Raw genomic sequence first — 142,853 nt, forward strand, 5'->3', positions numbered from 1 at the left:
GGCTTATCTGGTGTATATGTGTCTTGTCTTGGGCAGGAGATGACACCCCTTGTGGAAAACTCGTATTTCACACGTCGTAATGCTTCTCTCCTGACTGGGAGTTTACAGTTTCAGAGCAAACACTTAAATACTACTAATTTATACCACAGAATATAGAGTGAGATTAATGCACACAGCAACTCATAAGCATTTAATAAAGACCAAACACATTTCTATAAATCTGATACCTATTTTAACAATACTAACATGCAGGTGAAACAGACGGTTTCCAGCTATGCATTTGTCAGTTTTCAGTTGAGGCCTCAGGGCCTTGGCATGAGCTGGCACCTGGTCTGCCAGCACCACAGTTGCACCAAGGGAGTTTTCAATAGGAAAACTTTGAGGATCACTGGTTGTAGGGATCTCTGCTAGTGAAGGCAGCATTCCTTTACTGGTTGACAGGACCCCGTTCCTGGAAGCTACAGACCTTCAAGCCATTGTGAGCAGTGATTGTCCTGTGATTAATGGATTGGTTGGTTCATAGTTCAGGAACACAGTGCAAGAGTGGAATAGACCAACAGTTCATAAAAGCTGTGGCTACTCTAGAAAATCCTGTTGTGCCTGATAGTGGGTGTCCGTCACATGAGGGTTCACTCAGGAGGCCCTAGAAGGGAGAGAGACTTCTCAGAGGAGCTGATTAGCACACTCCCTAGGAAAGGAACTCCAAGGGGGAGCTATGAATGCCGAGTCCCTGGTCCTAGTGAAAGGACCTTACCAGCTCTCAGTGCAATGAGAGCCTGCTATCTTTTCAGAGCGTCTCACCATCTGGCTTCTTTCTCTGCCCTCTTCTCTTCTCTCCCTTTCCGTCTGTCCAGCTCAGTACCACACCCCTGACACAGTTCTCACATGCTTCACCCAGCAACCTATTAACCTTCTCTCCCTGCCCGTCCTTCCCGGACCACATGGCTCCTGTGCCGTCCCAACTGCCATGGCACCTTCCCAGATCCTTCTGGTCCAAACATTCCAACCCTGCCCCTGCGAACGGGCCGCAACTTCCCCAGTCATTTCGCCAGCTCTTTCAATAGCAACACACAAGATTAGACGCTCTCCCCATGCACACTGGCTCTGCTGTCCAGAATCAGCCCTTCTGCTACAAGGATTCGTCCGTCGACCTAGCTACCGCCTCTCGGAGGGCTAGATTACCCTCCCTGATGGAAAAACCCCTTCTGTCAATATAGTGGGTGTGGGAGGAGCAATCAGCAAAGTTTTACACTACAGTGCTACAGCAGCACAGCCATAGTGGTGCTGCTGTAGCATAGAAATACCCTCAGACAGCCTGAGCCGGTCTGCCTATGTGGGGCCGTCTTCAAAACAAGGGCCCTGATTCATTTCTCTGTCTCTCTACGTTTCCCTTTCCAGGCTAGATTCTCCTGTTCACTACAATGTCTAGAGAGAGCCAGGGGAGAATTCTTCACCTGTTCCTGCTCCTGGCATAAGTGCATCAGGAGTTTTCTAGGGCTAGGTCAGGGAGGGAGATAGCACAGCAGAGCTCCACGTATGCCTAAATCCTCTACTGGCTAAAGGCCTTGAGGTGCTAGCTTTAGTTTGCACTGGGGCTGGGCTGTTTAAGATTAGGGAACCACAACCAACTTTTGGGCGGTTCCCTCCTCCCCACTACTTGTAGACTTGAACACAGCTGAGAATCTGCATTTCCCTCCCCCCCCCCCCTTAGATCTTTTCCTTACAAAGCACCACAAATGAGAGATCAGTTTTGCCAAAACTCTTATGTATAAGTGCACATCTCTCCAGGTCTGATCCTGCTGCCCATCACCGCAGCGCCTCAGAGCGACTTCAGAAATGAAATATAAAGGTCTCAGCACACGTCTAGCAGAATATTTCCCAGAAAATTCCTGTACAAGTTAGTTCACTTGGGAACAGCTCATGCTGGTGTGCATCCACTGACACCAGGGATGCCTTTGGTTCAGCGTGTCTGCCGGGGGCTCCAAGAGCATGTCTATCACATCCCTGACCCTGTACATCTCACATGTTACCTAGTTTCCTATTAGCTTTCCTTCCTGCTTGTTTCCTGCCTCTCTCTCTCTCTTCATTGGGATCCTGTTGGTCTCACTTAATTTTTTTGTTATTTTTCTTTTTTTCTGCCCAACTGCCCACTAATGGCTGCCAAACTCCAACTTGATCTTAACACTCCATCTCTTCTGTTAAATCAGCGTTCTACGTGCTTCTTGAGTAGCCACAGAGAAGAAAAGAATGTCGCTCCATGTGTAACCCCAATCCCTGCTACACATGCTGTAGAAGGGTAGGGCTAATGTAAATGTCGATGGGGAGTATCAATATACACCTCGACCTCGATATAACGCGACCCGATATAACACAAATTCAGATATAACACGGTAAAGCAGCGTTCCGGGGGGGGGAGGGGAGGTGGCGCACTCCGGCGAATCAAAGCAAGTTCGATATAACGCGGTTTCACCGATAACGCGGTAAGATTTTTTGGCTCCCGAGGACAGCGTTATATCGAGGTAGAGTTGTAGTTTCATACATGGCTTGGCAATAAAATCACAGCTGATGCCGTTGTGCTAGGACAATGCTGAGACCTGCCGTGTGGATAGCACACAATAGTTGCCATTCACCATTTGCATTTGACCCATGAATTCAAGGACTTCAGAGAAAAGATGCATGTAGCTAGTTTAAAGTTTGCTGTCATTTTTAGGGGAGGGAAGGTTGTCTGGTTAAGGCTCTGTGCTGGGACTCAGGAGATCTGGCTTCAGTTCCTGACTCTGCCACATACTCTGGGCAAGTCACTTAATCGCCTCAGTTCTCCATCTGTAAAATGGGGATAATACTTCCCATCTCTCACCCTTTGTCTTGTCTTTTGAGTTTGCTCTTTGGGGATGAGATGCTCTCTTATGTACAGCGCCTAGCACAATAGGGTCCCAATCTTAGTTGGGGCCTCTGTGTTTACTGAAATACAAATTAATAATAGTTGTTTGTTGGTTGTTTAACTGGCTGCAGCATTGGTCCATCCCCGAGGCAAAGCTACAGGGTGGATATTCTTTTCCTCTGGATGGAATTGGGAAGTCGATCGATTCCAGTGCCGAGTGTGTGGTCCTTCCTGCACTTCCTGCCCTCTGCCCGGTTCTACAGGGGTGTAATAAGGAAGCAGAGGACTGCCTGGGTGGATGTGCTGGCTTCTATGCTATCACAGTTATCCTCTGAAATTGGGATGACAGCTCTCTACAAGGCTGCCTACGTTTGGCTTCAGAGAGAAGGAAGCCTTGAAGGCTTTTAAGCACTAGGTATTGCGTACTTCGCACATGGACGTGTGCCACAGAGAGGCCCATCGGCAGCTTGGGACGGGGAGGGTTTTCGTGCTGGATTGGAGAATAGAGGAACTCTTGTTCCAGCGTTTGTCCGTGTCATTCCTCCTGCAGCTGCCCGGTTTAGCTAAGCAGCAGTGGCGGTTCTAGGGGGCTCCTCTTGAGAGGGGGCCTGGAAGGGGAGTCCTGAGTCTTTCTGTCCTTTGCAACCCTCTCTTAATCTCTTATGCTAAAAAAAGGAAGTTTTGGTGCACAGGCTCAGATCAAAGAGATCATCATCGTTCATTAGTATTACAGGTTAATATCAGCTTCTATGTCTGTAGCCCCTTTGGTCTCAGAGACCCCACCTTATCTATTGAATGCTGTGCTCTGCTACCCTCTGGTGGTGAGTGTAGGGTATTTGAAATAGACCAACACATGGCGTGCACTCTGCACACAATGGGTATGTCTACACTGCAATTCAAAATTGGTGCCTGCCTGTGCCGGCTGACTTGGGATCCTCGGGCTAAGGGACTGTTTAATTGTGGTGTAGACGTTCGGGCTTGGGCTGGAGCCCGGGCTCTAGGACCCTGAAAGATGGGAGGTGCAGCCCAAGCCTGAACATGTACGCCACAATTAAAAATCCCCTTAACCTGAGCCCGAGTCACCTGGCACGGGACAGCTGTGGTGCCTAATTGCAGTGTAAACATAACCTAATAGGCAAAGATGAGGCAACAGGAACTTTGGAGAGGAAAAATAATCCAATTTTCAGAATCGAACCAAGCACATCAAAATACCAGCTCATACGGCGCATAAGCCCTCTTCAGAACTTTCCGTGTCTACAGTGCCTTCCGTCCAAGGCCTTCATAGAGTGAAATATATCCCTGTGCAGGGGCTTGGCACAAGGTCTATACACCACTGAATCCCCCAAATTAGGACATACATGGGTCTTAAGTGGTGCATAGGCCTCCTGCCTGCCCTCTGGAGCGCTTTACGAACACGATTGCAGCCCTGCAACACCCTCCCATTATATAAATGTCACACCCAGACAGTATGCCTGCTTGATGTTGTGCCCAGGACAATAATCCCACATGACACCAGAAAAGGAAAGCATGTAGCATGCTATAAGGCAGCACTGTTTTACAGGAGTGTGAGTGTGTGTGTGTGTGTGTGTGTGTGGGGGGGGGGGGGGGGGGGGGTTGGTCAGTTACAGCCACGGGGCCAGGACTGAAACTCTCATCTTTCTCTTCCTTGTTCTAGATGAAGTCCAGCCAGAAGTGGAGTCATAGAAGGGGCAAGGTCTTACGGAGCCCAGGCTCTGAGTCAGCTGTATCCGGTGTTCCACCCCTTCTACAAGGAAGCAGATCAATGGGTCATTCATACCTTTCACTTCACCTTCCCTGGAGCTACCTGGAGCCCGGCCAGATGAATCAGTCTACTCTATCTGTTCTCCCTTTTGTGTGCCTGTTGCTCACCTCTACCCATGCTCCCAGGCCTTCTCCCAATTCCCTTCTACCTCCCTGCTCTCAGCTTGTCAGGATGAAGCTTGAGAACTATTTCCATTCCCAGAATACATAATCCGTTGTTTCTGTTGGGTATTTGTCTGACATTGGGAACTGACATCATATTAAATAATGGCCGTAAGGTATGTAAACACCCCAGGTCTGGCGCCACTCATCTCACTGGATTAACCCCCTGGGGAAGTCCAACGAGAGACACTCGAATAACGGAGATCAGGATCTGGGGCCTTATCCAAAGCCCAGTGTCGTCAGCTGGAGTCATTGACGTCAGTGGGCTTTGGATCAGGCCTCACTCCCCCGATCTTACCCCCTTACTCCAGCCATCCAAGCTGTCTCTCTGGATCAGTGCTTTGGTAAACGCCAAGGGAAGCAGCGAGACTGTTTGGCTTTCTCAGAGTTATTATTTCAGGCTGCCTGTAGACTCATGCTTGGTTACATTTGTCACGTCTTCAAGGTTTCCTTTGCCACCATAAGGACTAGACACATTTTTGAAAAATGAAGATGGATTCAGGAGCACAATTGTGCATAAGAGGTGGATTTCCATGGCAAACGCCACAGCTCTGGAATACCTGAGGGCCAATGTTAGGACCCCTTGTGCCACCCAAAATCATGTATCCCCTCTAATGCATCTCTGCAGTTCTTTTCATGAAGCAAAAGAAGCGCATGACAAGTCTATTTGCCCTCTTTGTATCCTGCTCTTTCCAGTGCTCTCCACCTCCCCTAATAACTAGCTGCTGACTTCTGTCACAAATCAAACTTCTCTGCTCGGTGAACAACACAACTATGCTTTTCTCCAGGGTTTATGGTCATTTGTTTTTCCTTCTTCCTGGCACAAGTTCCTCAGAGCAGTGACCATGATGTTATCTTTGGTTTCTGTCTTGCAGTTGTTTTGTGTTGGCCAACATGTGGTTTCATGTTTTTATCACAAGATACGGAACTGACAGTCTCTTCCTGACCTGACCTACATGTCAGATGCAACTCTGACAGGTACAGATGCCTCTTAGAAATAATTTAGAGCAGGGGGTAAAGATCAATATATATTTGATTCAAAACAGGGTAGGGAATGCATAGCCTGCCTGCCCTATGAAATCTCCTCTGAAATGCACATGGGATCTTAGAGAACATTATGTAGGACACCTGCTGTGAGATGGGCCAGGAATGAGATAACTTGAATCAATACTGAAGGATGTAGTGTTCTAAACAGTCTTTAAGGTATTGGCACTAGGCCTTTAAGAATTGACTTAATATGTAAACCATCCATCAAGAACATAACTTCCTCTTATCTAGTAAGATCTGCCAAGATCCCTAAGCACTGAGCAGAATGGAATGAAATACACAACTTGTATTGTAAGAAAGTGCATGATCTCTGCTGCTTTTCATGATATGCCAAAGCATGACTCTTAAATGTGGCCACTTCCTGGGTAGAACGTGGCTGCTGGGTAAAATTGCACAGTAACATCACCCAATAGTTTAGGACAGGAAGTGAGGAAGAGCAGCATCTTCAATTGGAACTGCAAGGAGGATTTAGAGAGGCAGAATGTAATTACTTAAATTGGAATTTGGCCAGGAACTTGGACCCTGTGTTTTCAGAGCCAGAGGTCCTGAACTCTCTACAGTCAACAGTGAAAGTAAGTGAGTTATTAGAAAACTGCGGAATCACTTAAATTGTCTTGCTGCTACCCGTGCTATTCCTGTTGTGTAGATAATAAACAGGGGACTTTGTTCCCCGGGACAGTCATCCTGATGCCTTACTCCAGCACCACTAAACTTACGTACTAAAATGCTTGCCCTTTGCCTGTTGTTCATAATAGCCCAAATACATCCCTAGGGCTACCCATGAAATGCCACCTTGATGGAGAGGCATAACTGTCTCTGAGCTATGAAGGAGAAACGGGGTGGCACACAGTGGGATGAGTTAGTGTGTGATGAATGTGATTTCATTATAGAGGAGAAGGGAGCTAGAGAGCCAGAAATCTCTCTACTGTACTCAGGTTGCCGAGGGTGAGGATTTCCCGGCCTCACTCAGTGCTTTTCCCAGGGAAGGATAGTCCCTCTCCTCCTACAAAGGCCCTTTCTCCTCTCTAAATAACCATACAGCTTGTTACAAGAGCTTTATCTTTCCTGAAAATACCCCCTCCAAAAGGGCTTGCTTCCTTGCATATTGCTCTAGTCCAGGGGTTCTCAAACTGGGGGTCGGGACCCTTCAGGGGGTCGCAAGGTTATTACATGGGGGGGTCGTGAACTGTCAGCCTCCACCACAAATCCCGCTTGCCTCCAGCATATATAAATGGTAGTAGATATATTAAAAAGTGTTTTAAATTTATAAGGGGGGGGGGTCGCACTCAGAGGCTTGCTATGTGAAAGGGGTCACCAGTACAAAAGTTTGAGAATCACTTCTAGTCAAACACTAGCTCCCTGTACGCCCCGTTCTTGTCCTCTCCCAACAGAACAGAGTCCTTGGGCTGACTCCCAGCTCTCTGTCACCCCTGCACACGGTATTATAGACAGAGGGTTAGGGTGACCTACTTCTGGCACCTGAACCTGAAATCATTCCCCTCTCATCTGTGGCCAGTGCCAATGGCAGAGTTTCAACAGTGGCTGCTGAGTCATGACATTCTCTTCACCCTGCTCGGTATCTTCCTTGGCATGGGCGAGGCTTAATCATGTCATTCTCTGTGTTTACACTTCACCTGAGAAGCCCCATTTTCTGCCTGTTAGTTTGTTCTCATGGGTAGGAATGCAGCAGTTCTCATCTGGCGAGTTACCTGCATTCGATGGTAAAGATTTCAGGGTTTGTGGCATCTGAGGTGGAGCAATTCTTCCCAAGTGACCCACCTTTTATACTGATAACATCACCTGCAGGGAATGTCTTAACAACTGTATCCGTGGACAGTGGCAACCTTCAACCTTGGCTACATCCATCCTGCATCTTTTATTATTTTACATAGTGCCACAGGTATGTATGGCACTTTACAGGGGAATAGAAAGACAAAGTATCTGTCCCAAGGGCACTTCCATCTTCTATACAACGGGGTTCATATTTACCCACCTTTGTGAAAAGCTTTGAGATCTATGGGTACAAAATGCTATGCAAGTGCAGAGTAATATTATTACTTGCACAAGAGAAATCTCACTGTGTGTGGCTGAGGGCTGCAGAATCAAGATTAAAAGATGCCCCCTGGAAATGTGTGATGCAACCAGCATTTACCGCTTGCTTTCCATGGGAAATAACATCTATGCAACACCCAGGGCTTTTTGTTCACTGCCCCCGCTCTCAATGTCTGTTTATCATTATTGCAACAAATCCATGGCCAGCTAGGAACTTCCTGGCTGTCACTACAAATGTCACAGCAAGCAGGTATAGAACTTGGTCCCTCCTGTTTCCAAAGCACAGGAGCCTAGCCCTGGAGTCTAGAGGGGAATCACCATTAGCAGTATAGGGCTTTTGATACCCAGCTGAGCAGTTCCAGCCCCTTCCAGCAGAGGGCAGGTGCAGGTCCAGCTGGTCCTTACAAGCAAAGGGAAAGAAAGTGGAAGTGGTGGGGGAGGGGCAATGTGAGGAGCAGAGTAGGACAAACCAAGATGGGGGGGGGGTATCTATACCAGAGAAGCATGTGGATGTGGGCCATACCACCACTATTGTTGGGGTGGAATGGGGCATTCCAATTGTGATTGTGAAGTGGAAGGGGCCATCCTGACACTACTGATAGGGGGGAAGGGCACCTAGGCCAGGCCAATGATGTTTTGGGGAAAATGGGCCATTCCAATACTGATTTTATTTCTGGTGGGGGGCCTGGACCAAACCAGTGCTGACTTGGGGGGGTGAGAGACGGTAATTGGCCGGGAACTGGTTATTCCAATGTGGGATGGGTTATGCCAATGCTATATTTGGGAGGGACTATACCAATACTAGGGCAACCATACCATTGCCAGTTTGGGGGACATGAGCCGTACCAATGGTAATCAGGGGGTAAGAGCGGCCACATCCTGCCGTTTTTTTGGGGGGGAAAGGCCTGTACCAACGCTGATGGGAAGTGACTGACTAGGTCATTCCAATGCCGGAACTGGGGGGAGGGCGGGCCATACCAATGGCGGCTTTGGGGGGGTGGACCATACCAATGCTGACGGGGGAGTGTGCGCGGGCCATGCCATCGCGCGGCGCGGCGCGGGGGGGTTGTGTGTGCGAGGAGGAGCCGTTTCCCGCGGGGGAGCCGGCGGACGAGGCGGGCTCACTCACGGTCTCTGCGGCTCCAACCGGCCGGGCTCGTTCGTCATTCCCCCTCCGCCGGCAGAGCGGCTGCCGCCGTCGCCGCGCCCCCTCCCTGCCCGGTGTGTGGGAGGCGCCGGGCCCGCTCCGACGGACACAGCCGCGCTCAATGCCCAGGGTGAGGAGCCGGGGTCGGGCCGCGGGGAGGGAGAGGAGGGGGGCGCGCCCAGGTGAGGAGGAGCCGGGGGAGGTGGGGGCTGCCGGGGGGGGCGCCCCGGAGCCTGGGGCATTGGGGGGCTGGTGTGAGGTGTTGGGGGGCTGAGGGTTGGTGAGGCCCCTGGGACCTGAGGCCCTTGGGGTCCTGGTTACCCTCCCGCCTGGGGGGGTGGAAGGAGCCGGAGCCGGGCCCGGGCGGGTAAAGGAAGGGCTCTGGGCAGTTGCTGGTGGGGGTGAGTTGGGGGGGGATGGGCGGGGGGGAGTAGGATGACGTGGGGGGCAGACTGCACAGGTGTGTCAGTGCGTGGGGGGCAGTATGTGCCAGGGGAGGTTGAGGGTTGCACAGCCCACATGGGCCCTGGAGGGAAGGGGAGCCTGGCCCGGGCCCAGTGGAGGCATGGCATGGCATGGCGGGGCGGGGGGGGGCAGATGTGGGGATTGAGGTGCTGCGAGAAGTGGTTTGTGTGTGAGCTATGGGGTGGGTTGCGCCTTGCTGAGCTGTGCTGGTGACTCCTCCTGTGCCTCCTTAGCATGATTAGTCACAAGCTGCTTTTTCTCTCAGGGCATTTTCAGTTGGGGGTGGGAAGAAGGTTGCCTTTTTCAAAAGCTCCCGTGTAAATGGAAAGTGGATTGTGAACCCCCTGGATGAACAGCACAGGTTCTGACTCACAACTGCAGTAGTAGTGTTCAAAAAAACCAAAAAACCCCTCTGTGACTCAAAGGATAGAAATGTTTGACTTCTGTAAGCCCGACTGATGGAAAGAAATGATCCATTTTATAGACTGAGAGCTTGACAAGAGGTAGGAATATAAATATCGGTGAGAATGCTAAGCTGGAATGCATTTCTATGAATGTGCATGTCTTTTAATGAGACGTGGCTCTAGCTGCAAATCTTCTGTGTGCCTCTAACAGAAATAGAGGGTCGACTTCATAATTCTTAATTACCTCTAATTGTAAGTCCTGTGGCACCTTTGAGACTAACAGAAGTACTGGGAGCATAAGCTTTCGTGGGTAAGAACTTCACTTCTTCAGATGCAAGCAGTGAGGTTCTTACCCACGAAAGCTTATGCTCCCAATACTTCTGTTAGTCTCAAAGGTGCCACAGGACCCTCTGTTGCTTTTTACAGATTCAGACTAACACGGCTACCCCTCTGATACTCTAATTGTAAGTGTCAGTTTTCAATTCAGAAAGTGGGAACTTATGTTTTCTGTATCAGAACTGTGAACGTAGTCTGTCTCTCAGTTCTTGCCTCTGTACTTTGCCCTATTGTGGAATGCTGCATTGGTTAACTATTGTGAGGCCTCTGGGAGAGGACTTACTAAAGTACAATTCTGGAGACTCCCTCTTCTAGAGAGAACCCGTATTGTAGACCATTCATATAAAGGCAATTTTTTTTATTGGATTAAAATGAGTCTGTAGATGAGCAGAATGATTCATTAGCTACTATAATACTATTTTAGCATCTGATGGTTTCTGCAAACTTTAGGGGTGGCACTTTTGGATTGCTTTTGAGGGGGAAGTACTGTCAGTTGTAAGCCATGCTAACTAGTGAATTAGCTTTCTTTGTTATGTATAAATGTATTCCCTGTTATAATCAGATTAGTCTGGTACTTTAGTCACTTGTTAAAGAGTTGAAGAAAGTGCAGAATGTCTCCATGTAAATATTACTATTTGAACACTGAAAGTGCAGCACCTTAGGGCTTGGAGATTCAGGGTTAAGGTAAATACCTTTTTAACACATAGGAACATAGGAGTTGCCATGCTTGGTAAGACCAGAGATCTGTGTAGGCAGATATTTCAGACAGGAACCTCATAATAGACAATTTAAAATATTGTAACCATAGAGGAATTTTTTTTCTTATCCCCATCTTAGTAGATGATTTAAGCGTGATTTTTTAATATATAGCCTAATTTTAATCTTTTTTAATATTAAACATCTAAGCCTGTTTTTAAGCATACTAAGCTCTGGTGTCAATATTGTATCTTTTGGCAATGAGCTCCATAGGATAATTGTGCTGGGTGTTTTTTAAAAAAAGTTTCCTTTTATCAGTATTAAATTTGTTACCCCCTCAGTTTCATTGGTATCTCTCTGTGATTTATGAGAGCGTATATCAGTAGGAGTACTGGCTTTTTCACTCTGATCATTGTTTTGTATACTTCTGTCATGTTCTCTTGTTTCCATCATTTCTACTCTAAACACTCATTCTTTTATGTCTCATATACAGAAAGTCTGGCTATGCCTGAAAGCACTGTGTTGCTCATCTCTTTGAATTTTAACAATTGCCTATTAAAAGCTCATTTTATATTTACTTATAAATTTCAGTGGAGATTGAACATGGCTCTTAGTATGTGCGCCCTTGGCCTTTAACTTTCCACTATACGTTATCAATTTTCCAGTAGAGACGTGGTAAACTCATAGGCCTGGTCTATGCTAAAAAGTTAGGTCAACCCAGCTACGTCGCTCAGGGATGTGGAAAATCCACACCCCTGAGCGATGTGGTTAAGCCAATCTAACCTATAGGTGTAGACGGGGGGTGGATTACCTATGCCAACAGGAGATCAGTGTAGATCCTATCAGTGTAGATAGTGTCTATGCTGAAGTGCTACAGCGGTGTTTCAAGTGTAGACAAACTAAAGTGAGATGAATGTGGTACAAGAAATAGTTTTCCTACTCTAACTTTATTTACTGAATAATATCTTTACCCTCTTTTGCTTTAATGCTGTGAAAACACCACTATGTTTGCTTCCAGTTTGATGGGTTAGTATTTCTGATATTTGTCATTTTGAATCTTAAAAATATATATATTTGGCTTGTGTGTTGCCAGGGAAGTTAATTTCCTGGTTTTCCAAAATATGGCACTTAATGCAAAAAAATTTCACACAACTTATTTTGGAATGGGCTGTTAAAACATAACATAAATCTCACTTGTATATAAGGTGACTATGTAAAATGTCATTTAAGGTCATTTTAATTTTTTTCTTTGCAATTTAAACACAGTTCTATATTTTGAACATAAGAGCTTTTAAGCTCATCACGCTTCATTAGGTGGGCCCATTGTTTTTGATTATTTTGAAGTTGTTTTCACTTTTAGGAGCCCAGATGGAGTTGTTTGGGAACTGTACTTAAATAATATTTAAATATGGCTCCTCTCTGAGCTGGTTTTAAACATGAGGATTGTTAAAAACAAAAAATTAAAACACTATTTCCAGTTTCACAGCTGTTTCTGCCTCTCAGCAAACAGAAACTTCTTTGGCATAAAGCACATACCCAGTAGATTATCTTTGGAAATCCAAATGGAGTATCTGCTCATTTCCCGCTGCTGAACTAAGCATAGAGATGTTTTCTCTTTCTTGTGTTAAACAGTGCCTGTGCTGTTGGTTATATTAGTTGTTTGAGCTCTCTCAAATTTGGAAAAGGCAAGTGTTTTCTCCCATCTTCACTGAAGTTTTGATGCAAGATTAGTGCCAGATTGGAAAGAGAGTTGTCTTGTGAAAAACACCTGACTGCTTTTATTTTCTCTTGCTAAATTGACTCTTTAGACTGAATATTTGGTATTTGTCTGTCTTATGAAGCAGAAAATTGAGGTAAACCTGCCTTGTTTTAGGGCAGAGAACAGAATGACTTGGCTCAAGCAAAAGGAAATGAGTGAGTCATCAGCAGAGCTTGTCAGCAAATTGGTAGGGAACTCACAGGGGTGGGTGGTAAGGAACTGTAGAATTTCTTGACTTCTCCCCTCTCCAGGCGCGTGTCATTACGAACAAGCTTCCTTTAGAGATTATGTTTAAGAATTGTTTCCAAGAAACTATAGAACTAGCATTCTGTTCTCCATACAGTTAGACAGCGTATTCTAGAAAAGAATTGTCGTTGAATTGAGTTCTTGAAGCTTCAGTGTTGCACGTTTGTCCATTGTGCTAAACGTGACTAGATTGGAGAAATCTTAGAATCGTGATAAAATCTTTTGCTTACAAAGCACCTTTTGAATCCAGCAGAACCCCCAAGGCACTTCAGAATGTACCTGTATGGTATTAGGGAGACAAGGTAGGTGAGGTAATATATATATATATTTTTTTATTAGATCAACTTCTGTTAGTGAGAGAGACAAGCTTTCAAGCCAGACAGAGCTCTTCTTCCTGGGTCCAACATGGCTACAACTACATTGCATGCAAACTGTGTAGTATTAACATTTCTCACTTCCACCGCACATGAGGTAGAATGTAGCAGCCCTACATGGGAACAGGAAGTGAAGTGTAATGTAGTCAAGTTAAATTACAAAGGAAGTCTAGTTAGGCCACAATATAAATGAGAATTGGAATTTTTCTAGGACACAAGTCTTGTAGCACTCTACCTCCTTCTCCCCCCTCCCCCAAAAACAAAACAAAACAAAACTCCATGTCACTTATTGCAAGTATTTAGGTGTAAAACACAGGAATTAAGATTTTTATGAGAGGGAAGGAAAGAAAGCAAGTTCAGCAGTTCATGACTATTAAGTAATCTCATTAAAAGAATATCAAATGTAGAATTCAACTGAGAACAAAATGAGTTAACATAAACTGGATTGCAAGATGCTGTTCTCACAAATACTGAAGGTATTCTTTTAATATAGACTGCAAATTAGCAGGTTTTGCTTTGCATCCTGTGCACTAGGTTATTTTGAAAGGTGATCCAACTAACCTTTCCCAAAGTATCTGTGTCTTGCAATCCTGGGAAGCTGCAGCTGTTGCAATCTGTTTAACTGCCTTGATGTAGTAAGGGAAACACTTGTAAAGGTAAGTTTTGGAAGGGGTGGTAAGGTGCTCCCTGGTTTATGATTGTTGATACTTGCTTGTCAAGAGGACTGTTTTGCTAATCTTGTGCAGGATAAATACAGAAGTACAAGGATTTTGCACAGAAGGACTTGATTTAGGTATCAATGCATAGTAAAGTAGGTAATCTCTAAGTATAAAATCAAACTTAAATGCCATTGCTAAAGTTCACACATTTAACATTGCCTTCTGTCTGTCAAGTCAGAAATCGTATTTGACTGTTTTTGGTTCATCTGAAAAAATAAGTGACTATGATGTAGCATTTTTTTAAAAAAAACTTTAGAGGCTAATATAGGGGTCTTCTTCCATCTGTTTTTAAGCATAACTCTTGCAAGTTATACAGTATTGTTGTATGTAATTCAGCTAATAAAGATGTCTTTTTAGATCATATCAAGTGCCATGAGGCTATTATAAAGGTGTCTAAATAGTAAAATGAATCATGTCAGTGCAAGTCCTACTCTGGTTTGTAACAGATCAGTCACAGCTCACTGTAGTACTGAGGTGTTGGATGCCTTCTTGCCTCTGTCACATAATACTTAATGAAATTATCCATAAGAAGACAACCTAGTTGCAATGTTTTGGTAGCCATTCACGTTCATCTTCCCTCTTTCTGAAGAACAGAAACTGGGAATCAAAACTACCTCAGAATTGTTCATTTTGTGGCATTCATTGAGGTTGAAGCTTGGTTATATTTTCATTCTGATCAATCATAATGGCCAGTCAGTGCTCCCAGGATTAAGTGCCAGTTGATATCTTGACTGGCAAAGTGAAAGATATTTAAATTTACTGTCTGGATTTAGGGGCTTTTTGATCTGGATAATAGGGTTTTCCTTAACTCCTTAAAAAAAAGGTTATTTCACAGATATAAATTGTTCCCTTACATTATGGTATTTAAGAGTTTGGGGGCAAATGTGCATATAGACAACCAAATAGTCTTTAGATGCTTATTTAACTTGGCATACAGTATAGTTTCTCAAAATATTCATATATTTAACACGTAGCACAATGGGTCTCAAACTTTTTTTACTGGAGACCCCTTTCACATAACAAGCCTCTGAGTGCGACCCCCCCCCTAATAAATTAAACACCCTTTTTAATATATTTAACACCATTATAAATGCTGGAGGCAAGCATGGTTTGGGGTGGAGGTTGACAGCTCGCGACCGCTCATATAATGACTTTGCGACCCCCTGAGGGGTCCTGACCCCCAGTTTGAGAACCCCTGACATAGCATTTCACATCTTTAAATCATTCTTCAGACATTAAATACAAAGCTTTACATCGGGGTAATCAATAGATGGCCCATGGTCCAAATCTGGACCGCCAGAGGCTTTTCAGCGGATCGTGGGGTGTGCCAGAACTTGGGGCTTCAGCACCATGGGAGTGTGTGTGGGGGTGCTTCAGACTGGCATGCCTCCCACAGGGCTGAAGCCCTAATTCCTGTTGGGGCTGAAGTCCCAAGTTCTGGTGCACTTCCCATGGGGCTGGAGTCCTGGCGCACCGGGACTTAGGGCTTCAGCCCCACTGCAGGCACCCAGGGACTCCGGGTGTTGTTTGACAAAAATTATCGGTTTGAGTTTTTATGATTTTCTCTGGAGTCTGGACCTTGACTATACCTTGAACAAGAAATTTGAACCTTGACACACACAAAATTGACTTACCCCTGCTTTCCATCTTCAAATCATTCTTCAGATACCCCATGGGAGTATTACAGGATTATTAGCCCCATTTTACAGATGATGAATTGAGATAACAAAAATAAGGCCTGGTCTATGCTTAAAAGTTAGGTTGACATAGTTACAGTGCTCAGGTGTGAAAAATCCATCTGTGTAGACACATCTAGGTTGACGGAAGAATTCTTCTGTCAGCCTAGCTACTGCTGCTTGGAGAGGTGGATTACGTACTGCAACGGGCAAACTCCTTCCGTCGCTGTGGGAAGCATCTATGCCAGGGGTCTCAAACACACGGCCCATGGGCCTTGTGCGACCTGCGGGGTGATTTTCTGCGGCCCACGAGCCCCTCGCAGCCCCCCGCCCTCCCAGTGTTTACCAGAGCAGCGGCTGGACGAGCACCGGGAGCAGGGCAGGCTGCCTGCCGCCCTGCCCTGCCCAGCTCCGGGAAGAGGCTGGAACGTGGGGAAGGGGGGGCGGAGGGGTTGTGTGTGGCTGTTACTTTAGGCAGAGCCCCCAGCAGCTCCCATTGGCCGGGAACGGGGATCCGCGGCCAATGGGAGCTGCTGGAGGCAGTGCCTCAAGCAACAGAAACACACAGCCCCTCTGCCCCCCCTTCCCCATGTTTCATCCTCTTGCGGGGGCTGCGCAGACAGGCACGCACCGGGCCAGATCCTGCCCCCCAAACCCTTCCTGCAGCCGAACCCCCTGCCCTGAACCCCCTGCCGCACCCCTCACCCTTCCTGCATCCCAACCCACTGCCCTGAGCCCCATGCCGCACCCCTCCTGTGCCCCGATCCCCTGCCGTACCCTGCACCCCTCCTGTGCCCCGACCCCCTGCCGTACCCTGCATCCCTCCTGCGCCCCGACCCCCTGCCCTGAGCCCCTGGCCGCACCCCAACCCCCTGCCATACCCCGCACCCCTCCTGCACCCCGACCCCCTGCCTCACCCCGCATGCCTCCTGTACCCTGACCCCCTGCCCTGAGCCCCCTGCCGCACCCTGCACCCCGACCCCCTGCCCTGAACCCCCACCACACCCCACACTCCTCTTGCACCCCAATCCCCTTCCCTGAGCCCCCTGCTGCACCCTGACCCCTTGCTGTATCCCTCACCCCTCCTGCACCCCACACCCCAACTCCCTGCCCTGAGCCCCCATCACACCCCTCCTGCACCCTCTGGGCAGAGTTGGGGTGGAGATTTTGGGGAAGGAGTTGGAATGGGGGCAGGGCAGGGGCAGGGCCTCATGGAAGGGGTGGAGTGGGGGCGGGGGGGGGAAGGTGTCAGTGATGCGGCCCTCGGGCCAATGTACTAGTCCTCAGGTGGCCCTCGTGGTCATTTGAGGTTGAGACCCCTGGTCTGTGCTATGGTGCTATAGCAGCATAGCTACAGCACTGTGCCTCTGCTGCTGAAGCGCCTGTAGTATAGACATGGTATAAATGACTTGCTGGAGGCCACCCAGTGAGCTGTTGTAGAGCCAATTCTAGGACTCTGAGTTTCTGACTCTCCGTCCCACCCCTAATTCACTAGAACATATTGTCTCCTTTGTGTACTGTAATAAAGACATCCAACTTTGTGGATGTTTTTCTTATCCTGGGAAAAGAAACTTGGGTAGAGTGTAACTCTTTGATTTGCTGTTGAATGGGAGAAGTATAACCTCAGTGACCAACTCCCAGTATAGTTGAATAGAGTTGGAGGAGGCTCCTTCCTTTCATAGCAATCATTTGCTTGAAGAATGTCAGAACAGGTAATTTTAGAACAATAAAAGAAAATGTTCTCTCCACCAGAGATTGTTGTACTTCCATAGTGCTGTCAGGATGTTAGGGACTCTCCTCTCATGTGTTATTGCATGATCACTAAACTGCTGAACTGTCCCATCTATTTAAACAGCTTTATCAGGTCCTCAAGAGTAAGAAAGTTAACTTTATAATTTTCCTTTTTGATATAACTATTCTTTCTTCAGGCCACTGTCTAAAAAGTGTCAGTTGACTCAGTATATGCTTTAAATGGAAAACACTGTTTCTGCCTGAAAGAGGACCACATTGCTCTTACTCAAGAGTTTACAGGTGCTGAACACATGCATATGCCATTACTTTAGTAATTTTTTTTTTTACTAAGTACATCAGAGCTGTAGCAGACTGTAAGACATCACAACTAATCTGTTTGCTTTGAATTCTTGAAATGTGTACAAGATAAAGTTGTGACTAGTTCTCATGAATTGACAGGTGCAAGGACTCAACTGTGATGTATTAGCTGGAACTCTTCCTTCTGGGGAGAGGGCTTATAATGTAATCCTGTAATTATTAAACTGATAAATATTCCAAGGTTCATTCTAGAAATCTGAATTTCAGTCACTTAGAATAAAAACTGTTAGGGTTGGGTAAGGTGACTAAAAGTATCCCTGTTCTTGCCTCTGGCATCCTAATTAAAAATGTATTTTTTTTTTTTTTGGCTTTGAAAGCAACTCTTTAAGGAAATAATTGCTGTTCTGCAGTTGATTTTTGACTTGGTGTCAGAGAAAAGGTAATTGATTGTGTGAGCCATTTTGATGTTTTAGTTCAAGGCTAGTGACTATAAAATGTCAGTTTTGCATTTCTTATATTTTCTGCCATTGGTTAAGGCTACGTCTTTAAAAAAGAAGTTGCTGTCACATATTTCTGTAGCTTTAAGTGCTCTTATTTTTATGTATCTTTTTTCCCCTTTAGCTTAAGGGTCTATTTTATCTGAAATTATTCATAGTGGATAAGACCATGCTGGTGAGGTTTGCCTTGCTCCCACTGGGTAAAGCTGAATTCCTTGTCTAAGGGTGAAAACTTGGTGCTCGTTACTCCTTTGTACAAAGATTGGTTATGGAAGTTTATTATTCAGAACTTCTTTTCTGTCATTTTTACATGAGGAATATGTTACTGACTGACTTTTTGTGTGCTAGACAACTTGGCAAAATCTTGGACTGTCATGGTGATATCAGAGGAAGCCCAAAACCTGAGTAGTAACTGTCCCAGCTCAGATTTCTGCCTACAGTCATCACACTCCTCCAAAGATCTTGATGCTTCCTTTCCTGGAGGATTTTAACAACCTGACTTTTCTCTGCTTAAAAACAAGCAGGAAAAAAGACACTGTAGTGCTAAACAGAGCAGTAAAAGGCACACTTCCTGTTTTGCTTAGCATTTCACCCTTAAGTATGCCCATCTAGTTTGCTTCCAGCAGTGGGGTGGGTCTGTGTCTATATACTTCATGGCAGAATTAAACTTGTTACATCTTATTGATGTAGTATACAGGGCCGGCTCCAGCATTTCTGCCGCCCCAAGCGCAAAAAAAAAAAAAAAAAAAAGCCGCAATCGCGACCGGCGGCGGCAATTGGGGGGGGGGGTGGGGGGCCACGATCGGCGGCGGCAGTTCGGTGGCAGGTCCTTTGCTCCTAGAGGGAGTGAGGGACCTTCTGCCCCCGAATTGCCGCACATGCCGCCCCTCTCCCTTGGCCGCCCCAAGCACCTGCTTGTTAAGCTGGTGCCTGGAGCTGGCCCTGGTAGTATAAAACATCTTTCATGTGACTTATATGTGGCAGGAGTGGATGGTACATCCCTCGTTACTGCAAACTTGGATAAGATTGGCAGTGACTAAAAGTTCTTACCGTTAAATGTTTGGTTGCCTTTGAAATGAGCTTGTGGTTTCAGACTAGTTCCTACTGGATTATGTCCCCTCCCCAGCCTGGTCTGGCTCCTCACCCCTCTGCATTTCAGTCAGATCTATGCTAGAAACTTTTGCTGGTTTAGTCATGTTGGTTACAGGTGTGAGTTTTTAACAACATTTCTGTATTGACAAAAGCCCTAATGAGGATGGAGACTATACTGGCACAAAAGTGCTTTTGCCGGTATCTTATTTTGCCATGGAAACTAACAGCTCTGCCAACAAAACCACTCTTTCTGATGCCTGGCACCATAGTAGTTCTGGCTGGGAGGAGCAGCAATTGCAGGGAAGTCTGCTCAGCCCTTGCAGCCATGGACTGGAGCATGCTCAGTGCAGACAGTCTTCAGTGAATTTAGGTGCCAAACTCTAAAGTCTCTGCTGAGTGTGTATGAACTGAGAATTTTCATAGTCTTATAACTTGGCCTAATTTTGGCAAATTTTCATGGGGATGGCAAAAAGCATCTTCGTTACGAGAAGGCAACCTCCTTGCCAAATGTCAAGACCCTGCTCCAAAGTATGAGGTGCAAAAGCTTCTCAGCAAAATGGCTATACAGTTTTTCTAACATGAACAAAACATTTTCCCCTAATCTTTCTCAGTAATGACTGAATTATTTTATCTGAAACTTCCCTCGCGCCCCCCCCTCCCAAAAAAAAGTTATAAGCAACTGAAAGCAGGGTCTTAGAAGTATTGAGCAATCTTAATGGTGGCATTACCAGTTCAGCCTATAATAATTCCATACTCTTACTCCATTGTTTTAGGACTGGTCCACACTGAAAACTTACGTTGCCATAGCTATGTCTCTCAGGGGTGTGAAAAATCCACACCCCTAAGAGATGTAGTTAAGCCGGCTAACACCCGGTGTAGACAGTGCAGGGTCAAAGGAAGAAATCTTCTGTCTACCTAGATACCGCCTCTCACTGAGGTAGATTAACTTCAGTGATGGGAGAACCCCTCCTGTCGCTGTAGTGATTGTCTATACTGAAGCACTCAGGGTGGATTTGATTTAAATCACTAGTCAGGAAGACTCAATTTAATCATGGTTTTCTACATAAAAGTGCATTCTTGTTGGTTGTTATAACCTTAATACATATTTTTCACAACTCAGAGATAGATGTAGGTTTCATTTTTAGAAGGTACATGCTATACATTTTTAAACAGTGATTTATTTTGAAAACTTTGCAGATTAGTTTTACAGCTATATCAGAAAATGAATGATTGTTTGGTTATTTCATGTACCAAAGGTAATTGAAGCAGATAGTTCACCTCTCAATGACTTTATAAATATCTCCAATTCAACAGGTTAATCATTAGTATTTGGAGGAGTTTCTTGCTATGCTGTATTAAGAGACAGACCGACATTTAAATTGTTTTATTTAACTAAAACACCAACTTTAAGTATTCTGGATTTTTTTCTTCAACAGCAAACATATAATATTTTAACAAAACAAGCATATGTCCCTCGCTTCACATTTTTTCTCCAGACTTCTTCTCCTTGTCCAGATCTGTTCCGCCCCCAACAATCTTCTATTCATTGAACTTTTTGAAACTTGTGCACTTTTAGAGAGGTGAGGGATTGATTCTGTGTACACAAATTTGCAAAGGGACAATAGGATTGAGGTCTGTTATTTCTCACCTCTATATATTATTTATTTATTTAAAAACATTTTTGCTGTTAACAAGCATGTTACCTCTGGAAACACAAATCCACAGTTTGAGAACTGCAAAACTAAGCATCTCTGATGGTATCTTCTAGACTGAGCCCTGAGTCCCATTGGGTAGATAGAAAGATTAACCTAAATAATATATACAGAAGCCTGTGGTACCCCATAAAAATGGGTCCCTAATCCATGAACTATTCAACTCATTTACAAAACTTTTCTTAAACATTACATGAATATATTGTCTCATATGATAATTAGAATTTATAACCCCTATTCCACAATGAGATATCTTTGACCTATAATGTATCTTAAATAAAACTATCTTTAGGTTTTTTTCCTCAAAAAGCATTTTATCAAAAAAATCCAAATTAAATAAAAAAAATCCATTTTTTTTTTTAAATCATTGATTTTTATCCACCCTGGAAGTGCTACAATGGCGCAGTTGCAGTGCTGCAGCTGTGCTGCTGTAGCAGTTTAAGTGTAGACGTAGCCTTAGCTGATGAATGTCCTAACTTTGGTAAAATCAGCATTGATCCAAAGTAGAATTCGAATTTTGCTGTATTCCATGATGTTGTGTGTTCTAAACACTGCTTTACAAAATGTTAGCAGTGAGTTGTTCTGCTTCTTTTTCGTGCTATTCATATTTGCTTGAGGGAAGTGATGATCTGATTAGTGAAACTCTGTTATCTAGCCATTTTGAAACTGAACTTACATAAATAGCGTATGAAAGGTAGGCTGATTTACAGATTAAGAACATAAGAATGACCATACTAGGTCAGATCTCTGGTCCATGTAGCCTAGTATTCTGTCTCCCAACAGAGGCCAGTGCCAGATGCTTCAGTGGGAACGAACAGAACAAGGAAATTATTTAATGATCCATCCTCTGTCATCCAGTCCCAGCTTCATGCAGTCAGAGGTTTAGGGACACCTAAAGAATGGGGTTGCATCCTGGACCCTCTTGGCTAGTAGCCATTGATGGATCTATCCTCCATGAACTTATCTAGTTCCATACAGATTGTTTGGCTGTGGAGAACGCCTGCTGCTTTCTATTGCAGATGTTTAATTATGAGTGTATGATGATGCTATTTCATCTTTAGTTCTGGTATTTTTGATTAACTGAGATTTTGTAGAATATTTGTCATCCATCATGCTAAAAGAGAGAACATAATACAGGACTGCTTCTTGCTGCTACAATAAAAGATGTTCAGTGTACATCAAAGTATTTTCAGAAGCAGGCTTGTTTGTTTAACGCTTAATGCTTTAATTATGTTGAGGTTTCTGGGTGCATTGTATTCAATAGCACTGTACAATCAGAAGCAACAATCCCTTTTAAATATGACATTTTTCTTCTTCTTAGGTTTTCTGTTGGAATATACGTCACACATTTATGGCGATTCTGAGCATCAGGGCAGATTTCTGCCAGGCCCAGCACAGCACCCTGGCTGACAAGTGAGCGTGTCCTACGTACCATAATTACTTTGCCTTGAAGACTCCAGATTCAGCGGTCACCCTCAAATATATGGGATATCTTCTGCATATTGGAAGCATATTCCTTTTACTGACTCAAGCAAAACTAAGCATCAAGAAAACAAAGTGGAGAGAAGATCTGTCCTTATTTTTTTTGCCTCACCAGTGCCTAAATGTAGTACAGGCTGCCTAGTCTTGCATGTAGTCAGAATTTTTGGAGTCTGAAGGATACCACCTGCAGTTATTGAGGCCTAAATTGAATTCAAGTGGATTCTAAAGCAAACCTGGTTTTCTTGAAGTGAAAAATCTTAAAGAACAAACAAGTCAATAAAGATAGTTCTGATCGAGCCCAGGCATTTTAGTGGTCTTTTTAATGTTTTCTGCTGTGAAACGTTTCAAGGGTTATTGATTTTTTTTTTTTTTTTTTTTTTTTTTTTGCCCCCACATATATTTTTTTGTTTGCCATTATGAACCGTCCAGCCCCAGTGGAGATTACTTATGAGAGTATGCGTTTCCTGATCACTCACAACCCAACCAATGCAACCCTCAACAAGTTCACAGAGGTAAGGTAGCCACATACAGTAGTATGTTTTTTTTTTTTTCTCCCCCATTCCTTGTGTTTTGAAATTTCTAAAGCGGCACAAGAGACACATCTCCCAGATCCACCATGGGTGATGCCATCAGAAATACCCTTTATACTTAGTTAAAGCATTTTTTTTTTAAATCAGGTACTTTATTTCATTAAACTGTTTTTAAAGTTCTCCTGACTGTAAGAAGGAAGCCTTTGGTGATTTTCTTTCTTCAAAGTCCTACATCTTTTGACTGAGAGAGGCTGGATGGGACTCCTTTTGGAGCCCATAAAGCTCACTCCTCTTAGGCTCAGTCTACAATCAAAAGTTAGGTTGACCCAGCTACATGGATCAGATGGTGTGAAAAAATCCATGGCCTGACCAACACAGTTAAGCCACCCTAACTTCTCGTGTAGACGGCACTAGGTTGGCAGAAGAATTCTTCCGTTGACCGAACCACTGCCTCTCGGGGAGGTCGATTACCTGTGCTAATGGGAAAACTCCTTCCATTCGCGTAGATAGTGTCTATGCAGAAATACTATAATGGCGCAGCAGCTGTGCCGCTGTGGCATTTCAGGTGTAGACAAGCTGTATTACTCTGCCATCCCCATAACTTGCCAGGTGACTTAGCATGTTGTCTTTACCTTTGTTGTCTGATGTAACAAAATGTACTAGCCCCAGAGAGCCATGGCTCATCCTCTGGCTTTTGAATAAGGATCTCTCGTGGTTGATTAATCTCTTTGGCCTTTTGACTAAGATCATGTGTAATATATATAGAGGTCAGACTTTTTAATTTAAAAAAAAAAAAAAAAAAAGTGATTCTCAAACTCCCCTTCTAATCCCAGAATAGTTAACTATTTCTGGTAATGGAATCAGTAATGACATTTTTAAACTACGTCTTTAGACTAAACTGAGATGAATGGAGTCACTTCCTCAGTACATTGGGTCACATCCAAATTACTGTAATTGAAACCATAAGGGCTTAAACACTTTTTAAAACTGAAGCTTAAATTTTGCAGTAATAGATGGCATCACCAGAGAAGTACTGGTACAGCATTCCACTGGATCTCATCTTGTTACAAACAATGGCATATCTTCTTATAAGCCCTTTAGGGAGACTAGATCATGCCCTTGCAGGGGGAAGATTTGATCTAATAGATCTCTTCCATTCTGGTAAGATCTTGTGATCTGACACTGAGCTTTCATATCAACATGATTCCACCTTTCAGGAAGATGTTCTTTTTGTCAGCAGTCAGCTCAGATACTAATGATTAATTTGGACTGAAACCCTGATTTTTTTCCCCATTGATGGGATGTTTTCATTTTATTGTTATGGATTATATTTCTAATACCTTGTCCAGGGGCCTAGAGCCTGGGCTGGACAGTGCATATGGGGTATTAAAGTGTAAAAATACAATTTTGAAGAGCCATTCCTGGTACAGGCACAGGAGGAAATGCTGCTTGCTGTTTGATCTTTCAAAATGAACTGGGGCAGCTTTAGTTTGATCTGATTATTTATCTAGCACGAAGTGCTACTTCTAGTGCGTTACAAGGAAGCTAGAATATGGTTCTGCGTGTGTTCTGTTCCTCTCTGTTTCAAAATGTCTCAGCATTGCCTGAGGCAGACAGATCCATGCTTCTATTTCAAGAGAAAAAGAATCTGCATGCAGGGTATAAGTAGTTATTTTAATTTTGCTGTTACAAATGCATGCCTATAAGGCAGTTTTCCCAAACTGACCTCCCACCCTCGGTGAGACTGACACAGAGGTATTTCCTATTCCTCTTCTCCCCCCGGCCTTTTAACCCTCATCGTAATGTCCATCAAGACCACATCCTTCCATCTTAGAACTGGATGAGACTCTTGGAGCTATCCTTGCTCCTCAGTTATCTAGTCTCCTCCATGGAACTGTAGAGCAATGTACACTGTCATTGATTCAGCATAACATGTTTATTTGGCTTTGTTAAAGTTGAGAAAATGCTCTAATTCCCCCTTCTGGGTGTATGCTTCATGTGTTTGCTTTCCTTCTTGTTCTTAAAGGAGCTTAAGAAGTATGGAGTGACAACCTTGGTGCGAGTTTGTGATGCCACGTATGATAAAGCTCCTGTTGAAAAAGAAGGAATCCAAGTTCTAGTGAGTTTCTTTTAAATTTTTTTTAAAATTCTCTTTTAAAAATCTTTTTGAACTGAAAAATGATTAAGTGTGAATCAGATGTTCCAGCACTGTTTCGCATTCATGCTTCTGCCTGATAATGACCCAGGACTGTGTGACTACTATAACAATTGAGAGTTCACTTTGATATGCTTGTTCAGTAAACTGCTTGTAACGTTGTGAAATACATCTGAGATATTGTAACTGTGCTGTTTATGGTTAGATTTGCGCAATGAAATCTGGTATTGCTTGGTATCTCAAGATTGATTTTTCGTTAGCTGCTTGAGGGCATTAGGGATGAAGGCAGATGTTAACTTTTGAGGTAATGCATAGTATATCAGATGTGACTTTTCAATATAATAAAAAGGCTGACGTGACTCATCAGTCTCTCCACTGGGATCCCAGAAGCTGCACCTTGCTTAACAGTTAGTTGTAGGTAGTCAGTCTTCTATTGCCTCTCATTTTTGTGGCTAGAGACCATGGGCAATTTGGAGGAAAATCCACACAACTCTGCAGAACTTGTATTTGTGGGCTATGTTCTGTTCTGCTTGATCCTACTCTTAAACTTATATATGACTTAAAAAGAAAAGGCTCAGAGTTATTTAGAAATGGGTACTGTCACACTCTGATTTCAGCACTAGGTTGTGGGGCGCCTCCTACCTCGCTGCAGCATTGTTTCTCTGCTGGATGATTCTCCCTGCTCCAGCACAACCATTAGCCATAGTGTTTCCAGAGCAAAATGAATGAATTCTAGCAGTCAGTTTGCTCTGCTGGGAAAGCAAACTGCCCAGGACAGCACAGGTTCATGAGCAATCCTGTTTCTACCAGGTGCAGTTTCTTTCCTTCTACCGCCACATTTCTGTTGAAATGCATATGTATAGCTGTCATAAAATTCCATAGGTGTGTGACAGTGTTTTGGTCAAAATGACTTGTTTACAGGTGAGGTGCATACACCATGCTGACTGGAAAATGGGCCGATGTCAATTGTGGTGCAGAAGAGCCAATTTACTTCTGCAGTGATGACCAAATATCCATTTAGGAACTTGTATTGTACTCAGCACCATGATATTTGAGTGCCTCACAAATTCTAAGTTATAGACACAGGATCCTGTATGTTTGCCACACTTGTCCTTGATAACTAGCCTTCTCTCTGCATTCAGTATGTAACTGCTCCTAGTATACTCTTGTTGCAGGAGAGCAAAACAGCAGAGGAAAGAAGTCCTCTAGACATCAGACAAGGATAACAGAAAACAGGAGGTGACAGAGAAGTTGTGCTGCTAATGTCATAATTGAGCCAGATGATTCCAGCCATGATAGTATCTTCATTACTTAATACATCACAGTGGTGTTTTGGCATTTAAGAGTGGCTCTGAATATTCAACAGCATGACCCACAACCACTTGTCCCTCTTGAAATCAGTTCTGTCAAAACAGGCTGCTGTCACCATTCAGAAATGGTGTTATATTACCAGCTGGCTGAGAAAATGACATGCCACTATTTAAAGCTAACATTTGTTTACAAAAATAATGAAGATTAAAACCACAGCCTGACAGAGATTAGCATCTGTTATTTAAAACTGTTGAGGTCAAAAGCCTTAGGAAACTCCTGAAACAGAGCATTTTAGCAAATCTTGAGTTCTCGCCATGATATAAGGTAATATACTAGTAAGAGAAACAAAGATGGTGGAATGTGGCAGCTAGTGAGCCTGATTTGACAGGTGGTATAGTGAGAAAGCAGGGAACTGGAGAATTAGATGTAGCCTGTTTGAACTATACGTGTTGGTAAACAAGTGTATGCAATAAAGAGATTAAACTAGGGAAATAGGAGGCTGGAATGGATACTAGTATCTTTGGGATTAATGGACCAGAGGACCAGAGGATAGCTAATGTGATGCCAATCTTTAAAAAAGGCTCCAGAGGCAATTGCAGACCAGTAAGTCTAACTTCAATACCAGGCAAGTTTATTGAAACTATAGTAAAGAACAGAATTATCAGACACTTAGACGAACACGATGGTTGGGGAAGAAGTCTGCATGGTTTTTGTAAAGGGAAATCACACCTGACCAATCTACTAGAATTCTTTGAAGGGGTCAACAAGCATGTGCACAAGGATGATCCAGTGGACATAGTGTACATAGATTTTCAGAAAGCCTTTGACAAGGTCCCTCACCAAAGGCTCCTAAGCAAAGTAAGTTGTCATGGGATAAGTAAGTAAGTTGTCAAAGTCAAAGTAAGTTGTCCTGGATCAGTAGCTGGTTAAAAGATAGGAAACAAAGGGTAGGAATGAATGATCAGTTTTCAGAATGGAGAGAGGTAAATAGTGGTATCCCCCAAGGGTCTGTACTGGGACCAGTACTGTTCAACATAGTCATAAATGATCTGGAAAAAGAGGGTAAACAGTGAGGTGGCAAAACTTGCAGATGATACAAAACTATTCAAGATAGTTAAGTCCAAAGCAGACTGCAAAGAGTTACAAAGGGATCTCGCAAACCTGGGTGACTGGGCAAGAAAATGGCAGATGAAATTCAATGTTGATAAATGCAAAGTACTGCACATTAGAAAACATAATCCCAACTATACGTATAAAATGATGGGGCCTAAATTAGCTGTTACCACTCAAGAAAGAGATCTTGGAGTAATGGTGGATAGTTCTCTGAAAACATCCACTCAATGTGCAGCGGTGGTCAAAAAAGCTAACCAAATGTTGGGAAGCCTTAGGAAAGGGATAGATAAGATAGAAATTATCATATTACCTCTCTATAAATCCATGGTATGCTCACATCTTGAATACTGCGTGCAGATCAGTTTGCCCCATCTCAAAAAAGATATATTGGCATTGGTAAAGGTACAGAAAAGGGCAACAAAAATGAGGCATCTGGAACGGCTTTCATATGACTTGGACTTTTCAGCTTAGAAAAGAGATTAAGGGGGATATGATAGAGGTCTGTAAAATCATGACTGGTGTAAAGAAAGCGAATAAAGGAGTGTTATTTACTCTTCGTAACACAAGAACTAGGGGTCACCAAATGAAATTAATAGCTAGCAGGTTTAAAACAAACAAAAGGAAGTATTTCTTCACACACTGCACAGTCAACCTGTGGAACTCTTTGCCAGACGGTGGTGTGAAGGCCAAGACTAGAACAGGGTTAAATAAAGAACTAGGTAAGTTCATGGAGGATAGGTCCATCAGTGGCTATTAGCCAGGATTGGTAGGGATGCAAAACCATGCTCTGAAGTGTACCTAGTCTCAGTTTTCCAAAAGCTACTCTAAACAGAAAGCATAGATTCCAAAAGTGAATAATGATCTAGTGAAAAAGGTTTGGAAATCATCTCTCTCATAGAATTCTTACTTATAGCCATGTTCATATTATGCAGTACGATTCAGACAGTTCTTTACTTTCTTGACAATCTTTCATAAGGAGGGGAAAAAATCACAGATGCTGCTCAGTTATTCACTTTTCCATTTATTTTTAAGCACTATATTTTGCATCTGAGTAAGAGGAATGTGTTTGTAATTGTGGCTAATACCTAGGGTAGGTATAAATGCCTCTTCCTAATCAGATGCCATGCGTTGCAGTTGGACAAACTGATCCATTGTAATAATTGTGCAGCAATCTTTTCAGACTCTTCTATGCAGAATATACAGTACAAACAGTATTTTGCAGCGGTGTACTTTTAGGCAAAAGTCTACATAGTTCTCTTCCTCCTCCTTTAAGTATTAAATTGAATTACAATTTGTTCAGATTTGTTTAATTACAAAATTTCAGTGATATTTCAAAGACAGTTTAGTTTTTCCACAAAGTCCATTCTACAACGGAGTCGTTAGTCAGCAATTTCCATTAGACCATTAGTGAATTAGCTTTTAATTTAAAATGTTTAAGGACATTTTAATGTTGTTGAGTATTGCATTATGGTATAATCGAATCCATATCTGGAATCCTAGGGAATTACATGTTTAATAGCGACAGTGTAGAATTTGGATGTTGACTGAATAAAAGCCTGTGCCGCCCCCTGCTCCTCTCCCACTAGCCCTACTCCTGATTGTGGATTGCGTTCTCTATCCATGTGTAATCCCTGCACACAAATTATAGCTAATCTTTTCTTCCCCCGAAGGACTGGCCATTTGATGATGGAGCGCCTCCCCCAAATCAAATAGTTGATGACTGGCTAAACCTGTTGAAAACCAAATTTCGTGAAGAGCCTGGCTGCTGTGTTGCTGTGCATTGTGTTGCAGGATTGGGAAGGTAAGTGTTGTGCTGTTTTGGTTTTGTAAGGGATTCACTTTAGCACGTACATAAACTAGTTGAAGATTTTGTTCTGGAAGATAGCTGCATTTATTCAGTTACAACCCCCCCCCCCCCCCCCCAAAAAAAAAAAACAACAACCACCATGTTTAAGTAACATCAACAATTTCACACCATCACAATCAAAGAAGCTTACTACAATTTTAAAATGGTAGGTGACATGGCAACTGTATCTCAAAGCTCTTGTTTCATCTTGGATTGTTTGTTCACAGTAGTTGATCTGACAGATCATAATGGTGCCAGAAGAATTAGAGAATCTATTCAGTGAAAAATGCATTGCATCTTTCTGCTAAAAATCTCTTGTGCTTTTTGACAAACCTAATGTATATATGCAGTATAAACCAAATACACTGTAGCTTAGGCCCAGAGCAAACAAGGTTCTGAATGCCTTCTATTCCATTGACTTCAGTGGGAGTTTGAGATTCTATAAGCACCTTAAATGGTTGGATTCTTTTTTGTTGCCTTCCAAATATTCAAAGCCATTGAATAATGTTACCAAATATTGGCATGCAAAATGTCACTTAAAAAGAAAAAAGCTATCTTTTATCTATTAATGCACGAAAGTCCCAAACTAGTTTTTAAACTCTGACAGTTTTGAGGTTGAGACGTTCGAAAGCAGACCAGAGCATTTTTTTTCACTTATAAGCACCTGAAAAGAGAGGTTCACATTCCTGCAGCAGTGTGAATGCTGGAATAATACATTGATACATAGCAGGTTAAATAGCCTTTTTGGTGGTTAGGGGACCCAGTGAATTGTAATTTAATCCATCAGCCTTAAACTGGCTTTCCTCAAATTGGTAAATCAGGATATTGGTTCTGTCTCTTTTTAAATCCCTTAATTCTTGGCTGTATCGCCTACCCCCAATATACAATTCATACATCTATTTCCACAGGGGCTACAGATTTCATATTCATTTTAAGATTAGGACAGGTATTGTTTGAGATTGTAGTGTTGTTTTGTTACTGAAAGCTAAGCAAATTGTCATGTGTGTCCCATTTCCCTCTCTATTTTCCTACCTCCCATTACTCCACTCCCCGCACAGATAACATCACCTTCCCTTCCAGCCTGGGAAGGGAGTGCCCCAAGATTATTTCTGATTTGTGGATTTCTATAGCATCTAATTACTAGGACAGCTGACAAGATTATTAATGACCTCTTCCAAAATGTAAAAGCTCTAGTTTAATATGTAAAATAAACTTGTGGAAGGTGGTTTTGGACAGATTGGACTGTCATTTAAAATTAGTCTTTTGAATCATTTAATCAGATTTCATAAGGTAATCAGGGTCAGGCTAGTTCAGTACTTGCATGAGGGAACTCGGAGATGCAGCAGAATATAACAAATTCAATGGGTGTAACTCCTGTGTTAGTACTGGCTACCATCCCAGCATAATTCTAGGGACACTGTTCTGTAGGAGTTTCCATTTTTTGATAAAGACCCAAAACCAAGTTCCATTGTGCCTGAGGCCCCCCTGGTACTTCCTGGTGGAGTATTCAATCCAGGTGTCTTCCTGGCTATAATCCAATTTTAGCAATCATATATTGTCTCCTAAATTTCCTCCTTTGTTTTCAACCTAATATGCTATTCACCACCTCTTCTAAACTGGTGTACATTAGTGCTATGTGCTATTTAAAAGTTGATGTGTTTCACCCAAGGTGGCTGGATTTTAGTGGTGGGTAAAGAGAGATCTCTCTCGCATATTATTTCTTTGTGGGTCCGAAATGCAATTTCCTCCTTCTCCCGGAAGGAGTCACCATGATTGCAACTAAAAAGAAAATTAATGTAAACAAATAAGTTCTGTAAACAAATCGTTACTTGTCCTACATGCTGGGAACGAAGAGATAAATACTGGAGATGCTTTTGTGATGGGGGTGGAAGCCATATAAATCCTTAACTGGGTACAAAGAAAACACAGAAAGGTGGGATAAAGAAAAATCAAGAAGATTCATGTAAGTCGGGTTGGCTGGTCTTAACTTGGTTCTTAAATCCATTTCTTCCCCCAGGGCAGAGGTGAAATGCTGCTAAAGCAGGGAAAAACCAGAGTCATGCAAAAACCTGGCAATTAACATGATTTGCTACTCCGTTCTTTGTCTTGTTTCTATGAGGATTTTTGGGGGAGGGGGAGCAGGGTGGAAGATGACCACATATTGTAGCTCAATTAAATGATTTAAAACCCTCCTGTTTCTTGCCCAGCATTAAGTCAAAGTGTGCTGACAGTTTGACATCTACTGTTATTACAGACACGAGTTTTTAGATTTATTCATTCAGAATGACCTTTCTGGTTTTCCTCTTGGGTTTCCTTTTTTATAGAAAGAAAAGGAAGAACGTCTCAAGTTTGGCTTAGGCCCTGGGAAGCACTACATTTATGCTGCTGGGGAATCAAACTTCAAATGTTGTCTATTCTACTACTTATATTTTTAAAGTGCATTTAGTGCTTGTGGGGTTTCAGATTGACGGCAGTGAAAACTGAAGTTGTGTTTATCCAGGTACTGCACAGCAGTGACATTGCAAGCTGCCCTGCCAGAGTTGCTCAGTTTTGTTCCTGATTAACTGTAAGGTCAAGTAGTTCAGTTTACAACCTCTGTTCAATCCTTGACCTCTCCTCTGCCGCCAAGGTGCCAGTTCAAATTGTGTGCTAGTGGTAATGTGAACAACTGAGCACTAGGAAGTGGACTCAGAGCATCATCTCCCTTCACATAGCACCCCTGAACCAGCCATCCACATATGCTCCCTACTCAGCTGAGCTGGTTTCAGAATAGCGACCTGCAGGCGAAAATCTTATTCCATTGTCCCTCAAGTCCCACATATAACCTAGCAAAGGGAATAAGGATCAATGTTGTCATTTCAAAAACAGGGCATCTCTTTAGTCTGTATGGGATTAAAGTTGTGTTGTAACAAGAAGTTAAATGTACCAAAGATGAACCTCAAATGTATTTATGGCCAGCAGAGTACAAAATGGTTTTATAGTAAAAAAGTAAAGAATAAAAATCCATTATTACTATTTCATGGCAGACACTGAAGAAGCTATTGATTTTGGTGCTGGAAGCAGAACTGTCTGCTGAAGAGGATTTTACATTAGATGCTGCAGGCAAATGGCTTGCTGTAGGAAAAATATTTAAAGACAGGATACTTAAGCAGTTTGTTTATAGACTAATATGATCTATTTTGAGGGGTTCAGGACATTGGTTCTCTAGACTGTTAAAATAAATACTGATTTCTCTTCGTAGGGCCCCTGTCCTAGTTGCACTGGCTCTCATTGAATGTGGAATGAAGTATGAGGATGCAGTTCAGTTCATAAGGCAGTAAGTAAAAGTAGCTTGCTCTCCAGCACGCTTCCCCTCTCCTATGTCTGTCTATGCAATTTATCTTTGTGTTTTAAGAGCAATGTAGAATTAAGGCACTGGTTTGTGACGCAGTGCATTTGGAGTGAAAGTAAAATGCTAACAAAAGAACTTACAGAATCAGTTAATAAAATTCCTGCTTGAAGTGGACATTGACAAATTACTAAAGAACCAAAAACAAATGTAGCTTGGCCAGGTACCATAGCAGCATGATGTTCTATGATCATGCTGCTTGGCCCAAGAGCTAATCTACAGCAGGAGCCCAAAGATCAGGAATCCTGATGGTGTCATGTGTGGAAGGGGCATAGTCTACTCAGGAACTGGTGGCAGCCATCCAACATGGAAAACAGCAAAAGTGGTGCTTGAATGAGAGAGAGCATAAAGTTCTGGGGGTTTTGTAATAGCACCAGATCTTTAAATGAAGCCCACCAGGTAGGAAGATACTATACAGCCATGTGCCAAAAACCTGTTTCGTGTTGCTATTGGAGCTCCAAGGAGCTTCAGCTGCCTCCCTAACCTATCTCACTGTCGAGAGGACTTCCTTGGTCCTCCTAAATTTTTTTTCTTGATTTTCCTCTCACTACTCTAGCTTTACCTCTTTCTTATTAAGTTAAATTATCCTCTTTGTTAACTCCCTTCAAATATTTGTATTTGGTTGTCATGTCTTCACTTAGCTAATACTACACATGTAGACATCATGTTAATCTTCAAGGGGAGGGTGGAGTGCCCCTTATGTCATTCAGCAACCACTTCTGCTTGTAGGAGAGGCAGTGGACTCCAGGGAAACTAAATCTCCCAACCCAAAGGCATGCTGTAGTTTGCTCAGTAAGATGAGGGATGGAAGCGTTTTATAATCCATAGATTTGACAAATTCAACTCTACAGATCCCCAGTTTCATGTCCCAGTTGAGATCTCCTTTCCTGGAGGAGGCAGTGGATAATGAAGCGAGCCAGATGGCAGTTCTGTGGGGCTGGAAAAACCTTGCAGTGCGGCGAGCGGCTATCTACTTTGAAATATACACAATGACTGAAGCCGTACTTTTGCAATTGATATAATGCCTTCATTCTGTTTATTTTAGGAAAAGGAGGGGAGCTTTCAATTCCAAACAGCTGCTTTACCTTGAGAAATACCGACCTAAGATGCGATTACGCTTCAAAGATACCAATGGTCACTGCTGTGTTCAGTAAAAGAAACCTTAAACGAAGGCTGAAGTTATCATGGCTGTTTTCTGGACTCTTGTCACCTGGAAATGTGAATCTGGAATCAAACTACGTCATCAAATTAGTGGTGGAGTCAGTGCTCCTCAGCCTCTGTCCTAATGGTGGTGATGATTTAAACAAAATAATAAAATTAAAAAAAGAAACATTTCAGTGAAGGATTGTTTTCTCCTCAAGGTGCAGTTTGAATATCTGCCAGGAGAAAATCAGTTTCTGAACCTTCTGTATTTTTAACTTTTTTTAAAAAAATAAAATAAAGTGAAGTTTATGTCTAAGGAAAACCAGCAGAGCATTGGGTTTTGCAGAAACCATTTTATTGGTTCGGGGACAGTGCTTCATAGTTAGGTCCTGGCATGTGGAATTTCCTTTGAGACTTCTTCTTTTTTTTTTTAATTATTATTATTATTTTTAATTAGTTCCCCCCCCCCCCCTTCCTTGCTGGGAGCTGGCAGACAGAAATAAGGAGGAGCCTTTGTTGCTGTAGGTGAGCAGTCTGACAGCCTTAAGTCCAACTGGGCACTCTTCTAGAAATATAGTGGTGGTTGTGTTGTGTGTCTATGTGGTATTTAGACTTTGCAAATGACAGGATGTTTTTGGTAGTTTTCTTTAACTGAAGACTCTCTCTAATACACTTGGTGAACCTGCTAATGGCCTTTTCTAATTGGTGGAGGTAGTATTTTTACAAATATGCTCTGTGTGCATGTGGGCACGTGTGTGTGTGTGCGCGCGCTTGACTAAATCGTACTTCTCCAAAAAACTTGGCTGAGAAGTTAACTTTCTGCTAGTTGGGTAGAAAAATTATATCTTGGTGGAGGAAGATTCAGACATCCATAATCCAGAAGTGTCCTAGTCAACTAAAGGAGATTCCAGGCAGGGAGTTCTTAAACTCCTTTGTCCTAAGAAACAAAAAGGCTGTTGTGGTCATTGTCCAGGTTATCTCTGCCTCTTTGAACATAAACCAGGACTTGAAGGGTCTCATTGGTACTGCATGTGAGGCTCAGGTAGTACATATGCAGTTTGGTCTCTGAATAAATGCCTGATTATGGGTATTTTCCCAGACTGGTCCTCATGTACAGTTCAGTTTAACCACTGATTGCCTTGTTCTTTTTTTCTTTACCAGGCTCTTTGTGAGAGAGAATCACTGGTTACACACCAACAATGCCTAATGTGCACACGCTGTCAGCAGGCCGTAACTTACGGGGTGGGGAAAATGCTGATTTTGGGGGTAGGGGCTGGAATGTATTGTTTGTGGACCAGTGCAGTATTTTCTTTGCAGAGTCATTGCTGGGTTCAGTGCACTAATCCAGACTAGTCATTTGCACTGCCTCTGAGAGGTAGTTTCAGTAAAACTGGTTTTACCAAATTAATTGTAATGCCAGCTTAGTGTTCTGCCACATTAGTGATCGTGTGTGCTTTCAACTCAACATTGTGTTTGTAATATTGGTCAGCCGCTGAGGACTTGGAACGCAGGTTTAGGATCGTCTTGTCCTGTGGTCTCTTGCTGTGCAGCACCAAAGGCTTTCATTGTCTGTCCCAGCAGCAGTGCCAGCAAGTGCAGACTGGTACCCCCTCCTTAGTAATACCTCAGATGCTGGTTATGTGAACTGCCTCTATAGGATATTTTCCTATTCCAAAGTTTTGTTTTAATTTGTAACCTAACAAAACTGCATCAACACTTTCAGAAAACATATAATGGATTTTAAAATTCTGTTTCTAGAAGTGTGTTTAAGTTCAAACAAAAAATGATGGTACTACTCAAACCTTCCCACTTAAGGACATGCCAAAAGATCCCTTTTTAGGTTCAAGGCTATAAAACACTGCACCCCCCCAAAGCTCAGATACTGTACCTTGACTCGAGCTGTATTAATGTAGTAACAAACTCCTTCCTGCCTTAAAATGTGTAATGTGCTCAATTTTTGTGTGTGTGTTGTAGATAAAGGGGGCGCACAAGTGTGCATGATGCTAATTCCTACATGTTAGGAAAATAATTGGTAATGTTTGATTCTGCGCAGGGGTACATAAGGCTGGAAGCATCTAATATTGGCCCTTCCCCCCCCCCCTCCCCCCCGAACAACAAACCAACATTTTAATTATTCTCAGAATTGGATTTTTGTTTCTGCGAAATTAAAATCTTTGATTTTGAACTGAATAAAGTATTGATAGCTGATGTCAGTTTGACAAATGAGAGAGATGTTGGACTGGAGGGGAAAAAGGGTTGTAGCCAGATTGAAAACCAAAGCCCAGACCCTTTAAAAGAACAATAAAAAAACCCTATTTACATGCTCTGTGTATAACTGCATTCCTCCTAGTTTTACTTCGATTTATAACAATAGACTATATTAGCTTGTACTATGACCCTGCAACCTTAACTGAATTGAGAAAACAGGATAAAGTCACATGGGTGCACAGACTGCGTATACAGTGTAGACATGGAGCGTGAGGGGCTCGATTTGTGACCGGGGCCCAACAGGCACAATAGCTGGTTCAGCACTTGGACATAGTGCAATAAAGTTCTTACTGTAAATGGCTCTTACCTCTGGTTCTCAATGAATTTACTCATTGCATAGATGTTAAATTCTGTGTTTTACCCTGGTTCCTAAACGGATTCAGACCAATCTGTCTACAGACACTCCTTCGTAGATGGTCTGATGACCATAGTTCAGCAGTGAACAGTGTGAGCTTGCTTGTGACTCAGTGAGTATTTGGGAGGCACGGTTCCATCCTGAAAAGAGGAAGAATTGCTGTAGACATCAGCTGTTTCTTTTCCCCTAAATCAACTGGTTTTTAAAAAACTTGAAATCTCTGTGCAGCCTTTCCAAGTGCTGTAAGATTCGTTGCAAATCTCATCTTGTTTCCTGGACAAGACTAGACAATGTGCCATTTGGCAGTTTGTGAATTAAAACATTGTCTGGGGCTACATGGGGGAATTTCTAGAGTCTTGGGTCCTAATCAGTTTCATTTCATTTGCAGTGGAGCTCCATAGAAGAGACATATAATTTACTTATGTAACGAGTGCTATTTTCAAAGCCCCACAGATAGAAATTCTAGTCAGCTTTGCTTTTGTTGCCATCAAAGCAGATACATTACTCACAAATCAGTATTAGATTTCTAATTTTTATCAGATTTTTCTCACGGGTGCATTAATGCAAGGTTTCAATCCCCAGTGGAGCTCAGATAATAAATGACTCTAGCCATGATAATACTGGAAGCCGTGTCTGTGAAGGTTCATCTCCTCTTCCTGTGTAGATAAATGTCTTTTATGTAGTGGGTTTTAATGCAAATTCCTGTCACTTGTTTCTGAAGGACTCTACCTTTGGTTACCATGCATGAAAGTGGAACACATCATTAACCAAAGCTTAATCAGCAAAAAAAGATAGATTTAATTGCAAATTAGTTATATGAGCTTTATATATTTCCTCTTTGTGGTAGTATAAGTTAACCTGTTTCCGGATATTTACCCAACTATTTCTGAAAATACAAACACGGATATTTTCTTTAGCTGGAGATTAACATTTAATTGCTTGAGTATTTATACCATTCAAGGTAATGCACTTGGAATGGGGATGGTAGGCAGTTTAAGGTTTGCATATGTAAATATTCTTAATTAAGCGGTAGATTTCAAATACTTCACAATTTTATGAAAGTCTCACTTTCTAATGCTTTTAGTCAAAGGATTTTATATTAGACTTACCATTAATACCTGCAACCCCAAGACTGATCTCAGTAAGAACTTTATACATAGATATAGAGTTCGGCTAATTTGTTACTTACAACATTTGAAGTAAAATGTTGAATGTAAGATTGTCTGTTTGTTTGTCAAACCTGTCAAAATGTATATGACCCTAGAAATAGGGCTGGTTTGCACATTCTAGTCAACAGCAATGAGGTGCCAGCTGCACATAAAATATTTATGCTGAATAGTACACACTAAATATTGCCTGAATCATGCTCTTCATATCTGATATTGCTCTTTTCACACCCATGTACACTAGTATCAGTATCGCTGCCACTGTAGAGAGACATCTGCACTCGCAGAATTTAGGCTTAGTTGTCTCATCCTTGGGTCTATGACATGCTAGTAAAAAGTTTGCACCCTGCCTACATTACTTGCTGTTTACATTCCCTGGGATGAATTTTTCCTGTTGCTGGTATGGCCTCAGAATGAATGCTGGCCTCAGAATGAAGAAACGGAGAGACCAGTCCTCTCACACCCCGTCTGTCTGTAAAGCAACTACCTGGACCTGCCGAGCTTCTGCTTGGAGTGTTGTGAGAATTCCTAACCCATAATATTTCTGTTATAGTCACACTCCTTACACTAAGCATAATTCCCTTCCAAATAAGTAGTGATACTTGAGTGACCACAGAGGTCACTGCATTTTGTAGTCTAGGACAGAAGTTCTCAAACTGGTTCGTGGACCACCAGTGGTCTGTGAGCTCCATTCAGGTGGCCCACGGATAGTTCCCTCTAAGGTGTGCGCCTGGGCGGCTGCATGTAAGAGAATGAAGGGCCACCCACCTAATTAGTGGAAGTGTGCAGCTGTGGCTCCACTAATTAGGGGCCTGGACTCTGGAGAAGACACACATAAGGTGAGGTGGTGGCCTTGGGGGAATAGAGGGTAGGTGGGAGGGGGCAGTGGAGTGAGAAGGGGTGGGGGGAATTTGGGACATGCAGTGCTGCGGCGACCAGAGAAAGAGGCAACTTTCCCTGGCTCCAGGGCTGCGGCTGCCGGGGGAGAATTGGCTCTCATTCCCAGCCCCAGCTCGGGGGCTGCCGTGGTGAGGGAGAGCGGGAGAGACACCCTCCCAGCCCCAGCTCGGGGGCTGCTGTGGTGGGGGAGAGTGGGAGAGACCCCCCCTCCTTCCCAGCCCCAGCTCAGGGGCTGCCACAGCAGGGCAGAGAAGGCACATCCATCACATTAGACAGGTAAGACTACTGATATTAAAGTATGAGTTGTGTGCTTTTATTTGTAGAACCAAAAAAGTTACTTTTTTTTTATATAGTGCTTTTATCCAAAGCGCTTTACAATAGTTAGCTAATGGTACAAACAACGTTTGGAAAGATCATCAAGTGGTCTGCTGAGCCCCTCAGCAATTTTCAAGTGGTCTGCAAAAAGAAAAAAAGTTTGAGAAACACTGGTCTAGGAGTACTAACCTAGGGGCTCGGAAGCCCTGGCTCTGAAGAGAATGGGACTGGAATGCAACTATTCTCTACGCTACTTCCAGGGCTGGCTCCAGGGTTTTTGCCGCCCCAAGTGGCACAAAAAAAAAAAAAAAAAGCCGCGATCGTGATCTGCGGCGGCAATTCGGCAGGAGGTCCTTTGCTCCGAGCGGGAGTGAGGGACTGTCCGCTGAATAACTGGACGTGCCCCCCTCTCTGGAGTGGCCGCCCCAAGCACCTGCTTGGCAAGCTGGTGCCTGGAGCCGGCCCTGGCTACTTGAGATCATTAGCACCAGGTCTGCTTGGAAAAACACTTTTATATACTATTGCTGTAGACAGAAGGGGGCTGAATTAAGATTACACAGACAAATAATTATTGCGTTTCCTAACTTTTTGAGTGCTTGACTTTGCAACATTAATGTTTTTTGTTTGTAATTTCTTTGACTTTTTTTTGTTAGCCTTTTTAAAAAAAGCAATCAGATTGGCACCCCAAACTTCATCAGCACTCACTGACCTCTGCCCCTTGAGCTAATCATAGAAGATTAGGGTTGGAAGGGACCTCAGGAGGTCATCTAGTCCAACCCCCTGCTCAAAGCAGGACCAATCCCCAGACAGATTTTTGCCCCAGATCCCTAAGTGGCCCCCTCAAGGATTGAACTCACAACCCTGGGTTTAAAGTATTAGGGGGTAGCCGTGTTAGTCTGTATCTACAAAAACAACAAGGAGTCCGGTGGCACCTTAAAGACTAACAGATTTATTTGGGCATAAGCTTTTGTGGGTAAAAACCTCACTTCAGATGCATAGAGTGAAAGTTTCAGCTGCAGGCATTATATACTGACACATGGAGAGCAGGGAGTTACTTTGCAAGTGGAGAACCAGTGTTGACAGGGCCAATTCAATCAGGGTGGATGTAGTCCACTCCAAATAATAGATGAGGAGGTGTCAATTCCAGGAGAGGAAAAGCTGCTTCTGTAATGAGCCAGCCACTCCCAGTCCCTATTCAAGCCCAGATTAATGGTGTTAAATAGAATGACCAGGGAGATTAAAGTGCATTATCCCCGATCTACAACCTATCCTGGAAAATGATCCCTCACTCTCACAGACCTTGGGAGGCAGGCCAGTCCTCGCTTACAGACAACCCCCCAACCTGAAGCAAATACTCACCAGCAACTACACACCACACCACAGAAACACCAATCCAGGAACCAATCCCTGTAGCAAACCTCGTTGCCTACTCTGTCCCCATATCTACTCTGGCAACAGCATCAGAGGACCCAACCACATCAACCACACCATCAAGGGTTCATTCACCTGCACATCCACTAATGTTATATATGCCATCATGTGCCAGCAATGCCCCTCTGCCATGTACATTGGCCAAACCGGACAGTCCCTCCGCAAAAGAATAAATGGACACAAATCGGACATCAGGAATGGTACCATACATAAGCCAGTAAGTGAACACTTCAATCTCCCTGGTCATTCTATTACAGATTTAAAAGTCACTATCATTTAACAAAAAAACTTCAGAAACAGACTTCAAAGAGAAACAGTAGAACTAAAATTCATTTGCAAATTTAACACCATTAATTTGGGCTTGAATAGGGACTGGGAGTGGCTGGCTCATTACAGAAGCAGCTTTTCCTCTCCTGGAATTGACACCTCCTGATGGCATTCAGGAATCCCTTGACATGCTTGTGAAAGCTGAGCAGTCTTCTCTAGAACTGGATTTACTTCCTCCCCCTTTATGCTTCAGCCCTGAAAGAGAAGTAATTAGCAATGTTTTGCACCTGTGTCTATAGCCACTTTTGTTCCCAGCCCTCCTCCAGTTTTCACGATAGCTACCGTGGACTAGGTAAATAGTCTTACCCCCATTTTACAAAAGGGGAAATGGAGGCACAGTGATTATATACCTTGGCCAACATCCCCCCGCAACTCACAGGTGTGTGTGTGGGGAATTGGAACCCAAGAGTCCTGCCTCCCCATTTCCTGCTCTGTCTACTGGACATGTGTTTCCAACCACATTTAAAATCCTGCCAAGAGAGAATTAAATGACATAAGCAAAGTTTTGGTTATGACTTTCTGGCATTGTCCAATCAATTGTCTAATCTGCCAAAAGTAAATGCGTAGGTCATAGCAAAGATAAAACTTAGGTGCTTCAGAATGGGCTTAGGTGACACAAGAGTTGAAATGCCGGAGCCCTGTCTATACTACAGCTTCCATTAGTGGGGCTGCGCCTGTTGGGAATTATGGCTCTGGGGAAGAAAAATCTGACTGTGGACAAGGACACTGAGGGTGGAATATGGCCCTTTGTTTGGAACAGTGATGACTGTTGCAGACAAATGGGGTGGGAGAGAAACAACCACCAAGGAAAATGCAACAGAGCTTGTGTTTCCATCTCACGATGCAGCTAGCAAATAAGACCTGTTGCTAAAATCAAACCAAAAGTGGGGATTTTGGCTGGAAAATCACCAATTCCTCCTCTGACATTTACCAAAAATTCTATACTCTGGGTGAGAGATTCTAGGAGATATTATGGTTGCTTTTAAAAACAGTAAATGTCCTGAAACTTTCTTCTATGAGTGGGTAAAGACACACTCACCTGCTGCCAACATCCCTTGATAAAACAACCAGCGGGGTAAGATTGTTTAAAACAAAACAAAAAACTACTGCTCTGGACAGTTAATCAATGGCATTTTTAACAGCCCTTCCTGGAGATCTTGGCAGGATGCAGTTACCTGCTTAAATAGAAAACCTCTGATTTTGGGCAACTGGCTCTGATAAGAGGTGTTTCAGTAAGATATCCATGACCCTCTTCTTGCAGATATTTCTCTGCTCAGTCTTAACTAAAATATTAGCCAAAAGAGATTAAAACTTCTCATGCTTAATCGAATCCAGGTGGCTTAGCCCAGTTTTATCACCAGCAAAGCCCTATCAGATGCAAGCAGGAGTCTTAAGCATAATCTTCTATGTTGGCTCTCTCCCATATGATTAGCAAAAATTCTATCATTACATGTAGAAGGGAGGTTTAGGTTTGACATTAGGAAAAACTTCCTAACTGTCAGGGTGGTTAAGCACTGGAATAAATTGCCTAGGGAGATTGTGGAATCTCCATCATCGGAGATTTTTAAGAGCAGGTTAGACAAACACTTGTTAGGGATGATCTAGATAATACTTAGTCCTGGCATGAGTGCAGGGGACTGGACTGGATGACCTCTTGAGGTCCCCTCCAGTCCTATGATTCTATGTAGGAAAGATGTCTGATTAGTCCCATCAAAGCCTATCAGTTGAGAATCTTGGTGCTGATTGATTCTTTATAGCCCTGCTCAAAGCTATTGAACAAACAAACAAAAATCCAGTTTCCAGAATCAGAGTTCTGGATAACTAAATTACTTAAAACAAAACAACAACTTTTTCATCTACAGATCCTGAGTAAAATTTGTATTTGATAGGGTGGTTATTCATATTTATTATTTGCATTACAGTAGCACCTAGAGGTCCCAACCCAAATTAGGGCCCCAAGTGTGTTAGGCACTGTACAAACACAAATTAAAAGATTGCGTAGTGAGGAATAACTTCTGGTCAGGGAGCTGCCTAGCGAGCTGTCCGCCTGGCTCCCCATGTATCTTGGGGAGCCGGAGAGCCTACCTGCCTACCAGGTGGGCAGTCCAGGGAACCAGTCAGCTGGGAAGCCCACTGCCTGGAAGTCAGACAGCCCAGGGCATTGGGGAGTCCTGACAGCCTTCCACATGGGCTGTGGAAGAGCCCAGCAGCCCACTACCTGGACAGCTGGGGACCCCACCAAGCAGGCCGCCAATGGAGCCAACCAGCTGGGGAGCCTGCTGCCGGGGAAGCCAAATAGCCCAGGGAGATGGGGAGTCTCCTATCCAGGAAGCTGGGCAGCCTGCCAGGTGGGATGCTGGCGAGCTGGGGAGCCCCAGGAGTTGGGCAGGCTGGCAGGAAATCAGGCAGGCAGTCTAAATGTCAAAAGTTTCAATGGAGTCGACAAGTTCCCACAGAACTCTTTGATCCCCACGAATTAGCACTTTCTGACAGAAAACTGTTCTGCTGGGAAAACTTCCAGCCAACTCTAATCTATCCACTCTCATAAAGGACAGACTGATGGAGAGAGATCTATTGCCTGGCAAATCAGAGCGATAGATGAGATTAAATTCACAGACAGACCCAGTCCTATAGAGGACTAGGGATGGTGGCCCTAGCGTCTGTTTGCCAGAAGTTGGGACGGATCACTTGGATTCCCTGTTCTGGTAATTTCCTCTGGGCTGCCTGGCATTGGCCACTGTCAGCAGCCAGGATACTGGACTAGACAGACCTTTGGTCTGACCCAATGTGGCTGTTCTTAGATATTGATGCTGCTGGAGAAAATGAAAATACAAGTCAGCTGAGAACTTGCTGTAATGCCACCACTGCACTGCCATCCTCAGAAAAGTGCTTCTTCCAGGACCTGTGAAATCTCTAGGCCACCCCTTAAAGTGCTAATATGAAAACAAATGATGGCAAAACTCACCCACCCCTACTATAAAGAAATCCAGAAAAACACAGCAGCAAATCATGCAACTAATGATATGTGCTAGTTATCAATGTGCAGTCACTTGCTTTTAGCTGCACCACCTCCCTCATCTGCCATTACCCCAGAGCAGGGCCCTTTTCTCATATGCCTGTAAAGCCCCACTTTTGGTGTAATAATAATAATACTGGTCTCCTTTACGAACATAGCCTGGGATTCAAAGTCAAGCCCAAACCTAAAGCCATGGGGCAAGGGGGGAGAGAAAAAGATCCCATTAAGAAAAATGTTGTCAAGGAAACTGTTCTCACTCTATGTAGCCAATAATGCACAAAGAAAATTCTCTCTGCTGCACAGCTCAGTACAGCGTGAGGTAGACTCCACAAATGTAATTGGGATAGCAGGAACTCAGCGCTGACTACAAAGACTTGTTTTGATTACCATGTGGACTCCATCCCAACCTTCTGTAGCTATTTTTTGAATCTTGAGTAACAAGCCAGACTTGCTTTCCTTGTATGACGCTGGCCAGAAATTTTAAATGGGAGAAGGGTGAGGAGGAAGGTGACATATGTTAGAACAGACTGGCTCTTGGTAGTGGTATTCTTCCTGCAAGCATAATTATTTAAGTAAGATGAATACCCTGCATTTCAGTTAACTCCTCTCCAGCTTGTGTTAAATCCATTACAGGATGCCTTGCATTTGACATTTGTGACTGCCCTTGATGACCGTCAATTTAAACCTGACAGGGAAGCTGTGGATTGCTGCCAGATCTGTAAATGCCACTGTATTTAGATAGGATTCCTTTAGGCTCACCCCTGTGGGGGAGGCTACACCCTTCAGGATTGTACTAACTGGGACCAGGAGCAATAAGAGCATTGATCTCTCTTGCACATGCATGCTTTCAGAATCCAGACTCATGTCACTGATAACCTGAGGTTGCTTCCTGGTTACTAGGCAATACCAATATTCAAGGTGAAGCCCTGATTTCTGCAAACACAATTTTTCTTATGGATTTCCTGTCTGCTTGTTGTTGAACTAAGACAAACCTACTCGTTCATTTCAGGCCCTCAGACTGGAATTAAATCGGGTTCCCTAAGGCCCAGCAAAATGATCAAACCTCATGCCTTTGCTTGGAAATTGTTTTAAATGAATTTTAGTGCTCACAAAAGCTAGAGGATGATTGAACTGTCTCAAATCAGAAGCCGTGGAGTTGAGCATACAGCTCTGTGAGCGCACCTCAATATATTCCAGTCCCCAGGCCCAGCTGTTCCAAAACTGTCAGGCAACATCCAATCCTGAGCCCTCACACCCTGTCAGTAACCAAACTAAATCCAGACCTACAATGAACTCCTCTTGTATTCCTGTCCTAGACACCTACACAGCTCTGCCGATACACCGCACACCTGACTTGCAGCATCCTTTGTTTATCCTAGTCCTGGTTCTCTTCTGAATAGAGACTTTCAACTGTGTCCTATTTTGCCAGATGGCACAAGGTTTCTTCTGATGTGTGCAAATATCAATTACGGCCCAGGGTGAATCAATTAAAACCATTTTCACTCGTAAATCCAGCAGCACTGTAAGCCAGTCCTGCGCAGCTGAAAGATGAGGGCTCTAACCTATTTCCCCCACCAACCCTTTTGTATTTATTATTTGTATCTACTCCCTTTATTCCACCTGTTTGATAACAATGGGTGATTGCAAGAGAGCAGCAGCTGAACAATGCAACACAGGCTGGATCAAATCAGCAGGTGACATTTTTTCACTGTGATTATTTTCAAGATCAAGCTAGGTCTGCAACAAACCAGCCGCTCTTTCATTTACTAGAGGACAAAGCTGCCGTTACCAAGTCTTAAAAGAGCAGATGAGCAGAATGTGACTGTGTGTGATATCCCTGCCTAGCACTGCCAGCACAACGTCAAAGCCATGCTGCTGCAAGGTTCAAAAGGAAAAAAGGCCTCTGGAAAGAGGATTTTTTGTATTTGTTTTTTTATTGTTCAAAATCACATAACTATCAGCGGCCTCTGAAAGCCTAGAAGGGGAACAGACCTTTGCTTTTTAAAAGATCTTTGCATCTGTCGTTTGCTTGCTGGACAGTGGATTCAAACTCTCTGCACGGCTCCCCAAAAGTACCATTTGGAAGCTGGGCAGACCCTCTCATCTGTGGACAGGGCTGCCCGGGGGCCAAGTGGGGCAATTTGCCCCAGGTCCCGGGCCCCGCAGGGGCCCCCATGAGAATATAGTATGCTATAGTATTGCAACTTTTTTTATGGAAGGGGCCCCCGAAATTGCTTTGCCCTGGCCCCCTGAATCTTCTGGGCGGCCCTGTCTGTCGAAGGAAAAATCCCAACAAGGGTGATTTAATCTTTAATCTCATAGCATTTTAGGGTGACCAGATGTCCTGATTTTATAGGGACAGTCCTGATTTTGGGTCTTTTTCTTATATAGGCTCCTATTACCCTCCACCCCCTGTCCCGATTTTTCACACTTGCTGTCTGGTCGCCCTATAGCATTTTATTTTATGAATCTCGCTGATGATGTGAATCAGGGAAAGATCTAAAGCACCCTTTAGAAGGGAATTCTGATCAACTCAAATGAAGATGGAGGAAGGCACCGTTGTCAAACCCATACAGTCCAAAATCATGAGACTTGCATAAAAACTAATGTGATTAAAAAAGACCATTTTGGGTTCTTTTTATTTGCGTTCTGGGCTCATAGGGTCACACACAGGTCCCATTTTCAGGCTTTACTCTGCAGCCATGAGGGCTAGAATTGTATTTTTCTCTAAATAACAGCTGGGATTTTCATGTAAAACTCTTAATTCTGCCTGCTGCGGCTTTAAGAAAAAGACCACCTATGGTGAGAGCTGACCCACTGGGAAGGAGTCGAGAGGCCGCTGGGGGAAGGGAGGAATGCTTTTAGAAATGAGTAACAAACAATGAATTTTTGATCCTAGAACACCAAGCTGCTGCATTTGGATCTAGCATCTGGGCTTGTTCACCTCCCCTATTCTGATCCCACCTTGAGAGCAAGGTGTTTGCATCAGTCTGGGGCTGTGGTCCTGATCCAAAAGGGCCACTGTACCCCATAAAAGTCATCTTCAAGCACCCCACCAAGCCAGCTTCTCTAGGAGGTGTGGCTAGGTGAATGAGTGTTGCCACAAAAACTCCATGAACCGCTGATCTTGGTCTCCGGCTGTGCACGGATCACACCAGAACAGCCCCCAGAACCTCACGACAGCTGCCTTGCAGAAGCTCCAGCCTCAGCTCTTCTTGCCGAGAAAGGAATGAGCTGAGCCTTCATCCCAGCCTCCAATCTGAGGACAGAATTAGCATCTATTTTGCCAATAGGGAGAAAAGAGACAATCTCATCGATGCAAACGGGTCTGGGCTTCCTCACAAGCAGCCCAAGATGCTGCTTGATCCTTCCCACCATCTAGCAGTCCTGTGCTGATTCAGCAAGGCACTGAGATAGCCCCATCTGCTCTCTCAGCAGAACTTGCTGCCTGATTCCTCCTCTCCCCACACGCTCAGAGCCTGAATAAAACCGTCTCTGAGCATAAATACCCCAGGAGGGTGAGTGGCAGTCCCCAGGGTCCCAATCACTCTGGAATGGCATCATTAGGTCTGTAGGGGGACTAACTGTACATCTGAGCTTCCAGATCAATTAAAATCAACTCCTTGTTCTGGGCATAAAAAAATATACTAGGAGCATTTGCCCAGTGGACCCAGCAGTGAATCAGTGATGGAAAGTGGTTAGTGCTGTGTTGAGGAAATGCCTCTTAGCCATACAACAAACAGCAGGCTTGTTTTCTTTTCTTCCTTTTTTGGCCTGTGTGTCTGCCATTTGCCTGACTGGATCAATGCACCAGGAACCGCGCAAACCGATTTCAGCCCTGACTCCATCCATCACCCCATCCCCCTCCTGCCCTCACCCTGCTTTGGCTCTTTTAGCAGCAGACACACATTGATTCACAAACAGCTCTCAGAGCTGCCTGAGTGCACAGTGGGTTTGTTCTTCCTTTAAAAGTAATTGCATTTAGGTACCAAGCACGGGGACCTGGCTGAATTCCAGCATGATTAGACTGTTTGATATGCCCCGGGTTTCTGCTGTCCCCATCCCTGCTTCCTCTGTTGTAACCTCTGCTTCCCAGCAGGCTGGATATATTTGAAAGGAAAGTACATGAGCTCCTAACCTTTAAGATCCCACACATCTTAGTGCCAGCCTACATCTCTGCACGCATTCATCCTATCCTCTCACCTAATCACTCCTATTGTCTCCTTCTTCTACGCTTGGCTTTGCACCTTTACTCATGCCACCTTTCCACTTTCCTCCTTTAGTTCCACTTCTTCCGTGGAGCCTGTTAAATCCAAGACTTTTGGGGAGCTCCTTCAATGAAGGTACTGGACCTTCAAGGTACAAGGACCTTGGGCTTTGCTGATCCCTTTTGCACTGCATGAGTCTCCACATGAGACCAACCTCCCAAAGTCCTGTTCCAAGTATGAATTGCACTCTGTGTAAAACTGTAATGAGACCTCTCTGGAATGGTCTCTTCAACAACTGTTCCAAAGTCTTGGTCAGGAACCTAGAGAAGATGACCCTGGGGACATTACAAAGCATTCTTACATTGATCTCCTCCTTGCCAATGATGCCTCACAGGATTTTGCCCCATATATTTTAATTGTCTGAGTTAGACTGGAAGCTCCATGGGGCAGGGACCTTGTCTTTCTAAACATTCTGTAAAGTGCAGCGTATCTTACGGTGCTGTGTAAATAATAGGGCATGTCAGAACATGTTCTCAAATGACACACGTTTAATATAAAAAAGAGAGAAAACCACATGTGTCCCTTGTGACTCAGCTTCATTCCATTTGGTTTGAGTGCTTTGCTCAAGGTCTCTTGCGGGCGCGCTTCCTGACATCCAGTGCCGTCCTGACATCCTTCCAGGTAACAATTTTGGAGGACAAGTCCAAATGTAACCTCTCAATGTAAAAGTCCTGTACTGAAACTGCAAGAATACAGAGTAATTGCTTTTCTAGTCAGCCAAGGCTTCCTGACTGCAAAATCTGCAGAGCCTAATGCAGCAAGCAATGGCTTCATAATGGATATCAGCAATTTCTCAGCTACCAGAAAACCAATATCAAATCGATAGGCAGGAAGAACTGGAGTAGCTTTGATCTGTATCCCGTTAAGCCCTCCCACAAGGATTGGAAGAAATATATTTGCAGACTTATAAAATTAATTGATTTCCTAAGTGTGGATGAACAGGTGCACTCATTTACTTAGAATTCTCTGGAACTTAGATCTATCTATTGATCGCATTGTTATCACCATAGTATTGTCACACTTCATAAAACTTGCATTATAAACTCAGGTCTCCCTCATGTTTGCTGGGTAGTTGAAAGTGGAAAACAAAGGAGGATAGCACAGAAGTGCTAACAGGAGAAGGATTTTCTCCTGGCGTATGTGGAATTCACGGTACCTCTACAGCAAGAAAATGAAAATTATTCTAAAACACTGGTGGGATTTATTTAATGCTTAGTTTGCATTTGGTGTGATACAAAGAGGGAATTTTAGATGGATTTGGGATGACCTACCCTAACGGAATTCAGAGAAGAAGCAATTTCTATTCCTCAGTCAAGGAGGATTCAGAGTACACACTTATTAGACGAGAACACTGATTTTTTTTTTAGCTAAAATGATAAATTACATGCAGCCCTTGGACTCCAGGTATGCTGCAAGTACAGCGTAGCAAGATTTTTGTGCTCTTGGTTATACAGTATGTTATTTTCTTACATACAGTGACAGTACTTTGCAATTATATCGCATGTTCCATTCACAGACCTTTGTGAGGATTAGTGATTTAATCCTCAGATCATCCCAGGAGGCAAGCAAGGATTAATGCTCCCATTTTATAGATGTGAATTGAGGTGCAGTGAAATGAAATGACTTGCCCAAATCAGGATGTCTGTGGCAGGTCCCAGACTTAGACTGTCAACTCTTTGGGGCAAGGACTGTCTGTTTGTTAGACGTGTCCCATGCCTAACAATGGGGTCCCGATCCCTGACTGGGGCCCCCAGGTAGTGCCATGATACAAACAATAAGGGCTGAGAATCAGCCTAGCTCTCCAAGTTCTATGCCTTCATCAGCAGACTTTCTCCTGTAACAGTAAGCAGTGTAAAATAGCATTGGGCAGATCTTTATTTTACAAATATATGGAGACAGGTAAAGAAACGAACTGCTAACAAAATGTAAGATAATAATGGGATAATAGTGCTGGTTCTCAGAATATCAGCCAATGGCTCCTACTCCATGTCAGGTGTATCAAACATCTAGCCTACTTGCTGTGCTTAGCTGACACCCATGACCAATGTAGATTTTCTGTTCTGTTTCTAAGTTCTTGTCCATTTCTAGGTTCTTATCCTGCTTTCATCCCATGGTATCCAAGAGCCTTCCAGGATTTAAAAGGAACACAGTGATTAACATCTGTCCAGTGTGGTTTCTCTCTTTGTCCTCCGGGGTGAAATTACACAGGTTTTGTTTGTTTGTTTTATTTTTATTAGGTCTTGTCTAAACATGAAAGTTATTTCAGAAAAAGGTAGGGAAAATATAAGAGCTGTTCCTGAATAACTCCATATATAGACAAGCCCTTAATAGCTGATGTTTATGGGTTATTGTTGAGGAAGGCAAAGTGGAAGAGGGGTGCTTTACATTTGGACTAGAAAATGGGGCAGTTAGTGGTGGTTTTTTAGATCTTGCAGTAATGAGTTCCACAGGTTAGGCCTGGCCTCTGAAAAAACCTACAGAATGCAAACTTTCACGCGGAAAAAAATGATAGCCCTTACGGTGGTGAAGAAATCATCCCAGTGTTGCCCATCTTATAAAGCCTGAAACAACCCTGCCCTCCCTGGTGAGGAGAAATGTGAGCTGCCTCTTTCATCTCAGTAGGCCATTTAACTTGGCTTCCTTCATAGCCCTGGGCCACAAAACATAACTAACAATTTAATTCGTCCCACTGTCAGTTTGACAGCCCTACCCTGGTTGAAGTTTGGGGCTACGTGCTAGCAATTTGTGACAACTGAAGAGGTGGGGTCTATTCCCAGCTCTGAGCTACTGTGTGACCTTGGACAAGTCACTTTCCCTCTTTGTGCCTCTGTTTCCCCTCAGCCCTTCGTCTGTCTGGTGTAGAATGACTGTAAGCTTTGTGGAGCAGGGACCATCTTTTACTATGAATCTGTATAACCTCTAGTACACTGGGCCCTGCCCTCAGCTGGGGTATGCAGATGCTACTATAATAATCGTAACATACCCCACATAACTAATAAAAGTTATCTGAATCAGTGGGACAGCAGCTACTCGAAGAACACTGGTCAGAATATACAGATTTCTCTTTTAACTTTTTAATTCTGTGCTGTGGAACGGTGATCGCCAGTCTCCGAAAGTGGAGTCCTCTACCTGGGCAGCAGCAGTGCAAGCTTCCCTTTATCGTGCCAACATGCCTCGCCCATGACCTAGAGGGAACATTTCTTGCCAGAGCTACAAGAATTGCTAGCACAGTGTGTCACTGCAGGGTTTATGGCTCTAGTCATATCCATCCCCACCCAGCAGTTTAATTGAAGTGTTTAATGGCGTTTTCCAAGTACGTCAGTAGTTCAGTGCTGGCTGACTTTGCAGAACAATTAAGTTGACATGGACTTGAAAGGCTTCCAAGGACAAGGACAAACTCTATGCCTGGTGACCCACCTAGCCTGGGTGGTGATCTGACCTGACAACCCAGGGCTTGTCTACACTGGCACTTTACAGCGCTGCAACTTACTCGCTCGGGGTGTGAAAAAACCCCCCGCTGAGCGCAGCAAGTTTCAGCGCTGTAAAGTACCAGTGTAGGCCATGCTCCCAGCACTGGTAGCTATGCCCCTCGTGGAGGTGGGGTTTTTAGAGCGCTGGGAGAGCTCTTTCCCAGAGCTCTGCTGCGACTACACAAGCCACGTTAAAGCACTGCCGCCGCAGCACTTTAACAGGGCCAGTGTAGACTAGTCCCCAGTTTACCCTTGTGTCCAAGCTGGAGTTCTCTCCTGTGCTTAGTACATTTGAATGACCATCTGGATAACCAGCTCCCCCTGCCCTGTGTGATGCTCAGTCCCTGCTGCATCTGTGCTGGGCCTGGTATGTCACCTGCACACAGAGCTTGAGTGTAAATGGAGGCTGAATTGCTGCACACCCCACACATGCACACACTGCTGCGAGATTTAGCAATTGGGGTACCACAGATACCACTGGGTGCCAGTCAATAGGCCACTCAATGGGCAGGTGGTGTGCCAGGCCCACCAAAGAGGTAAGTGCATCATCATTAGGGTTGTTAGGATTTGCCGCAGGTAATGGGAGGGAAGGGCTGAGTGGGTAATCTTGGCAATGTCACCTCCCTGCTAATAAAATTCTATTCCCCCTTGGACAACCCACAGCCCCCAACCCCAATTAACCTTGTCTCCCAGCTACAACCCTTAAGTGCCTCCCTACCAGGCCTCAACTTCTAATCACACCCATCCCAGCTACCAATGCCAAGGCAACCCCCACCAGCCCCCTCCAAGCTAACTGCAGGACCCACCCAACCAGTCCCCCCAGTTATAACCCCCTGAAACTCCCCAACCAGCCCCCAGTTATAAGCCCCCAAAACCCCCCAACCAGCCCCTAGCTATAACCCCCCCAAACCACCCAAGCAGCCCCCCTAGTTATAACCCCCATAAACCGCCCAACAAGCTATAACCTCCATAAACTTCCCAACCATCCCCCCAGCTATAACCCCTCAAAATCCCCCAACCAGCCCCCCAGTTATAACCCCCAGAAACCACCCAACAAGCTATAACCCCCATAAACTTCCCAACCAGCCCCCCAGCTATAACCCCCCAAAATCCCCCAACCAGCCCCCCAGTTATAACCCCCAGAAACCCCCCAACAAGCTATAACCTCCATAAACTTCCCAACCATCCCCCCAGCTATAACCCCCCAAAATCCCCCAACCAGCCCCCCAGTTATAACCCCCAGAAACCCCCCAACAAGCTATAACCTCCATAAACTTCCCAACCATCCCCCCAGCTATAACCCCTCAAAATCCCCCAACCAGCCCCCCAGTTATAACCCCCAGAAACCCCCCAACAAGCTATAACCCCCATAAACTTCCCAACCAGCCCGCCCAGCTACAACCCCCCAAACTCTCCCAACCAGCCCCCCAGTTATAACCCCCAGAAACCCCCCAACAAGCTATAACCCCATAAACTTCCCAACCAGCCCCCCAGCTATAACCCCCCAAAACCACCCAACCAGCCCCCCAGTTATAACCCCCAGAAACCCCCCAACAAGCTATAACCCCATAAACTTCCCAACCAGCCCCCCAGCTATAACCCCCCAAAACCACCCAACCAGCCCCCCAGTTATAACCCCCAGAAACCCCCCAACAAGCTATAACCCCCATAAACTTCCCAACCAGCCCCCCAGCTATAACCCCTCAAAATCCCCCAACCAGCCCCCCAGTTATAACCCCCTGATACCCTCAGCTGTAACCCTTCAACCGACCCCGCCCCGTTCCAAGAAAGCCCCGCCTTCCCCGGCTCACGTGCAGGGGGCGCGCCCGCGTCGAGTCACGTGCTGCAGGTGTGAACTCAGCCTCGGCGCGGGCCTCGCCTCAGCCACGTGATCTTCTTCCGCCAAACGGCCGCCTGGGCGCGCGTGCCCTGTGTCACGTGGTGCGTGCGGGGCAAGGGCTGGAAGGAACCGTTGGGGCGTGAGCGCGAGGCCCCGCCAGTGAGTGGGGGAAGGGAAAAGTGGGCGGGGCGCCGGGAGCCCCCGGGGCTACGGGACCCTGCGTGGGGGGCGGGGTCCCAGTGCCCTCCCCCCGCGGTGCGGGTGTCCGTCTGCCCCTCCCCCCGGCATGTGGGGTCCCCGTTGCCGGACTCCCCCAGGGTGTGGGGCTGAGCCCCGGTTAGTGCCCAAGGGAGGGGTGCTTGTGCTATAATTATTGCATTTTATTTGTATGGCATCACTGGTGTGCTTGGGGCATGTTGGGGGTGCGTGGGACATGCCTGATAGTGTGTGGCGCATGCATGGCGTTATGTGTGTGCATGAACATGTGCACTCTTACATGGGGGGGTGCGGGGCGCACATAGTGCTTGGTGGCAGGGGCCACATGGTGAGTTAGTGCATGGCAAGCTGCTGCACACTCACTCGCCATATAGACAAGCTTGAGATTTCACGTACCTGGGACAATGTGGGCGCAATTAGCAGAAGAGAGAGGAGATGTTGAGCTGGGAGAGGCTAGGGGATAAGCTGGAGAACAAGACAGAAAAAGTTATGTAGGGGCAGCTATTAACTTTGAATGTGGCCATTGTGCTTATGTTGTCCACAGAAATTTTTTTTTTTTTACAAGTTACCATGATTCTGTTTTGTTTTTCAACAGTTGTCTCTGTAAGTGCTGCGGGGAACAAGTCTGTTCTGCAGGAGTTTTGTAAAGCATGTCTGTGCCGGCTATGTGAGGAATGAGGTGAAACCAGAAGTACTTCCATCCTGAAGAGAGTCAGACTGAAAAGAGCTGTGTGTCTATCAATAGATTCATCACTTGACAGCAAAAAAAAAGAAAAGAAAAGAAAAGGAGGAGAGCCTCAAACAGTCCATTAATCCTAATGGAGAACCCGAGGTTTCATGGTGAACAGTCAAAATTTTGTCTGAATATGGACAGTGAAAACATGGAAACATCAAACACAGAAGCGGGTTCACTTTGCACTGGGGGGCCTGACAGAGACGTAAATCCAGAAGAAGAAATGTTTAAGAAAAGGGCTGTTGTGGCTGGTGAGGCTTTTGAAATTCCTAAAATAAATTGTGTCGACGATGATGATAACGATAAAGGAAGCAGAACTGTCCAAAGAGAAACATGCTTTGGTATTGGTGATGATTTGGATGAAAATTGTATTAAAGAACTCAGTAGCACTCTAAAAATCCCAGACTTTGAGGCATTGGGGGAAAATGAGAAGTCACATAGCATGAAAAGCTGTTTGAAAGTCCAAAGTCCAGAAGAATCAGTAACATTACAGGGAGCAAGACTGACTGGTTTGGATGCTGTCAAAACAGAGTTTCATCTTAATAATGAAGGAACCAAATTGAAAGAATTGTTAAGTCAAATGGACTTTTCAGGAAATCTTTCGAACTCCTGGGACCAGGGCACTCACTCCAAGTTGCCCATCATTCCTGATCTGAAAGAGGAGAAAGAGCTGTTCAGGTTACAGTCTGATTTTTTCCCTTTACCCTCTGTGGCTCTTGAGAACATGAAGAAAAAAGTAGGAAGTTCATTAACAGAAAAGTTTAGGATCCCCCTACTGCAAAAGCTTCCTTCACCACCACAAACAGATCTCCCCATAATTGCTAAACTCTTACAACTACTCCCAACCAGGGCCCCCACCCCCGTTGTGAAAACCTTGTATTCCTTTGATACTCTCCCTAACTAAACTCCCCTTCCATTTGCCAAACCGTACTGAATCCACCTGAGAGGCTGACCACCCAGACTTCTCAGTTGCCAAAGCCATCGCACACAGTGACAAACCCCAAACCAGTTTCTACCAGTACTTGTCAGACCCCATTTCTGTGTCCCACTGTGCCAGATCTACAACTCTCAAACCAGACCCCTTTGTAGATGATAGGCACAGGGCAGTTTATGGCACATGGAATCATAGTGAGCCCTTGGGGAAGAGGATTCCCTTTACGGTCTCATGCAGGGTGTGAAGTTTGCCTTGTTCCTGTCTGAAGTTCCTGCCTGTTCTGAGGCTCAGTTGTCACATGTTTGGGGCTGGTATGGAGCCAGAGCTGCTGTTCTTTTTATCCTGCGAGCACCTGAAAGGGGCAGGTTGAACAGGGTCTATGGAGTCTTATCTGCACTTCCTGTTATTTATAGCTGCCATTTGTAAGTGGTGTGGGAATGAGGGAAAGAGCTTTTACATAGTAGTATAAAGCAACAAAGAGTCCTGTGGCACCTTATAGACTAATGGTACATCTATGCTTACCCGCTGGTTCGGCGGCAAACAATCGATCTTCTGGGATCGATTTATCGCGTCTTGTCTAGACACGATAAATCAATCCCGGAAGTGCTCGCCGTCGACGCCGGTAATCCTGCTCCGCGAGAGGAGTAGGCGGAGTCGACAGGGGAGCCTGCCTGCCGCGTGTGGACCCGCGGTAAGTGCCTTTAAGTTCGAACTAAGATACGCAACTTCAGCTACGTGAATAACGTAGCTGAAGTCGAAGTATCTTAGTTCGAACTGGGGGCTTAGTGTGGACCAGCCCTAACAGACGTATTGGAGCATAAGCTTTCATGGGTGAATACCCACTTCGTCAGACGTGTGAAAGTTTATGCTCCAATACGTCTGTTAGTCTATAAGGTGCCACAGGACTCTTTGTCGCTTTTTACAGATCCAGACTAACACAGCTACCCCTCTGATACTTGACTACATAGTAGTATGAAACCCTGTGATGACCCTGTCTTTAAGAACATAAGAACGGCCATACTGGGTCAGACCCCGGGTGACCGTTCCGTTTTTGCTGGGACAGTCCCTTTTTTAAGCCCTGTCCCGGCCGTCCCGACTTTTTTGGCAAAAGTGGGCATTTGTTCCATTTGCTCTTGACATCTTGGTGAGTTGGCAAGAGCAAACAAGACAAATGCCCACTTTTGTCAAAAAAAGTGAGGTGCGGAGGAACATGAAGAGGGGCGAGCGGCAATGCCAGCCCCAAGCACGGGGGGAGGCAGAGCTCGGGTGAGTGGCGAGGCCAGCCCCAGCCTCGCATGGGGAGTGGGGCAGGGCTCGGGCGAGCTGCTTGGGCCAGCCCTGTAGGCGCGGGGTGGGGGGAGGGCTCGGGCTAGCCCCACACGGTGTCCCGTTTTCCCTTGGGGAAATATGGTCACCCTCGTCAGACCAAAGGCCCATCTAGCCCAGTATCCTGTCTTCCGATAGTGGCCAATGCCAGGTGCCCCAGAGGGAATGAACAGAACAGGGAATCATCAAGTGATCCACCCCCTGTCACCCATTCCCAGCTTCTGGCAAACAGAGGCTAGGGACACCATCCCTGCCCATCCTGGCTAATAGCCATTGATGGACCTATCCTCCATGAACTTATCTAGTTATTTTTTGAACCCTGTTATAGTCTTGGCCTTCGCAATAACTCTTTGGAGTGGAGTAGTGTGTTGCCCTGGGGTCCTGTGACTGTGGAATGGGGCAGGGCACCAGAGCATAGGTGAACTGATGAACTCTGAGGGAACTGCCATGGAAAATGGGGCTCTGAGAGAAGGCCCAAGCCCATGGCTACTGAATTCCATGCTGGGGGCAACTGACTGTTTAGTACTTTATTTTTAAATGATTAATCAATCAGGATGGGAAATAAAAATTATAATGAATAATTAATACTAGCATTTATAAATTCAATTAATTATTTATCCTCATGAAGCGCTAAGTGCTCATTTAGGGCTATACACCACATCCCCATTTAATTTCCAGTGATATGACGGAGCTGTATGCGCCTGGAATCAGGTAGCACATGGCTCTTTATATGGCAACAAGTCCAGTAATGCACTGCTTGTTTATGTGAATATCAGCCAATAGGGACATACTTTGTGTGTTTTGAGTGTCTCAGTACCTTAGGCTAATTCTATACTAAAAAGTTAGTCTAACCCAGCTAGGTTGCTCATGGGTATGAAAATCCACAGTCCCGAGTGACGTTTTTAAGCTCACCTAGCCCCTTGTGTAGACAGTGCCAGGTCACCAGAAGAATTCTTCCATTGACCTAGCTACCGCCTGGTGGGTTAACTACAGTGATGGGTGAATCCCTCCTATCCCTATAGTGAATGTCTACACTGAAGTATTACAGCATTTTGAGTGAAGACCTAGCCTTAGAAATGTATGTTACATCTTTTCACATGCTTCTGCTGACCCTGTAAAACTCATGTCAACACTGTTGCACTTGTCACAGGACTTCCACTACATCGTTTCACGGCAGCAATACAACCAGTATACTTTTTAACCTGCTAAGATTAAATGTGGGACACAGTATGAGATACAGACCCAAAAGGGGAGATAATACAAATAGCATAAGAACCACGAAACCATGTGGTATTAATTTCTTTAGTATACCTAATCTCCATTTTATTATGCAACAGTTCTGCTATCAGTAATTTACAGTATTGAAAGAGATATCACAAGCCAGTCCTGAGCGGCCTGGTAAGGGGGCGGGGAGCGGGGGGGTGGGGAGTTGGATATGGGGCAGAGGTTCTGGGGGGGCAGTCAGGAGACAGGGAGAAGGGGGGGTTGGATAGGCATGGGAGTTCTTGGGGGCCTGTCAGGGGGTGGGTGTGTGGATAGGGGTTGGGGCAGTCAGGAAACGGAGCGGGGGGGTTGGATAGGAGGTGGGGTCCTGGGAGGGGGAGGTCAGGGGACAAGGAGCGGGCGGGTTGGATAGGAAGTGGAGTCCTGGGCGGGAGGGCCCGGGAGGGGGTGGTCAGGCGACAAGGATCAGAGGGGGATGGATGATGGTAAAGGAGAGGAGGGGGATGTAAGGGTTTCTCAAAAATTAAAAAGGGGGCATGATGCCGAAAAGTTTGGGAACCACTGCACTAAAGTTAGATAAGTCTTGTAGAGCCTATGGTGACTTGGGAACTTCCACCACCCCTTTAAGATACAATGGTGATGAGGGTTGGACTGTGTCTCTTTAACTGTTAACTTTGATTGTAGCACTAGTATTCCTGAGTTGCCCTCACAAAATGAAAGCATTTTCTTGTTTCATGTCACAGCTTTCACCTCCCAGCTTGCAATGAGCAGGTTACAGGCAAGAGAGTGGGAGAAACACATGCCAGTGACCGTGTTTCAAATGAAGAGCAGAGTGAACAGTCAGCAGTTACTCTGAATGTGGTTAACCAGAACAAGGTGTCGTCAGAAAGTGAAGTCAGAGTATCTGGAGAGGGTTCATCTTACAGCAGAAGCCCTTATGTCAGAGAAATAAAAGCAAAGGAAACCGATTTTAGAGAAAAGATGATTGTGTCTGGTGGGCCTTCTGAAAGTCCTAAACAAAATTGTGACAATGACGAGAGGGGAAGCAGAACAATTCTAATTAAACCCTGTTACATAGTCTTGAAAGACCTCAGGGATGAGTTAAAGGAAGAATGTGAAGATTCTTTAATAAGCTTAGATATTGAAACACAGTCAATAAAAATGCAAAATGAGAGGAAGGCCAGTTTTTCTGACCTATTCCAAGTATCTTTACATGATGTTTTAGATAAAAACAATGTTAAAAAACAAAATAGAATCATAAAAATCCAAAACAGTAAGGCACTGTTGGAAAATGAGAAATTGAACAACACAGAAAAGAAAGAGATCAAAAGTCCTGAAGAAGCAGTCACTTCAAGAGGATCAAATAGTATGGATACAAAGATTCACCATAACTCTGAAGAAACTCAAGGAAAAGGGTCATTTACTCAAATGGACACTCCAGATCTTTCAGATATGATTGAGGAGGGCATTTTCTCTAGGCTGTCTCTTGTGGAAAAAGAGTATAAGAGTTCTACCATAAATCTCTCAAATGTGGAAGAGGAAGGCTCAAGGGCAAAGAGGTTACTGTCAGATTCTTGCCCTCTATCCAACATGGCTCCCAAGGTACAGAAGGAAAAAAGTAGAGAGGTAATAACACCTGTTGCAAAGTTTAGGAAACTGGAACAATCCAGTTAAGCAATTAGGAAGGGAAGAAATATCTTATAGCTATTTAGTGATGAATCCAAATAGAAAAGGATTTAATTCTAGACTTTCAGGAAGACTTTTTGCCAGTAATATTAGTCAGTCCAGCAGGATTATTCGGGCACCTGGGAACACTTTGCAGACTGAGGATCTTTAAGGAATTGCAGGCCAATGGGGGCAGTGGGAAGCGGCGGCCAGCACATCCCTTGGCCCGTGCTGCTTCCCGCAGCCCCCATTGGCCTGGAGCGGCAAACTGTGGCCAGTGGGAGCCGCGTTCGGCTGAACCTGCAGACGCGGCAGGTAAACAAACCGGCCCGGCCCGCCAGGGGCTTTCCCCGAACAAGCGGCGGACCGGCTTTGAGAACCACTGCCCTAGGCTGTGCCCTAGGGCAGTGTTTCTCAACTGCTGATCCCTGCGATCTCCTAGACACAGTTTAGGAAGGCAGCAAGCCAGTCCCTGGTATGAAATAGGTTGAGAAACACTGCCCTAGGGTGTAGGTAATTAATACAAATTCAAACACATCCCTAACTTAGGCCTGGTCTATACTTAAAACTTAAGTCAACATAGCTACGCTGCTCAGGGGTGTGAAAAATCTGTAGCTATGCCAACCTACTCAATGTCGATGCAGCTGGGTTGACTGATGCCTGGGGCGGTGGAGTTTCTACAGCAATGGAAAAATCCCTTCTGTCGCTGTAGTCTGTGTCTATGCTGCTGTAACCCCCCTAGCATAGATGGCAAAAGGAATCCTAGAATTAAAGCTGTTGTAGCTCCCGTAGTGTAGACGTGGCCTTAGTGCAGGACAAGCAGAAATGCTGCTTTGAGACCACTTGCGTGGCCAGTCTGCAAATGTTATGTTAGCTTCAGCAGGATCAGAGACAGCTTCATGGCACTTTGCATCAGTTTGGGGGGAAATGAACTTCATTCAGGCTTTGGATTAATAAGAAATCTGATAAGTCTTGCCTCCCCAAAACAACCCATTCCTATAGCAGCCAGTGTGACATGACAGTGTACAGGGATAAGTGTGCAAACACCAACATGAAATGGACTATTTCAGTATGCGTGGTAGGATTAAAAAGAGGTCTGGCAAGGTTAAGAAGTTATAAGCAAGGGGCATATTCGTGGCTCTGTCATGCCGGGACTTGTTCGGGGGTTAGCAGAGAAAAGAGGTCCAGGGAATACCAATTTAGATTAAAGGCAGAAATGCTCTCCTGGAGCAAGACAAAGGTGATTGGGCCAACAATGTAGCAGAAGACTCTACAATAGATTGGTTCTTCCTACCCCAATAGGTGTCAATGCGCTTGAAATACAGTGGGTTCCATATTGTCGAAAAACTGCACACAGCTTTGATGAAACGTTTTATAGTGTAATGGCACATATAGAAAACAACCCCCTCAATCTCTTTGCTGAAAGATAAATCTTAGTGAACCTCTTTCTCGATTGCTTTTGCTATGATCTAGAATATCCTTTATTACCCACAGCACCTCTCATCTGAGCTGGGCTGTGTGATTTTGTGTCTAAAGTTTTATGGCTGAAATATTATTTAAGTATTCAGCAAGAGATTGGTTTATAGGATGAGACAACTAACAACACATTAGAGTAGATTAAAATACTGGATTATAATCTCTGTTCTTTTTCTGTCCAAGGAGGAAGAGGGCCCTTTGGTTCATCAGTCACATGGTGTACAAATTGTGTATTACGTATGTTTTATGCTTTCCTTTCTTCTGTTTTTTTTTTCTCCTTTGTGTTATGTTCCTCAGTTAGGCATAGAAGACGATGGTGAAGAGTGAGTCTTTAGGCCTAATTTCAAATGGGAATTTGGACCTCCCAAATTCTTCTTTGTCCCCCATTGTCCTCAGGTTGCAGTTCCATAGCCATCACATTAGCTTGGTGGATGCAGACGGGAATTGAATCGAAATCACCAGCAGGCAATCTGTGGGAGGTGAATCCTTCTACCTTTCCCTTTTGAAGATGAGGGGAAGAGTGGAATGAGGGGAATAGTTCTTCTCAGTCTGCAGAAACCTTTGCTAATCAGTCAAGGAATAAATAGATACAGCAGCAACTAACCCATTGTGCCCACTTCTCTTGTTTATGCTGCTACTAGGTTTGTCAATGGTCATTTCAGGCAGGATTAAGGAAGACCTGACCTATCTTTGGGGAAATAGAACAATGCAACTTCATTTGGGCAAAGGATAGGGCAGTTTTCTTTCCTGCATTGGAATTCTCTATCCAGTGATCTAATTGTGTAGAAAGCATCAGGAGAGGATATGACTGTGGGGAAGGGAAGACCATGTAGACTAGTTATCACTGATCATTTCCTTTGTCCAGTTGGGTTAAAAAGGTGCCCTTCAACTGGCTTAGTATCTAGTTGTGTGTGAACTGTACTGATGTTTGGGAGACTTGTTGCTTACACCCTTGCACTGTCAGGAGCTGGGAGTGTTGTGGATGCATCATGCTCAGGTCCTGAAGAGATCAAGATATTCTTGCTGTTCAACAATCACCACTCTGGCCAGTTCAAGAGCTACTTTGTCAGGGAATCCTGTCCCGCACTTGTTGGCTAAAAGGGTAGTGACAATCCAGAAGTATGTCAAAGTTGAAAAACTGGATGGATGCCTTGAGGTTCCAGAAGGAATGTAGAGGTCCTATGGGGGGCAGAAGGAAGGTTCTCTCAAGGACTTATTTTACAGCTATTTTTTCTGTTTTAAAATGTTTTGCTTTCTCCTCCAGAAAATGTCTGGGCCAGTAGTCGGACTCCTTGGAGTCCCCAGCAAGGCCTGTAAGCCAAGGAGGCTGCAGAGACTGGTAGAATTGGAGGATTCTTCAGATGATGAGACGTGTGTTTGTTGCCGGACCCCTAAGGTATTTTACCTCACCCCACATCATGATAAAGTAGCCCAATGAAATGGAGAGCAGCAATTAGGCAAGATTGTGATTTTTTTTTTAGAAGGAAACTTGAAAGTGAAGTATAGATAGCCAAAGGAATCCTAGAATCATAGAAGATTAGGGTTGGAAGAGACCTCAGGAGGTCATCTAGTCCAACCCCCTGCTCAAAGCAGGACCAAGCAGGGATCAGTAATGGGATATAAATACTTTCGCCTCTAGCAATGGCTTGAATTCAGACCAGGTTGTTAGTGACCAGAAGTCATTAATTTCCTGAGTGTTTATTGACTTGTGTGGCAAAAGTTGATGGTAATTCTCCATTTCGTAGCAGACAGAAGTCCACGTGACAAAAATTGACACCACATTGGTACCCCTGCAGATAATCTCAGGAGAGAAAGAGTTGGGAGTCAATTTGTAATCTCCAGTATGTGCTAGGGAAAAGCCTTTCCAGAGAGGAATAGTAGTAGTTAATTTTCTCTTGCATAAGCAGCCTCTTGCCAGTTAGCCAAGGATCACTAGGGAGAGGAGATGATCACTACCCACGCACCCCCAAGTGAGAGACTGATGTTGGGAAGCCACTGTTGAAGTGAGGATGAAGGAAAGAGACTGATTATCAGTTAAGATTGGCTGAAGAAGAAGCAGGACTGAGTGGACTTGTAGCCTCTGAAGTTTTACATTGCTTTGGTTTTGAGTGCAGTTATGTAACAACAACAAAAATCTACATTTGTAAGTTGCACTTTCAGGACAAAGAGATTGCACTACAGTACTTGTATGAGGTGAATTGAAAAATACTATTTCTTTTGTTTATAATTTTTACAGTGCAAATACTTGTAATACAAAATAATATGCACTTTGATTTCAGTTACAACACAGAATACTATATATATGAAAATGTAGAAAAACATCCAAAATATTTAATTAATTTTAATTGGTATTCTATTGTTTAACAGTGCGATTAAAACTGTGGTTTATCGCAATATATTTATTTAATCGCGATTAATTTTTTGGGGTTAATCCTGTGAGTTAACTGCATTAACTGACAGCCCTAATTTAAACTATGACACATGAGGTTTATTCCCCTAGCCAAATTCTTTTGTTGCATTAACTGTTATAACCCTGGATATTTTTATTATCCATATAAACATCTAGTCTCCTCTTCAATCTTATTAATTTCTTACTAAATTCTTGATCTCAAAATTATCCTGTGGCAATTTGTGCCCCCTAGTTATTATGTGGGACACCTGGGCAGTTCCCAGCCCCTGCTGCGCTCAGTGCTGTGACAGCAATGTGCCTAGGTTCTGAAGGGAGAGAAGCCTCGTATTGTTTAGCAGTTGCTCCTCTAACCTAAAGAATAGTGATCACAATTCAGTGAAGTAATGATGGAGTAGGAAAATTGGATAGATCCTTGTGGTTGCAACAGGGGCATGGAGGACTAGGAGATGGAGAATGTTTCTGTTACTTCAGTTTAAAGCTCACACTCTGTTTTGGAAATGTCTTTGTCACTGGCAATGTTTTCCTCGTTCAGAAAATGTCTAGGCCGGTCCTGGGAGTCTCCGGCAGCAAGGCTTGTAAGCCATGTAAGATGCGGAGAGTGGAGGAATTGGAAGATTTATCAGAAGACGTATATGATGATTTTCAGGTTACTCAGGTATTTCATCTCTCCATGTGCCATCCTGACATAACCCAGTGGAAAAGAAAATGCGGAGCGGCAAGAAGGGTGGGATTACTGTGATTTTCAAGAGGGAAATTTAAAGGGATAGAGGACTGGTAATGGGCTATAGGCCTTTTATCGCAAGATCATTAGTCTGAAGCTGCCCAAGGTCCCTAGTAAACCAAAACTGATACCATCTCTTGGCTGTTCAGTGGCCTGTGTGAAACAAGGTGGTGATTTTTGTCCAGTTTCTGGTGGACTGTGGAATTTCCCCTAATTGCAGCCTCAGGAGCAGGTGGAGGAGAGAGGAGATGATTTTACATTGAATCTTGGGTCTTGCTGCCAGGGAACCCAATTGAATTGCTACACATGCAATCGCAGGTCTGCTTGAACTGGTCTTGATAGTGGACAATAAAATGAGGATATTATTCCACTGTTCAGATATTTGAGAGGTATTAATGGGAAGTAGAAATTATTTTCAGTAGCAGAGAAGCAGTAAAACAAGCAGTAATAGCCTGAATCTAAACACAAACTCTCAAGATATTATAAGTAAATGTCTGAGCAGTGTAAGACTTGAAAGCAGTGACTAATTCCATTCCCAAAGCTATCTGCAGCTGGGTATTTGGTATATGGTGTCACTAAATTTTGTGCTAGCAAGGTTGGTTGTCTGCATGAGTTCTTCCATATTCCATTCTCTTTTCATCCCATTTTTCCTCTCTCTTCCTTTAATCTTTATTATGATTGATGCAACACCAGGAAATTGAAGACAGCGATTACCACCCAACACTATATAAAAAAGAAATGAAGCAGCTCCTGAAACCATATGCAGCACATGTGCTTTGGCAAAAGCCTTTGAACTCACGTAAGTTGTTAAACACTGAAACCAAGGACAGGTGGCCTAGAAACTGAGTCCTCTTATTCTCACTATTGTTAGCTGTGTATGTTCATGTTCCTCTTTGTATTGTGTGCGGTGTCGGATCACCCTAAGCTTTCTGAAGTGGAAATGTGCCTAGAGGAGTTTCTTTCATATGGCAGTTCCCTCTTCACAAGGACAGCTGATACACAAAGGGTCTAGCTGTGGGTCTTGCCTCTCTTATGGAGGCAAGGTAATACAGATGGTGAAGCATTAGCTTTTCCCAGGGGGTTGAATTGGGCCAGTTTATGGCAGCTTGACTAGCCATTACTTTTTCTTGGAAGCTGGCCTTCACAAAATTCAAGTAATTAAGAAAGTAATTAAGTCTCTAGCCCTTATGGTTGAAAAATGAACCTTTAGAATGTGAACTGAATGTAAATCAATTCAGTGGTATTGTTCTGAGTGTGCAGACATCATGAAACAATAGGTGTGAGAGATGAGAACTGCCCCATGTCTTCTCAAGGAGGTATTGAACCTGAAGCATAATAATGATATTCTAAATGTCAAGATTCTTAACTAGTTCACATTGATCAGCATATCCAAGAAATAAGAGAGCGGATCAAATTATTAAGATCTGCGCAATCTACATATGGACATTAGACTGGGACAGAACTCAGGTTATGGATGGAGTTTGGAAGAGTGCCACACTTTATTTGGTTCCAGTTCAGCCCTTGTCTTTTCCCTCCTGGGGATTTAAATCCTGGTGCAGGCCAAGTGAAAATGAATTTGGTGGGCATTTGTCCACAGCCCTTAGCATCTAAACAGTTCGGCATGATACAGTCTATGCTAAAAAGATGCCTAGTACTCGAACAGCAGATCTTATTACAGGTCATGGCTGAGGTGCATTAACCAAAGTTACATAAAGAAACTTGCATAGCCCATGCGCACCCGGTGACTGGCTTTGCTGGTACAATGACTACCAGACTGAGACTTGTGTCTAGAGCTGTTATGTAACTCCTGCAGCTAACACACTGGTGTGTTGTTCAAGCAGCCTTCTGCCCCTTCAGTCCTGCTACCCCTTTAAATTAAGGGGAATCTGCTAGCAGTGTTCCTGGGGAAGGAACTTCAAGAGGAATTAACATCCCCCTCCCGAAGGGCAGGACCTTTATAGTGTGAACTGATCACTCTACTTCCAGCAGTATGCTAATGCTGAGGAAGGTCATCAAATGTTATGAAACTGTTCAAGTGGCATTATGCACGAAAAGTGACTGTCAGGTCACTGAGGGCTTTTCTTCTCAGTCTCACAGTTCCAAAGCAAATTTGCTCAGTTTACAAGTTAAGAGGTGATTTTTCTAATGGATGGAATCTCAGCTTAGATTCTGAAAATCGAGCTGGGTTCCTTCTGCCTCTCAGTTTCTCTCCAATATTGAAGATTCTGCAATCGAAATTGATCCTGTTGATGATACACGAGGTGGCCGAGAACCCAGCTTGCTCTCTGGCTGTACGGGCTGTTCAGAGGAAATGTGAATAAAACTGGGTTTGGGGTCCAGTTGTGCAGCCCTTACTCACAATGAGTAGGACTCAGGCCAGGAGTCCCACTGAGCTCGGTGTGACTACTGGGTTATAAGGACTATGCAAAGTGAGTGGGATTTGCAGAACCAGGCACTTTGTGAATAAAGGCAGACACTGGCTGTCTTATCAGCATGCAGTACAAAAACGAAGTTGTTTCCTTTATTGGATCTTCCGTAGGAAAGCAGTTACCACAGGGCAATGTGGTGTCCCTGTAATGTCCCACCTTTGTTGGTAGCATTTCTGCCATTAGCAGGAAAGACCTTACTTTTACACTGACTGATGTGTAGGGGATCTTGGTTTTATTTATAACTATGGCCCAGGTAGCAGATGAGCAGCAGCGTTGTCCTAGCACACACAGCCTTGGCTCGCTATAAATAGATTAGACCTTAATCCTAAAAAGATAAAGCAGTGCTGCTACTTGGACAGATTAAATAATGTCGTGGAGAATTTCCAGTGTATACAAAGGACGGAACGAAGCTGGGAAGCCGTAACTTAATTCCAGTGGCCGAAGCTTTGCAGTAATCTGTCAATTCAGTTGTCACGCAAATAGGGTAAAGTCTTCACTCCAGACACATGGCCTTCACCCCTTGCATTTTGATTTGTTAGTGTAATTATGTCACACAAAGTATTGTGGCAGTGCAGAATATTTCTAACAGTGCAGTATATACCTTATTACAAGATATATTTGATGCTCGGGTTAATAAGTTACAAGAATCTGCTCCTGGTTGTAGTGATTTGTATGATAGGTGGATGCGCTTTTCTTAAAGGGCTGGAGGAATATAAAAGGGTCTGTATTCAGCTGTAAATCCATTCTATGTTTTGGCACAACCCTCTTTGAACTAAATGGGTGTAATGTGGGAATTTCTTTTTGTGTGGAATTTTAGTTTAGCATCATTATAATTTAGGAATATAAATATTTTCTGCCTCTCGCCAAGCCCTTGTCTCCTTTGAGTGAAAGTCTTAGTTTAAACAGTAAACCAAATTAATCACTTCACCTCTGGTACCTGAGCCTTTACTTGCCAGATATGCCCAGAGAAAAATACCTTCAGGGCAGTGGTTCTCAACCTATTTATCATTGTTGGCCACATCCAATATTACCTGTATGGCCCTGCGGATGTCACATGGGCCGCAGCTGTGTGCTGATTGGGCTGCAAGTGGCCAGTGGGCTGCAGGTTGAGAACCATTGCTCCAGAGTAACCCCATTCTGTTTTTATTTTAATATCTCATCAGTAGGCTTTGGAAGCCAAGATGCAAGAAATGAAGCAGTTAAAACAATAACCTAGTATAAATAGCAATTAGAATAATAATAAATAAGTATTATGGTTTAGTTATACAAGTGATGATGCTAAATCTTTTTATGTTTATGGCAGATGCGTATACTAAATAGCCTTCATACTCAATGCCAAAATATCTTCCTTCATTAGATTATGTGCTGCTAGCTAGAAGGCAGTATTGTTTGCATTGGCATTATTTAACTATTTGAAATTCAGAGCCACTGCATTCATGGAAGTGGTTTCAGACAAAAACTTGGAATTCTCCCATTGTGTTCAATTGATACAATTAAAAAAAAAAGAATTTAACTTTTTATTGGCTGCTGAAATTCAAAAAATTGCTTCACAAATCTGTCAAAACAAAAGCTTTACCTCCTGCTCCCCACTGAAAGGGGGTTCAGCATTGATCTTGATGGATTCTCCCGCTAGTACTGCAGGGAGAGTGTCTGAGATTTTAGGGCTTCTCTTTTGTTTTAAGATTACAGTCATGAAAAGAAGAGGAGGGGTAGGAGACCAACCTCTAAAGAAGCTTCAGCTTCTGTTCATGGTTTGCAGCTGTCTGAAGAACAAAGTCGAATTAAGGTCATTGACTCATTGCGTGGGATGCTACAGAAACGGTAAAGTGGCTTATACATGATAGGCGGCAGGGAAAAGGCTGGGGACATCTTATATGAAAGTCACATGGAATTATTGAGTAAAGTCTTGTGTTTGATGCTGTTTCTCATAAATGCCAGGGCAATGGAAACTTCCTTGTAGATTTGATTATTGTTATGCAGTAGCAGAACATCTCTTAAAACATGCAGCTCTGAGATGTAATAGTCTTGTTTCCCGTAGGGAATGGATCCATTTTAAGAGGAGGGCCGCAGTTTTCTCAACTTAAACTCCTATGGAGCCCTGCATCACAGCCACCATTCTTCTCTGTGGAAGATTGTGTGGAACGCCCTTCAGAGTCCATCTTTGCAATTACTTAATCAATCAGAAGGGCGGCTGTTGAGTGATGTGAAAATCCTCCTGTCACCTATGGTGAATGTGCTACTTCTATAGCACAATCAGCCCTTGCTGATTTTAGGAGCAAGGGAGCTGCTTTTTAAAAATGTGGCCCTTTAAGAGGTTTCAACTTTTATTGTTTACCTAGAACATTCCATGTCATGTATGATATTGACAGTCATTTGCATACCAGAATTATTTTATTGCAATAGATTGCTCCATTTGTTATCTCACTCTTTGCTACTGTTCATGTTTAATTCATTTGGCAGGCTTAGGCCTTTTATCAGGTAATCATGTAAGACAGTTTTGCTAGTACACAGAAAATTGGATCAGGATGGTGAGGTTAATTCAGTACATTTCAACAACTGGAGAGCCAGCTTCAAATCCTTATTAGGTCAGAAGTGGAAATGAAATTGGTGGGTTTCATCCTGGGGCCTGATTCTCCTCTGTCTTGCGTAGTCACTTGCACTCACTTTGCCTAGATGTAAAGACCTATATAAGGTGAAGGCAGTGGAGACTCAGGCCTTGTTTCTCCACTTTACAAAACTATCACATGATTCTCAGCCTTTGTTAAGCGGTCTGGTCCAAAGCTCATTGAAGTCAATGGAAAGTCTCCCATTGAGTTTAGCAGGCTTTGTCTGAGGCCCAAGAATTCTAGGTCTGGAATAGCAGGCAGTACTGCTGGTATTAAGGCAGGGGCACACTGGCAGAGTGACAGGTATATGGTGACAGGTTTCAGAGGGGTAGCCGTGTTAGTCTGTATCAGGAAAAACAACGAGGAGTCCTTGTGACACCTTAGAGACTAACAAATGTATTTGGGCATAACCTTTCATGGGCTAGAACTCACTTCATTAGATGCATGAAGTGAAAAATACAGCAGCAGGTATAAATACATGAAAGGATGGGGGTTGCTTTACCAAGTGTGAGGTCAGTCTAACGAGATAAATCAATTAACATCTAGCCCACGAAAGCTTATGCCCAAATACATTTGTTAGTCTCTAAGGTGCCCCAAGGACTCCTCGTTGTTTTGACAGGTATATGCCAGCCAGAGGAGAATAGCAGGGATGCTGCACGGGAGAGTTGCGTAGCTGTGTAGGGGAAGCTTGACTTTTTACCGGCCTGTTCTTTGGTTAGAATTGGTTAAATGCCGTCATGCTGGAATTCAAGTTATAACAATGTATTTGAAGAAGTGAGAAGCTCAGATAAGTGTACAGAAGTTAGGAGGGGCCCCAAGTTTAAATGCAATTTACTGTATGGGGACAGGGAAGCATTCCCTTAGGATGTGGGCTGGAGCACATCTCTGTGCCCCGGGGCCCCCCACCCTTCTGGCAACCCCTCTGAAGGTGACGTGAGCATAAACAAGACATGCTGCAGGCTTTCTGACATAGCAGCACAGTTGGAACAAGCTATTTCACAATACAAGGGTTTCGCTTTGAGATCCTGGGAAGGTTAAGTTTCTAAAAGACCCTGGTTTCTGACTGCTTCCTATTTGGTGGAGGATTCTCAGGCTCATTATTTGGGATTTTAATTGAAAAGAGCTTGTACATTTATAAATTGGCTCCCGTGTAGCAGGCAGCTCTGACACATCCATCTGTGGTTCTTGCTTGCTATGTTCCAGGTTGGAGGAGTCTCCTGATCTGGATGTCCATGAAGATACGATATTGAGATTAGCAAACAATGTGGAGAAGGAAATATTCAACCTCTTTCTTTGTGTTGACCAACGATACAAAAACAAGTACCGCAGTCTCCTCTTTAATCTGAAAGCTCCAAAAAATAAGGTAAGAGACTGAAAAAATTTACCTAACTTTCTCCATTTCCTTGGTAAGAGGGCATGTCTTTAAACTTGTGGCTATATAGAGCACCAGCCTAGAAAGAGACTGTCCAACATTACAGTCTCATTCTGTTCACTGATGGAGGAAGACTATGCAATTGCACATCCAGGCATCCCCTTCTTTGGCCAGACGTGATCATTTGGGGTCTTATCCAGGGTTCTAAGACATTACTTAATCTTTCATTCCTGGTGGTACTTGCCATGCCTACCATCCATCAGCTGTCATCCTTTGTAAGAGTGTAGAGACGTTTGGTCAGCGCCAAACACCTGAGTATCTTTATCTTCTTTGTAGCACATAACATCAGGCCTGCATTGGTACACATATCTGGCCTGTGAACCTGATGGATGGATGGAGAAGTCCAAATTCCTATATAAATGTTGTTGCAAAACCTAGGCTCTCCAGACATGGCCCAAGCAATCCAGTCCAGACCTGCTGAGAGTTAACATTAATTGCCTGAGTACTGTGATAAAGTCTTTGAAATATACATTTAGTGGGAGAAGGAAAGAGAGAGATCTTTGGAAGCAGACTGGCTGTGCATGTTCCTTGTGGTCATCGTTCTTCCAAGGGCTGCTTATCCTTCTTTTGTTCTTTCAGCTCCTCTTCCACCAGGTGGTTCTTGGAGAGGTTTCCCCCCAGTGTCTTGTTCAAATGAATTCACTGGAGCTGGCACCAAAGGAGTTGGCAGAGTGGAGAGCTAAGGAGAGCAAACATGTAAGTCATCCCAGTGCAGCTCAGAGAGGGATAAATACAGTGTCATCCCCCTTTCCCAAATGCCTCTTTGGGATGCTTTTGCTGGACGTTGTTCCTGTGTTGAAGATACAGAGGTGATCTAAACCGAAGTAATTACAGTATGAAAATGGCCCCCTTTATTGTTTAAGGGGTCTGACTATGATTTAGATTTTTAAAAAATAGGGGGAAGGATTGGCTAACAAGCTTGGTGCTTTAATTGCACCTTTGCTTTTCCTCTTCCTGATTGGTTTATATTTTGGAGTCTTCCAAAACTTTTATAAAACAAAACTTTGAAAAGGGTGCAACACTCTTTCCTTACCAATACAACAGGAAAGAGAGGTAACTGGCTTCCTTGCCTCCCTCTTTCTATGAGACTGTGGGGCTTATGTTTACAAAGCAATGATTTCCCCCTCTTAATAGAGGAGGCATACGTAACAGTGTCACATTTTTGCATTTCCTGATGCAGATTAGATGGATGAATGTATTGAGAATGGGGTGGTCCAGGGGATAGGCAATGGGAACCAGAGCTTTTTGCCTCTATGTCACTATTCAAATGCAGCTCAGGCTGGTATTGACTGAAAGTTGTTAAATCAGACAGCTGCTTGGTGGCCTGCAGGAGATGAATCTGATGGTCTCTGTCCTGTTCCTAATGGGTAGGGGACCACGTCATAAAAACTAGCTAGCATCATTACTGATACTAAATAGCAGCCTTGTTGACCAGTCTCTGCATGGAAGCCAAGAACTGAACTGTTCATGGATATTGAATTTCCTGCTTAGCCTTGGGATGGTCTCCAAGTCAGGTTTGATGCACGTTATTGGGGGAGGCATGCTGCTGTATTTATCTTGTGGATAGCTAGAATTCCTTGCTGTTGTTTCACTAAGAGAAGGACTTTCTTTACCTTTAAAACCCCTTCTCTTTAAATCCACAGTTTGCATTCATATATATATATAGGTATATCTCCATATATATATATATATATATATATATATATATATATATATATAGGTATATCTCCATATATATATATATATATATATATCTCACATAGAGCTGGAAAGGACCCTGAAAGGTCATTGAGTCCAGCCCCCTGCCTTCACTAGCAGGACCAAGTACTGATTTTGCCCCAGATCCCTAAGTGGCCTCCCTCAAGGATTGAACTCACAACCCTGGGTTTAGCAGGCCAATGCTCAAACCACTGAACTATCCCTCCCCCATTTGGCTTTTGCCTATGTTGATTCCTTACGACGTTTGTTTTCTTGAGTGAGTGCTTGTCCAAGAGATGTGTGCTTGGGTCTGTGTACTACAGTGTGATTCTTCCAGGTGCTGGAGGTGATAGAGAAACAGCAGCGAGAACCACCAAGGTCTTGCCCCACAAAACTGACCCACAAAGGAGAAATAGAGATACACAGGGAGGTGGATGAGGACTTTACTTTGGAAGACCTATATGTGAGTAGGTGTCCATGTTTGACCAAGCAGACTCAACAAGGGTCTTTTATGTGAAGGAATGAGGAAAGATTCAAGGGAAATATGTAGGTGCTTAAAACCAGCTGGTGTCTGAATCTTAGGGGAGCTGCGTTTCTGAGCAGTGGGTTGATGGGCATGGTGGGCCAGCTGGTGTAGTGGATTAATGCAAAGGCTTCCATCTCTGCAGTGTTCAGTTCAAATCTTGATAAAGTCACAATGAAAACAAGTTTGATGATTTTGTTCTAGGCCATAGTGGACATTTGCCTGCTGAAAATGTACTGCACTCTCTGGGGAGGGGTCAAGAGAAGCTCTGGAGTAGAATACAGGGGGCCTTCAGGTCATTGCTGAGATAAGGAAATTTGAATCCTGCTTTTCTGCACTATGATGGGTTCTGGTCTAGTATTATTATTATTATTTATTATTTGTATTATTGTAGTACCTAGGAGCCCTAGTCATGAACCAGGCCCCCATTGTGCTAAGCGCTGTACAAACATAGAACAAAAAAAAGGGTCCCTGATACGAGTCCTTCATTAGTATAAGAATTAAGTATAAGGGTAAGTATTCATCCCAAAGTTTGGCTTTTCTAGGGGGCTTCAATAGATCTGTGAGCCATATTAGATCAGAGGCTCTTTTTTACAAGTGTGTTGTGCTGTTCTGGTTTATTATAAAGGGGATGGATGTTGTGTGTTAACACTGTGTCTCCGTCACTTCAGCAAGAGGTTATGGTTAACTGATAGTTTACTACTAACAGAAGGAGGAACCACCCCCAATTGCTGTTTGATGGCCATAGGCCTCTTTGAAAGATGGGAATCTGGAAAACAGGATTTCTCTGGGGGAAAGTGGGAACTCCCCCATGTCTTTCATCTACAGAGCGTGGGTGACACCAGCAGGTGAATGAGGAGGGTGTGAATAGATACTCAGCCACCACTTCCTATAAGGCTGTTAGGGGAGCATAGGATGGCTCCGTGTGAATGAAGGTCAACATGTGTATGCTAGTGACTGTCATACATTCCATTTAGGGATCAGCACTATGTATGGACAAGAAACCTATTTCCCAGCCCGCTGCAGAGTCCAAAAGAGACACCACCGACCAGCACAGGAGTCACTTACTGGACCTAGACTGCCTTATCTGTACAGGTAAGTAAGCTGGGAGAAGGGATTTGGTTGGTTAGCATTAGAAATATGAGTTCAAATTCTGTCCTGCGTAACCTTTCTCCATGTCACAAATCCGTCACACAACTGGATAGAATTGTTCAAGAGGCCCAGGACCGAATTAGCAAGGGATGTTTCTTGTTGAGGAATGAGGTGTATCGGTAGTTTGTACATTACCAGCCTCAGATGATGCCTGGTTCAAGCTAGTGTTATTAGTCTGTCACTCTCATGATCCCTAAATTGAACTGTAAAAATGTTGATCTACGCAGGCAAAGAAAGTGGGGAGAGCTTGAGAGAAGTCAGCAGGACTCACGCTTGGGCTGGAGACCAAGAAAAGAGCTTTATTCCTCACTGCTAGTCCCAGCTCTTTTCAAGCCAGATCTGGGCAGTGTGGATGAGTTTATGGTGTGTAAACAACGAGGGCAGTATAGCTAGGACCTTACACTTGCTGGCTTTGGCCATAACACAGTAGAAAGTGTCAATTCTGAGATTATTTCTGTGTTTATATTTCAAACATTCTCATTGAAATGGAAATCCACCTTGTAATAGAGCAGTGTTCTTTCTCTTGTGATCAGAACGTACAGAAACATCTTTATTTTTTCTAACTTCACAGGAAGGATGGCTCCTGATGGCGAGAGAAGTTTTAACCCACCGCAGAGCAAACCAACCTCAAAGAAGAAGGCAGAAGACAGCTCTAGAAGATTACATTCAACCAGTGTCTATTCAGACAAAGAGAGAAAACATTTGGAGAAAGACAGGTCTTTGTGGGGATGTATTTTATCTTACTGTTGTGCTTTTTGTTTTAACATCTGGCCTGTATATTCTCCACTGTCCATACACAGATTTTAAAAAGGGCTGAGAACTTCTGTAATTCTGCAATCTAAGAGCAGTCGAAACCAAAACTCCTTGGCATAAACTGGCGAGTTGCATTACAGGAGTGGGGTGATTTGGTGGACAGATCCCCACCTCAGTCAAGAAGAGGATAAAGAGCTCCTCTGGGCGTAATCAGACCCAACTAGACGACTTGTCAAGCCAATGGATGGGTGGTTTCGTAAAAGGTTGGATCCCAGCTCAGTTTGGGAGTTCATTTTGAAGGAATAGGGCTGGAGCTCAGAGTTCAGCCAGGGTTACTGACTGGGAAAAGTGTTTGAGAGCCTTGGGTGCCCAGGCCCTCTCAGAAGGGAGACAGGCTGGTTCTTCTCTCTTTTCCCCTTCTCCTCCCCTCTCCCTTTTGTTTTCTGAAGGCCCTGGACTCTGTCTTTTGTGGGCTGTGGAAGTTTACTGCCTTTTTTGTTTGGACTACCTTAAATCCCCCCCACAAGCTCCCTATAATGGGGCAGATGCCCTGAGCAGCACAGCTCGGGGGCTGTGCTCCAGACCTCAAGACAAACCCACAGCAAAACTGTAGTCCAGGAAAGGAGCTCTGAGACAAGACTGGTGCCCACCCTCACCCCAGGGAGGTGCCAGAGAGATATAACATACTACAGGTGGGGTTTATCTTACTTTGAAGCCCCAGGTATTGATCTGTGCCAGAAGCAGGATGTTGGACTAGATGGACCAGTTGTCTGATCTAGTACAGCAAATGTTATGCCCCTACATGACCGTTTTGCATCATATGATGATGGAAAGGGGTGGGGGAAAGAGAGGTCTGGAAAATGGAATTCATATCCCCAAGTCCTGCCCTTCGGGTTTCCATTTGTGGCCCCTTCTAAAAGGAGATGGGCTGGAGCAGGAACCATTGTCAACCCCTTATACAGGGAGGAGAGATGCATGTTGTGTACCCCCAACTTGCATGTTACAAGGTACAACAGAGGTAACAAATCAGACCAGGTGGCAACCTCCTTTCCCCTCCTTTAAAGGGCAAAATGTGCAGGAAAAGAAGTGGAGTTACTCAGGAAATAAAAGAATAGCACAATTAAAGCATATGGAATATCCAGATCTACAGGAACGACTCCATTATATAATACACACAAACTTACTCTGTTTTAGGCCTGCCTCAACTGGCGTCCTCAAGAAGAGTCCAAGGCTACAGAAGCAAGTCAAAGACACAGTGCTGTGGGAAGGATTCATTCAGATGTTCAGCATTAAACAGTTTGCGGCAAAAGCGTTTCCTGTTTCAGGCTACGGCACTTGCCTCATTCAAGTATGACCCTTATTTTCTTTTACATAACAGGAGGGATTGTCTATGTCAACAAGACTGATTATTTAGTAAAACACCACACGTTTCATGTGGCATTCCACAGACAAGGCATCAAAGCTCAGATTCTTACATCAAGTTATATCACGTGTTTTCACACTATCGACCAGTGGTTCTCAAACCTTTGAACTGGTGAACCCTTTCAAATAGCAAGCCTCTGAGTGCGACCCCCCCTTATAAATTAAAAACACTTATTAATATATTTAACACCATTATAAATGCTGGGGTCGAAGCAGGGTTTGGGGGTGGAGGCTGACAGCTCATGACCTCCCCATGTAATAACCTCGCGACCCCCTGAGGGATCCCGACCCCCAGTTTGAGAACCCCTGCTATAGACCCGAGTCCTGTGGCCCTTAGGCAGTTATTACTCATTTGTTCCTCATGCAAACTCTCACTGAAGCCAAAAGGAATTTGCCTAAGTAAGAACTGATTAGTAAGGACCTCAGCATTTGGCCTGTGGTTGGGACAATAGGAAAGGGGAAACATTTCTGGGATGTCATAGGATTAGCTAGGTGCCTGTAGGATTTGCAGTGATTTGAGGGTTTTTATGCTCAACTCCAGTTGAACTCCCATGGATATGAAACTGTGGACTTTGAACTGAGTTTTCACATGTACAAGCAGGAACTGCTGTAGAATGGCAGAATCATAGGAATTAAAAGTGGAGAAGACCAGTTATAGCATCTAGTCCATTGCTCAGTGCACCAGTGCAGGACTGTTCCTTATATTTTCTGAGATTAAAAGGAATCTCAGAAAGCACAATTTGGGTTAAAAGAATTCACTTTCCGTTATTTGTTTCTGATCTAAACCATGCAAAGTGTGCCCAGATACTGGGGTGGTGGCCTTTATAAATGTGAAAAAGATTACTACTAACAAATAATGATCTCAGTAGGGAATTGCCTGAGTAGCTCTTGAGTAAGTCTGCAGAATATCAAATAATAAATAATAATTCTTCTTCGAGTGCTTGCTCCTGTCGATTCCATTCTAGGTGTGTGCGTGCCCCCGTGCACAGTCGTCGGAGACTTTTGCCTTAGCAGTATCCGTAGGGTCGGCTGTGGCGCCCCCCCTGAGTGCTGCGCTCATGCATTGGTATATCAGGTGCCGCCGTCCCTACACCCTCTCAGTTCCTTCTTACCACCCGTGGTGGTCAGTTGGAGGGCCTCTCTCCCTTGCTTCACAAGTGGTCAGCAGCAGAACCTTCTCATCTCGCCATGAGTGCTCTCTCCACCCCAGAGTGAGGGACATGATCTTCCAGAAGTGGGGATCTCTCCAGGTGGACCTGTTCGCAACTCACCAGAACAGGAAGTGCCACTAGTTCTACTTGTTCTGGGGGCTCGACAGGGACTCCCTGTTGGACGCTTTTCTGCTTCCATGGACAGGGGCTCTGATGTACACTTTCTCGCTGGTGCCGTTGCTCCACAGGGTCCTCAAGAATATCAGGCAGGACAGGGCCAAGGTCATACTCATCGTCCCGGCTTGGCCTTGCCAGCATTGGTTCAGCATGCTCCTGGATGTGTTGGCCCCAATGCCACTGCCCCACTGGCACAGAATCACAGCAGACTCTTGCACCTGAACCTGGCAGCGCGTCACCTGACAGCTTGGTTGCTCCACGTCTGAGTTCTGAGGAGCAGGAGTGCTCAGCCCGAGTCCAGCAGGTCCTGCTGGGAAACAGGAAGCCCTTCACTAGGGCCACCTATCTGGCCAAATGGAAACGTTTTACGTGCGGGGCTTCGGCCCAAGGGGTTAGGCCTGTGCAGGCCTCGCTGCAGCTGATCCTGGACTATCTCTTGCATCTTAAACTTCAGGGGTTGTCCCTTTCATCTATTAAGGTCCACTTGGCCGCTATATCAGCCTTTCACCCTCCATTCCAGGGCCGGTCGGTCTTCGTGCATGGCATGACAGGCCAGTTCCTGAAGGGTCTGGAACGACTCTACCCTCAAGCCTGGGACCCTGTCCCTCCATGGGACTTTAACCTGGTGCTCACATGGCTCATGCAAGCTTCCTTCGAGCCCTTGCATCCTGCTCTCTTCTTCTCTCCTGGAAGGTATAATTCTTGGTGGCAATAACTTCTGCATGGAGGGATTCTGAGATTAGGGTGCTCACCTTGCAACTGCCATATACCACATTCTTCAAGGACAAGGTCCAGCTGCAGCCACACCTTGCTTTCCTGTTCCAGGTGGTTTCCCAGTTTCACGTGAGCCAGGACATATTCTTGGCAGTCTTCTGTCCAAAACCTCATAAGTCTGAGGAGGAACATAGGTTGCACTCCCTGGATGTTAGGAGAGCGCTAGCCTTCTACATCGAGAGGACCAAGCCATTTCGCAAGTCGACGCAGTTGTTTGTCGTGGTGGCAGATGGGATGAAAGGTCGTCTGGTGTCCGCCAAGAGAATTTCTTCTTGGATCAAATCTTGCATCCGTGTAGCAGGGTGGCTACCCCGCTCCTGCCTGAGGGGTTTAAAACAGCCCTGGCAGAGGACTGGGGCAAAGGGAAAAGCTACTGGGCTGATTGGGGAAGTAGCCACAGCTGGGCCATGCCCCAATCAGGCCCCAGCTGGCCTGTAGAAGAAGGCTGGGAGCCAGGAGCTCAAGAGTCTCTCTCTGCCTTCAGAGAGAGAAGGGCCTGGCTGCAGGGAGCTAGACAGGGTACCTGAGTGGAGCAGGGCTGGGGAAAGGCTGAGGAGCTGGGGAGCTCCAGTCTGGATAGCCCCAGGCTGTGGCCTGGTAATAGGCCAAGGGGTACTGGGGGTTGCAGAGGGCAGCCCACGGCTAGGCCAAGGCAGCAGGTCCGAACCCAACCTTGCCGATGATGAGTGGCCTATACTTCAGTCTGCCCCAGAGAGTGGGGGCTAGCTGGTGACTGGCAGTGGCCTTATCCTGAGGTGAGGTGGGGTTAGTGGGTGGGGGTTCCCCTGGGAGGGGAGACCGAGCGTGTGTGGGTACTGCCAGGGGGCAGCACCCAGAGCAAGGGGCACCGGGGTCCTGGGAGGAACACGGGAGCCTGAGTGCAGAGGACAGGCGGATCACTGGCCTGCAGAGGGCGCTCCAGAGGCTGGAGAGCTAATTCCCTGGACAACCAGCAGGAGGCGCCACAGGGGTGAGTCTGGACCCTCTTACAATCTGTTTCTGCTATGACCAGGCGAAGGTGCCAGCGATTGTCACCGCTCACTCAACTAGAGCGTAAGCCTTGTCAGCGGCCTTCCTGGCCAAGTGCCAATTCAGGATATCTGCAAGACCACTACCTGGTCATCCATTCACATGTTGATGTCTCACTATGCGCTTACCCAACAAGCTCGAGATGATGCTGGCTTCGGCAGAGCAGTGCTGCAAATGAACTCCGAGCCTACCTCCAGGGATACTGCTTGTGAGTCACCTAGAATGGAATTGGCATGAGCAAGCACCCAAAGAAGAAAAAATGGTTACCCACTTTTTCGTAACTGTTGTTCTTCGAGATGTGTTGCTCATGTCCATTCCGTTACCCACCCTCCTACCGCTCTGTCGGAGTTGCCGGCAAGAAGGAACTGAGAGGGCGCAGCGCCGGTGGCGCCTGATATACCGACGCATGAGCATGGCACTCAGACGGCGCTACAGCCGACCCTATGGGTACCACTAAGGCAAAAGTCTCTGACGACTGTGCATGTGGGCGTGCACACACCTAGAATGGAATGGACATGAGCAACACATCTCAAAGAACAACAGTTATGAAAAGGTGATTAACCTATATTTTTGTCCTTCTGGTTTGTACAGGCGTTACCGGAGCTGATTCAGTCGAGGGGCTGTATTCTCCCAGAGGACGTCTGGGATTATTTAGAGAGCATATGGCCAGCTGAAGCCAAGGTATCCTTTCAAAAGGTTCTTGTTTTCAAGTGCTGAGGATGATTTGTCATGTACTAAGATGACTTTTAAGCATATCCTAGTTCCTTCAGCCTGTGGTCTAAGATGTCAGAAGAACTGAGTTATATAATAACAACCCTTAAATATTTCATCACAGGAGAACTCAGCTGCTGGACACCAGAAGCAGCCTGCATTCATGCAGCGAAAATGGCTGTCACTTTTACATGTTTGAAAAAAGAAGAACAGGAGTACTTGTGGCACCTTAGAGACTAACAAATTTATTAGAGCATAAGCTTTCGTGGACTACAGCCCACTTCTTCTATATGCATCCGAAGAAGTGGGCTGTAGTCCACGAAAGCTTATGCTCTAATAAATTTGTTAGTCTCTAAGGTGCCACAAGTACTCCTGTTCTTCTTTTTGCGGATACAGACTAACACGGCTGTTACTCTGAAACATGTTTGAAAGCAGGCCTGCAAAGGGTTGCACTTTCCCACATAGTTACGATACCAGCAGGGACAATTTTAATGATTGCATAGAATGATATTTTGGATCAACTGAAACAAAAGACATTCTGTCCTTTTAAATGGCAAGTAAAAGTTAATAGAATTTAGGCCCTAGTCCTGAGAGGCTCATTAGACTGGCAACAACCACTGGGTTCAAGGATTGTGGCTGTGCATAAATGTGTGACATGGATGGAAGACTCCTAAAGGCTTATTCCAAAGTCCATTGAAGTGATTGGAAGACTTTCCACTGACTTCATTGAGCTTTGGATCAGGCCCAATGGGGTGAGCTGACCTGACACAGTTCAGGGACGTATCATCTGCAGATAAAAATTGTCTTTACGGTATTATAGGCAAGATCTCAGTCTGTGCTGGTCTCTCTCTCTATCTCTCTCTCTCCTGAATTTGTTCATATTCTTGTCATCTCCACACAGAATGTAGAGTCTGCCAGATTGTTTATGCGCACCAAAGTGTGGTTTGTAGGTTGTGTGTGAGGTGAACGCTCTTCGCCTTGCCAAAATGCAGTGAGTGAAGCACATAAAGAAAGTGAACGCCCTCCTCCCCCCGCAACTGGGATTATGCTTGAGCCCTTCCGACATGCAAACAAGTTTCTAGATGCCTTGCGTTTTTCAGTCTTTTTTTGTAGTACTTCTTTACTGCTAGATGAACAGTGTTAGCTGCACTGTGTTTTCAGACAATCCACACAGTCTCCTTCTCCCTGTGTTTGTTTAGGAGATCAGCATGATACGATTCTGCCCTGCCATGACCAAAGACTTCAGCACTTACAACATGCTGTACTCGTATTTGAACAACAAACAGAGATACGGCATTGTGGACAGCAACCAGATGGAAATGTTCATGGTACCGCTGCCAGCCTTCCAGCCAGTACCTGCCAAATTCCATCCACTTGGTGGCCCAGGTATGGATTTGAAACAAGCTGGCTTCCCTTTCTGGTGTGTACCCCAGAGAGGCTCAGTGAAATAACTTGCTGCCTTCAGATTGAGGCTCACAGGTTCCAGTGCTATAAATAATTCAGTATAATATAATCCACAGCTTTACAGGGTGTCAGAAAGCAAGGGGCTCTATTTATTTCTTAGTGAAAGGCAGATTGGAAAAGAAGGGTTGGGCACTCGCATGTCCTTTGCAATAGAAAAAGACACTTAAAATACGGGTAGTTGCATCTTGTGATGCCTGGACAGCTATAACCCTGTGTTACCACAGATGAAACAACAGAGAGCCAGTGGATCTGATTCTCCTTGTGCCAGTGTCAATCGGGAGTAACTCCTTTGAGGTAAATGGATTGACAGCAGTATAAAATGAGAGTAAATGAAAGGCAAATTGAGCCCAGTAATCCCACATTGTCCTAATTCCTATGACATTTTCTTTCCCTGCCCAACTTCGTGTCACATGACCTGAGGTAACTGCCACATATGACTAACGAAATGCCTGGTGCTTGCCTGCAGCACATCAGGATGTAAACTCATGTAACCCCTTGTCACATAACAGTGTGTTCCCGCACAGCGACTCATCATGTGAAATGCCATTTGTCAGAGCTGCAGCTAATCCCTGTCCTACCTCTGTCACATGATGTAACATCACGTAATCTCCATATCAGGTACTTGCACTCAGTGCACACTTGAATCTAGGTTGGAAACTGATGACATTTCCCAGTAATCATTGGCAGAATCACCTCTGAGATGCAGCACAATCCACCGGTGATTGACCTGGCATCTGTCTCACCTCCCAGACAAGGGGGAATTCAGTCATCACGGAGAAGCAGATAGTTTTAATTATAAATTGTGTTACCTTGGTGTTCCTAATCTGGGACAGTCCAGAGCTTTGCCATCAAGCTAGGATAAGACCAAGAGATTATAATGTCTCCTGGACCATTTGAAATGGGCTGTACTTTTTTCAGCCATCGCACAAGGCAGGAGAATCAGATACCCAGCTACAAACCACGATGGTTGAAAATTGCAGGTCATCCTTAGTAAAATTGCCTTGGTGTTTAGCTGTGGTCAGCCACCCGTGTCAGAATGGTCGGACTGACATATTTGCAAACAGAACCCACTGATTTCAAGTGAGTTTATGTGATTAGTGTTAGTGTTTCGTTTGAGAAAGAAATACATAATTTGAGAGCAATATATATTTTAAACTCTTTTAATTCTACTTTTGACCTAGATGGGCAAAAAAATAAAGGCAAATTTTTCTACAGCGGTCTCTGAAGTTGTGCCTGCAGTTTTGTGCACAACTGTTTGCACATGCATGTTATTGTGTGCGTGCAAAAACTTGGATTTGCATTCCTCAACTGCAGATTGTGAACTACCTGATTTGCACATGTAACTGAAGCACCGCATGCACAAATCCACTCTTTTGCAGGCCTGCGATTTTGGTGTGAAAAATGTCTGTGTAAAAACAGGCCTGCCCAAAATTGCAGGCACAATTTCAGAGGCCAAGTTGACATCCCTTTTAAAATTTGGCTCTAACCATTGAATGCAATTGCTGAACTGTGGATGAAGAATAAAAATTAAATCTCAGTGTAATGCAGAAAATGTGCGTGAGGTTAAAAAAATTACGAGAAAACCTATGCTCCTTATTTGTGTTTTTTACTTAGTACTTACTCAGGCAAAGCTTCCATACGAACATAAGAATGGCCATACTGGATCAGACCAATGTTCCATCTAGCCCTGTATCCTGTCTTCCGACAGTGGCCAATGACTATCGGAGGAAGAAATTTAGGATTTGTCTCAGTGAGAGTTTTGCCTCAGTAAGTATTCAGTATAGAGTGAGACAGTACCTAGGGATTTGGCCCAAAGTTAGGAAGATTCCAGCATAAATTGTGGAAAAATCTTCCTTTAACACCATCTTTTTTGTTTGTTTTAATAGGTCTTGATGCAAATCACTCTTGCTTGATGCTGGGACTGATTCTCCCAAAGAAAGTCTCAGGCGACCCCTCTACAAGTAGCACGGGGCCCAGCCTCTTAAGGGAAACAAAAAGGAAGACAGTGACTTTTAAAAATAACCTTGTGACCAGATGCTTTTCTCCTCCTTTGGACAGTTCTGGAAGCACCAAACTGGCTGAACCATTTCAACAGGTGAATCACGGACCATTGTCTTCATGCTCCTTATGCTCACATGAATGTGGTGGCAATGTTGCCCTCGATGCCAATGTGTTGGGTATTCAGCAGTTATCAAGTATATTGTATCCTGGAGTTGCATCTGCTGGTGGAGTTTCTCAGGTGCCATCTGTGCCCCATCTTGTTTCCAATGAACCTTCTGCTACATCTGACCTCCAAAATCATATTGCAACTGGAGACTCCAATCCAACCATTCCTGTGGAGGAAGCATTGTCTCTGATCCAGCATCTGGAGGCACTGGTGCAGTTGAATTCACAGATTCAGAACCAGACTCTTTTCCCACTTCCTTCGTTAGATCTTTCCGCAATCCTACAGGCAACCGCACCTGGGGAATCTCAGATAGTTGGAGGATCCACATTTCCACCCGTCCAGCAGGAAAGTGGTGTGTATCTCCAGTCTCAGTTGACCCTTCCTCCCTTTTGTGAACCAGTATATCCCCCTTCTGGTTGTTAATTACTCCATGCCCTCTAGGGAGCTCCACCAAGAATCATTTGTACAGTTGTGTACTCCTGACATGAAAGAAGCATCATCATAAAGAGTTTGCAACTCATCTTAAAAGCATCAACCTCTGGAATTTAAAAGGGCCTCCCACAAACTTTTGAGAGTTGTGGAAAGGGTTGAAACATGCCCGTACGGAAAGAAGGCTTACAGAATTATTTCACGTACGCTGGGAACAGATGGAATAATGAGCAGCGCTCTAAATACATCAGCGGCCAGATATCGATCAGAATGGAAGAAGTAGGGCAAGTGTTACGATTACTCCATGTAAGCTGTTTTCTGGTCACTCTGCTCTCTGTGGCCATTGAAAAGGAATTTTTGACCATTTCCCTGTGCACTGGGAGGGAGGAGGGGCGACAAGGAAGTATGGTGCACTTAAGAAAAGTGTGTGTGTGTGTGAGGGGGCAGATCTGAGGCTTACTGGGAAATAATGTGCTACTGAAAGAAGTTTTTTTTTTCTTTTTTTTTAATTCCACCCAGTCCTGGTGGTGTTTGGAGCTTTTCCGTGTACTGAAGGTTTTTAGATGACTGTTTTACAATTATACGAAGCATAAGTAGTTTCTCCCCCTGGTAGAAAGGGACCTGCTGTTGAGGTGTTACTGGCGTTACCGTCACCAGCAATTGCAAAAAATGTTTTGTCTATTTACAATACTTACAGTATTTTAAAAAAAGATTGATGCAGGATGTAAGAATCCAGAAGATGGGTGCTGGTTGTTAGAGGCACCGACGATGTAGGCGCTGTTATTTTACACTATACCATGAACAATTTTTTAAAATATTGTATTTTTATTTTGACCAGTAACCACCACTGCACAGGAGCACTGGAGACTTGAGTTCAAATATAGGCTGGATTCACATGTGACTTGCAATCTGAATCGTAGCAACCATGATTGTTCTAGTTTGATGTTATGGAACTTGCACTGTTTAAAAATGTTCAGAGTAAGAAAAATAAAGATTCTTTAGCAGTTATTTTTTAAAAGAACTGCAGAGCATTGTCATTGAGAGGTTCTGGCCAAATGCGGAGCAGAGCTGGTTCCAGCTAGGTTTGAAAACAGTTGTCAGGATGGATTTCTGACAGATGGCCCTTTCCCAGCACAGTTTGTAGATAGCATTGTTTTAGCGTGGTTTTATTGTCCCGTATAGACAAAGATTTTTGTTTAGACAACTGTGCTCACAGAAACAGATCAAGCCCAGGGTTAGACAGAAGAATAAAGAGCTTTGCATCTCAGTCCAGGGTCAGAAAGCAGTACTCTGCAGCTATCCTCATGCCTGACATTGGTTTTTTTCAGTGTTGTTGTAGTCATATTGGTCCCAGTATATTAGAGAGACAAGGTGAGTGAAAGCTTGTCACTTTCGCCCACAGAAGTTGGTCCAGTAAAATATATTACCTCACCCACCTCATCTCTCCCATACCCGACACACTCTTGCTGTTTGACTTGGAACATGGGCGGCAGGTGTTATAGGCCAGGCGAGGCTAAGTCTCCCCTAACCCAGGCCGTGGCTCTGCCCCAAGGCCCCACCCTCACTCCCCCCTCCCCTGAAGCCGGCAGGGGCTCAGCTCCAGCCAATGGCCAAGGGCTTAGGCTGACCGGTGGCCCCGGTGTTGGGCTGGCGGCCAGGGGCTGGGATGGCCAGGGCTGGCCAGCGCGGCTGGAGCCTGGCAGCTCAGGGCAGCTGGACCGGGGCTCCTTCGGCCGTGGAGGGGAGGGGCTCGGGGCTCCAGCCACGGGGCAGCTGGGGGTCTGGCCATGGTCTGGGGGGACAGGACTAGCCTCTCTGAAGGGAGGGTTCACCCCGTCCATGACTTGGAGGATTTTCCCCCCTGATATTTAGCCTCAGTTTATTCTCCTTTTTCTTCCCAGTCATCCTCCTCCATTCCATATTAACTAACCTCTTGCCCTGTGGTGTTCAGATTCTCAAACACTTGTAGGCTGTTATCACCTCTCCCCTTAGTCATTGTGCAGCCAAGCTACTCAGTTCTTTTTTTAGTCTTTCCTAAACCCCTCTGATAATGTCTCCAGGCCTTTGTCACTGCTGCTCCCTCTCTCTGTTTGCTTCTGAATCATCTCCCATGACATCAAGGTCGGCTATTAAGATAAAAAAAAAACAAAAAACAAAAGAACAAGCAACAGCTGTAAACAGAACATCACAACTGCTGTTGGGATAGTTGCAGGCAGCAGGTCCCAATGGAAAGCTCCGCTGTGAAGGCTGGGTCTGAGCTGAGAATTCAGCTGTTAGTAATTGCTCCAGTGGGATGGCATAAGCACCTACAGTCAGCAGTGGGTCCAGGTTAGCTTTGTTGTTTCTATTGCATTAGTGCCCCATATTCACACTTGCATTATGTGGGCCTGATCCAAAGCCCCTTTTGGATAATGGAAAGACTCTCATTGACTTAAGTAGGCTTTGAATCAGGCCCTCTTCCACCCTGGGCCCTGTGCATTTCCCCCACAGTTCCCTGAAGCACTGGAGTATACATGGATTTGAAGGGTCTTTTGGGAGCCCACCTTTCCTTGCAGTGTTAGAAACCAAGACATGAGTGTATGGTGGTAGTGGATGAGAAATTGAGAAGAAACAGCTCTGGTTGCTTTTACTCTTCTAGTTCAATGAGACAAATAAAGAGAAATACATTCCCATGTTTTAAATCCCCTCCCTTTTCCCAATCCCTATTTGTTACGGAGGGAGGGAAGCACAAGTTGTGTACCGTATGATTTCTAAACTGGCAAGGTCGGTTCAGTCCCAAAATATGGAAACATGTGCCTTTAGCTGCTGTCATTAAAACTAGTCAAACTATCCCCAGTTGTCTAATACATTTGATAATGAACAACGTCCCTAATATACCATTTAATGGGGTTAGACAATTGCTCTTTAAAATGAAGCTTAAATCAAGTTTTCATTTCGTTTTACTTATGTGGGGCCAGAGCCTCTGTTGTGTAAATTGGCTTAACCGTGGGATAGGACAGTTCATGCCCATGGAGGATTTGGCCTTTTAAGCTGGTTCATCCCAGTTGTAACTCCAGTGGGACGTATTCTGCCTTAATAATGGTGTACATCTGAAGTAATTCCATTGTCGTCACTGGTGTTACCCCACACCTACTGGTGTAACTGAAAACAGAATTTGACCCTGTGCTTTTAAGAACCTTCTCTTGTCTTATGTCTCTGTACTTAGCCCTCTCCTAGATTGTGAATCAAATTCTAGTCCCATTGAAATCCATGGCAAAACTCTCAAAATGTCACTTCCAGCTCCTCCTTGGCTGGTGTGACTCTACACGACTTTCCCAACCTGGGCCTGGGCCCCAGAGCCACAATAAAGCCTTGTCCCATGTCTAGATGTACACACATGCACAGCATTTTACCGCCCTTCCAACACAAACACGGTCTCCTTGTTCCTGCACACTTAGACCTGAAGGCAGACGCAGCGTGTCTGTGTTTTATGCATTGGTACTCTTACCTGTTTCCTCGTCACATTTTTATTTTTTCTGCGTCAGATCTTCAGTCCCTCTTCCTTCAAACCCCATCTGCCCCCCACTAATATTTGTCTGCTCTTGCTTTCTTCTTTTGCAACTTTGCAGAGCTGGACTGATCAGCCATTATTTTTTTTCCAACTGAGGTTGACTTTGGATTTATTTACAAGATGTTTCCTGTAATTGACTTAAGGATTTTGCTGCTGAGTTTAGAACCAGGCTGTACGCAGAAGAGGCTCCTTGCTTACATAAAGAGGTGGTGTGTAGACATGTTAAAAGTGAACTCCCACTTGGAATGAGCCAGCAAGGACGCGGTATCTTTGCTGAGAACTCCCAACTGCTTTAGAATGCGTTAGAGAAATTCTGCTCTCCTCCCTGCGTACAAACTTATCTCACTTCCTTGTACGGTATCCAGATGGCACTGAGCTCTGTGTCATGAGATAGTAAACAAAGCAGGCCGCCCTGCTGATACCAGGAAATGCTCCGATTAAGCAGTAAGTGTTTCTCAGCCCAAATGTCTGGTGTCAATTCCTGCCTGCTCCACCTCCTACTTGCTAGAGCAAAGGCTACGGGAGAGCAGCAAAACAGTCTGACTCTCAGGCTCGCTGTCATAGACGGGGTGGTAATTGCTCTGTGGCTGAGCCAGTGGGCCTCTCAGGAGAGAGCTCAGACTCGGTAATACTCACTATTTATTATAGAGCCTTTCACTCGAGAATCTCCAGGCATTTTATGGAGTGGGTGAGATTGCTAGGCTCATTCACAGAGAGAGGAAGTGTGGAGTTTAAGGGCCACACTTTGGTTTCCCATTTTTAGCCAGCCGTGGGCCCTATTTTCAGAGCTGCGGAGCATCGAGTTCAGTAGGAGTCGTGGTGTTATGGGCCAGTTCTAAAGTCAGTGGCAGAGCAGGGATTAGAACCCAGGAGTCCTGAGCCCCAGACCCCTGCTCTGACGACCACCCCACAAACTGCTCCCCTGGTTCTTATGTTTCAAACTAAGAGCCTGGTTTTAAACTTGTGCACACAAATCATGCATGTAACTGGCCCTTTGGTGGGAGTTGTCCAGCATGCATATGCAATTGCAGTATTGCCTTTGCAAAAGAGGAGTACAATTGTGTGTGCAGTGTTTAAAAAAAACCTGGGCCTTGGCTGCCCTACGGAGATCCGGGGTGGTGGTGGTGGGGAACAGCCTGCGATTAAGCCTTATCTAATCCCCTGCCTAGAGCAGCTTCAGTGGCTGCTGGCGAGAGCCACCTCTAGCCCTTCTCTGCTGAAAGGAGAGGTATTGTGACACAAGCGAGGCCCAAGGGTGAAGGAGAAGGAAGAGGGGGGATGGTGGCAATCACAAAGGGCACCCTTCCAAAATACACTGCACCGGTCGCTGTTAGGTCTGGGGTCAGTTTTGCCTTGGTGTCACCACGCCTTTGAAAATGCAGCACTTTGCTGCCCTCCCGTGGAAGAAGAGAGCCTAGCTGTCAGGGTTCCACACTGCGAACAAGCCGTGGTATTGCAGAGTCTGGCCGCAACAGGAACACCATTCGCTTTTGCAGAGCAGCTGGCGCTGAACTGGGTTCTAACCATGCCTTGCACTTTGCAGGGTTCTGGTGCAATTCAGTGAGCAGTTTGTTCCCCTTGACTCTGTGTTCTAACCATGCCGGGCGCTGCCGTGGTGTGCCTGGGTCCCATCCCATGACCCGACAGTCTGGGTGGGATGTCTCTATCCCTCTGGTCTGACGGGTGGGTACAGTATTTGCATTGCAGTGCTGGTGAAACAGGCAGCTGCTTCTTTACCAGTATGTACTCACCATACTACTCTCGCCACCTGCACTGACAAGCAGTGCATCTCCAGCGCCTGGCACCAGAGACGGGACCGGCTGTTTACTTGTGCATCTGTGTGTGAAGTGCAAGATAGCCAGCCAGGAGACTGATGGGCTCTGTCCCCGGCACAGGGGCAGCATGGGCAGCATCTGAGCCCCCTGCCAAAGGGCCTTATCCCTGTCTGGAAAGACCATCTCCAGAGGTGAAAAGAGAGTTCTCACTCCATGTCCTACTCAGCCCTCTGGCTTTTGGAAGATGCTGCCAACTCCTGCAATTTGGGGTGGTCTTGCTGATGTGGACACGTGTCCACAGGGAGGTTGCCCATGACCCGCCAATTCACTTCATGTAATCCCTGCCCAGCCATCTCACGGTAACAGCTCTGTCACCTTTGGCTTCAAACCAGCCCACGGAAGTGAAAAAGTCTCTATCCCTGAGCCACCCAACCCCCTGAAATACTCATTTAAATGTAAAACCAACCCCCCCACACCCCAATTCATTTATTACAACGTCACCTGCCAGAAGAACAGCCCCCTGGAGACATCCCATCTCATTTCTGATGGAGTCCAAGGGAGCTCAGGCAGATGTTGCTGCATGTAAACAAAACAAATTAATTAAAAGAAAATCAAAACTAGGCACATTCATAATTAGATAATCCACAAGCCCCTAATATAATTAAGTATGTTAATACAGCCGTCTTCCACCAGAAAACAGAATATCTTACACCAGAGAAAGGCTTTTGTACTCAAGTAGGACAAGAAATGCAAGGAGCAGCTTCCAGAAAAATCGCTTAGAACAGCTCCTGGTGGGGCCATGGAAGAGAGAGATTGCTGTGGCCCACCTGTTCATAGAACACAAGTGTCCTACCTAGAGTTACAGCTGCAGCAATGCACCTCCTCCTCCGCCCAGCCAGTTAACGGCTGTGCCAAACTCGCCCCTTGGTTGGCCACCAATTGAAGGCCACAAGAAGCAGTAACTTCCCTAAGCATCTAGAAGTGAGGGAGCAAAGACCTGTCAGCTCAGCCCATTCCCTCAGCCAAAGTAAGATTGTTCCCTACCTTTGTTCTTCAGGGTCTGGACTCATCCACTTTTAAATGGACTCAATTAATGTCCATTTATCTCCTGTGGGAGACACTTCCACATCCTAGTAGATGTTGCCAGTAAGGGTTTTTTTCAATGATATTTGAGCCTCAGTCTTCCTTCACTCTGTTTGTCCCATCATTCTTCGTTATAACACCCGGGATCCCCTAAACACTTCCGCCCCGCCTCCGCTTGTAGACAGCTGTCACATCCCCAACTGGGGCGCTACTGAACCAAGCTCTCTGGGGTCGCTTCTTCTAATCTTTCCTCGTCAATCAGCCCCCTCAATCATCTCAGTTCTCCTCTGAATTCCCTTTGGTGCATTACTGTTGAGGTGCCCAGAGCTGCATGTGGTCTCAGCCAGAGTATGTATCTGCCATGGCTTTTGCATTGCTGATTGCTGCTGGAGGAATGTCCGAGCCAGTTGGGGCTCTGTGTGTGCAAACGAATATTTAGCCGGCTCTTTTCTATAGCCCCGGGCTTTTCATAGAATAGCCTCTCCTGGGATCTGAAATGAATCTGCCACGTAGGAAGCGCCATTTCTAGAAGCATTTAATGGAGGGAAGGTGCCAGCGCAAACCATAGGGGCAAGGAAACCAGACAGGCTGCTGTAACCTGCTGGGCAGAGGAGACATTTTTCCAGGATTGCTTGTTTCCCTGCAATGAACAGCAGAGGGTAGCAGAGCACTTGACAATAGCATGGCTGTTTCAGTATTCATATCCGGGGTGGAGGGGGCACCGAATAAACATTGAAAGGGGTGCCAGGTTATTTGATTTCAAAGCCCAGTGTTTAGAGCAACGTGGCGGGGATTAGCAGTTAGTGACTAATTCAGAATAAAGAACTAAGCACTTTAGGACTGCATCCAGAACAAGAAAAAGAGCCCCTCTCCCCCCCCCCTTTTTAAAATCAATCTAGCTTCTGCTTTGGCAGAGATAAACCTGTCACAGCTGCTGCCGGGAGCACTGCTGGTGCATGGCGGTGCCTGTGTGAGCGCAGCTCTACCTCAGTGTGGTAGCTTTAGGCCGGATGTGTGAATGTCTGTACCGGTGTGCAGCATGCATGTAGCTGCAGGTGTTGTGCATGTGTTGGCGGCTGTGTGTGCCCCTGCACGTCGGTATGCTTCAAGCAGCAGCAAGTGATATTTCTGCAGATTGTGTGCAAATAAGGAAAGTCATTATCCGGCTATGCATCCAGGGAGCATGGGGGTGGTGGGAAGGGCAGAAAGGGGGACATAAAAAATTCAGCTAGAAACCTAGGAAGATAAAACCCCAGTATATAAATATCAGGGTTGGAAGGGACCTCAGGAGGTCATCTAGTCCAACCCCTGCTTAAAGCAGGAGTAATCCCCAGACAGATTTTTGCCCCAGATCCCTAAATGGCCCCCTTCAAGGATTGAGCTCACAACCTTGGGTTTAGCAGGCCAATGCTCAAACCACTGAGCTATCCCTCCCCCCCCCATACTCTTCTTGACTCTAGTACCTCCCATCTGAGGATCTCAATGCACTTTACACATGAATGACTGTAGCCTCATAACCTCCCTTTAGGAGGTAGCGAAGTACCATTATTCCCATTCAACACATGGGGAAACTGAGGCACCAAGCAGGGAAATTACTTCCCCAGGGTCTCACAGCACGTTAGTGGCAGAAGTGGGAATGAAACTCAGTTTTCATGAAACCCAGTGTGGTGCTTCAACTACTAGGCTACGCTGCTCCCTCTGTGTCTCTGTGCCTGGCCGTAGTTGGGCACGCACATACGAGTGGTTGCATTCATCTCTGCATCCCTGCATGCAAGCACCTGGGTGTGCGTGTCTGCATGTGAATCGTTTTTCTCATGTGTTCGTACCTGCATGTGGGTCTCTGGCCTGTAGCAGCAAATACAGGGCTAAGGGCTTGTATGTGTTTATGTGTGGGTCGGTCCAAGAGGGAAAGTGTGTATTACTCATGTCATTGGCCTCGAGGGCAGGGGGGAACTTTGTGCCCATCTGCAATGGACTCTGGCTGTAGCCTTAGGGAAGAGAAGCATCGGAGCTGGGTTTCTGTCCCTGTGTGGACAGCAGGAGGTGCCAAAGCTGCGAGAGGCACTAGCATAGCTAGCGGGGTGCAGGGGAAGCAGCCGCTTCCCCCGCCTTTCCAAAAGCGGCCGGAGAGGAGCGAGGGGGGGTGCAGGCTGGCGGCCCGGCAGCTGCCGCTGGGCCGGGCTGGAGGAGCAAGGAGGGCGGGCGGCCCAGGCTGGCGGCCCGCAGCGCGGCCCGGCGGCCGGGCCAGAGGAGCGAGGGGGGACGCAGGCTGGAGGCCCGCAGCGCGGCCAGCAGCCATGGGGGGGCGGTGGGCGTGGCTGGAGGAGTGGGGGAGCGCAGCATGGCAGCCGGAGGAGTGAGGGGGGGGCCACGGAGGTGGCACGGCAGGGCCGGAGCAGCCATGGAGGGGGAGGGTTGGTGCGGCCGGAGGAGTCAAGGGGGCGTGGCCAGAGGAGGAGCCACAGGGGGGCGCCTTTATTAGCTTTGCTCCTCCTCTTAAAAGCTGGCTACGCCACTGGCGAGAGGGTCAATGTCTAGAGAGCCAGCCCCCTCCCGGGGGCGTTGGGGGAAACGCAGAGATATCCCCCTCCTAAGGTGGGGCAGGGAGAGCTCTTGCATTAGAGCTATGGAGTGAACTCTTGCTTTGGGAGCAAGGGACCCTTAAGGGTGAGGGGTATGAGACAGCCTGTGGGATAGAGAAGCCCTTGGTGACAGTGTGATGGGGACAGCACCCCCTAGTGCTGAGGTGAGGGAGTTCCAGATGCGTTGGAATTGCTGTAGTGTTTGAAGCCGGCGCTGGCCTGGGAGAGCGCTCAGCCTCCTGCCTGCAGAGCTGCTGTGCATCAGACCAAAACAAACTTTACAAAATCCATCACTTCCCCAGTGCTGTGACGTGCTGGCTGGAAAGGCCCATTCAAGACACTGAATCACCAGTCACTTTAAGTTTTCTCTGTCTCTCTCTCTCTCTTTCCCTGCATGAAGCTGTAAGGAAACTCTGCTCAGACTGTGTTGGAGAAGCGGATGGTCAATAAATCTCCCTCGTGCACGGACGTGCCCGGAATAATCTGAGTCCAGGCCAGAGTGTGGACAGTAAAGCAGACAAACACTTCAATCTCCCCAGAGCTGTTCATTTAAACCTCTGCTCTTCCACTGAGTGACCTTATCTCTGTGTGTGGGTTGGAGCCATGGATTCTCTTTGTCCCCACTGATTGCTCATTCCCTGCTTGTCCCTCTGCTTTGTCTTTGCTTTCAGAAGCCATCGGCCCCACTAGGTCAACTTTACTGATGGAAAATAAACTCCTTTCTGCTCGAGATCTCCTCTCCAGAGCCTTGGAGAAACCACAGTCTCAGGCCATCTCCTCATGCCCCTGCAGGCTGTGCTGGAGATGGTGCTGGCTGCTCAAGTGTTAGCAGTTGCTCAGGGGTTAGAGAGGGCTGGCCACCCGGCAAAGGGAAGGCAGGTTCTGCTGCGGATGGGACATTATGAAAGATGTTGCTTGTCAGTGCCAAGATGGGGTGCGTTAGTGTTGGACACGCTAGCAATGGGCAGAGCAGAGCTATTCTGCTGACTCTCACTGCCAGCCAGGCCAGGTCAGTCTCATGAGCGACAGAGAGTCTCTCTGAGGCAGGAGAGAGCCAGAGGAAGGGGCAGGAAGTCCTGCAGGGAGAGCACCTAGGAACAACCAGCTCACGAGGGAGCTCAGGCTGAGTAAGGTTCTGCTCAGGGCTCTGTTAGCTAAGTTAAGGATAAAGGACAAAGCCAGAGCCTCAGGAAGGGCTTCCATGCAGGAACCCAGAGCCCTGCTCCCCGTTCCCTTTGCTGGCAGCTTGTTCTCCTGCGGATGGTGAAGAAGGATCCCCTAGGGCCCTGCCTCTCTGCCCCCCAAGAATAATATAACCAGGCCTCCCACCCAAGCTTTCCCACATGTTGCTGTGCTGCACAACACAGCTGTTTGGGCGTTCACTGTGACCATGGTGGTAGATTTCAGAGCCTCCTTTTCCAAGAGCACAGGTCCCTAGCACTTGGGTAAAGGAGCAGACACCGTACAGGGCCTCTGACACACAGCTGAGGAGCTGTGATTCCACCCAGCAGAAGGAAGAGGTGTGCAGACGTGCTAGCTGGTTCATTACAGTACTAATCCCTATCCCATGTTCCGCTGTTTCCGTGAGAGGCTCTCAGAGAGAGTCCTTCTTTACGCCTCATTACATTCCTCAAAGGCGGTAGGGATCTTGCCCTTCTTCTTCACAGAGAGGTGAAATCACTTGCCTACAGTGAGTCGGCACAATGGAACCCAGGAGACCTGCCTCCTCCTAGGTCTTGGCTGTAAACCATCAACACATCCCCTCTTGAAAATATCTAGCCCGAGGGCTGCATCCGAGCTCACCACAGTTCATTCCATCCTAAACCACACCTGCTCTGATTCAGCGCACTCTAGCGAAGGCAGCCTCCCTGCGGAGTTCATTTTACACAGCTTTGCTGTCTGGATGCTTCCACTCAGCTGGTGCCTGTGTGTCAGTTGCTGATTATCGCCCACAAAGTAAAAGTAAAAAAAAAAAAAAAAAAAGATAAATCAATAGGCTCTTTGCCATGGTGACATTCACAGAGAGAGATAAGGGGGTCAGGTTCTGATCTCACTGACACTCGAGTAGCTTCCGTGGAAATCGATGGAACTCACAACTGGTGCAGCTGAGATCAGCATATACGCACCTGGCTGGAAAGTGCTTGGAGGGAAGGTGCTCACAGAAACGCAAATTGGACGTTGGGGAGGTTACTCCAAGGTGACATCTTGAGTTGCCTGGCTCTCTGGCCAACCTGAGCTAGACGGTCAGGTGCCACCCTGGCACCGCAAAGAGGTCAGTGCCCCGGGCAGATCCTCGGCTCCTGGCAATGGAGCTCAGGAGTAGATATAACCTGTAATTACCAGCTTGAACAGCTGCTGAGCAGTAGAGGGTTATTGAACTCCAATCAATGGCTGGCCGGGGATCCGGGGGATAATTAGAATGTGGAGCAGGTTGTATGTCAATAGAGCACACGCTAATTCTGCTATCTACTGGAGGCAGAGTTCAGGGGGAGGGAGAGCTACTTATTGTTCCAAAGGACTGGTCTTCAAAACCAACAATGACGGAGATTCTACAACCTCCCTAGGTAATTTATTCCAGTGCTTAACCACCCTGACAGTGAGGAAGTTTTTCCTAATGTCTAACTTAAATCTCCCTTGCTGCAATTTAAGCCCCTCACTTCTTGTCCTGCTCTCAGCGGATAAGGAGGACAATTTATCACCTTCCCCTCTATAACAACATTTTACGACTGTTATCATGCCCCCCCCTCATCCAGTCTTCGCCACACCAAACCCATTTTTTTCACTCTTCCCTCGTAGGTCATGCTTTCTAGACCTTTCATCATTTTTGTTGCTCTCCTCTGGGCTTTCTCCAGTTTGTCCACATCTTTCCCAAAGGGCAGTACCCAGAGCTGGACCCAGTACTCCAGTTGAGGCCTTATCAGTGCTGAGTAGAGCGGAAGAATTACTTCTCGTGTCTTACATACAACACTCCTGCTAAGACATCCCGGAAGGACCTTTGCTTTTTTTTGCAACAATGTTACATGGTTGATGTATTTGGTTTGGGATCTGTTCCGAACCCCCCGGATCCTTTTCTGCAGTATTCCTCCTTAGGCTGTCGTTTCCCTTGCATCTGACGAAGTGGGTATTCACCCACGAAAGCTTATGCTCCAATACGATTGTTAGTCTATAAGGTGCCACTGCCACAGGACTCTTTGTCGCATTTCCCATCTTGTATTTGTGCAACTGATTGTTCCGTCCTAAGTGGAGTGCTTTGCATTCATTCATCTATCCCGTAATGTGCAGACACATAGTGAGAGACAGTCCTTGCCCCAGAGAGCTTACACTGTAAATAGACAGAGGCTGGGAGGAAGGACTGTTATCTAGGGTTACCATACGTCCGGATTTTCCCGGACATGTCCGGCTTTTGGGGGCTCAAATCCCCGTCCGGGGGGAAATCCCCAAAAGCCGGGCATGTCCGGGAAAATCGGGAGGTCAGCCGGGCCCGCGGGGACCCCGGCCGGCGGGGAGCCGGGTCGGCCGGGCCCGCGGGGAGCCGGGCCGGCGGGGAGCCGGGTCGGCCGGGCCCGCGGGGAGCCGGGCCGGCGGGGAGCCGGTCAGCCGGGCCGGCGGGGAGCCGGGCCCGCGGGGCCGGGAGCCGGGGGGTGCACCGGGCCGCCGGGGGCCGGCAGTGCTGGGCGGGCCGGGGGTGGTCGGCCGGGGCCGGCACCCCAGGCCCCGAGCTGACCCAGGCTGGAAACGCCGGGGGGCCAGCCTGGGCCGCGCCTCCTCCCCCCACACCCTCCTTACCTGCTTCAGGCTTCCTGCGAATCAAATATTCGCGGGAAGCAGGGGAGGGGGCGGAGACTTTGGGGAGGGGGCGGGGTTGGGCAGGTGTGTGGGCGGGGCTGGGGGCGGGGCCGTGGGCCGTGGAGTGTCCTCCATTTGGAGGCACAAAATATGGTAACCCTACTGTTATTCCCCTAAAGTCACAGTGGCAGAGCCAGGATTAGAATCCCAGTCTCCTAGGCCAGTGCCCAATCCACTACACCATGCTGCCTGTCTAACGTGTCTGGATCCTGAGGATAATGGGAGTAAAACAGGGCTCCCGATCTTTGTCCCAGTCCTGGGGCCACATCAGCAGTTTGCCACCAGGCTGAGGGACTGTCACAATTCTGCCTCAGGTAGAGCAGAGCTCAGCAGTTCTCCTGTCTAGAGGAGATCTGGGCAGGATAATAATTCAGCTTCTGCCCTTTTGCGATGCACAAAGAGACCTGAAAAGAATTGTCTTCCTGTCTCTTTTTATACATTAGGGCTTGTGGAGCCTGCAAGTCTCTAGGGACCAGCTGAGAAATGGTAGGGGAGCTTTCCCAGTGAAAGCTGATGGGCTGGGAAGGGACGGGTGGCTAGGGCTGGCTGTTTGAAAGGTCTTGTTCTCATTAACATCTCTTTAAAACTAGCACTTGGGAAAAAGATTGTCCTAAGGTAGGTCTACACTTACCTCCGGGTCCGGCGGTAAGCAATCGATCTTCTGGGATCGATTTATCGCGTCTTGTCTAGACGCGATAAATCGATCCCGGATCGATCCCGGAAGTGCTCGCCGTCGACGCCGGTACTCCAGCTCGGCAAGAGGAGTACGCGGCATCGACGGGGGAGCCTGCCTGCCGCGTCTGGACCCGCGGTAAGTTCGAACTAAGGTACTTCGAATTCAGCTACGTTATTAACGTAGCTGAATTTGCGTACCTTAGTTCGAAGTGGGGGGTTAGTGTGGACCAGGCCTTAGTTAAAGATATAGCACCCCCGCCCCTTCCGTTGAGGGCTGTCCTCATCCCTGAGTCATCCAAGGAGTTCTCCTGCAGAAACCACGGAGACAAGACGACATTGGCTGCCTTAAAGAAGACATCTGCTTTCCCTTTTCAGGCCATTTATAGAGATGAGTACCCCAAGGATAATACTGACCTCAGCTACCACTGCTCCAGGTCAGTCCAAACAGGTTTGGCTTGGATCAAGATGCAGCAATGCCTGCTGGGACTTGGATTCTCTGCAGACCACCCTATGTGTCAAAGATTGGGGTAACTGTAGGTCATGTGGGAAAACGCCATGGCCTGCAGGGCACCCCTTGATTAAAATTAAATGTTTAAAATGTGGAGCTGAGAATGGAGAACTCACTGCCCATGTGGGCTCACAAGAGGATCGTGCTACCAAGAAATAGGTGTCAGAGCAGCTGTTGTCACTGGACCAGTCTGTTTAGCTATTTCCCCAGGCAATAAGCGAAGATATTTTTAATCTGAGCATGGAAATTACAGGAAGGTGGGGGAAGGGGAGAACATGGATTGCAATGAGGTGTCTGTGAAATTACTAGACTGTTAACGATCTTGCGGGGAGGGGGGAGAGAATGTTGGTCAGGCAAATGGTGTAGGCCACATTGAAAGAGATCAAAAGCACTCTTATGGAAATGAAATTCACAAAATAACACCCTATTGCGCAAAGGAGTTTTAATGAGCCATAGGTCTAAGTGGAGAAAATGGAGCCTATTACAAAGCAGATGAATGGAGCTGTTTCCGCAAGTGCCATGAATCCACTTGTTAAATGGACACTGCTACCTTAGATTAGGCCCCACATTTAGATTCAGGGTGGGAGTGGGAGGCAGTCGTTAGGAAACCGCATAATATTGAAGATCTTTAACTGAATGAGTTTTCTTTAATGTTGTAACAAATCCATTGCCACATAAGAAGCTCCTTTTGTTACTTGTGCTTCATGGCGTAGCGCTCAGATTCTGCTATGGCACCTACCACTTGAGACTCTCCATCGGCTGTTAGCAGTACTAGGCTTAGGACACACAGCCCCGGAGCACCCACAGAGTCAGTGCCTATGGTTAACACTATGGCAGCCTTCTCGGGAAACAGGTTCCTTTCTCGAAGCAGCAGACTGATGGGGGGCAGCGTCTGGAGGGGGAGGGCTGAGTTTCTGGGGTGAGGAAACCTAGCTGGAAATCTCTGAGTGACGAGTTCGCCAACAGCAGCATCCTGCTAATCTCCGTGATAAATAGGGCCCTACCAAATTCACAGTCCAGTTCGGTCAATTTCACAGCCATAGGATTTTAAAAATAGTAAATTTCATGATTTCAGCTATTTAAATCTGAAATGTCACGGTGTTGTAATTGTAGGGGTCCTGACCCAAAAAGGAGTTGTGGGGTGGTGGTGTCACAAGGTTATTGTAGGGGGGGTTACAGTACTGTTACCCTTACTTCTGTGCTGCTGCTGACGGCGGCGCTGCCTTCAGAGCTGGGCAGCTGGAGAGCGGCGGCTGCTGGCCGGGATCCCAGCTCTGAAGGCAGAGCCACCGCCAGCAGCAGCGCAAAAGTAAGGATGGCCTGGTATGGTATTGCCACCCTTACTTCTTCACTGCCGCTGGTGGGGCGTCGCCTTCAGAGCTGGGTGCCCGGCCAACAGCCGCCGCTCTCCAGCTGCCCAGTTCTGAAGGCAGCGCAGAAGTAAGGATGGCAATATCGGGACCCCCCTAAAATAACCTTGTGACCCTCCTGCAACTCCCTTTTGGGTCAGGACCCCCAATTTGAGAAACGCTGGTCTCCCCCAGGAAATCTGGTCTTTTGTGTGCTTTTACCCTATACTATACAGATTTCATGGGGGGAGACCAGATTTCACGGTCCGCGACGCATTTTTCATGGCCGTGAATTTGGTAGGGCCCTAGTGATAAATAACAGAAGAGACAGCTCCGGACCATCAACTTAAATTGCCCCTGAAGGTCAGAGGAGCTGGGCTGGAGGCAGTGCTCAGAAATGAAGCGTTATGTCAGGAGATCTTACCTAGGGGGCCTCTCTCCAGCCCCGCCCTGTGGGGGCAATACCCCCCTGAGCCGTGGGCCAGCTTAAGGGCTGTGCACCACTTCCAAAAGAGGACGTGCGTGGTGCAAAGGGGAAGTTCCACCCTGCAGGGGGGGCGGACGGAAGCAATATGCAGCAGTCCCTGCCACAGGAGTGGGGTGCTGCTGGCCGTGCAGTGGGAGTGGTGAGGAACAGCAGGCCCTGCTCCACTGGGATCTGGTGCAGGCAGGCATTTTGCACTGGGCTCAGGGGCGTCGTTCCACGTCCGTGTGCAGAGCGAGGCTGGACGCATTGCAGGCTTCGCTTCCGAGCCCATCGACTTACTCCATGGGGAGAAAGAAATGCCAGGAGCGTGACTGAGATGCTGGGATCCCTTAGAGGGCCAACTTCCTTCCCCACCCCCACACGCTCGCAGGCGCATGGGGTGTATAAGCCCCACCCCAGCAGTGACGGGGTTAAAGGGGAGCCAGTGAGCCCAATCAGCCCATTCTGTGGCACCTGGAGGGGAGACTGGTGATTGAGGATTAGACCCAGGTGTGGGGAACTGGGTGGGGTGGTTTCTATCAAGGCAGGACTGCAGGGGCCCTAGGGGAGGACAGCAGCCGTAGGGTATGTGTAGGCCCTGGAAGGAGAGGGTAGCCGGCGAAAGGACAAAGGTAGCAACAACCTGGGAAAAGCTGAAGTCCAGGGAGGGAGGATGGGTGAGTGCGGCTCCATGACAGACACCTGCCCGCAGGCCTAGGTAGGAATCAGCAAGGGATTGTAAGAAACAGACCCTTGCTGCTTCTCACAAGGGCCTGGGCTTGGGGCTGAGGGCTGGAGGGGAGGGTGTCTGCTTCAGGTGTGAAGGGGTGAGGGCTGAAGGCCTGGTACAGGGTCACTAAGATGCTAAGTTTTCGTTTGGACTTTTTGTCACCCCAGAAAGGGGGAGGCTGTAAGTCACCAGGCTGAGGGCTGAATCCTGAGAAGGAACGGATGCCGAGTGGCCGTGCCCTGCCCCGCCACAAGGGTGCGCGCTAGCCAGCCCCAGAACTGGGTGTGCGTCCAGACTCGTCTGTCTACGCAGCGCTTCTTTCTCTCTGGGAACGGGGCCCTTGTGCAGGTGCTGATAAATCACCTTGTGCGAAGGGACGTGATCGCCGGCTACCCGCCCCTCCAGTGAGCTAATCTGGAACGAACCCGCATGTTAAAAATTTGTTTAGCCTAATGGAAACATCAGATCAATTCCTGGAGCTAATAGGTGCCATTAAATCAATAGCACGTGCAGCCTATTAGTGTAGCATCTGACAGGAGCGCTGGGGAGGCGTGTGAGCAGGCGTTAAATCATCCTGCCCAGACACCTGCTGGGCCGTGACTACCCCCAGCCAAGTTGCTGAGAGCCCCTATTAGCTCTCCCCAGTCTTGTCTTAGCCTATGGGCCCCCTCCCAGTCCCACTCTGCTGGGATAGTTCCTGGGGCGCGGTCTGGGACCCGACTTGAGCAAACCGACCCTGCCGCAGCTCAGATGGCAGCCTGGATGGGATTAGATGCTCAGCCCATGGTGAGCTGTATGTGAATTTCAGGCCTGGAAGGAATTCCGTCCCTGGGGCACCTCGGCAGGTGTCTCATGGATTTTGCTTTCTCTGGATCATTGAATGGGGCTCATCTCTCAAAATCAGGGGTTAGGCTTAAATGGACCTGCTTTCTCGCTGTCTGAGTGCAGAGCCAGGCTGAGGTGGTGTCCTGGGGAGGTGCCCATTGCTAGTGGAAAGCAATATGCGAGGCTGGGTCCTGGGGAGGTGCCCATTGCTAGAGGAAAGCAATGTGCGAGGCTGGGTCCTGGGGAGGTGCCCATTGCTAGAGGAAAGCAATGTGCGGGGCTAACGCTGGGGCAGGGGTTGCACCGGAGGGGTCAGCACTGCTAGACAAGCAGTATGGTCTAGAGTCTAGTGCACTGCACTGGACGAATGTCCATTCCTGGCTCTGCCACTGACCTGCCGTGACCTTGGGCAAAACACTCCTCCTCCCTGGCTCTCTGCTTCCCATCCTACCCTCTGTTTGCCTGATCTATTAACACAGCAGCACTTCATGATCTCCTGCTAGGCACCTGGCACAAGGGGGCCCTGATCGCAGCGGAGGCTTCTGGGTGTTTCCGTAACACACACAATTAATAAGCTCTGATTTGATGGCTTAATGTGGGGCAATGGCCCGTGGTCACCTCTCTGCACGCCTCAAGCAGATTACTGGCATTGGGGTACATGGCGAGGAGCCCCATGGCCAATAGATCCTCCAGCAGGGGTCTTTCCTGTACCCACCTCTGGCTGTGTGTGCATGAAAGGAGTCCCCTTATCACTTGATGGTTTGGAGGGGTGCGGCATTCCTCCACTGGGCTCTTGATCTCGATGGGACCTTGATCTTTCCATCCTGTCCTCGTGGATGTCTCCTAGCTGCTCGGCCAGGGCCTGTCTGCTGTTTTTCTGAGCATTCTGGCTTGGAAACATCACGGCAAGAAGGCGAAGGGGTAAATGTTTTGCACTTTGGGCCATAGATTCCAAGGCCGGAAGGGATCACTGCGATCATGTTGTCTGAGTCACGGAATTGCTAGTAAAATAAGAGGTATAAATTGGCATAGTGCCACTGGCTTTAACGAAGCAACACTGCTTTCCACCAGCCTGGGATCTGGCCCATTAGGTCCCATCTAGCCCTCCCCTCATCCAGTTCAAGATTGTTCCCGGACAGTTATTTTTCTAGTGCTGTTTATATTTTCCCAGCCCAGGGAGTCAGGGGACCTTGCTGTGTCCTCATCTCTGCCACTGGTTTATTGTGTGACCTTGGGCAAAGCACCTCCCGGTTCGATGCCTCAGTTTCCCCCTCTAGGGTATAAACACCAGGAGGCAGGTCTAAAACTGCAAAGGGAATTCACGTCTCATGAAAATGCAAAAGCGAATCTTGAATGAGCAGAAGGTTCTTTCTCGCTTTCTCTTTCAAATGTAAATGTCAGAGTCATTATCGGCAGGGGAGCACAGCCGAGAAGGAGCCAGGGACCTGGAAGTGGGGGTGTTTGTGGGGGCGGGTGGAATAGGTCATAATGATGAACTGTCTATGAAAGGTCGGTGAGGAACTGGAGCCTTGTTTAGAATTGCTACTCCCAGCCCCCGGGGGCTGCCCCCCCGTGCAATGGGCCTAATGCTGCAGTGACATTGGGCACAGGTTTCACTCCAGTTTCCTAGTGTGGGTGCTAACTCTTCAGCCACAGAACTGCATCCCGCACTGCTCACCTTCTCCGTGGCAGATCCATAACCTTCCCACGTGCCTCACCACAGCCCAGTGGCCCCTTTGTTACCTGTCCCCCACCTCCTGGCCCGCAGCCTCATCCCACTAGGGCTTTGACCTCATCAGATCTCGTGTCTAAACCAAGCTCAGGTCTGCTCAGTGCTTGGATGGGAGACCCCCCTCCTCCTGACAGGAAGGGAAGCAGTGCCGGTGGTCCCTTATGTGGCGCTCTGCCCTGTGAGTCGGCGCTGGGTCAGCGTTGTCCCATGGTGCTCGGAGGTATTGTGCTTGCTGGAGGCGCTGCCTTTCAGCAGAATCCCAAACTGAGCTCCTGAGTCCTCGCGTCTGTTAAAGATCCCTTGGTGCACGTGGGGTTGACCTGGCCAAATCTCAGCATGAGTAATTGTTACACGCTGCGGAGCTAAATTCCTCCTGTACTCTCTGTGGAACGTGCGTTTCTCTTTCTCCTCCTGTCCTGAATCGTCACATGGTGTTGCTCTGTGCTGTTAAACAGCAGCAGTGTTCCACTCCAGAGGTGGCTGCATATCAGTGGCAGGGGAAGTAGATTCCTCTCTGACTTTGGGATGCAAGGAGAAATTCCCTTAATTAAATATCTTTAAGAATGGGAGGGGGAGCTTGAGGGATGGGATCTTTTTCTGCAGTCTCGGTGATGATGATTTTTGTGCATGAAGATATATTGTATTTGGGTTCCTGAGACAAAGCCAGATCCAAAGTCCTTTGTAAGTAATGGAAGGACCCTCAGAGGGCTTTGGCTCCGAGTCTAGATTAGAGCAGTCTCTGGGCTACGCTGATACCAAATGGCTAGACAATGCATTGCTCAGGTCCAAAATGGGGTGGGGATCTGCTTCCACCTATAGGAGGTGAACCCAGCCTGTAAGGAAGCTGGGGATGTTCCCCACAGGGCAAAGCCACCATGAGTGGCCATATGCTGCCCTCCGACGAGCTCTAGTGTCAGGGAATCTCAGCCAGGCACGACAAAATGCTCGGAAAGCTCCCATTTCTGCGCCCTCTCTTCACCTTGGCCCCTGGTCCAGGACCGAGGATTGGGCCCCTGGTCCACAGCATCAAACCCCTGAGGAACAGAAAGGCGGCGTTTAACATAAGGTGGCATTAGCATGTGTAGATCTCCCCCCGCTCTTCAGATTAGCCCAAAGTAATTTAGAGAGAGAAAAATGAACCCTCAGGATCCTATAAATTAAGGCTGGAATTGTTCCATATTCCCAGCATAACTTTAAATAAAAAAAAAGGACCAACAACACACAAGCCTTTTGTATAAGGCTGCCAAGAGCTTTCGGCAAGAGGACTTTATAGACCCAAACACCATAAAGCGTAGTCCAAATTACCGAACGCTCATTTAAAACAATTACACTTTTTATCTTCGGTTATTAAAAAAGATTGTTCGTGGTGGGTTTATTTTTAAAGCGAGGTTGGTTTTTTTTTTTTTTTGGTAATTCAGTTTTATAGACCTGAGGGAGCACTGGGGCTGGGCTACGCAGCCCTCCGGTGGGCTTGAGATGGGTGGAGAGGGGCTCGGGGAAACCCCTCGGAGCCTGGATTGCAGAGCACTCTGGGGAGGGTACTTCGAGCGTGAATTTGCTGTATCAAATGAAAGGCAATGACAGGCAAACCCGGCATGAGCAGCTCAGGCTGCGACTGGAATTTGGAGCACAGATCCCATTGATGTGTGTGGGCTTGTCCACACAAGGAATCTAATTTGGATTAAAGGAGGGTGTGAATTTAAAGTGGAATAGCTGCACCTGATTAACTCCCTGTGTGGATGCTCTTAATCTGTTTCCACAGTGGATTAAGTTCATTTGGAACAAGGCACTGTTATTCTGGATAAGCACATCAAATAGGAAGTTAATCAGGAATAACTCCCGGTGTAGAGAAGCCTTAGCCAGGATGGGTAAGGAATGGTGTCCCTAGCCTCTGTTTGTCAGAGGGTGGAGATGGATGGCAGGAGAGAGATCACTCGATCATTACCTGTTAGGTTCACTCCCTCTGGGACACCTGGCATTGGCCACTGTCGGCAGACAGGACACTGGGCTGGATGGACCTTTGGCCTGACCCAGTCTGGCTGTTCTTATGTTTTTAGTCGAGCCCTGGTCTAAACACACAAGTTTAGAGTAGAGTAAAGCAGTACAACCCCTAGTGTAGCTGCAGTTGTACCCGTACAAAAGTGTCCACACTGTTATAGCTGGTCCACCAGGGGATGGACAATAAGCTATACTGGCATAATTAGATTGGTAACAAATTGAGTGATACCCCCCTACAAAAGCTGGTGCATTGGCAAACCCCCTTCTAAGGCTGCGTGTGAGGTCACCTACGGGTTAGACGGCAGGATTCTTGGGCTCAATTCTCCGCTCTGCCAGTGACGTGTGGTGTGACCACGGACAAGTTACTTCACCTCTTTGTGCCTCCGTTTATCCCTGTTTCAGAGGGTATAACACTCCCCCCCACACACACACAATGTCCCAGCTGACCTCGGGGAGCAATGCGGGGTGTGTGTGTCCATATTCGTTAATGCTTTGGCCTCCCTGCTGAAGCTGGTGGCTTGCCAGTTGTGTGATGACTTGGGCATCGGTCCCTTGGGAGCTGGACTGAGACCCACCAAGTGCACAGCTCTGAATCCAGGGCTAAGTTCAGGCCCATCATTCTCTTCAGGAGCGTTCTGCCCAGAATGAATTCTAGGCCTAGTTGGTAAGGAGGAGCCAGCCCCAGAGGATGTTCTAGCCTGAGTGTTTCCTATTTGCGGGTGCATTTAGTCCTCCAAAATCCCCCCAGTGAAACCACAACAGAAGCCCTCCCCCCTGTCCCGATTGCACAGAGGCAATTGAGCCTCACCCAGGAGAGGAAATGGGGGAGCCAGGCCTACGTGTGGGGTGAGGGGGCCTGGATTTCCCACCTGCATCCCAAGTGTTGCCACTCAACGTCGTCTGCTGGCCTTGAGAAGCTCCCCCATGCATCCCGCCCGGCTCCCCCTTCCTGTCCCCAGACAGCTGCTGTCCTGCTGCTACTGCTGTTCTAATCCTGAGTAATTGGATTTACAGGGAGTGCTGTATCCAATTACAGAATCCTAATTAAAGGACCAAAGTTACAAGTGTGATGTGTCTTGCTTTCAGCAATTATGATTAATTTTGCCAGAATACACATGCAGACGTTGATTACAGGATCTGCGGGCAAACAGGAATTGAATGCTGATAATTGAGCTGTCAGTGAGAAGAAACTTCAGAGCTTGGGGGGGGGGGGGGGGGGGAGGAAAGAGGCTGCATGTGATCTCTGTCCAGCGTGGAGGGGATTTTCCATGCTTCATAAGAATGGCCAGACTGGGTCAGACCAAAGGTCCATCCAGCCCAGTACCCTGTCTGCCGACAGTGGCCAATGCCAGGTGTCCCAGAGGGACAGATATCACATTGCCTCCCTTTCCCACTATCTCGGCCCTGTGATCCCATAAGGCCCATCGTCCTAATGCTATGAGGGGAATAACCTCCATCCCTGTGGGAGTCAGGGATGCACAGATCCTCCCGGGAGCCAGGACCTGCCTTGTCATTTCAGCTGTGCCCCCTCGACCTTAGCCCTGAGTTTTAAATATGTGGAGCTAGACTTATCTCATAGAGCTGGAAAGGACCCTGAAAGATCATCAAGTCCAGCCCCCTGCCTTAACTAGCAGGACCAAGTACTGATTTAGTCCTAGATCCCTAAGTGGCCCTCTCAAGGATTGAACTCACAACCCTGGGTTTAGCAGGCCAATGCTCAAACCACTGAGCTATCCCCCCAAGCAGCACTGGAACACCGTTACCCAACATGCCCTGCATTCTGGTGCTGGATTGGTCTCCACCTGTCACCCAAAGCCAGTTCTAATCACCAGCGACTCAAACCACTGAGCTATCCCTCCCCCGCGAACAGCTACACTTCAGGCTGCATTTCAGTGGCCTCTCAAGTGATTCCAGTGTCTATCAGCGTGAGGGAAAACCTTTGCATCCTTCTGGATGAAAAGCTCTATAGGTCTGTAAACGGCTGAGCAGAAATGGTGGTGCAAGCCGCACAAGAATTACATTCTACACCCCCCGGTGCTCTACCCTGCACCAATGTATAGCAAGTCCCTGCCCCTAATGGCTTGCAATGTAAGTAGAGCAGACAGAGGCAGGAGTATTATTCCCATTTAAGAGATGGGGAGGTGAAGCCTGGAGAAACTGAATGACTTGGCCCCGGTCGTGCAGGGAGGCTGTGGTAGATCCTCTCTGCGTCCTGGTTCAGTGCTTGACCCGGCAAAACCATCCTTCCTCTCAAAGAGACGGAAAAGACCTAGTGGTTGATTGTGTCCATTTTCCTCCCTCTTCTTCCCGTTTCACGAGTAGGATGACTCCCCTCTTTTCCCCATGGGCCCAGCACAAATGGGACCTGGCACTGACGTCATTGCTTTTAAAAGATGTGCTGTAGCTCAGACAGTGGTTATGGGCTTAATGGAGAGATTCTCTGGCCTGGGTTAGAGTGGAGCCCTAGATGATCAGGATGGTCCCTTGTGGCCTTTCCATCTAGGGAAGATGTAGACTAACTGACCCTCGCGGTCCCTTCGAACCCTATGGTTCTAAGAAGCTTTAAATGGAGCCTCGGTGGAATGAAGGAACCCCCCCCCCCCCCCCCCGCAGGTGCTTGAAGGCCTCTTGTGCTTATAAATAATGAGACGGCATGTACATTCCACCCCTACAGCATCCTCTTGTAAGAAGCCGACCGGAGTGCTGTGTGATCCCGGCAGAAGAATTACAAATGAAGTGGGTTAGCCAGGGACTTCGGTAGCAATTTAGAGCAGGAGGAACAAAGGGGGTATGGAGGCTGCCTTGATGAATTTGTTTAGAGGAGTGGAAAGAATAGCGTAGATTGTTCTCCAGCTCCTCAATAATGGATTGGGGGGGGGGAGCCCTTTTCTTTTTGCTTTTCAAAGTGACAAGTTGATGGAAACAAAGCAGGAGTCTGAGCATTGCAAGCAGCCAAGGGAGCTCTCGGAGGCAGGCAGATAATTACAGCCATTGCCTGGACTGATTTGGGTAAAAGGTGGCTGTATCAAAGCAGGAAAACACTAGAAAAGCGCCTTTTGTTCTCTGTAGCACGTCAGGGGCCAGCAGGAGGTGCCGCGGGGAGCAAGGGAAAAAAACAAACCCATCTCTCAGCCTTTCCAAATCACACACTCAAAAAGCAGACCTGGGCATCGAACAAGGCGAAGGGAAAGCAAACCCGCCCCAGATCGATGGGGAGGATGTGGAGAGCTGTGGCAGCCCTGGCTGGAGATGAAGGGAGAGCATAATCAGCAGTCTAACCGGCTCCGAAAGCAAAACAAGGAAGCGGGGGAGTTCTTTACGGGGCAATCTGGTGTAATATGAAAGCGATGCTGATGGCTACAAGCCCTTCCGAAGGAGAGTAAATCAAACAACGGCGTCTTAAACACAGTCTAAAGTGAATGAGGAACTAACGATCAAAGAGGAAGCCGCATGCAGTGTTGTTGTAGCCCTGTTGGCAGGGCCGGCTCTAACTTTTTTGCCGCCCCTAGCAAAAAAACAAGAGTGCCGCCCCGCCGTAACACCCCCCCCGAGCGCAGCCCCGCCGTAACACCCCCCCCAAGCGCAGCACCGCCGAACCCCCCCCCCAGTGCCGCGCCCCCCCCCGAGCATTGTGCCGCGCCGCCGAAACATCCCCCCCCAGCGCCGCACCACGCCACGCTGCTGAAACAAAAACAACCCAGCCCCCAGAGTGCCGCCTGGCCAAAACAAAACAAAACAAAAAACCTCGAGCGCTGCCCTGCCGAACCAAAAAAACCCCAACAAAACCCGAGTGCCCCCCGCCACTGCAAGATTGGCCGCCCCTTACAAGGTGCTGTCCCAAGCATGTGCTTGGTCGGCTGGTGCCCGGAGCTGGCCCTGCTTATTGGTCCCAGGATATTAGTGAGGCTAGGTGGGGGAGATAGTCTTTTATTGGACCAGCTTCAGTGGGTAAGAGAGACGAGCTTCCGAGCTCCACAGAGCTCTTCTTATGGCTGCTACGGAAGCCCACAGTTTGACAGTCTGATGTAGTGAGAGGGGGGAGGCTCCTCCTCTCACTAATGTCTGTTCTGTGCCAGTGAGAGCTGAGTTAGGTGCAGGAAGCATGGCCTAGTGGTGAGTGAGCTAGCCTGGGCTTTGGTAGACCTGGGTTCAGGTCCCTCCTCTGCTCCAGGTTCCTTGTGTGACCTTGGCCAAGTCACTTAGTTTCACTGTCTGTAGCACAGAGGTCAGAGTATTTCCATGGGCAGGAGACCGAATGGCATAAAGAGTCTATGGCAGAGCTCTGCAGAGTCCCAGCCTGGCACCTGACCCACAAGCTCAGCCCTCCTCCATAGAACGGGGGGCTTCAAAAAAGAGCTGACTTCAGTCCAGGGCTCGAAGCTGCCTCCTTTGCACTTGGGCGCAGCTGTACCGGGCTCCCTTCTTACAGGCTTTCCGTGAGACGAGCGGGCTGGTCATTTGCCAGCCGAGCACCCACGTCTCCCACTCAGAACCAGGCACTCTCTTATCTACCTGCTCCCAGCACAGCTGAATTCAACCTGGCACCTCCCCTCCTTTACCTGTCTGGGGCACAGGCTTAGACCAGGGTTCATAGAGTCAGGGGCGCTGAGAGTCACTGAATCAAACTGTAAACCCGCTACACGACGGAAACCATCCAGCACCTCGGAGTAGACTCCTGTCCACATCAGGCAGAGAAACCCTAGAGGGCTGGATTCACCCCTGCTGTGACTCCCTTGGCTGTAATCAAGTTACACCGGGGGGGGGGGGGGAATGTTCCCCACCCTGGTTAAATATGTTGCTTCCCTGGTCACAGCTGCAGTGTGGACAGAAACCTCCACACCTGCTTGTTTTTTCAGCCTGGCCTCAGCTGAGTCTGTCTCTTTGCAACTGTAATTTTGTGGGTGCAGTGTCGGTCGCATGGACATCTGCAGGGCCTCCACCAGTCGGGCGTGCAGCGTCCAAACGATGCTCACCCCGCTCGCAAATGTTGCTCCTGCAGTGAGCTGTGCTCGGAATTGGAGGGTGTCAAAAGGGATGTCGCTGTTTATCTATCTGGGGCCAGCCGGTGTAAATCGGCGGAGCGCTGTGGATGTCGGTGGAGCGACACCAGTTTACACCAACAGAGGATCTGGTCCCAGCATCTCTCCGTGATAGATCCTGCCTTTGTCTGCACTGACCCCAGGAGGTTTTTTACAGCGGGAGAGCTAATGCGTGAGAGCTGGTGAAGTGAGGTAGCTTGCGAGGTCAGCGCCGTAACCTGCCCATGGCTGACCTCACCTAGCGGACCTCGCAATACGGCTCCAGTGCTTTGACTGAGTATCTGGGTGATTCTCAGCTCTGCTGCGTGCGGCTTAATGGAGGGGCCATGCTTAGAATTCGCTCCAAGTGGGCACAGAACCGTGGGATTCCCCAGGGACCTTCCCCTCCTGGGGAGACGTGTCAGCCATCAAAGTCTGCGCCGGGGGTTTGGTGCAAGACAAGGGCTCTCGGGGGGGGGGGGGGGCAGGAGACAAGCCGTGCAGTGAAGGGTTGGCAGCAGGCAGTGAGGGCTGCTGGAGGCGGGTGGGAGCTGGCTGCAGGTGGGCAGTTTTGAGATGCTTTCAGCGTGGCAGGGTGGCTTGATTGCCAAAGTGAAAAGACAGAGGGACTGGGGGGCGAGGTGAGGGCTGAGAGGAGGCCAGAATGGGCGGCGGGCGGGGCCCAGGCCGAAAAGGGCGCATGCAGGTCGTTGGCCTGACATGGCAGAGCTGGGAGAGGGAGTGAGGGGGCTCGGAGGGAGAGAGGTGGTGGATACAGCAGACTGTGCAGGAAGGACTTGGGGGCGATGGGGAGGGATTGTACAGCGAGCTGGGCAGAACGGGCGGAGGGGCGAGGGGGACAGGGGAAATTTTGTTGGCATTGGGGGACCGGGCTGCGAACAGCCTTGCCCAGAAGGAGAGCAGTGTCGGAGCAGACACAGCAGCGGCTGGGTAGCCCGGAAAGGCCCGTTGTGTCGGTGGCACAAACATCTAGCTATGCTGCGAGCGCAGCTCTGCCTTGCTCCGGGAGCGCTGGGCACGGCCTGCGGCAGCTGGTTAAGCACAGCTTCCCTTTGGGCTTTCCTCAGGCTCTTTGAGGATGCCTGCGGGCGGGCAGGCAGCTGGAGAGCCAACCCCATCACGGCGTCTTGGGACCAGCTCACGGGAACGACACAGCCTCCTCCAGGGGCAGCCACTGGTGATTAGAACTGGCTTTGGGTGACAGGTGGAGACCAATCCAGCACCAGAATGCAGGGCATGTTGGGTAATGGTGTTCCAATGCTGCTTGGGGGGATAGCTCAGTGGTTTGAGCATTGGCCTACTAAGCCCAGCATTGTGAGTTCAGTTCTTGAGGGGGTCACTTAGGGATCTGGGGCAAAATCAGTACTTGGTCCTGCTAGTGAAGGCAGGGGGCTGGACTCAATGACCTTTCAGGGTCCCTTCCAGTTCTATGAGATAGGTATCTCTTCATATATTAAAGTCTGGTCAGCTGGGGAAAATGAGCCAGGATACAACAGCGGAACAACAAGGGCTAATTTCACTCGTTCCCAGCTTTGTACAGTGCTTTGGGAGCAGTAAATGCAAAGTACAGCCTCTCTCTTTCCACAGGGGCTGAACCAGAAATGCAAAGCTGCACACTCTGAACCAGGGTGGCTTGTATTGTCTTGCAATTCACAACTGAATTTCAGAGGCTCCTTTTCCCCTCTATAATTGGCCAGATCTGAAGCTCCTTAGCTTAGGTAGAAAAGGGGCGCAAGAGAAGGTTAAAAATGTCGCTTTTGGGGGTGACGTGGCGCCGATGTAACCCGCCGAGGAAGCGCCAGAGCTGGAGTTTTCAAAGGCAGTTTTCCGAGTGATGGAGATTTGGCTCCTTGGCCGTGAAGTGAAGAATTGGGTTGTTTGTTTGTTTTTTGCCTTCCCCTGACAAGCCTCCTGCAATTTATTTATTTTTAATTTGGTCTTTTATAATTGGCTCAGCCCACTCATCCCAGAGCGAACAAGAGAGGCTGATTATTCTGCCAGGCAGACGGGCGAGCGAGAGCAAAAGACGGAGGGGTGAGGGGAGAGAAAGCAGAGGCTGATCTGAAAGAGACCGTGTCCTTGGACCCGGCAGTCCCACTTCCACTAAGAACGTCCCCGGAATGAAGAGAGATTCTCCCTTTGAGTTTGACCTTTCGCTCTCGTCAGCTAATGAGCCCTGGGCCTGACTGTGCCTGGCAGGGAATGTCGTCTTCTGCAATGATTGAGCCACATGACGAGCAGCAAGCGCGGCCCTGTGCCTGAGCCAGATGGATGGTTGGAGCCAGCCGGCCCTGAGCCACTCAAAGCGCTCACGACACCCAAAGGAAGTGGATGGCGCCCGCTAGATAGCAAGTGGCTGCTGGGATCCTGCGATCCAAGGAGAGGAGTAAAGGAACGTGTGGGGGGAGACTGGGACTGGTTTGGCAAGAGACTGGGATGGGGGGAGGTGTACTAGACATTGGGGGGACTGAAGTGTGTGTCGGGGAGAGGCTGAGATCAAAGGAGGAGCTGGGGGTGCAGGAGACTGGGATTGGTAGCCACTGGGGGAATGGGTTGGGGAGAGCGCTGGGAGCCAACGGAGGCAGGGAAGGATTGAGATCAGATGGAGATTGAAGGTGTGGAGGCTGGAGAGGACTGGGATACGAAGGCTGAGGGAGAGATGGGGATGGGATGAAAGACTGTCTCATCACGCGTATGCATAGAGAGGCCAAGTTAAGGTGGCATAGGCCATATGTGCTGACAGTCCACTTCCCCCCCCCCCACTTTGACCCCCCCCCACTCTGCCTCAGGCCCCGCCCCCACTCCACCCCTTCCCCACAAGGCCCCACCCTGCCTCTTCCCATCCCTGGTCTGTCCCCTCCCCTGAGCATGCCCTGCCCTCGCTCTTCCCCTTCCCCCTCTAGTGCCTCCTGTATGCTGCTGAACAGCTGATCGCTGTGGGTGGGAGGCACTGGGAGGGAGGGGGAGGCGCTGATTGGCGGAGCCGCCAGCGGGTGGGAGGTGCTGGGGGGGGGGCGGAGGAGCTGATCCGCGGGGCTGCCGGTGGGTGCTGAGCACTCAGTTTTTTTTCCCGTGGGTGCTCCAGCCCCAGAGCACCCATAGAGTCGGTGCCTATGACACAGACAATCTTAATTCCAGCATTTCCTACCTTCTGGCTGCTTGACTTTGTACCTTTAATATTCTCTTAACATCGGTTTTTGTGTAATTCAGTTTGCGTTCAGGCAGGGGGGCTGGAACAGTGGGGGTGCTGAGAGCCATCGAACCAAACTGTAAACCCTGGATATGATGGAAACCACTTCAAGCCAGGGAGTCAGGCAGCCCCCCTGCCCCCAGTTCCAGCACCTCTGCGTTCCTGAAAAGGAGACCATTTGACTGGGCAGGCCGGGAATGTTACCACCTGTGTCCTTAGCTCTGATTGCAAAAGCCACATTTTGTAAATAGTTTCCCGCCCCCAAATCCTCAATAGTGATTTTTTCATGTATAAAATAAACACCAAACGCTCCAGACTGCCTTGAGTGACCCTATAATAACAAACCAGTGTGTGCAGCCAGGCAATCAATGGGAATTGTAAAGCAGCCGCGTGCATCCCAACACAAGCAACCCTACAATAACGAAGTGTGTGCCACCCATGAATCAGCAGAAACTACAGGCTCTGCAGCCCGCCACTCATAAGTAACCTTACAATAAATAACCTGTTTGCAAAGCCCAGTGCTCCCTAGTGACCTTACGATCTAATAACAAACCGGGATGCACAGCCCAGGCCTCGTAAGCAACCCTATGATAACATACCAGGGCGCATGCAGTGGGGGCAATGTTTATTGCAAGGAATTTCTTGTTTGGTACAGGCCCTTTCAGAGATAAGAGGAGATTTGAGCTAAGCACTTTTCCCTACAAAACTGGAGCCAGATTAACGTGAAGCAAGCTCTGTCCCGCAAATAATTCAGCCTTATCTGCTCTCTGAAATCCTGCCTGGCTTAGCAAAGTCTGTATTATTCAAATTAGCGCCTGAGTCAAGGGAGAGTGCTTCTCTGGGGCCGTGCACAGCTTTATCTCTGAATTTGCTCTCTGCCATTATCTGGTTCCAAGGCAATTGAGAGTCCCGGGCTCGGCGAATTAATCCAGTGCGAGCAAGAGGTTTATTCGAGTATGAAATCTTCCTTGGTGATTTTTTTTTTTAAACAATATTAGATCAATCCTTCATAAAAGACAAAGTGTTTTCATCTCCAGAGGGGCTGGCTCGGAGCCGACGGGTGAGAAATGTTCCTTCGCTCGCTACAGTTCCGCAGCCTGGGCTGGATGTATTCGCCTCTCGGTGCATGTGGCCTTTTTGTATCGGAAACAGCTGGATCTGTCACTGCGCCCGTTAGCCCGCACTCTGCAACTGTCGGGATGCCCCCATGAGCGGGGCGGCGACTGCTTGTGTATGATGCAGTGGGGGTGGCTGTCGCCTTCCTGGGGGCACCGTTCTCGCTCTGCCCTGGGATAGCTGGGGATGGGCAGGGAGGGGTGTCGTGTGATGCAGGAGGGCTGGGAGAGTGTTGTCTCTGAGCAGTGACGAGCAAGGGCCCACCGAGACCAGGGACAGACTGGGCAGTGTAGCGTAGAACTGGGCAGTGCTGGGCTGGGGCACATCCTGGGCCCCTAGAGACTGAGGGAAAATCTGCTTGGACAAAGCATAGCAAGCCAGTTCCCTTCTCCTGATTCCCTGGTAAAGAGCAGATGGAGGGAACCATCTACACCAGTACGGACCCTATTACCTGCCTGGCCCCCAGACCCAGGGAACCCCCGTCCATCTGATCCCGGCACATTCATAAGAACAGCCCTAACTGGGTCAGGTCAATGGTCCATCTAGCCCAGTATCCTGTCTTCTGCCAGTGGCCTGTGCCAGATTCTTCACAGAGAATGAACAAGACAGGGCAATTTTGTGTGATCCATCCCCTGTCATCCAGTCCCATCTTCTGGGAGTTGGAGGTTTAGAGACACCCGGAGTATGCAGTTGTGTCCCTGACCATCTTGGCTAATAGCCATTGATGGACTTATCCTCCAACTTATCTCATTCTTTTTCAAACCCAATTATACTTTTGGCCTTCACAATATCCCCTGGCAATGAGTTCCACAGGTTGACTGTGCATTGTGTGAAGCCGTATTTCCTTTTGTATTAAACCTGCTGCCTATTAATTTAACTGGGGGGACCCCAAGTTCTTATGTTATGTGAAAGGGTAAATAACATTTTCCTATTCACTGTCTCCACATCATTCATGATTTTATAGACCTTTGTCATGTCCCCACTTCTCCCTTAGTCGTCTCTTTTCTAAACTGAACAGTTCCAGTCTGTTTAATATCTCCTTCAATGGAAGCTGTTCCATACCCCTCATCATTTTCATTGCCATTTTCTGCACCTTTTCAAATTCTAATACATCCTTTTTGAGATGGGGCAACCAGATCCGCACGCAGTATTCAAGCTGTGGGCATGCCATTCATTTATAGAGAGGCAGTATGATATTTTCTGTCTTATCTATCCCTTTCCTAATGGTTCCTAACATTCTATTAGCTTTTTTGACTGCCGCTGCACATTGAGTGGATTTTTTTCAGAGAACTATCCACAATGACTCCGAGATCTTTCTTGAGCTAATTTAGACCCCATCATTTTGTATGTATAGTTGGGATTGTTATTTTTTTCAATGTGCATTACTTTGCACTGATCCACAATGAATTTCATCTGCCATTTTGTTGCCCAGTCACCCAGGTTAGTGAGATCCCTTTGTAACTCTTCCGGGTCATCTTTGGACGTAACTATCTTGAGTAACTTAAGATCATCTGCAAATTTTGCCACCTCACCATTCGCCCCCTTTTCTGGATCATCAGTTAATACGTTGAACAGCACAGGTCCCAGTACAGATCCTTGGCGGTCCCTGGTATTTACCTCTCTCCATTCTGAAAACCGACCGTTTGGTCCCACCCGTTGTCTCTTATCTGTTAAACAGTTACTGAGCCAGGAGAGGACCTAGTCTGGACGACTTAGTTTGCTTCAGAGCTTTTGGTGAGTCTCCCAAGCCCCAGGGAGTCGCCTCCTCATCTGATTCTGGCATAAACGATCAGGTCCACATTGTTAGTTAGACTCCTGGGCTTTCCTTGCTGGCCATGGGCACTAGCAGCACGTGGGCAAATGACATTCCCACAGGTGGCAGCCCAGTGCCTTTTTGGTTAACTTGTGCATAAAAACAAGCATGCCAAGACCCCTTTAAATACTTCAGTTTCCTGGGAATTACCCACAGCTGACCTGCCTCCAGTCTGCACGTGGCATTTTGTGGTGCCGTCTGAGTGGCACTGCAGCAGGTAGTGGTGATGAATAGCTGGACAAGATAATTATCCTTATTGTTGATTGGGTGCCATAGCTGTCCATGGCCCTATACAGGTGGCACCAGGGAAATGCCATGTTGAAGTTTGGTGCCAACCCACAATAGACCCTGGTTCTCTCTCCTCTACCCTGGTGATGGGAAATGGAATTCCCTGATTAAATTCTCCCCAGCGTCTTGGTCAGTGGTTGGGTAAGGCCCAGAGTCAGGATGGGAGTTGCAGGTGGAGGATGACTGCCGCAGCGGGGGAGCTGCCAGATTTCTGGGCAACTGTTGGATCTGCAGGTCTGTCCTTGGCCTGCCTCTGATCTCTAGAGAGGAGAGCATCCCAGCAGGGTGATCCGAGAGGAAAGAGCCTGCAACTTCGCCAACCTCCCAGCTGCAAGCTAGGTGCTTGCCACGCGCCCTCGTCTTGCGTCAGCGAGTTCCAAGTCCCTCGTGGCGTGAACTCCGTACCCCAGCACTGGAGAGGAGTGCCGGGCGCAGGATCAAACACGGAGCCGAGTGTCAGGCGCCGGCGTTTGATTCTGAAAGGCTCCTTTGATGGCCAGAGAGAGGGAGAATCAGTCTGCACTTAGCTCCTTCTCATCCTCTGTATCTCAGGTCACTCGCTCTTGCCCCGGATGCTTGTAAAACTGTGGTAAGTCTAGTTTCAAAATAGCCGTCGCTCGCCATGGTATCTGCTTCTTCATCTCTCGCTTTCTTCCCTCTCCTCTCGTCCTCCCTCCTCTTCCTGCCTGTGCCCCCCTGTGCCGTTCAAACAGGGCTTTTGATGTCATCTGGAAGGCCCCTTCCCAACGTAAGACTGACTCAGACGTCTTGGTCGAGACTTATTAAAATAGATGAAGATCTACAGTATCTCCCTTTGAACCTGCTTGGTGCTCACAAGGCCTCTCCGCGGTGCTGGCCTCCAGCAAAGGCTGCCTGCCCTTTCTCGGGGTGATGCTGATGAGCTTCAGCGAGTGCATGTGAGATTCTGGGATGAAGGCAGGGCCCGGATTAGGCGCTGCTCCAAGTCAGCCTTCATGGCCTGGTCCTCTCGCTGCAGAACTTTCCAGTCCCGTGCGGAGCTGCAGCCCTGCGCGTTAAGCCAGATTTTCCAAAGAGCTCAGGGCCAGCTTCCCAAGTGCTCAGCCCCCGGGATCCGGGCTGGCTTTTCAGAAGGGCTCAGTTCACACTGGGGCACTGCCCTAAACCTGCACCTTTTCACTGGGTTCTCAGCAGGCCGGAGGCACGCTGCGGGCTGAGCTCTCCTGAAAGTCTGGCTCCTGGACGCTGGAGCTGTGCGGGAGAGGCTCAGACTGGGGTCCTCGGCTCTTCCCTCCGCCCTAACTGCTTGTGGGTGCGAATGATGTTGCTGGTGGAAACTCTGCAGACTGATGTTGTCTATGCACAGGCCCAGGGCAGCGTGGGAAGGACTGGCACTAACTTCCCCATGCACTGGTTCTCACCCATATGCCACTCATCTGACCCTGGAGGGACCACCCCTGGGCTTGCTTGTCAGTGGCCTAGTCAATCCTAGACGCCAGTCAGAGCTGGTTGTCATGGGCTGAAGTGTGCCAACCTTTCCTGCAGAGCCTGCCCAATGTTCTGGTCCATCCCTGACTGCTCCTGATTCGCTGGGTGGCCTTACAGAAGATCGGCCAGACTGGGTCAGACCAAAGGTCCATCTAGCCCAGTATCCTGTCATCCGACAGTGGCCAATGCCAGGTGCCCCAGAGGGAATGAACAGAACAGGGAATCATGAAGTGATCCATCCCCTGTTGCCCATTCCCAGCTTCTGCCAAACAGAGGCTAGGGACACCAGGAGCATGGGGTTGCATCCCTTGGGCAATATGTCTCAGTTTCCCCATCTGTGAACTAATCCCTTGCTCTTCTGGGGCATTTTTCATCTCTAGAACGCAACGTGCCTTTATGAAAAGGTCAGTATCGTTATCCCCACTGTACAGATGGGGAAACTGAGGCACGGCCAGTGGCCGTGACTTGTCTAAGGTCACCCAACAAGCTAGGATGAGAACGTGTACCCACCTTTGGGAATCTCAGGAGAGGCGTGCTACACAGGGACTGCAACAAGGGGTCTACCTCACACAGGTGGTGAAAGAGCTAATTTGGGCCCGGGAGACCAGTTACCCACTTGGAAGGTGGGCCAGGCCTAATTGAAGCTGAAGCTGATTCTGCAGTTGGCAGTAGAGAGACTGGCAAGGCCAAGAAGGAAGCCCAGGGGGAGGGTTGATTCTGGGATCCTCTCCTGAGTACGGAGGGTCGGCCATGAGGCCAGGAGCGGGAGAGACATGGAGCAGCCAGTGGGGAGGAGCAAGCTCTCGTGGGGAAGCCTGGAGGATCAGGGAGGCGTTCAGATGAAGGGTCAAACCTGAGGAGGGCAGAAGTGGAGTTAAATTTGTACTTTGGGTTTGGGATTAGCTGGGGGATCCCAGGGGAGAGCCCTCTAAGCCCTTCCCTGAGAGAAGGGTGAACTTAGACAGGCTGAGGGAGAAGTCAGTCCAAGCAGGCTCTAGGCCACAGCCCTTATACTCTGTCCCTCCCCTTAACGCCTGGCAACGCCACTGCCCCTCAACCCTCTGGCCCTGCACTCTGCCCCTAACTGCCCCCCCAGCCACTTCTGTTCACTGCCCCTAACTTATCTGCCCTGCACTATGCCCCATACCTCACAGTTCACTAGCCCCACTACCCACCTGGCCCTGTACCTTCATGCCCAGATACCCTGCTGCACCAGCCCCCTGTCTGTGCAAATCTGCTTCCCCTAGCTCAGAGAGAACCGCCAGGGATCCCTTACTGCATATTTGCAAAGTGGTAGGAGACCGTAGGGCAGAAGGGGCTGAGGGATAGCTCAGTGGTTTGAGCATTGGCCTGCTAAACCCAGGGTTATGAGCTCAATCCTTGAGGGGGCCACTTAGGGATCTAGGGCAAAATCAGTACTTGGTCCTGTTAGTGAAGGCAGGGGGCTGGACTCAATGATCTTGCAAGGTCCCAGTTCTAGGAGTTAGGATAGCTCCATTAATTTAATTTACTCATGTAGGGCTTTCCACCCAAAGCACGTCACAAACTATTCACCTAGCCCTGCAGAAATGCAGCCACCTCTGGGGTGGAGCTGGGCTGGGCGGGGCAGGAGGGGGATCCCAGGGAGACAGGGTCAAAACCCTCTTCTTATATAAATGCCACCGGGGTTTAAAAAAGAAGGTGAGCTGGTGAAAATGAAAAATGAATACAAGGGAAAAGGAGAGAGGATGGGAGGAGAATGTCCCTGGTGGGAAAGAAACAACTTGTTAGACCTTTAAAGAGACGTGTCTGAATTTGTTAAAATCTGAATAATGAATCTGGCCCCCTGTGGATTCTGCTGGTGGTATATTAGCTGCTGAGTGTGCGCCTGTGGGCGCTGACCTGCCTGCTGTGCTAATCTGATTAATCAGGGAGCTGCGACACAGAGCACTTTTGTGTGCGCGCCAGGAAAGCAGCCGGGGCCTCACTCCGCTGCCTGAGCCAGACAAAGCGGCTGTGGCAGAAGCTGCCTTCAAAGGAGAAGCAGCCCCTTTCTTGTGGTTTTCCCCCCGCTACTTTCCAAATCCAAATTTGAGCTAAAAGCGGGAGAAATAATCAGTAGTGAAATTTGCTGGGGCCCTGTAGGGCCAGCGACAGAAAGATTCCCCTGCATGCCTCTGCCCTGTCCATATAACAGTGCACACAACTCACCCCTATGGGCACTTGTCCCAACCCCATTAGACATGCCCTAGCCACTGTCAGCCCTATATGCTTGCTCCCAACCCCCATATACATGAACCAGCCCCACATACCTGCCCCGGTCCTAGAGAAATGCTCCCACCCTCAGCCAAACATACTTGTCCCCAACACCTGTGCACCAGCCCCCACCTACATACACCTGTCCTATAGAAATACACCCCCCCAGTCCCTCCACACACCCGCCTCCACCTCCAGATGCATGCACCTCCCCCCAGCCCCCCAGCAATGCACCCATCCTTGTCCCTCCACACACCTGGCCCATAGAAAGAAAGCTAGTGCCCGGAGTACATCTTTTACATCATTCCCTTCGTATGCGCCGTCTCTCAAGGGCTTTATCCCGAGTCAGTCCCTAGATCTCGCTGGGACATGCCTGGCTGAGAGGCAGGGCTGCAAAGAGGCCAAGAAGGCATCTGGCGGGGAGGAGAAACGGGGCCATCTATTAGCGTTTCAGTTTCTCTCCTTTCGCTGACAGCGGGACGGGGAGGCCCGGCCGTGCGCCAGGGCAGGACGCCGTGCAGAGCTCCCTGGGAAAATATTTGCCCAGTTTGTCAGAATGAGGTGAATCCTGCTAATTATAGCTAATTAATTGTCAGCGGATTGTGCTTGCCGGCTCCTGATGAAAAGCTGTGTGGCATGTATTGAAGTGTGACTTGGCAAGCAGGCTGCTAATTATCCCGGTGCGTGGCGGCACAGCACCTTCTCTGCGTGGGGATTACGGTGGCAGGCACTGCCTCCATTTGTTTGTTTACAGGAAGCATCATCTCATGGCTCTGATCTTTCTCCCCTCTGCAGTGCAGGGTGGAAGGAATCCAGGAGCTGCAGAGAGCGGACATGGGTAGTAGAGAAATCGCCCCCAGAGCTGGGACTCAAACCCGGCTCCTTCACGGGCCTTTGCCACTTGAGCCCAAGGAGAAATCCCCTGGATTAGCTCATAGGCTTCTTATTCTAGTTCCCGTCACTAGGAGGTGACATTATCACACTCACTCGATACCTAAAGCTGGTCTATTCAACTTCCACACTTCCAACTTCTAAGTCTTCTACCTCCTTCCCTGCTCCAGAAAATCCGTAGGGCTCCGCCTGTGAAGTTGCACACTATATACCCGTGGAACTCACTGCTGGAAGAGGCCAAGAGTTTCGTGCACTTAAGAAGGAAACAAGGCTGAGTCTTTGGGGCCCAGGTTACGTGCACAGGAAAGCGAGCTAGTTAATTTCTCTCTCTCCGAAGCCCCTTTGATGGGTCCCATTGCCCAAGGCCCTGGTGATGCTGTGGGGAGAGAGGAGAGAGTTCTGGAGCTGGGCTGGGATAGAGATTTCTCTGTGTTTTGGCTGTTTCCCCCCCGTGCTTTCGGAGTCCGCTGGCAGGTGACGTGAGGCATCCCTCTGATCGCACCAGAGTCAGAAGGAGCTGGGAGGCAGGCCTCAGCCTCGCAAGTGCTGTGGGTTTAGGCGGCTGGCGGGAGGAGGTGGAGGGAATGAGCATCAGGCTGAGGATGTCTCCGTCTCCCCGCCACAGCTGCCTTGTCGGCCTTTAGAGCGGAGAACTCCCCTCGATTCCTCAAGGAGCAAAGCTGCCTTGTTAGCGCTGCGGGGAAGGGTCTTTGTTTGCTCTACAAAGCCGAGCTCAGGGTCACACGCATCCTAAACTGCACATCACGCCACGGCTTGCTCTGTGCGCTGACCGCGCCAGGTCCGGCTGGGCCCACCGGGGAACGATTCTTTCGCATAGTCCTGAGAGAGGGGGGCGCGTGAGCACGGTGGGGTTCTCCGAGATCTCCAACCCTTTAAACATCCCAGCAGGGGTGCAGCCTGGCCCAGGTGCTCCCTAAATGACGTCACATTCGTGGAAAGGTCCCATGTCCTGTTCTCTGGTGTAGTTCGTAATTATTTATGATGATCACAGTGGTGCGTAGAAGCCCCAGTCCTGGACCATGACCCCATTGTTCTAGGTGCTGTACAAACGCAGAACAAAAAGCCCCTGCCCCAAAGAGCCGACAACCTCAGTCATCCGAAGAGGGCCGAGTCGCTGTAATCGAGGGGAGAAATTGTCCCCAGAGCGGCAGCCAGTACCTCACCGTTCACGAGAGCGAAAGAAGCAGCGGGCAAGACAGTGACTCTTTAAAGCCAGTTAGTTTTCATTTCCTGACTACAATGACATTAAATCGTCGGCAAATGGGCAAGGCCGTCCCTTCCCGCCCGGACACAGGCTGGTGATTAGAGGGGAGAGTGGTGCCCCGGGATCCCTGCTGCATGCGGTTCTCCCCTTCCCATGTGGGCCTGGTGCAGGCAGAGCCACCCTCGTGAGCCTACCCAGAGAAATTAGAGCTGGAAAAGATGGAGCTTAACTCGCCCCGCCGTCCCGAGGGAACCAGCGCAAGGTCTGGTGTTTTGTTCAGTCTCGCTGACGCGTTCCCAGCACCTCCTGTTCCAAAGTCGAACAGCTCCCCGCTTTGGGGAGGGTTTCCAGATCTTTAGCACCGGTTCCCCCGTCTTCAGTTTGTCCCATTACCCCTTATGGGCCCCGATTCAGCAAGGTACAGAAACGCGCCTAATTTCAGCACACGAATAATCCCATTGACTTCAATGAGGCTACTCTTCTGCTTGAAGTCTGGCCCATCCCTAGCACAACGGGCCCCGATCTCAGCGGGGGCCAGAGGTGCTACAAATACCGCTAAGAGGAAAACGATTCCAAGGAAGGACCACCATGGTCTGAGCTACGTGCGTCCCCTGAGATGGGGAGGAGGGTGCGAAAACAAGGAATTAGTGATGTGAGCTGGGGGAGACCTGGGGATGGGTTGAGTTACCATCGCTTTCAAACCGGTGTGCGAATGGCTCCCCCATTTAAGACGGGGTAAGAGATTGTTAAGGGGCCACATCTAAACCAAAGCTTAACAGTTTGGCCAGAAACTAGCCCCAGGTGGGCGGAGGGTCCAACCGGGTGTTGTGACCAGGTGTGTGTGTGTGTGTGACAGAGAGGGGGGAGTGCACACAGAAACTGAGAACAGCCTGAGAAAGAGACAGCTTGAAGGAGCAGCTGAAAACTCAATAGCTGGCTCCGGAAGAAACCTGGGAAGAGGTTATGGGGTAGAGCACACGACACTGTTTCCTTCTCTTTGATTCCTTCGGGACTTGGTACATTCTTTGTAAATGAACACACCTGCATCCAGGAAATCCCTGCCCATCGCCAAGTTCCACCTCCAGCTGGAACGCCCACGGGCCCCAAGTCTGGACGAACCACTCGGGCTGAAAAAGGGGCAAGGCCAGGGAGGAAGGAGATTTGCTTTCTGCAGCTACGAGCGAGAACAGGGAAGGTGAACGGGGAGCGGTGCTGTGAAGGCAGGTCATGCTTTGGCCGGAGTCTAGTCCTGGTTGCGTGGCAGGCTCCGTCCGGTGACATATGGCCAGCGAAATGTCTCATTTTGCACAGGCTTTAAATCTTCATGTCGGATGGTTAATAATGACGGGCATGTTTAAGGCTGCTAATGAGACCCTTGGAACTGGACGTTTGCTGTTAATTGCCCTTGTCTGCGTAGTAAGTACCTTTGCTTAACTGGATGTTTCACAGGCTGCTGTGTCTAATTGTTATCCCCGGAGACTGCTCACTGTTCTGGGTAATGAGAGACCGAGACGATGGGAGATTGGAGCACGGGGAGGAACAAGGGATTTGAGATGTGTAATGAGAGATGGGACCCAGCAAGAGCGGGAAAGAAATATTCCGGGATGGAGAAAAGTGGAAGGAGGGGAGGGAATTCCACCTCCAAGCTCTGTCTCTTTCCAAAGGGCTAAACTATCCCTCCATGATCCGAGCATTCCTGGACACATGGGCATTTCTAATCAGAAGGTAGCCAGTGTCCGGGAGGTATTTGCATTCATCCCCTCATGGAGAGAACTTGGAGCTGACCACTCAGAGGCAAATCTGGACCCGGGGCCCAGGTTTGGAGCCAGGGACTCAGGTCAGGCCCATATCTAGTCGTGAAGATCCCTGCAGCAAGAGGAAGTGTGGGAGAGTAAGGGCATTCTAGGAGGAGAGAAATTATTGTGGGCAGGGAGATGAGGTGAATGATGCAGTGAGAGGAGATGAGAGGGGAGAGGGAGAGAAGACTCCAGTTGGATCATAGAATATCAGGGTTGGAAGGGACCTCAGGAGGTCATCTAGTCCAACCCCCTGCTCAAAGCAGGACCAATCCCCAACTAAATCATCCCAGCCAGGGCTTCGTCAAGCCTGACCTTAAAAACCTCCAAGGAAGGAGATTCCACCACCTCCCTAGGTAACCCATTCCAGTGCTTCACCACCCTCCTAGTGAAAAAGTTTTTCCTAATATCCAACCTAAACCTCCCCCACTGCAACTTGAGACCATTACTCCTTGTTCTGTCATCGGGTACCACTGAGAACAGTCTAGATCCATCCTCTTTGGAACCCCTTTTCAAGTAGTTGAAAACAGCTATCAAATCCCCCCTCATTCTTCTCTTCTGCAGACTAGCAGAGGTGCTGTGTAAAGAATCAGTTTGGGTGGTACCTAGGCTGGTGCTCAGGTACTGGAGTGATGAGCACAGGATAAGCAGACAGACAGTGTGACCGAAAGTGCCCCTGAGTTCACACCCTACACATTATTCTAATAAGCTCTGTGCAAAATATGCCCTGTGAGGTAGCCTTTAAAAACGAATACCGAATTGATCACCAATTTTCTTGTGCAATGCACGTACGAAATGGGTATTAAGTTATGAACAGAAGCTGAAATGATGACTACACAGTGTTCACCATGTCTGAGATGGGGGTAAACTGGTTTTTCAAAGACAAAGGAGACACTGTTTCCTCTGGCCAGGTGTCATCAAAGGATAGAACAAGAAGCAATGGGCTTAAACTGCAGCAAGGGAGGTTTAGATTGGACATTAGGAAAAAGTTCCTAACTGTCAGGGTGGTTAAACACTGGAATAAATTGCTTAGGGAGGTTGTGGAATCTCCATCTCTGGAGATATTTAAGAGTAGGTTAGATAAATGTCTATCTGGGATGGTCTAGACAGTATTTGGTCCTGCCATGAGGGCAGGGGACTGGACTCGACGACCTCTCGAGGTCCCTTCCAGTCCTAGAATCTATGAATCTATGAAAAGGTGATGGGCCATCGCCTGACAAGTGGCCGTTCCTTGGCAGCACGGGGGGGCAGGAACAGAGCGATCTGCGTTTTAACAGACAACATGGCACCGTTCACCATGAGACTCCGTGTCTCCCTCCTCACGGCTGGAATGAACTTGACCTCGGGGTACCCCTCAGGAAAGTGCATTTCAGAGGGTGACTGGGTTGTAAAAGTGAGGGGTGAAAACACCTCAGGTTATTGCTCGCTCACCTCAGAAGACAAAGGAACCAGCCCTTTGACTCTGGGGGAAAGAGGCGCTGACTTCCCCAGTTCCCCAAAGGAGCTCAACGCTCCGCCCCCATTCTACCTGTTTCCCTAAGCCCCCACCCCAGCCCTCCCCTGCCCCTTCCTGCCCCCTCCCCCGCTTCTTCCTGCCCCTACTCCTCTTCCCCAGCGCCTCCTGCATGCCGCTGAACAGCTGATTGTGGTGGGCGGGAGGTGCTGGGGGGGAGGGGAGGAGCTGATCGGCAGGGCTTGCCGGCGGATGGGAGGACTTGGGGGGGGAGAGGGGAAGGAGCTAATCCGCAGGGCTGCCGGAAGTTGCTGAGCACCCACTATTTTTTTCCCATGGGTGCTCTAGCCCCAGAGCACCCCCGGAATCTGGACTTACGCTGGGGCAGATCCTGACCGGAGAATTGGGTCAGCCCTGTTGCCGGGAACATGTGGTGAGGATTTTACCTTGAACCAGGCCTAGCTTATTAAGACTTAGCTACTAGGAATCATTTTCCTCTTTCTTTCTCTCGTAACCATTTCTGAGTTCAATGCCTTATCCTTGAACTCACTGCAAATCTCTCCCATTGTAGTTAAATGAGCTGGTTTTATTTTTAATCTAAATTAACCCAGTGCTGTGTTTAAACTGAGCTGCTTGGTAACTCCAGTTAAAGTAGCAAACTGCTGAATACTGACCCTTTACAGGGCAACGGACCTTTAATATCTGGAGTGTCCTGGAGAGGGCCGGATGGTGCAGAACACGTTTTGGGGAACATTCAGTACTGGGAGTGTATTGGGGCCACCCTGCAAGTGGTACCGAGGCTGGTGGGGCCAGTGTATGACTGGCATGTGGCTGACCGGCTGCTGTGGGTGTGGCAGCTGGACCAGGTCTGCAGCGACACACGGACACTCAGGGGGTGACCTGCATGCTGGCAGGCTGTTTGCGAGTGGCCCTGCTTGGGAGCTAATAGCAAAGCGTGGTGAGGGACCCACTGTGGCAGGGCAGCCAGTGACACAAGCCTTCACTGGTCTGGATTGCACCCCAGAACGTCACAGATGGAGCTAGAGCGATAGATCTGAATCACAACATTAAACCACGTGTCGATTTGGAAGCCCTGCTCCCTCCTCTTGGTGCCCAAATCAGGGGTTTTCAGATCTGGCCAAGACAGGCGGAGAGGAGGGCTAGCAAGAGCTGCAGATACGGGAGCTGGAGCACAGCTGGGAGGGAGCACACAGACGTGGCCCAGCAGGTGTTTTTAAGCTCTGCACATGTGCCTGTTCCCCTAGAGCGTTGGCACCCATTGCATCCAGAAGGCGCTCCAGCAGAGGCAGAGACGGTGGCCTGGCTGAAGTTACTATCTCATTTGGCTGGGCGAAGCAGCAAGCATTGTGGGGCCAGGCGGCTAGCGAGATCATTGTCAATATCACCCCTGGCAATCCCCAGCCATTACGCATCTCCCCCATCCCTCACACCCTTCATCCTGCCATAGCTGCTGCTCTCCCAGCCTGCACTGGGCCCTTAATAAGACGTGATTCACACACTGCGTTTAATTAGCAATTCAGCTAACAGTTTGTAATTCAGGCACGACCCTGATTGCATCCGAATGCTACTTTATTTCTTCTCTGCCGCTTGCATTCTGAGCACTAATTATGCCTCTTTGGATGCTAATTGCTTTCCAGCCCTCCATTGCTGTCTTTCTCTAGCAACATTTATTTGTCATGCATCTTTGTGTTTAAACTAATAAAACAGAGCGGGGGGAGAGGCTGTGCGGGGCTGAGCCCCTGCCAACTTCAATAGGGCGGACGAGTGCCCCAGCCCTAGCCTGCTTCCCAGACCCCTCTGGTATCAGTGGGCAGCTCTGCCATTTTGCCAACGCATGAACGGCTCCCTGCATCTCAGCAGCCCTCCCTGCTGCCACGCCACCAATTGATCTCCAACCCCTTTGCCCCATAACCAGATTCTCTATATAACTGGCACCCCACCAGAGCCCTCCCCCTCTAAAGAGGTGCACACTTCCCATCTCTCCAGCACGATCTGCCACTCCACTCACGCTTCATCTCCGCAAGCATGGCCCCCATTCTTTCAGTGGTAGCCACCGCCCCTAATCACTGACCCTACTATCTCATTACAGATCCAGTGGAGTCCGTGCTCACCCCAGCACAGCACCATGTGGTGGGGACCAGCATGGGTGACTCAGTAAGGGGTGCTCTCTGCTCTGGGTCAGTGCTGACCCCAATGCCCCAGCGTGGTAGTAGGGGGCGCTGTGCTGCGGGGCGCTGGCTTGGATTACACATAGAACCGAGATCTTAGCTACTCATGGCCATTAAAGATTTCCTGGTGCTTTTCATACAGTAAGAGATGTTAGGCCCAATGTCCTTGTTAAATCCCAGCTTGGGTAATTGCATTCTGCATCCCTCCATCAGCAGGTTCACCGGGAGATGGCGCTCTTTTACCATTGCTGTGCAGAGCTGCTGGGTGGGGCTTCTGCCCACCAACCAGCCGCTGCCAACTCAGAAGTGCGTGAGGGTATCCTGGTGCACATGCAGCAGTCTGTCTGCCAGTTTGTTAAACTGCAATAATACCATTACTTTCCCCTTTTAAATTACAGGTTTCCTATGCAATGACTAAGAACCCGTCCCTATTTGCACTGACAGCTCCGCTCTCCTCCCTGTCTTCCAACCCCATAATCTTGGTGTAATCTCGGCCTCCTCCCTCACTCTCCCATTTCAAAATCCCGACTCGCTCTTCTCTGATGGCTTGCTCAGCCTATTTAGGTTGCCAGGAAATCTTTGCAGGGAGCAGGGAATATGGACTTCTACAACATGTGTGAACGCCTCATGTCCGACCTTCTATTTAGCTTGGACACTCTGGCAGTAGCTTCCTTCTCCAGCCCTGAAGAAGAGCACAGCAAAGCTCCAAACCGTCGCCCCTTCCACCAACAGAAGTTGGCCGAGTAAAAGATCTTCTCTCTCCCACCTTGTCTCTCTCTTGCCCATATATAATTCATCTCTCATTTATAGGGGTGATCAGCTCAGATGTAAAGCACCAGCAGCCCAGGGATACAGAACCACACCCTCTCGGTGTAACGCTGTACTCACAGGTGGGTTGTCAGCCACAGATGCCACCTGGGATGTCTGAACTCAAAGGAGGAGCCTGAGGGAGAGCGAGGCTAGGCTAGGCTGTAGCAGACTCGTCAATCTCTATACTTGGCCCTGCCACCACTAGAGGGGGACAGAACACCATCCTCAGTGATGAGCAGCACCCCCTACTGGAGAGAATGGCATCCCTGAAAGGAAGGTGATTAGAACAGTGGTTTTCAAGCAGGGCTCCAGGGCCCTCTGGGGGACCGTGAGCAGGTTTCAGGGGGTCTGCCAAGCATGGCCGGTGTTAGACTCGCTAGGGCCCATGACAGAAAGCCAAAGCCCCAGTGCGCAGGACTGCAGCCTGGGGCCCCGAGCCCCCCATCCGGGGCTGAAGCTGAAGCCTGAGCAATTTAGCTTTGTAGGGCCCTCTGTGGTGTGGGGACCCAGGCAATTCCCCGGCTTGCTACCCCCTAATGTTGGCCTGGCTTTTACATACAGAAAAACAGTTGTTGTGGCACAGCTGGGCCATGGAGTTTTTGAAGCATGTTGGGGGGTGAGGGGGGCTCAGAAAGAAAAAGATTGAGAATCCCTGGATTAGAGCACTGGGGGTTAAGAGAGCTGGCTTGTCCTCCTGGCTTTGCAGTGTGTTGGGTGTGTCATTTCCCCTCTCCCTGCCTTAGATTCACCCTCCGTAGAAGGGGAATCTCGTATAGTTCCCCAGTGCACAGGGGCTGCTGGGAGACTCCTTTAATATTTGCAAATTGCTTTGAGGTCCTTGGGAGCAAGGTCTTTGGTGTGACTATCTCGCTCTCTAGTGGCTGCCCTACAAAAAGATTATAAGCCTTAATACCGATGTAGCTCATAAGACTGACTGTTAATTCAAGTGGTCAAGGCCTATGCTTTTGGTTCCAAAGGTCTCTGGTTCCATCCCTGCTCCAGGGACCATTATGACGTCTGCCTTGCTATTCAGACAGTCACAGATTCATTCCGTCTCAGCTCCTGGTAATTGACTTAACCAGGAGATCCCGTGGGAACGCCTGACTCAATGCCGGGAAGCTCCCTGGACTCACTTGCCTAAGGATCCCTTGTCTCAGCTGTATTCACGGAGCCTCTCTCAGCATCGGTGTGTCTGTACCGGAGGCAGGAGTGGATTCACAGCGAGGATCTACGGAGGGAAGCTGGGCAGGGATGGATTTCATGCTTCGGCCCCAGCACACACAGGAGCTCTCCTTCCTTCCCAGTTACCACGGGGAACTGGACCTGGACAGATGGCCGGAAATCATTTCTATTGCATAGCAACAGATTGGGATATATAATTACAGAGTCGAATGAAGGCTGTAACAGCTGTGACTCCCGATTCCGGACGGCTGCTTTCGGGTGGGGATGGGAAACATAACCAATAAGTCAAAGAGAATGGAAGGAAAACAACATACAGAACAGAGGAACACGTCCAGTTGTTCAGCCTGCAAGGTGGGGGTGTATGGGAGACAGGCAGGCTAATGGGCAGGGATGGTGGGACAATACTTTTCACCCTGTCAGAGTGCTTTAGAAACATGAATGAAGTCAGCCTCACAACTGGAGGTAGGTCAGGGTCATCGTCCCTATTTTATGAATGGGGAAACAGGCAGAGAGGTGAGATGACTTGTCTAAGCTCAGTGGCTGAGTTGGGACTAGAAACCACATCTCACGATGACTCCTCCCTCGTCTTGGGGTTTAACCGCCAGTTCGGGTGCTAGCCGGGGAACTGGCTGACCCCTGTTCCAGTCTCTGCTCTGCCACAGACTTTCTGTGGGACCTTGGGCAAGTCATTTAATTTCTGTGCCTCAGGTCCCCATCTGTGCAATGGGAATAATAGCTCTGCCTGCCTCACAGGGGTGTCGTGAAGATAAATGCACACAAGATTGTGAGGTGCTCAGATACCAGAGTAATGGGGACCATGAGAAATACCCAAGATGGGCCAGCGGCTCTGAGATGAATAGGCAGAAAATAAGTGTCTCAATGAGGTTGAATGCTCAAATACCATGGTGATGAGTGTGGTATCAACACCTACTTGGAGAGATACAGAGCTGGCTGCTCCGTTCAATCACCGCTTAATCAGATCAAGATGTCCAGCACCAAATCATTTCTTTTAAAAATCTCACAATCGCCATCCTCTCTTTTGACTCTTGCTGGAAGGTGTCGCAGGGTAATTCAATCGCTGGCTGCAGCCCGCCGCCCTGTTTGGTTAATAACACAAAAGGTTAATGTTCTGGATGGGATCCAATTCAAAAGGCGCCGCGGCCGGGCTATAATAGGCGGGGGAGCAGCCCAAAGCAGTGGCACTCAGACAGGGCTGCAGGTAGTGTAACACTGTTGTGATTGTACGGTAGAACCTAGAAGCCTCAAAGGAGAACTTCAGTAGATGCTCAGTAAGCCAGTTCCTGCCCCAAAGCGCCTACAGACTAAATAGACAAGACAGACCAAGGAGCAATTCTTAGCTTCATTTTACCGATCGGGACCTGCGGGAACAGAGAAACCAGGGGCCACATTCCCAGATCAGCCCGGCGTGTCGGGGAGCGGCTAAGTTCTTGTGGTGATCCGGCTGTAAGAGTCGCAGCTGGAGCGGAGCAGTCACACAGAGAGCTGGGAATTTATTCCAGGTCTCAGCTCAGAGCCCTGGCTCCAAAATCATCTTCTGTCCCTCCCATGCGGGTCCCCAGACTATAGTGAAAAGACCAACCACTTATTTCAGCCGATGGGCTAGGAAGGGACCCGAGCAAATGAAAGGACGTGGCTCTGAGGACACGAGGGCCTGGAATCTCAAAGGTACTTAGATGGCTAACTCCCTGGGGAGCCCTGCTATCACGCTGCACCAAGAGGCCTGCGTTTATGACTTTCCTTTGCAAAAGCCCTTCTGAGAAACTAACGGAGCAGGTACAGTCCTCTGCCCCCTTCCTGAGGCTCAGCTTGAGACTTCCTGGATGCTGCCAGCTACAGAGGGGAGCGGCCAGCAAGCAGTACAGCAGATAAAACAGAGAGAGCCTTGCAGCGAAGAAAAAGGGGGCAAGATCTGCCTTCCTCCATGTGGCTGTTCCCATAATGCACAGGGACAGAGAGGGGGACCAAACACATGACATTCCCTCCGTACTTTGGCGGAGGTACCAAGGATGAGCGGATAATGACCCCCTTGAGATAGGCAGAAATACACGGTTTGGCATAAGCTGCTCCCCCCCCAGTGTGTGGGACGGGGAATATGTAGCCAGGCCATTGGTGTGGGAGTTGGGAGGGGGAGATGCTCCCCCCGTCACATGCAGGGTTGTGCAGTTAAGAGGAGGTTGAGGGGCCTTTCATCGGGCTGCCCCCATTGTCTGGGAGGAGCTGTCATTTTCTGATCAGGGTGCAGAGACTGAGGTGTGAGCTTTATTTATGGTCAGGAGAGCTGGGTGCTGGACCTGCCCTTGCTTTGGATCTCCTCCAAATCGGGCCACCCTCCTTTCCCCCATCTCTGCCCACATGCCACAGCGTAGAAGAGCGAAACATTCAATAGCGCAGTTTTCTAGCATGGTGACTCGGAGCACACTATTGGTGCGACTGGCTGGACAAGGTGGCAACAGAAGCTGGAGGAGGAGGTATGCGTGGCAGACACGGGTAATTTTCACAGCAGGGACACTGTGGCCAGTTTCCCATCTGTGTTATGATGGTGTAAGTCTGGCATCATTCCACCAGTCAGTGAAATGACTCCGGGTTTACATCAGTGTAATTCAGATCAGGAACTGGCAGCGGCTTTCGGCTTCCTTTCCTTATTAGTGCTCTCTGCAGGTCCTCTTTAGCAGCTTGGTCTTGTCTACATGCACTGACGGCTCTCCTCGCCTGCCTGGGGGCCGAGAACACGAGACCTTGAGTCAAACCCGGGTTTGCCACTATGCCATTGTGAGGTGAGATTTTGCATTGTCCCCTAGGGACTAGGCTGAGCCCTTTGAACTCATTGCACGGGTGACCTAAGCTAAGATCTGAACCTAGCTCTCCAAAGGGGCATTGCTGATGCATAATGGCCCACAACAAGCCCCTCTGTCTTAACCTCATCGTAAAATGCTTTACAAAGAATTCCTGTACTTGTGAAATGGATACAGATCCCAGGGAAACAGCAGGGTGAGCAGCCTGGTTAAAAGGACAAAAGCACAGTGTAGTCATTCCTGTCAGGCCTGGTTATAGCCCTATAAAGTCCCTCTTAAAGGGGGAGCCCCTTAGCCTGATTTATAGCAAGCCAGGGCTGCAGTCTTTCGGAGAGCTCCTCTGAATCACAGGGGATGCAGTAATGAAACTGACAAGATTTTATTGGGTGGGTAATTGATTAAAACAGCCTGAGCTGCGGCAGCTGCCGCCACACCTGAGCAAATCAATTAGCGATTGGACAATGTGGTCAGAAAACTCAACAGGGAGGCAGGTTCTGAGCCGGTTGGATGTGAAATGAAGCGCAGACCAAATTCTCAGCAGATAAGCCCCTTAAACTGGGTTTCCAGGATGGGAAGGGGAAGGTACAGAGACGGGTTCCTGGGAATCAAAGCACTGCGGGGCCTGATTCTCATGTGATGGGTCCATTGAAGTCAGTAGAGCTATGGTGCTGTACAGACGGTGTAAGCGAGGTGCAATTCAAGCCCTGTCTGTCTTGGGCAAGTCACTTCCCCCTTTGTGCCTCAGTGTCCCCACCCACCCTTTGGCTTTGTCTTCACTGCAAAACTAGGTGGTTTGTACACCAAAGTAGCTATCTCTAGGTATATGCCCGGTGGAGACAAGGCACAGGTAGTTTCTACCCAGATGGGGCTAGCTGAGGTCTATATTACACTCCTCCACACACCTGCGGTTTCCCTGGACTGGCTCTATCAGGGTAAAAAGAACAGTGCCTTCCTCCACTGGGCTTTTAAAGCAAGAGTTCTCATTAAATTAGCTAACACACCTATTCTATTCTTGCAGTGAAGAAATAGCCTTTGTCTGTGGCTTCTAATCGGATTGTGAGCCACTTGAGGCAGGGCCCGTCTCTCATCATGTGTCTGTGCAGTGCCTGGCACTGTGGGGCCCTGATCCTGGCTGCACTCTACAGTAGTGCAAAGAGCAGTTAGGCTCTCAGCAGTGGAGTTGCCGGCAGCAGCTGAGTCCGGGGAACATGCCTATCTGCGACCGCAGGAGATGTTAGCGTGCGGTGTGGGGTTACACATTAGGGTAGAGACCAGAAAACCCCCAGAGTGGAGTGTGGACATTCTGTAGCTGTTGCATTTTGTTTTGATTTTACCCAAACTGACCTTCTTTTCGTAACGAAGCCACCAAGAGGCTGCAGGTTTTTTGCCTCCAAAGGCAAGATTTTTTTTTTTGGTTGGGGTAAGCGAAAACAGCCCCATATATCAGCAAGCGCTGGTAGCGGACTGTGATACCAGGGGGCTGACCCTGAGCTCCTGTATGGATGATTTACCCAGGTGGGATTGCAGCTTCTCTGACATGACCCCCTTTTTCAAGCATCTTTGCCAAGGAGGGTAAATTAAGCGATAAGGCAATAATTGATGGGCTTCTCTGGAGCAGGAGAAAGGTTCCTTGAGTGAAGCCATGATTACAGCCCTCTTAAGCTGTTAAGGGAGCTCTTGGGAAGCCAGAAACACATTACTGATTGCACTCGTAAAAGGTAAAGACTCTGCACTTTGTTGAAGGGGCTGGTGAGAAGAAGGATCCTCCCCACCCAAGGTCAAACAGGTGTGAAACCAGCCACCCTCTTGCAATGCAAATCAATCCTCCTGGAGACCTGCTTTGAAGATGGAGGGGGAGGTTGAGGAGAAGGAGCAGGGGGAGGGAGAACTATTCTCTGAACTCGGCTGTTTTGCTTTAGTCGGCGTGTCTCCGTCATGCCTGCTGTACCAGGTCCCCGTTCCCAGGCAGGCTGGCAGGAGGTGCGGGACCCTGGCATCCTGCGGTCACTCAGTGCTGTGGTCTCTGCTTGATTAGTATAGTAGGGTGTTTCCAGGGTAGTGATTGTGAAGGGGTCAGCGTGTGACCTCCATCCCTTCAGGCTCCGCAGTCATGCCAGCTACTGAGAGCAGGGAGGTTTTCTCGGGCCTGCACCATAGCTGTGGTATACCCCCGGGGTACAGCAGAGCTCTAAAAGATGTAGTCTTCCTGGAAGCTCATCAGCGCCCCCCGCCCCAACCCCTCTGCACCTCCTATAACCCTTGGCGGAGCACTACAAGGGCTAGGCCCCTTTTAACAAATGAGGGTCCCAATCCTGCTCTCGGTGCGACCCCCCCCACCAGCTCTGGATGGCTGTGCGGAGTGGGGCTGGAGGCCTCCCAGTAGATGGGGGAAGTGACTTGCTCAGGGAGTGCGGGGCAGAGCTGGGGCTAGGACACAGGTTTCCAAACTCTGCCTGGTTGTTATTAGTCCCATTTCTTAGGGCAGTGCCTAAGGGCCAGCCAAGATCGGGGTCCCGTGGTGCTAGGCGCTGTACAGACACAGCGTAGTAAACGGTGCCTGCACCGAAAAACTCACCATCTTGTGCTTTCACCACTAAACCTTGCTCCCTCTGCCCCTCTCTTACTAGGACTGTTTGCAGTCGGGATGCTAACCCATGCCAGTCCTTGCTCAGCTGCCCAGGGTGGAACTGAGCACAGCTGGGACACTCTTGCCAGCGGCTCCAAGAGGAGCCGGAGTAGGCCCAGACTTCAGGGTAGCAAAGGGATTTGCCGATTGGCCGGGAGAACCCTTGCTTGTTGCCCCCTCCAGCAATGAGCCAGCAGCACCCCCCCTCCCGGAGAAACTGACCTGACTTTCCTCTTTACCATGTGATTTTTAAGATGCTTCCCCATTAGTTTTGAGACTCCTAATGGAGCTTTTTAAAGATGCAAAGTAATCAATGCAGCCTCTCTCCTTCTCCGCCTTCGGGGCTGGCTGGCTGGGTGGTGAATGGGGCTTTTGCTAGGTTTCTAAAATGATTTTAAACACCCCATTTTCTAGTCAGCCGCAACCTCTTGTCATTTCCTTCAAGTGTCTCTCTGCTGCACTTTCCCTCACTCCGGGGATTTCTGCCTCTCACATGTACCATTAGGGGTTTGCTGCCTCTCTTAAAAATGCAGGGCTGGAAAGCAGGTGGGGGTTGTCTGCACAGCTAGCACATTCTGGGCCCTGCAAGGTCAGAGTTCTGTCTGTTTATAACCCCCTATTTCCTCCAGGCCGGACTGAAATGCCAGGCCCAGGGTCAGTATTCGGGAGATACGGCCTGGGCTGTAATTCCCCAGGCAAAGAATGAGGCATTGGGGTGGATTGTTTATTTCACTCGTGTAATGGCTTGGACACGTGCAATATAAAATGAGCCTCTTCAAAAAGGCATCAATTTTTAATGGGGAGAGTAATCTGCCATTGGAACTATTTACCCAGGGGGGTGGTGGATTCTCCATCGCTGACCGTTTTAAGACCCAGATGGGATGTTTTTCTAAATGATCTGCTCTAAGGGTTATTTTGGGGCAGTTCTGTGGCCTGGGCTATACAGGGGGTCACACAAGATGACCACAATGGTCCCTTCTGACCGTGCAATATATGAAGGTATGAAAGCATCAGCCTCCCTGCAGGCAGGGGACTGGAGCTGAGAGCTGGGTGGGTTTCGTTCTAAAGGGCAGGAAGAGGAGCCCGTTGCCACGGAGAACAGAAATGCAGGATCCAGTTGGTGCCAAAGAGGGTGTGTGAATGAGATTGCGGTGTGGTCTGAGCACGAGCCTGGGAGCCAGGAACTCTGGGTAGAGATCCCAGCTCTGACACTGACTCACTGTATGACCTTTGGGGAGTCACTTAATGTCCCTCTCTGCCTCAGTTTCTCCCACCTGCCACATGGGAATAAGCAGGAGCTAGTTTGTATCGGTGTCTGGGGGAGGGGGCAGACTTGAGACTGTGGTTCTGGGGGGCAGGGGAGTGTTCCCCATTTTGCCAGCCTGGGCAGTGTGGTGGTATATTGTGCTAGCACCTAGGAACCCTACTCATAGACCAGGTCTCCCATTGTGCTAGGTGCTGTACAAACAAAACAAAAGACAGTTGCTGCCCCAAAGAGCTGCTGATCTACTGCCAATTCTGTTAACGTGACAGTGACTTTTGCGATATTTGTCCCCCTTAAAGCCCCAGCTCCTGGAGTCAGGTGACTACAGGAGACCCTTGGCGTTAATTTACAAAATAAAAAAGTAAGTAGATAGCCTTCCTGGTGGCAGAGAAAAGCTTGAAACTGCGATCTGAGCACATCCAAAAACTTAGCAGTCAAAAGGCAAAGAATAAGAACCCCAAACTTTTTATTTTAAACATGGTTTTTGAGGCCTGATTAATTTTTTCTGGACGTTTGGTGTTGGCATTACTGGAAGGGGTTAAACACATAGAGGGTTAGCATCTGAAATGGCATTCCAGTGTAGCTAGTATTTCCCCAGCCCACAAAGAGTTGCTTTCTTCTAACACTGAACAAGGAGCTTTATTAGAAGAACATTGCCCCCGTCCTTCACAACAGATCTGCTTCTGCCTTAGTACACGTATCTAACCCCCCCCCCCCATCCTCGCACCCAGGTCCTCGCCAGCAGGCACACACAGACAGCGAGCTCTAGCAGCAGGATGTTAATGAAAGGGCCTGACGACAACCCCTTCTGCTTGTCCCCACAAGAACTGCCCCTTGCCCAAGAGGACATTAACCTTGGCCTGCTGTGGGGACCCCGGCTGGCCCCCTGCTCCTGTGGCACCAGTGGGCTCTCTCTACCCTGCCAGTTTGGTGGCCTCAGGGACCCTCATTAAATCACCCTTGTAAAGCTGCCGTGAAAATCTTCCCTGCCCTCTGCATGCTGAGGAAGAGGCAGGACTGCATTAACGGGATGAGGCAGTGCGGGGGATGCGAGGGGATCTGTATTCAGTGTCCTCCCTCTCTGTTAGCCAGGAGCCGGCCTTCTTGTGTCCACAAGATGGAAGCATTACTGTACGCTTTGGCAAGGAGCCTCTTTGCTGTTTGAAGCTAAGCACGTGATGGCATCCCTTGCTGGGGGCTGGGAGAGCGGAGAGGGAGCAGGGATGCTGCCGGTGTCCTGAATTACAAGCCGAGAGTTGCGATCGCAAAAGGAGGCCGGGGATGGGAAAGGCTCTGGGTATGAACTGCAGTTCCTGCTGGCCTCAGTGGTGTGCTGAGGATTGCGGACTCCCAGCCAAAGGTGCTAGGTTTTAAAAGCGACCTATAAAGAGGAAATAATAATAATAAAAAAAAGTCTGCCCTTTTTCGGGTCTCTCTTTTCATGGTGAATACAGTAGGCCTGAAAAGTTGGATTTCCCCTCTTCCCCTCCCCTTTTTTCCCCCTGCTTGCTTTTTACATAAGTTCAAGTCTTGTCTACCCTGGAAGATTCCATCAGCGCCAGAGAACTGGTGAAGTGATGATGTCACTAGATGACATCACTAGAGACAAGTGTCGCTTTTGGAGGTCGTCTAATTTAATTCCAATACCCAACAAACACTTTGGAGAAAGGAAGTTTTTGCTAAAAACCCAACACCACTGCACCGCCTATTCCTCAAGTGCATCCCATCGGCCTCCCTGAGGTCTTCCTGAAAAACTAGAGAAAACTAGACAAGATGCTAACTGCTTGGACTCTGGTACAGAACCAAATGGGACCCTCCGTCCCCTCAATCTCTTTTTTGAAAACAAGATCACTGAGGTCTTCTTTATGTATTGTAAAGAAAAAGGCCCCCCATGTCCCCCCCCCTCGATTTTTGAGAAGCTCTGTGTGGTCTAGGGAGAGCCTGCGCCCATTGATGACAATACTGCTCACAGAAGTACTGAACGGATCCTTTTGCTGGTCACTGCCATGCGCCAAGTCTGTCTTCCTACCGACTTTGGCTCCGCCAGTGGGCTGCTGTTTTCCGAGGGCGTTGCTTGTTCCTGGATGGCAGCTGTGAGGGCTGGAGGGGTGCGTGAGTGGTTAAGGGGAAAAAGGGAGCTAGAGAAAAGACTGAGAAAATGGGAAGCGAAAGCAGGGGAGAGAGAAGGGACGTGGTGGTAAAAGAGGCCCGAGCAATGGCAACGTAGAAGGCTGTGATGAGACTAACTCCGGCGGGGGGAGGCCGGGTTAACGGGAGGGGGAGCAAGCCGGCTGCAGGTTTATCATTTCCAGGCCCATGCTGCTCCTGCTGGATGGTACTTTCCAAATATGTTTATTTTGCAGATAATTAAACTGCAGTTACCTCACAAATACCGCTAACGAAGCAATTAGCGGGAGAGGAGGACGGCATGGGGAGAGGTGGCCTGCTGTTGGCCTTATCACAGTGCTTGGTTTGGCCAATCGGCTGCACAACGATGCCTTGGAATTCAATTGTCAGGCTTTGGCTGATGGAGACAAGGAGAGGAGGGTGCAAAGCAGCTGTCACCTTGGCCTCTGTAGGCGTTCGGCATGTCTGAGGCTCCTCCATTCAGCAGTCTGGCAGCTGGGCTGGTCCCTCCGTCCGTCACAGAACTGGCCCAAGCCGGTGAGTGATGGAAAGGGGTAAGCTCCTTCAGATCCTCAGGCCCTTACTCTGAGCCCTTCTCAGCGGGAGTTTTGCCGGAGGAAAGTGGTACAATGCAGGAGAGAGGAGCAGGGCAAAGTATCGTCTAGGTCAAAGGTAATTCCAGGGCCTGCAGCCAGGACTGCTGTGTCTTAGCCCTCAACAGGGAGTCACCCTGCTCTCCCCGTTCCTCAGCCAGCCCTCTCCCTGGGCTTGTAATGAATAAACCTAAGTTAGACCCAGGAGTGAGCAGACCCCATGGTGCTGTGTCCTGAAGATCGCCACGCTCTGGGTCTGATGGCTGCAGGGAGCTGCAAAAGCCCTCTGTCTGCCAGCCTCTCTACAGTAACTGTCACTGTTGTGCCCAGCTCTTCGATACAACAGCTGAGAACTTCCCCTCCCTTTGTCCTGGGGAAGCTGAATGCTTGGCACTAACAGCACATGTGCCAAAGGATGGAACTGAGGCATTGGAGAGGAAGGATGGTTCAGGGCTAGGGTGGCTGCGTCTAACTCAGGAGCCCAGGGTTCCTCTCTCAGATTGCCTCTGTGACTGTGGGCAAAGCATGTAGGCCCAGATCTTCAGAGGTATTCAGGCTCCTGGCTTCCACTGAAATCCTTAATCTCTCTGGGTTAGGTGCCTAACTCCCACTGGTTTTAATGGGGGTTAGGTGCCTCCATACATATGGAGAGCTGGGTTTCTGTGCCTCAGTTCCCCCTCTGTACCCTGAAGATAAAGGCCTGGGGCTACCTCACAGGGATGTGGTGAGGATAAAAATACTAAAAATTGTGAGGTGTCAATAGATGGCCACCTTTCTAATGGCTGGGACCTGGACCCCAGAGGCCCCGCCCCCTGCTCCTCCTTTCCTCCCATGCCTCCCCCCCCCAGCTCCACCTCTCCCCCCCGCCCCCAAGGCTCGGCCCCTGCTCTGCCTCTTCCCTGGTCAAAAAAACTGGACATCACAGCTTGTCAAATGGCACCCAGACACACAAGCCGAGATCTGGACTGTCTGGGTGAAAACCGGATGGGTGGCAACCCTAGGTAATGGGGACCAGCTAAATACCTCGGATGGATAGAAATTGACTAGACAAGGCAGTTGTGCAGCGTCTGCAGGCTCAGGAAATGGGAGGTCTTGGTGAAGAGTCTGCAGGGGCTACTGAGCTGGGCATCACAGGGCTGTAGATCTCACCTGGGCGCCTTGAAACTGGCCCTTCTCCTTTTGTTTCGCTCCTCTCTGACTGGTTTGCCCTCTGGTTTCTAATGCAGATTCCTTGGACTCAGCACTTAAGACCTTGAAGCTTCCTATTAAATTGCATCGATTTCCCGAGCTGAGAGGAGGAAGCTTATTTTTAAGGGCAATTAAGCAGCAGTGGATGAAGCGCCCCTTCCTTGCAAGGAGCGATCTCTCTGTGTGATGACGCAGCCACTGTCAGCTAGTGCCAGGAAAACTGGAATGGGTGGAGATGAATTGAGGTGTTTGCAACAAGCTGCGAGGGTTGGGTTGGGGCGGGGACGGGACTGGGAGAGAGAATGTATCAGACCCATGGCCTGAAGCCCTAAAGAGTAGGGCGCTCACTATCGACACCTGTTGGTGAACAAGGAGAAGAGTGGCCCAGAGCCGCGTGAGAACTCCAGATGGAGAGTTGCCATCTGTTGGTGAGCAAGGGGAAATGACTGACTGGGCCAGGCCTCATTTGCATTTCACTTATCTGACAATTTGGGGCATTTTGGTTAAAATACAGTTAGGTTTTGAGTTTGGGGGCAATAAAACACGATTATCCCAGTTGATAAATAAAAGGACAAGAGAAATAATTCAAATAGGCCTGGGGTAAGGGAGTCACCATGAGCAAGACCATAGTTAGATACAGTTGGGTAAGAAAGCCTGAGCAGAGGACTAGACACAGCAAAGCCAATGAAGTGTGTGGTGTTTTTTTTCTTTCTGATTCTGCTTTGTTGGTGGTAGTGAGCGTGTTTAGGGTAGTGCTTCATCTTCAAAACACTTTTTGTATAGGAACCTTTGAGGGACCAGGTGGTGCTGAGTCAAGTGATGGTGTGGAACTTGCTTCTGCTGAAGATGTGGAGAGCAACAGTTGTAGCCAAGGATATTAACGCAGGTCCCTGTATCCAGCAATTAAAGTTAAAATCACTTCAACTGGGTTAGGTAGTAGACCCTTGGTGCGGCTGGCGATGGATCTTCAGAATTCTAGTTTCCACCAATCCGGGACAACAAACTGTGAGTGGGGAAGCTGTGGGGGAGGGAAGCAGTTAGACTGTAGTAGCGACTGGAGATAACAAGAGGAGGACTGAGGTTGGGAATATTAAGGAAGTGGGAGTCTTACGGAATAGGTATTGATAATGTGTTAATTGCTGGCTTTCCCAAGTTTATTCTATTTCCCCCCATTTCCCCCTCCCCATAAGCTATTGTTGGTTAAAACCCCTGGTCTCAATGCTATCAAGGGTGCCCAGGGGGCATATATAGTTTCCCAGGGTTCTGGGTGGGATTCAAGCTGATGTGATTTCAGTTTTCAGATGGAACTCCTAGAAAATTGAACCTGGCCCTTTTTGCTGCTGACAACACCAGGTAGGAGAGTGCCACAGCCATGCTGAGTGGGATATTACCATACGTGTGAAATGATAGGGGGTGGAGAGCACATCTCTCTCTGCAAAGGCTTCTGGGAAGCCAGCACCACAGGGGTGTAGGAACACTGCAGAACCAGGGAAGTGGAGCCCAGGGCAGGTGAGCCGGGGTGACACCTGTTTCTAGGGGAGGCCAGACACAGCAGTAAGGCTCTCCTGTGCATGGGTGGACTGGCACCTCCGTAGGATGTCAACAGGGGCAAAGGCAGGTGAGAGAGGTACTGGCCAGGGAATGGGCAGCGCTCTGAGTCTGCGATAGGCAACGAGCTGGCTTTGGTGACCCGTGAAGCTGAGCGGAGACTCTAGTTGCTGGGGTCACAGCCATTTGTGGCCCAGACAGTCCTATATGTAATGTGGGGCTTTGGGGCGAGAAAGAGGAGGCCCCCCGAGAATAACCAGGCTGCAGCCCCCCCCATCCTAAAGCTGGTCCTGGTACAGTCATCAATGACTTTCACGGGGGCTGCACAGAACTTGTGCCGAGTTCTGCCACTGGGTGCTTGCCTGCACCGGGTTCTTTAGCCGGCTGCCATGAATTCCTCTGCCAGTGCTGGGGGAGGAGAGTGGGTTCTGCTTTCAAAATCCTTATTTTAGGAAAGTAAGTTGAAAGGGAAAATGGTGAGGATGTTGGGGGGGAGAGGGTCAGAGGGGAGCTGTGGATGGGGGCGACACGAGAGCTGGGTGAGGGACAGCTGACATCTCGGACTGTAAGCACCCAGATCGTTTGCCTGCTACATTTCGGAGGCGGGGCTGGAGCTTGGGAGCATGGGGGTCACAGTGGCGGGTGCAACGGTGGGAGCAGAGAACAGCTGCCGGCGCTCAGGCATTGTGATGTGGTGACGGTCCTGGGGGAGCAGAGCTCCCATGATGCCCGTGGGAGAGAGCTGTACAGTATAACCCCCCTCAGGCTGCCACCGGAGGGACCAGGGAATCTCGGTTGCCTGGTGGATGGTGTCTAGAGGTCAAAGAAAACTAGCCTGC

General features: G+C 47.8%; 2 protein-coding genes across 13 annotated transcripts; both read left to right on the forward strand.

Moving 5' to 3' along the window:
* Positions 1-8,798: 8,798 nt before the first annotated feature.
* PTP4A2 (protein tyrosine phosphatase 4A2) lies at positions 8,799-36,385 on the forward strand. Of its 3 annotated transcripts, none has more exons than XM_065577126.1 (6): positions 8,799-9,201; positions 22,418-23,090; positions 25,135-25,227; positions 29,358-29,488; positions 32,775-32,849; positions 33,967-36,385. In XM_065577126.1, the coding sequence occupies exons 2-6, from the start codon at positions 22,995-22,997 to the stop codon at positions 34,073-34,075; spliced, it is 504 nt and encodes a 167-aa protein (XP_065433198.1). In that variant the 5' UTR covers positions 8,799-9,201; positions 22,418-22,994; the 3' UTR covers positions 34,076-36,385. The 3 variants fall into 3 exon arrangements, with proteins under 3 accessions (XP_065433198.1, XP_065433200.1, XP_065433199.1); XM_065577128.1 differs by having other exon boundaries at positions 9,118-9,253; XM_065577127.1 differs by lacking the exon at positions 8,799-9,201 and adding an exon at positions 9,708-10,039.
* Positions 36,386-53,396: 17,011 nt separating this feature from the next.
* On the forward strand, positions 53,397-85,063 carry SPOCD1 (SPOC domain containing 1). Of its 10 annotated transcripts, XM_065576847.1 has the most exons (18): positions 53,397-53,579; positions 54,232-55,047; positions 58,597-59,479; positions 61,178-61,231; positions 62,259-62,390; positions 63,937-64,059; positions 64,819-64,924; positions 68,237-68,375; positions 70,364-70,523; positions 71,172-71,288; positions 72,628-72,753; positions 73,791-73,908; positions 74,537-74,681; positions 75,913-76,066; positions 79,863-79,952; positions 81,182-81,368; positions 83,061-83,213; positions 83,333-85,063. In XM_065576847.1, the coding sequence occupies exons 2-17, from the start codon at positions 54,455-54,457 to the stop codon at positions 83,129-83,131; spliced, it is 3,198 nt and encodes a 1,065-aa protein (XP_065432919.1). In that variant the 5' UTR covers positions 53,397-53,579; positions 54,232-54,454; the 3' UTR covers positions 83,132-83,213; positions 83,333-85,063. The 10 variants fall into 10 exon arrangements, with proteins under 10 accessions (XP_065432919.1, XP_065432914.1, XP_065432921.1 ...); XM_065576842.1 differs by lacking the exon at positions 83,061-83,213; XM_065576849.1 differs by lacking the exon at positions 61,178-61,231.
* Positions 85,064-142,853: the final 57,790 nt, after the last annotated feature.

Source organism: Chrysemys picta, chromosome 23 (assembly GCF_011386835.1).
Source record: "Chrysemys picta bellii isolate R12L10 chromosome 23, ASM1138683v2, whole genome shotgun sequence".
Lineage (NCBI taxonomy): Eukaryota > Metazoa > Chordata > Testudines > Emydidae > Chrysemys > Chrysemys picta.

Coding starts and splice junctions, on each gene's coding strand:
- PTP4A2 (XM_065577126.1), top strand. CDS start 22,995: ATGAACCGTCCAGCCCCAGTGGAGATTACTTATGAGAGTATGCGTTTC. Junction 23,091..25,134: donor CCCTCAACAAGTTCACAGAG/GTAAGGTAGCCA, acceptor TTGTTCTTAAAG/GAGCTTAAGAAGTATGGAGT. Junction 25,228..29,357: donor AAGAAGGAATCCAAGTTCTA/GTGAGTTTCTTT, acceptor CTTCCCCCGAAG/GACTGGCCATTTGATGATGG.
- SPOCD1 (XM_065576842.1), top strand. CDS start 54,455: ATGGAGAACCCGAGGTTTCATGGTGAACAGTCAAAATTTTGTCTGAAT. Junction 64,925..68,236: donor GCAAAAGCCTTTGAACTCAC/GTAAGTTGTTAA, acceptor TTTTGTTTTAAG/ATTACAGTCATGAAAAGAAG. Junction 72,754..73,790: donor TTACTTTGGAAGACCTATAT/GTGAGTAGGTGT, acceptor CATTCCATTTAG/GGATCAGCACTATGTATGGA.